The 112,555-nt window shown below is 42.1% G+C and overlaps 3 protein-coding genes and 1 non-coding gene across 5 annotated transcripts; all 4 read right to left on the reverse strand.

The window, feature by feature from the left end:
* Positions 1 to 428: 428 nt before the first annotated feature.
* On the reverse strand, positions 429 to 13,484 carry LOC115514059 (glutathione S-transferase A4-like). The gene is made up of 6 exons (XM_030315714.1): positions 13,398 to 13,484; positions 11,664 to 11,715; positions 8,961 to 9,093; positions 6,741 to 6,882; positions 1,755 to 1,886; positions 429 to 551 (listed from the first exon to the last, which is right to left on the reverse strand). Exons 1-6 carry the CDS (start codon positions 13,482 to 13,484, stop codon positions 429 to 431), a joined length of 669 nt encoding a protein of 222 aa, XP_030171574.1.
* A 1,513-nt stretch (positions 13,485 to 14,997) lies between these two features.
* LOC115515121 lies at positions 14,998 to 15,100 on the reverse strand. Its single transcript, XR_003969181.1, has one exon. It is a non-coding gene; the product is annotated as a U6 spliceosomal RNA (small nuclear RNA).
* An 11,720-nt stretch (positions 15,101 to 26,820) lies between these two features.
* On the reverse strand, positions 26,821 to 41,705 carry LOC115514061 (glutathione S-transferase A4). Of its 2 annotated transcripts, none has more exons than XM_030315715.1 (7): positions 41,640 to 41,705; positions 40,534 to 40,642; positions 35,975 to 36,026; positions 34,498 to 34,630; positions 33,480 to 33,621; positions 31,008 to 31,139; positions 26,821 to 27,440 (listed from the first exon to the last, which is right to left on the reverse strand). In XM_030315715.1, exons 2-7 carry the CDS (start codon positions 40,618 to 40,620, stop codon positions 27,318 to 27,320), a joined length of 669 nt encoding a protein of 222 aa, XP_030171575.1. In that variant the 5' UTR covers positions 40,621 to 40,642; positions 41,640 to 41,705; the 3' UTR covers positions 26,821 to 27,317. The 2 variants fall into 2 exon arrangements, with proteins under 2 accessions (XP_030171575.1, XP_030171576.1); XM_030315716.1 differs by lacking the exon at positions 41,640 to 41,705 and adding an exon at positions 41,158 to 41,210.
* Positions 41,706 to 52,306: 10,601 nt separating this feature from the next.
* Positions 52,307 to 109,143, reverse strand: CILK1 (ciliogenesis associated kinase 1). Its single transcript, XM_032593180.1, is given in 17 exon segments — positions 52,307 to 54,069; positions 55,283 to 55,405; positions 57,626 to 57,676; positions 57,679 to 57,753; positions 59,685 to 59,833; positions 59,951 to 60,141; positions 61,841 to 61,984; positions 61,986 to 62,006; positions 62,008 to 62,162; positions 64,391 to 64,559; positions 66,547 to 66,718; positions 67,829 to 67,961; positions 77,442 to 77,521; positions 78,516 to 78,637; positions 83,461 to 83,515; positions 87,180 to 87,452; positions 108,959 to 109,143. Coding segments are annotated over 16 exon segments (1,896 nt in total). The 5' UTR covers positions 87,281 to 87,452; positions 108,959 to 109,143; the 3' UTR covers positions 52,307 to 53,914.
* Positions 109,144 to 112,555: the final 3,412 nt, after the last annotated feature.

Here is a 112,555-nt window from a genome sequence, read left to right on the forward strand (position 1 = left end):
TATGAGCGGTAGAGGGGCACAGAAAGAGGGAGTCACAGATTCAGAAGCAAGCTCTAGGCTCTGAGGTGTCAGCACAGAGCCTGACGCAGGGCTCGAACTCATGAACTGTGAGATCATGAGCTGAGCTGAAGTCGGATGCTCAACCAACTGAAACATCCAGGCGCCCCATACTGCCTCCTATTTATTTACACACAACACTGATTTCATAAAGGTTGTAACCATCATCCACAATCGACAAGCTTAAAAAAATTTCACACATCAGAATGGTTTCGTATTGCATTTAATCAGTGTTTGCTGTTCCTAGTAGTATGGTTTTGTTCTTTTCAGACACTTTACTCCTAGAATCTATAGTTTGCTTCAGTTTGCAGCAGCCCATACTGATCCTGCGACTGGATCATGGCTGTTTGCCACTGTAAGACGTACTTTCATCAGAACTGCAGGATGCCCCTGACTACCTCCACATAGTGGCTATCTGCGGGCGGCTTCCTCAGACTCCCAGGCTGCAGGAACTTCTTAATTGTAGGGATGTTGCTGATTCTTGCTTTAAATGCCTGAAATGAGAACCAGTAAAATGAAAGGCTCCACAGCAGCCACAACCTTTAAGAAAATCACAACTTTGTCATGGGAGGAGAGTGCTGAGGCTGCCAGCTTATGGAGCTCAGTGTATTGAATCTGAATTAATTCTTAAGGTCTGTTTGCTGGATGTTCCCAGGATGGTAATACAATTGCTAGTATGTTTAGCCTGAATAAACTGTTTTGTTAAACAATCATTCGGGTGCATGTGTGGCTCAGTCAGTGTGTCCGACTCTTGATTTCGGCTCAGGTCATGAACCCAGGGTCGTGAGATGGAGCCCCCATGTTGGGCCCCATGCTGGGCATGGAGCCTGCTTAAGATTCTCTCTGTCCCTCTCTCTCTCTCTGCCCCTCCCCCCCCCCCACACACTGTCTCTCTCAAAAATTGAAAAAATAAAAAATCATTGTCTCAAAGAGGTTCATATTAAAAACTCTAAAAAACTCATACTCTTTGACCTACTGATTCCTGTTCTAGGAATTTCTTATAAGGGTGAGCAAAGAAATAACATAACGTATGAGCGAAGAAATAATGATAAGAATGTTAGCACAGTGAAAAGTCAGAAATAACCTATATTTCCAAGAACAGAAAACTGGTTATATAAACTATGGTACATCCCTACAAAGTATATAGTTCAGTAATTTAAAATGATATAATATATAAGAAGAAGAGGAAGACCCCTGTATTGACAGGGAAAGAGCTCTAGAATGCACTGTTTAGTTTAAAGGGAAAAAAGGGGAGGGGCAAAAAAAGAGAGGGAGAGAGAGAATCCCAAGCATTAGCAGTTGGCAGCATGGAGCCTGATGTGAGGCTTGATCTCACGAACTGCGAAATCATGATCTGAGCTGAAATCAAGAATCAGATGCCTGGGGCCCCTGTGTGGCTCAGTCAGTTAGGCCTCGGAGTTCAGGCCAGATCATGATCTCACAGCTCATGAATTTGAACCCCGCATCAGGCTCTGTGTTGACAGGCCAGAGCCTAGAGCCTGCTTCCGATTCTGTGTCTCCCTCTCTCTCTGCCCCTCCCCTACTCATCCTCTGTCTCTCTCTCTCAAAAATACATAAACATTAAAAAAAATTTTTTTTAAGCAGTCTTCTTTTAAGATGACCTGGAGATACATTTTGTTTTAGTCTTTGTTTCTATTCACTTTTTCTTGGACTTCATGTGGATATTAATACACTACCTTCAGTAGAGGGAAGTGAGAAAGAACAGAAGCATCGAGTTCTTCCACCATTAAAATAGCTTCCAACAGTTGTATGTCTGCCCAACTGAATTTGTTGCCAACGAGAAAATCCTCTCCGTGGTCATTCAAAATCTGCAGAAAGAAAGATGACAAAGAATATCATATAAAAGTAAAGACTATTTTGCCTGGCTAAACACTTATAAAAGCAGGGACTCTTTTGTAAAGATCATATGTACTAAAGAATCTTTTTCTTGATAATCTCCAAGAATGCTAGAAAGGGTCAGATGAAACCAACTCTTAAACACTCTTAAACCTGCTGCAAATTGGCACAATATTGTTGGAAAATTGTCAGTGATTATGAAGATATTTGGGGTAGTAAAGTGTTAGAACGGAGTTCTCTCTTATAAGCTTAGAGCTGGTTAAGTAAAACTGAACCCACTAGTATAGGGAGACACTAAGGTCATGATTAACTAGAATCTGGCTACTATCTCACAAGTAGAAATAAATCATCAATGGGATATCAGAAGCCCAAACCTGAGCCTTCTTACTATCCAATGAAAAGTGAATATAAAAATCCCTCAGGTGTAGCTTTGAGTGGCAGATGTACAAAATATGGGTTTACTCCATAGGTAAGGAACAAAGATAAATTCAGGCACCACATCTCTTCCTGTGATACATGAATAAAAATAAAGTATTAGTATGGATGAATAAAATGACTTGAATCAGTGAATTCTAGAGTATTCCAGCCATGGCAAACATAAAAACAGTTGATGGAATATATCAAATATGCCAAATATATGGAAAATGATTCCTGCAGAAGACAAGCTCACAGACACAAGTTACAAAGCACATGATTTGTACTTGAGATAACTCTTTTATAAGACAGAGGCAGCACACTGACAAAGAAGAATTTTGGGTCACAGAGCCAAATGTAAGAGTGGACTCTTAAAATTTTTTTGTTTAATCTTTATTTATTTTTGAGAGAGAGAGAGAGAGTGCAAGGGAGGAACAGAGAGAGAGGGAGACCCAGAATCTGAAGCAGGCTTCAGGTTCTGAGCTGTCAGCACAGAGCCCAATGCAGGGCTCGAACTCATGAACCATGAGATCATGACCTGAGCTGAAGTCAGATGTTCAACTGACTGAGCCACCTAGGTGCCTCAAGAGTGGACTCTTTAAGGAGTTAAAAATGCTTAAAATGTTCAAAGAGAAAATGGGGGAGGAAGGCATGTGGAAAAAAAAAAAGAGCATATGGGTTTGAAAAAGAAATAAATATTATTAAATGAAAAATATAAATGGTATAAAAATATTCAATAGAGAAATTGAAAAAAATAAGTAATTTGGCATAAAGATCTGAGGAAACCCACAGAAATAAAGATACTGAAAATATGAGAGAGAGGTTAAGAGACATGTAATATAGAAGGAAGCTCCAACCTAAGTCTAAGAGGAGCCCAGAAGGACAGAACAGAGAGAATAGGGAGGAAGCCATTTTCCCTATTATTTGGTGGAGGATTTTCCAGAATCTTTTTAAAAAGAAGGACATTCTTGTTAACTAACTTGGATTTAAGTAAAATTAAAAAATTAAAAAAGAACAAATCAGGAGCTTATAGATGCTGGAGAGGATGTGGAGAAACGGGAACCCTCTTGCACTGTTGGTGGGAATGCAAATTGGTGCAGCCACTCTGGAAAACAGTGTGGAGGTTCCTCAGAAAATTAAAAATAGACCTACCCTATGACCCAGCAATAGCACTGCTAGGAATTTACCCAAGGGATACAGGAGTACTGATGCATAGGGGCACTTGTACCCCAATGTTTATAGCAGCACTCTCAACAATAGCCAAATTATGGAAAGAGCCTCAATGTCCATCCACTGATGAATGGATAAAGAAATTGTGGTTTATATACACAATGGAGTACTACGTGGCAATGAGAAAGAATGAAATATGGCCTTTTGTAGCAACGTGGATGGAACTGGAGAGTGTGATGCTAAGTGAAATAAGCCATACAGAGAAAGACAGATACCATATGGTTTCACTCTTATGTGGATCCTGAGAAACTTAACAGAAACCCATGGGGGAGGGGAAGAAAAAAAAAAAAGAGGTTAGAGTGGGAGAGAGCCAAAGCATAAGAGACTCTTAAAAACTGAGAACAAACTGAGGGTTGATGGGGGGGTGGGAGAGAGGGGAGGGTAGGTGATGGGCATTGAAGAGGGCATCTTTTGGGATGAGCACTGGGTGTTGTATGGAAACCAATTTGACAATAAATTTCATATATTGAAAAAAAAAGAGAACAAAAAAATTTACAAAAAAAAAGAGGGAGATTCTTCAGACTGAAAAAAAAAAAGGGAGGAATCAAAGATTGCTGGGACCATGTCAAAAACCAGAAGCAAACCTGACGAAGCTACAGCTGTCCAAAAGATAAGATATTTGAGCTTCTATAATCACTTGCATAACTACTGAAACTAATGTAACATTGTGTGTCAACTATACTCAAATTTACTTTATTTATGTATTTTTAAAAATGTATTTATTGAGAGAGAGAGCGCATGTGGGCATGCATGTGCACATGTGCATGCATGGGGGAGGGGCAGAGAGAGGACAGAGGGAATCCCAAGCAGGCTGCCAGCTGTCAGCACAGAGCCTGATATGGGGCTCAATCCCATGAACCACAAGGTCATGACCTGAGCTGAAACCAAGAGTCGGATGCTTAACTGACTGAGCCACGCAGGCACCCCATACTCAAAAAAAAAAAAAAAAAAAAAAAAAGAAGAAGAAGAAGAGCTCTAACATTAATCAAAGCACAGCCAATGTTTAAATTCATGGCAATAAACAGTATCATCATGTTATTTAAAGAACAAAAGCAAGAAGGAAAAATCAATAAACTCATTAGTCCCCTTTGAAGATGCTAGGTAATTAACTCATTTTGAAAAGCAGTGAACACAGAGCAAGAATCAAGGATTTATCCTCCTTTCCTAACATAAACCACACCCCAAAGTAACTAAATATATTATGACAGGGAAGATTCATTTTATAGAAAGTATTCCAGCTAATAAATGAAGAGGGGTTAACAGATTTGGGTGTCAGTATTTTGCATTCACCAATAAATCAGTGGGTCTAGGCATTAATCATCAGTCGCATTTAGTTGTGAGAAGAGGGAAAACCAGATAATGTCTGCTTCCTAATGACCTTCACAACATCACCTATGACAGTCTGGCCAAAATCATCACACCTGGACACGATTAGGCTTCTAATTCTAACTTCCAATTGACAGGAATTTTAGAGAATAAAGAAGTATGCTGCATTTAGTTAAAATCCAGGCTATGGGAAATTTGACAAGATAAATACAAGAGGAATAGAAGGAGAGAAAAAGGGGAGCCTGAGTGGCTCAGTCAGTTGAGTGTCCAATTCAACTTGATTTTGGCTCAGGTCCTGATATCGTGGTTCATGAGATCCAGCCCAGAGTTGGGTTCTGTGATGACAGCAGGCAGCCTGCCTGGGATTCTCTTTGTCTCTGCCCCCCTCCCTTGTGCACTCTCTCTCTCAAAATAAATAAATATTTAAAAAATAGAAAAAAAGAGGAAGGGACCTTATAGATTAAAAGAAGCTTAAAAATGTAATTGACTAATGACAGAGAATGAATTTGAGGATTTTTGTTTCATTGTTTTCGGGGTTATTTTTTTTTTAATGAAATACACTTGACACACAATGTTACATTAGTTTCAGATAAACTTGAGTCTGATCCTGATTTGAACAAATACATTATTTTAAGTGTTTTGAGGAGTACTGGATTAGGCCACACAGATTTCAAAATCTGTAGTATGATAATGTCCATTTAACATTATAACTCAAGTAATCACACTAGTTTGTTTGTTTTTTTTTTTTTTTTTTTTTTTACATGAAAGGCATTTCAACAACACTGTACATTGTTCCAGATAAAGAGGAGCTTGCTTGTCTAGTTCTGAGGTACTGGCAGAATCCTTCATTGTGGTTTAATAAGTAATAAATCATTTTTCCCCAAGACTAAGACTGAGGAGAAATACCACAGAATTCTTCTGTCTGACAAGCCTTTATTTATGGAACCCTATGCATACATGGTACCTTACCATTTGTATTTCCAGGACATTCCTAATGATTCACTCCAAAATGACTTCGGAAAACTTGTAACTTTAAGAGACCTTATCTTTTTACTGAGGCATGATTACCCACCAGTATTACACGCAAAGAAACATCTGACAGGAAATTTAAGGCAAGATGCCTTGGGCTGATGGCTTTTTAAAAAATCAGAACAGGGGCGCCTGGGTGGCGCAGTCGGTTAAGCGTCCGACTTCAGCCAGGTCACGATCTCGCGGTTTGTGAGTTCGAGCCCCGCGTCAGGCTCTGGGCTGATGGCTCGGAGCCTGGAGCCTGTTTCCGATTCTGTGTCTCCCTCTCTCTCTGGCCCCTCCCCTGTTCATGCTCTGTCTCTCTCTGTCCCAAAAATAAATAAACGTTGAAAAAAATTAAAAAAAATAAAAAAATCAGAACAGAAATGCTGTACCTTTCATTGCATTTGGCTTATTCCCATTCAGTTTTGTTAGAGGTTCCATAATTACGTAACCCTTATTAAAGTTTTGCTCCAGGTGCAGTAAAGCTCTACCACAGCTTCTGTCTTTTTAAACATTTTTTAACAGATATTCACGCCTGAAATAGTCTTCTTAGCAACAGGAAGTGAGTCCTGAATGCCTGCATCCTGCAAGTGCAGGTGGGAACTTGCCTTGCCCGCGCTCGGCTTCCCAGTTCTCGTCCGCCCCGCCCCCAGTTCCCCTCTGGCGTGGGAAGGGGTACCGGCCGGCCTCTTGAAGATGCCAGCCCCTCCCCCTGCTCCCCTAGCAGGACCTGCGCGCGCAGCGGTCGCGGAGCGCGACCCTGCCTCTCGCGAGAGCACCCTGGCACGTCTGGCCCGCCAGGATAAGGCCTCTGTGAGGTTCAAAGTGGATTGCTCCCCCCCTACCTTTTCAAAGGCGGGGAAGTAACGGGTTTTAGCTTTCTTCACGATTAAAGTAAGATTCTCCTCTTTTTCCTCAGGGGGTTTGAACGCCGCCTGCGCGGTCATCATCATGAGGTCCAGGGTGCCGTCAGCGTACATGTTGATCCTGACAAAACAGCGTGTTGACTCTCATTCCGACGCAACCCTTTTCCCTAATTCGCCACAGTGGTGGTGCAGATCAATATTGGGGCAAATGACTTTTCATGCCCCCTCCCTTAAGAGTCCATGCTCAGGAATGATTTCTGCCAACAGAGCCATCCTAGTGACCAGGGTATACTAGCATCTCTGGAAATGTTTATTGAATGAAGGGATGTGTGAAAAAAATTAATAAGTGCCTCTAAGTTGATATCTGCCATATATAAATAGATTATTGTGGTTTTAAAAACCCAGCTGAATGAAGTTTACCAGAAGTGCGAAACTATTAGCACCAGAACCTCTTTAGTTGTTTAGGAAAGATGCATAATTTAGCAGGTCTTCCCCTGACCTGGCAACTGAGAAGGAAACGTTTGCTTTCCTAGTCAGATCAGACAAATACCTTGATTCATTCTCTAAAATTTTCCCTTGCATTGACAAACGAAAAAAAAAAAATAACAACTAAGAATGGTAGATATATGACCATTATTTATTAGACTATTGGTGCAGTTATGCTGTGCAAGTTCTCTCTACAACCAGTTTGCAACCATTAAGGGTTGTGTGTCTGTGTATCCCCCACTATATGCTAACTGCCCAACAGATTTGGCTCAGTGATCATCTCTTTCTATTTTCAACATATATAAAAGCATAAGTTACTTTGTTGTCCTATCTGAATTACAAATCGTTTTTCTTGCATGTTTGATTGTCATCTAGCCTGTCACCTTTAATTGTAAAAAACAAACACATGCATCAAAACAGTGAGAAACAGATTGCTTTTGCATAGTATTACTCATTTACATTGTTACAAAAGGATGCTTTTCATACACTGAAATTGCTTCTCTTCCCATAAGCCTTTGGGACTGCAAGTTAGGATGACTAAATTCATTTTAAAGGTGGATCTAAAGAAGAGTTGGGTGCGCTGCTTCTGGTTATGGACTTTTTCATTCCTGTTATACTCTCTCTCCTTCTTCTGAACAATTGAACTTAGGCCTTTGTCCTACCATGTCTTCTATGTATATGTACGGACCACCCATAGTGTTCATGCTTGTGGGGATAAGATTTCAAGGACCACTGAAATGGCCCTTTGACCCCAAATACAGATAAAACCTTTATAGTTGTAAGTCTTTGTTTTGTCTGTAGTTTACTTATCTCATGTGAAGCTGAACTATGTATTCCTGGGAGTAATAATCCAGCCATTCTCAGCCAAGCCTAGCACAGTGCCCAGCATGGAGTAGATGCTTGTGGTATATATGTGAAAAACAATGGACACAAAACTTCACCGTTCAGTAATTGTGATAAAACTTGACAGTCCCTTCCATCATTAGTTGTGGTCTGTTTTCTGGAATGACTTCACGACTTGCTTTGACAAATAGAATGAGGTGGAACTGATGACCAGTTCTGAGCCTAGAACTTAAGAAGCTTTGTATGCTTTTACTCTCTCTTAGAACCCTCCCTAGCTGCTCCAAGAACAAGCTTGGCATGAGAGAATGAGAGACACATGGCCCATTTACCCCTCAGTGGACAGTCAACACCCTAAACCAGAGCCCCCTGACTGACTACTGGTTGACTACAGACATAATGAGTAAGTCCAGCCAAGAGGAGTCAAGCCTGGCCCAGATATGCCAATGCCCACGTGACATATAGACTGGTGAGGAAGAATAAATGCCTACTGATTTAAGTCACTGTGGTATGTTTTACAACAGTATTTGTGGTAATAGATCATTGGTACAATGCTCAGTGTTTGCTGAATCAGTCATTTCCACCTTACATAGAATGAAGTTTACTAGGTCATTTTATGAGAACCTATTTTGTGAGGAGTGGGGAGACGATACGAATGTTGAATGCAGACCACCATGAGTAGTAAAAGGGGAAACCTGGAGTATTCAGAGTTATGCACAGCACATGTGGGTATAGCAACAGCATCTCCCCATTTGTTCCCCTTGCCTTCTCCTCCTAGCCCAGGCAGAAAGTCTACATCTGAACTGAATTTCAGCTGGTGCAAAACTACAGAGCTTGGATAAGAGTCAAGTACAGACATGAACACTGTGGTACCTGACTGTCTCCTTCAGGTCCTTCCCATACAAGTCGTACTTGGCAGCAAGGTAGCTGAGGATGGCTCTAGTCTGTGTCAGCACCATTCCATCAATTTCAACCATAGGCACTTGGCCAAATAGCAGGCGTCCGTCTATGGATTGAGCAAAGAGAGGTTAGGGTACTCTCCTTCCATGGTTGTGGTAAGCCTGCAGGAGGGTCCCTTCTAATTTTGTGGAGTAGTTTTTAGTTTTCATCCAAAGTGGTGAGCTAACGATGCCAGTTGTTGAGGAAATTCCTACCATTTGCTTTATGGAAAATCTGAGACTCACTTGATGGTTTCATGCATTTTTGTGCATTGGTTAATCACGACTATGTAAGACGCTATACATTTACTATGACTGTATTATAATATAAATACTATGAAAATCATCTCAGGGAGATGGATTGTTAAAAATACTCACCCACTCCCCAGATAATTCTGATTCAGGGCTGGAGGCTGGGAGCCTGAATTCTTTGAAAAGCACATCAGGTATCACTCCAGGTCTACACAGCAGCAGGACGGATGTGACAACAAGAACCCAGGAAGACTGGGTCCAAATGCCAGCTTTAGCCCTCCCCAGCCATGTGTCTTTAAGCAAATGACTTACCTGAGCTTCAGCTTCCTTTTCTCTAAAACAGTAATAATACCTATCAAGCAGGATTTTTGAAAAGATTAAATGAGATAGCTTTAAAAAAGCACTGAATACTGTCCAATAATCAGTGTTCAGTAAAATTAAATTTCTGCATTGTGAGTGACTGCCTATAAAAGTAATGCATTTAAAGGTGTACTATAATTAGTACTCTTTTCATAGGATAGGGTCTTGAAGAAATACATAGCCTTTAAATTTCCTTTACTACCTGCACATTGCTGAGAATAAGGAACTTTATCTAGAATAGGAACCAGACTTCACTAGTGCATTGGCAAAGACCATAATGAATTTCCCTAGTTTCCAATATTGTTGCTGCTTGCTTTAATGAGAGACAGTAGAAGATGGTGGAGAGAAAACCACCACAGGAACTTTTCAGGGAGCCAGTGTCCCTATTTAGTTGGATGATTCAGGCAAGTCTCTGTCTTCCCTAAACCTATTTTCTGATCTGTAGCAGTATTGTCTTGCCCATTGTAGGGTTTCCTTGAGCAGGAATAAAATCATGCTTGTGACCATGCCTTGGAAATATTAGTACAATTATTAATGGAGAGACTGAAAAATCTCCACTTCCTAAAAATAGTGCTACATTTGTCTAACACTGAATGATCATCCAAAATGGTCTCTGTGCTACTGCTTTTAAGGATGCAGAAGTCCATTAAAAATGATCCATGCTTCTAGGAACTGATGATCTTCTTCAGAAGGATTTTTTAAAAATCTAGGATCAACAGTGCAGGGAAGGATCTTTGCAATCATTTAGTTCATTCATATTATAGACTATGGCACTATGGAGGCCAAGAGGGCAAACGTGACTTGCTCACACTCATAGGAGACAGCTAAACCAACAGAAGTAGGTCTCCCGACTCTCTGCTGAGGGCCCTCTCTGCTGTCCTTTTCTGCCTCTTATTTGCTAATAATAGTAATGCTCAGGAGGGTATCAGAAGCACAAGAGTAGCATCACAGACTCAGAGAGGAATGGAGGATCTCCTAGGCTGTTAGGGAGGACTTCCTGCCAGAATGATCATGGAAGAGTTTCTGAAGATACATTTCATTTACTTATTCAATACATATGTATTTACTCCCTACTACGTACCAGTGACCGGCCTTGTTTAGGGTGGAGTAGGGCAGAAATAACGAGGAAGAGGAGGTTCAGGGATTTATTAAAGTTTCTGGACAAGAACTGGGGAGGGGTTAGCTGGCCTTCCCCATTTAATGAGATCTACTGGCATCCTGCATCTGTGACCACAGAGATTATTTTTATTTTATGGTAAGGAGAAAGGATGCAGAGAAGTTAAAGGCCTTCTGCAGTCATACAGTTTGTAAATGGTAGGTCTGCTGATTACTAGTTGAACATTTTTCCAAAAAATAATTTGTGTTCATTTCATGACTGTTTATCAGCAATAATGGGAACATCCAGGTTTCCTTAGATAAGGAAAATAACTTTGTGGCGGTTAGAAGTTTAGGAAGCTCTGTGAAAGTACTAGTCTTTTGTCTTGGTGTGAGAGACTTTTCTAGGGCATTGTAAGGATGAAGGACTTCTTCCAAATGTAATCAAATTTTGATCTTTTCTACAGTCTTGGTTCTATAATTGTAACCTGATAAACAATGGTGTCTGTTAACCTGCTGAAACCATTAAGAGGAAGTGGATATGAGCCATGAGAACTAAAGAATATCTTTGGTCAAATTCCTCTTCCCTTTTACTCCCTCCCCTCCAACCCACTGGATCAGTATTTAAGAATTCTAAAAGGATTCTTTAGTGGGGTGGGGAGTATTGAACCAATTTGCTCAGTTAGCCCATGCTATCCTATCTAATTGAGGTCAGGGTCATAGTCTACTTGATAAGCTTTTATGAAGTCTAAAGAGAAATGCAGATGATACATTTAGCTCTATGACAGGGATACAATGAGCATTCAATCAGTGTTAGCAGTCCTTGTCCTCATAGTTGTCACTGTAGAGTTATGTGTTCCTGTATTGAAATGAGTATTTCCAGAAACAATTTTTTTTCTAGTAAGATAGCATTGGATAAATCTAGGCTCACCCTTCTGCAACTTCTCATATTGTTCTGTTGTTTCAATAAATTCTTCTTCAAACTAGATAAAAGAAACGTTGTTATAACTTTAATGTCCTCAGAGAGAGAGAGAGAGAGAGGGAGAAATGTTCACAGTATAAAATGTCCAATGGCTTCCTGAATGAAAATTTTATTTTTATTTACTTTTTTTAAGATTTTTTAAAAAAAATTTTAATGTTTATTTATTTTTGAGAGAGAGACAGAGCATGAGCAGGGGAGGGGCAGAAGGAGGGAGATACAGGGTCTGAAGCAGGCTCTAGGCTTTGAACTGTCAGCACAGAGCCCAGTGCAGGGCTCAAACTCACGAACTGTGAGATCATGAGCTGAGCTGAAGTCGGATGCTTAACCGACTGAGCCACCCAGGCACCCCAAGATTTCATTTTTAAGTAGGGGTGCCTGGGTGCCTCAGGTCGTGATCTCGCAGTTCATGTGTTGGAGCTCCAAGTCAGGCTTTGCACTGACAGCTCAGCCTTTGGCTCCCTCTTTCTCTGCGCCTCCCCTGCTTGTGGTAGTGCTCTCTCTCGCTCTCTCTCTCTCTCTCTCTCAAATAAATAAACAACAACAGCAACAAAGATTTTATTTTTAGTATTCTCTACACCCAATGTGGGGCTTGAACTTACAACCCCAAGATCAAGAGTCAGAAGCTCCACTGACTAAGCCAGCCAGGTGACCCCAGAATGAAAATTTTAAAAGGAACCACAAAGTTACCAATTTAGACACAGCTGAAAATTCTGCCAGCATGTGTGTGTAGGGGGCAAGGGGGCATGTGTGTGTAGGGGGTTTTGTCTACTTAACAGGATATCCCCAGCCCCATTCATATTATTTCCTTTTCTTCACATTAGCTCTTTTTTCTCTCCAAATTCTTGTCCTTTTCTCTAACTTCCCCCAATAATTTCCCTTCTCCTATTCCTCTCTTTCCCTTCTTCTCTCTCTTCTGTGCCATTCTCCCTCTGTATCAGGTCAAATTAAATTTCTCTTCGATACTTGTACATTCAATGAAAGGGATCTGAAGATTATTACTCAGGTGGGGTTATCATCATTTACTGATGGAATCTCTGAAGCTTCAGTGGGAAAGAGTGACTTTTTGTCCCTAAGACTTGAGATGGGGGTAGGATAAGGTGAACAAAACAAAGAAGGTCATGCATGAGTCCTTGTTTTAAAGAAGATGGCATTCAAAGAGGGAAAATGAAGTCTACACCTGCATGAAACCAAACAGTTTCAAAGCACTTGTGAAAATCTATGGAAAAGTCAGTGGTTAAGGAATTCAGAATTAAGGACAGATCCAAGTGGGGCAGACTTTTCTGGGCTCAAGAGGAGACCAGATCGCAGCTGGAGGTAAGGTTTCAGTGTGTAGCCATGGGTAGAACATGGTGCCAGGCCAGAGCTGGAAAGACCCCAGGAAATCAGTTTGTTCCAGTGAAAACAATGATGCAGATGTGGGTCTCCTCTCTCTCCTTTGTCTTATGAGTCATCATGATCTCTCTGCCCCTACAAAGTTTCCAGAACACCTCCCTACACTTCCACCCTCCCAACCCTGCTTAAACAGAGGACTATGATCCCTCCCTCACCTCTTACAAAGGAAGACAGATGGAAAGGGAAAGAGTGGATCCATCTCTAAAGACCACCCTGAATTATGAAGTGGGGAAGAGGACCACTCCAGCCCACCCAAATTACCCTCCTTCCTTTTCCCAGGAAGGAACCAACCTCCACTCCAGCTGCAGCCAGCAGCCAGCGGATCGACTCCATCCTGCCCCTGCCACGAAAGTAGCAGAGCTTGGGCTTGGTTGTCATGACTCCTGGCTCAGGGTTTTCTGAAGGGCAAAATAAGAAGAGTAAGAAAAGCAAGAAAACAATGATCATAGAAGCAGGATTGTGGTTACCTCCAAGGGGGAGATGAGGGTTGTGATGGCAGGGGGTGAATGAGGGTGAGTCTGGAATGCTATTAATATTCTGTTTCTTTTTTTTTTTTAATGCTTATTTGTTTTTGAGAGAGAGAGAGAGAGAGAGAGCAGGGGAGGGGCAGAGAGAGAGGGAGACAGAATCTGAAACAGGCTCCAGGCTCTGAGCTGTCAGCACAGAGCCCGATGCAGGGCTCGAACTCACGAATTGTGAGATCACGACCTGAGCCAAAGTTGGATGCTTAACCGACTGAACCACCCAGGTGCCCCAATATTCTGTTTCTTAAACAGAATTAATAATCGGTCTTTATAATTAGTCTTTAAACTGCACATAAATGCACTCTCCTGTATGTATGCTCTATCTCACAATTTAAGAAAAAAGAACAAACTATACTTATCAAAGTATCAAGGTATCCATAGATTTGAGAGACTGTCTCTGGTATTTTGAGAAAGGATCCAGGTGTTAATATGATGGTTTCATGAACAACCTTGCAAAAGAAAATCTTTTCTAACAGTGGCAAGGAGCTGGGCCGTTTTGGACTGAGATGTTCTGTGGGAGTTGGGCCACTCTTTCATTTCTGTCACAAGGCTTTTCTGAGTGTTGGGACAGGCACAGATGTATGCCTAGTCAGGACCAGGATTCTAGTCCTTGCGTGACCACCAGGGAGCCGGGTAACCTTAGGCCCAGTTCAGTAGGTCTGTCCACCTTCATGCCCTCATCTGTAACTGGGAAGGATTACACTAGGTGACCTACAGCCTTTTCAAGAAAAGTATCATGATAGCGCAGGCATATGTGATAGCACTTTCTACCTCACTGCTGCAAGGGCCACAGTGGCTATTATGCTAGTGACTTCTGCCTGTCGCACAGGATTATTGAACACGCTTTGAGAATGTTAACACTCTATACCAACTCAGCGAACTGCCTCGTCTCCTTCTCCCACATCTGCCTCTCTGACCCCATAGGTAACAATGCATGCTCCAAGGAAACAACAAAAAAAGCCAAACTACTGGCACAGTGCTCATGGTGCTATGGCTGGGAGGGTGCTCAGATGATCTGGACAGGGAGACCGACCTCAGCTTCCCAAGGCAGCCCTCACCATAGTCCTCTGCCCACCAACCCCCAGACTGCCAAATAGCATGTCCTAGCCAGGATTCCACTCAAGGACACTGCCTGTGCTAAGAAAATTCACAAGAAAGTAAAAAAAAAAAAAAAAAAATCAGAACATCAGTAGCTCGGTTCATGATGAAGAATTTGGCTGTTAATACCCTATGTCCTATGATAACAAAGTCACTCAGGTTCACAAAATCTTGCCGGTGTTTTGAGGCCGTGTTGCCCTCAATCATTCTATTTTCCTCTACGTTGGATTTACAGTTTAACTCTTGGAAAAGCTGAATCCCTTTCTTTTTGTAATATGGAGCGTTTCACAAATTTGCATGTCATGCTTGCACAGGGACCATGCTGATCCCTGTATTCTCTTCCAGTTTTAGCGTATGTGCCGCCAAAGCCACACCAATTCTTTTCTTGTTGTGGTCTTGTCACCTCTTGGGCACTGCCCATGTTGGGTTGCTTTTAAGACTCATTTCTTTTAAGTTGCCTCTTTAGCTATTGAGTATTGAAAGTGTCAGGAGCTTCCTAAAAACCCACTTCTTTATTGTCTTGGGAAACACAATGATTAAAAAGGCACCCGAATTCCCTGATTAGAGAAACATGTTCGGGTCCAGTAACTTACTACTAACACAACTTAGAATGAGCCTTACAATAAAATCAGCGTGGAAAGAATATGGCAAGAGGGAGAAGGGAAATGGTGCCTTTTTGTTTAACCTCTTCCCAGTGAGATAGCTCTTGAATTCTCTGGTCTCCTACAGGTCCCACGTAGGATGGTTAAGGAGCCAATGCAAGTGCTGTTGGAAGTCAGAAAGAGGAGGCATAGCAGTTTACTAGCATGCTAAAGACATGGCAGGACACACATGCCCAGTGGGTGTCAGCACTAGAGTAATTCACACCCACATGGGCCATTTTTCAGGTATTGACCAGATGTCAGGAAGGCAGCAAAGCAAACAAACAACAACAATATTAACAACAGCACACCCTGGGTGACCGACAAATGATTCAAGCCCTCTGAGAACCCCTTCCAAGTATCTGTCCATCCTGCTGCCTTCAGACAAAAATAAAGCAACACTGGTGAAGTTAAACATCAGTGTCTAGCTTGAGGAGCTTCATCTTTCCACTCTGCTTAGTGCATGGAGCTCTAACCAGTTTGACCCCTCTCCACCTGCTCTGAGAGATGGAGATGAGGCTGTGAATCTAGCTGTGGCTGGTCTCAGGTTAATTCCTGTCATTTCATCTCCTTGAAACCTTCAACGAGTCCAAATCCTGTTTGAAATAAATCTTATGGTGAAAGAATATGGGACATAGGAACTCCTGCTAACACCTTTTTTTTTTTTAAGTTTATTTATTTTGAGAGAGAGACAACACAAGTCAGGAAGGTGAGAGAGAGAGAGAGAGAGAGAGAGAGAGATAGAGAGAGACACTCCCAAGCAGGCTCCCCACTGTCAGTGTGGAGCCTAACACAGGGCTTGAACTCACAAAAGCATGAGATCATGACCTGAGCCAAAACCAAGAGTCAGACACTTAACCGACTGAGCCACCCAGATGCCCCAGCTAACACCCTCTTATAGTGATTCTGTCCTACCCCCCACATCCCTACCCTCCACCCTCCTACCCCCAGTTAGACAAGGCTAAAAGTTATCCTTTGATTTAGATCTTAGATCCAGAAAAGGTCATCTCTGGTAGCCTCCAAAAGCTGTTTCTAAACAATGGTCACTTAAAATGTTGGCTGGATGGTCTTTCTTCTGATTATTCTCTAGTTACTTGAAATCTACAGAGATTAAAATTCTGGCCCCAGATTGCCCATGAGAGACAGATACCTAACACAACTACTGAGCGTCATAATGTGGAGGCTCCAGACATTGTATTTGTTCCAGAGACCCAGTCAAGAGTAAGAGTAAGATTACTGGTACTGTGCCTGGTACCAGTAATGGTGAAATCTCTCAGATGAAAAGAGGGGCAGCAAAATGTACTCCTAAAACGATCAAGAAAAGGCAAGCTTCTTGGTGGCATGGGCAGAACCAACACTCAAAGAGATGCAGGCATATGAGCCTTTGGAGGTGCTGGAATGAAACAATGGGAACCAGCAACATCAGGTGCACAGGAGTCTAGGTGCCAGGGATGGAATGTGGCGTTTTCTGCTGGTAGGGGCATTGTCAATGGGTAAGAAGGGAAAGCTGTGCTCCTTCGGGTATATAATCAAGAATATGGATTAATAGCCACCCTTGGGGCACCTAGCTGGCTCAGTCAGTTGAGCGTCCGACTCTTGATTTTGACCCAAGTCATGATCCCAGATGAGCCCTGAGTCGGGCTCCAGACTCCTCAAAGAGCCTGCGTAAGATTCTCTATCTCTAAAAAACAAACGAAAGAAAGAAAGAAAGAAAGAAAGAAAGAAAGAAAGAAAGAAAGAAAGAAGAAGGAGGGAGGGAGGGAGGGAGGGAGGAAAGAAAGAAAGAAAGAAAGAAAGAAAGAAAGAAAGAAAGAAAGAAAAAGAAAAGCCACCTTAGCTTCACAGAGAGTGAACACTGAAAAAGTTGAGGGCTCAGATGTGGATCTAGTACCATTCATTTACATCCCATTCTGCCAGGCATGGTACCCAACTATGTCCAGTCCTCAAAACAGAGATGACGCATGTGTGTTACTATCCCCATCTTTCAAAGCAAGGTGCTCTTGGCTGCAGAGTCACAAGTCCTCACTTATGTTGTACAACTTTTTTCCACCCCTGTAAGCCTCAGTCTCCTAATCCTTAGAATGGGTATGGTGGTTGTACTACTCACTTCAGAGGGCTATTGCAAGGATCGAGGACAAAATAATGGATAGAATACATACTACAGTATCTGGTCCATAAACAGAGTCCTCTGTGCTTCTTTAAATGAATTATAAACAGATTTAATGTTTTCTTAGAGTCTCTCATGCTGATTGGCTTCTCTATTAGTTTTATTTGTGATCTATAAGTTTTTGTTGCAAATGATACTGATATTTTATAAAAGGGAGCTAAAACAAGACTTTTGTAAATTTGACTCAATATTGCAATATAAGACATTTTAAAAGCAAATTAGGGTGTGACTTTTGCCTTCATTTTTTGATTGTGAACATCATTGGAGCTTTTTCGTGGTTTGCTGCTGTATGGAAGAGAATTTGGGGATTTTATGTGATGCCCTTGTGCCCATCACTTTCCCCCACTTCACTTCTGCCAGGCTCTTACTCATTCTCAAGGCACGTGGGAGATTGAAGGATGAATCTTTGGAATCCAGAGTTGAATTACAAGGTACAGGATCACTCCCCTCCCTGCCACCACCTCCAAACCTTCCCTGTTGTTCAAGGGAGCCCTAAAAGCTCAGGATTACAATGGAGGCCCCACCTCTGAAAAAGAGGACTGTAGCCTGCAACCCTCCCTTTCCAGTCCAAAAGAAGGAAACTTTTTCCACTAGTTATTAATAACCAGGCACTCAAATGATAACCCATTACCACTTCTTGTAAAAATCTTGATGTTTGTGCACCCCATGAACAGCTGGTTCTGGCCAACCAGCCACCATGCCTCACCTCTCAGCCTCAGTTCTGGTGTTCTAAAGTGAGCTCTTGGGTCCAGTCCCTATCCCCAACCCTTCCCAGGAACAGCTGTTTCTTCTGGAAGAGTTGAGTATAGGGAAGGAGCCCAATACTGCTTACAATCTCACCCCAACCAAGAACCAACTGCTCCCCCTAGATTCTGCACTGCAAAACTCTAACAGGGTGGCAAACTCTTGGAAGGCGGGGGTTAGGGTGTCTTCCTTCCATCTTCTAGAGAACCAACCCAGTACTATCCCAGACACATGGCGGTTGTACAGAATATAGTTATTACCTCAGTGTGCCATTCTGAGATGCCAGTTTCTAAACTCGCCACAATGTCTGTTTGATCTTTCATTCTTTCAACATCACACATTTATTGAGCTCCTATTATGAATACAGTACTAGGTAAAGTACTCCAAGCATACAAAGATAAATAAGATATAGTTCCTGCAATCAAAAACCTTACAAACCAAGGGCACCTGGGTGGCTCCGTCAGTTAAGCATCTGACTCTTGGTTTTGGCTCAGGTCATGATCTCACAGTTCATGGGTTCAAACCCTGCCTTGGGCTCCATGCTGACAGTGCAGAGCCTGCTTGGGATTCTCATTCTCTCTCTCTCTCTCTCTCTCTCTCTGCCCCTCCCCTGATTGCACTCCCTCTCTCTCTCTAAATAAAAAAATAAACTGAAAAAAAAGAGAAAAAAGCCTTACAAATCTGATACCTAGTGATGGAAACATCCAGACTATCAAGTTGTAAGAAGTAAATAGTGTTTAAAAAAAATACAATATGGTATTATAAGAATTGGACAGAGCCGTACAGAATGAGCATATAAATATAAGTTTTTCTGAGCCCTGCCCCTTGACATTATAGGTTAAGGGCCTAAACCAAGTCTTTTAATCCTTTTCCTTTGACCTCTAATGAATTTCGACAAAGATTAGAATGAGCCACAGCTTGGTAATATAGAAGACCAAGTTTGTTTGTGCTTCAAGAAATAAACTCAATTATTCTCATTGTTAAAAAAAAGTAAAAGTACATTGTCAAATCTGAAAGGAACAGGTGCAATGGAAATATTTGTGCCTTTCATGCGAAATAAAGGGAACAAAGGAGCAGTGTGTTCTGGATTTCACCCAAAATGCAGACATTCTGCAAACACAGCTGCTGGAAGACCCAGAACCCGAGGTGTTGATCTCACCATAAACTCAAACCCCAGTCTTCAAGTCAGCTTTTTGTGCCACTAATATTGACCAACATGTATGTCCTTAATTAAACAAACCTGGTGCACCAGCTAAGATTCCCAAACAGGGCTTATTACATTGGGAACTGAGGGCCACCTTTTCGGGCTCGCAAACTTCACCTGTGAGATGAGCTGTTGGATGCACTCCCCCCACTCAGAGCCCCGGGGGCCCATGCCTAAGACAGGGTCAGCAGAAGACAGTAATGGGATGGCATCACAACATTTGCATAGTCAGAGTGTGGACCTGGGTAAAAAATATGCCCCAAATCTTTTAGAAAATGTGGAAGGACTCCTATCTGAGTTACACCCTGGGTACCAATAAAAGCAAAGACCTAAGTTCAAATTTTAGCTCTGTTTCTCACTTAAGCAAGTTTTTTAACCTCTCTGAGCCTCACTTTCCTCACTTTTACAATAAGACAAAAAGTTCCTAATTCACGTGAGTAGTTAATGAGAGGGAAATGAGATAATGTGTGCAAATTGCTGAACAAAGTAAGGACTCAAAAAATGACGTGCACACATGCATGCACACACACACATAGGCACATACACATTCCCTATCTCCAGATTGTAGTAACATTCACATGTGAGAAAAGAAGTCAAATTTGCTTCTGAAAGAAGGCATTCTCCACAAGTGGGATTTTGGACTGGCAGCATCAGTTTCACCTGGGAGCTTGTTAGAAATGTAGACTCTAAATTTCTGGGTCAAAGCTACTGAATCAGAGTCTATGTTTTTCATAAGAGACCCAGACAATACAGTTGTATATCAAAATGAACTTTGAGGGGTGCCTGGGTGGCTCAGTTGGTTAAGTGTCCGACTTCAGCTCGGGTCATGATCTCACAATCACTGAGTCCAAGCCCAGCGCTGGGCTCTGTGCTGACAGCTCAGAGCCTGGAGCCTGTGTCTCCCTCTCTCTCTCTGCCCCGCCCCTGCTCGCACCCTGTCTCTGTCTCAAAAATAAATAAACATTAAAAAAAAATTTTTTTTAATGAACACCCAACACAACTGCATTTGGGGCTCCATGTGTGGCCCTAGGTCATTCTTCTCAGGAACTGTCGTGCAGACATAAATTGCAGATACTTAAAAAGTAGGGTGAGCAAATGGTGAAGTGCTGGAGTGGCATGTGGCTAAGAATAGAGAAAAAGAAGGGCAAAGGGAGTTTGGGATAATTGTAAGTGAATTTCCCATGCTAAATAAATTTTTATTGACCCCCTTTGAAGAGATATAATGCTTCTTCCATCCCCAAGTTTAACCGAGTACCAGATGTGTAGCTTTCCTCCAATCCTGGGGTAGGTCTGGAAGAAATGTCATTTGCCTGAACTATCAAACGGGGAGTTGGCTTAGAATTTGATAATCTCCTTCATTTCTTTCAGTTTTAACAGTCTTTCTGATCTTATTTTTCTTCACTTGTCTTCATTCTTTGCCCTACACTCCTAACTGTCGAACATACGCCTTGAGAAAACAGGCAATCTTTTTGAGGTGAAATTCTACTGACAATGTTAACAGCCATTCTGGATAACTGGGGCAAAACAGCACATGATTTTCTCAGTTATTTGAACAGTTAGGCAAAAGGCAGGCTTTTATTGAATTTTCAGGATAATGAAAATTTTAAGGGGTTAATTTAAGAAGCTGCCAATTTTAGCAGATGTTTTGGGCCAGAATTCAAGATGTTGATGCCAAATCTATTATTAATGGAAATATCTGTAACATTTACTTTGGCTTCTCCAGTGGATCAGAATGGCCTATCTTCATTGTAACCAGTAGATCCAAATGTATCATTGAGACAAAAACAAAACAAAACAAAACAAACAAACCCAAATCTCTCCCACATAACCCTGTATTCACCCACAGAACTTAAATTTGCTAGACTGGAAAGATGTAGCATCAATTTAGCCTTAAGTTGACAATGTTTCAGACAAAGAATATGTTAAAGTTGGAAAACAGCAATATTAACAGCATAACCAAGACTTTCAGTGTAGCTTTAAAGTATAGTTAAATATAGGCTTAAAGTTACAATCCATTTGTAATTGAGTAGGAATTATTTCTCTTCTATTTTCCTAACATGACATATTAGAAAAATATTTAATTAGTTGATTTGACACGTTGGTTGAATTTGACATGTTATCAAAAGGTAAGCCTCTTACATGGAATTAGCCCCTCCGAAAAATAGCTCAAGTATTTCTCTGACATTTTTAATACACAAACCGCCAAACCACATTCCTGGGTAGGGTGGGGGTGGGAGTTACTTCTGTAATAGGGTGGTTAGGGAGGTAGCTCTATTCCAACCTCACATGCTAAGCAGTTTCTCCAAAGAGCCCTGTATTTCAGAAATATATATTTCCTAAATATTTCAGAAACTGTATTTCCTTTCCATTAGGGTTTAATGGGCCTAATGGATTGGTTCATGTTGCCAAAACTAACAAGAGGTCGACTTACACCCCCCAGGTTTATAAATTTATCTTGGTGAAATACATACCTGAGCCAAGGAAGAGACATTCAGCTGCCCAGGTGATTCAGGCTGTTGAAGGAATGAACAAAGTAGGCCACCACCTGGCCTATTGCTGTTTAAAGATCTGGGCAAGACCTAGAAAAACTGTGTCAGGGTTGACTAGAGAGAGACACCTGTTTTTCAACTTAGCACAGACCCTCAGGGATGCAGGACCTCGGAGGAAGACCCCCGTGTCAGACTGGATGATTATATCTTCCAAGCCTACATAGAGTAGACACCTAGATGGAGGAGATTTACTCTGTTAGCCACCATGGCACAGAGTGGGGGGCACCTGTGTTCTTTTCAACTGTGTACAAAAGTAGGAGATTTGCCTGAGGGGAAAAGAAGCAATGGCTTAAAAATTGGTAAATGTTTCAATTCTACTTAAGTGTGTTATTTCCACCAATCAACTGAAATACCACTTGACTCTTACATACTTATTTTTTAAATTACATTTAATGTGCAGTATGGGCCTGGGGGGGGCATTTCAATGTGTGATATGTATGTCATACATAGGCAATGAAAGTCTCTAAAAGGCCTGTCTAGATGAAAATTTGCTATTTCTTTTCCATGTACAGATCTACTCTGCATAAAAAATGTTCCTTTTATTTGATATAGGCAAGTTTAAAATCCTAGGCATTAAATTAACCACAAAGTTAAAACAATTGCTGACTGTAAGCTGCAAATTTGGCCACAAAATAGAACTACCCAGCCAAACCCAAGAACATCATATAAGAAATTCACCACTATCCTTACCTCTTCGTGGCTCTTGTCTTGGAGTGTTGCAGGAAGTTCAAGTGAGGGTTTATGACCCTTTCCTTTCCCACTGAATGCTCCACCCAACTCAAGGGATTAGCCAACGAGCATTCCAGTTTGTACACACCTCTGGGGCTTCACTTTACATCCATTGTTTGTGTATTTGAGAGTGCATCAGGTTGCCCAAGTAAGAAGAAAGTAAGATTCCACTGGTGCATTGAACAAATATTTACTGAGTACCGCTCTGTGCCCGTCAGTGGTTTAGGCCTGGAGTGTACAGTGGCAGGCATGATAACCCCAATTCCTGCACTCGTGGTGCTTACATTCTAGTTGGGAAAGACAGGCAGGATAAATATATGAACAAGTAAATGTAGTGTGTTAAAAATAATAGTAGGAACAATATGTCAGATGATTATAGCTTGTGGATAAGTGACATCTATGACAGAAACGTTATAAGGGACCAGAGGAAAGAATCGGGAATACTCTAAGATACCTGCACTATCCGTCGGGCAGTATAGTGTTATTTGAAAGTGGTCTTTGCATAGTTGTAAATCTGTATTGCAAACTTTGAGTGGCTTGTGCTGGGTCCCAAGCTCATTAAGTGCTGCACCTTCTCCTCTGTCCAGACACCAGAGCCTCTGCAACTGGCCCATTTAGGGCTAGGCACTTTTATTTGTTCGTTCACCTGCTGAGGCTTTAGTTGGTGAGCCTCTTATTCCATGGGCTTGGGGTCAGCCCTGAACCCTCTACCATACTGCTGTTTTTGAGAATAAACGATTTCTTGTTCCTGACCTCTTACTCTATTACCAGAGTCTGGTGGCTCATGAAAATGGGGGCGGAGTGCTGTGGGCTGAGACCAAAGGGTAGGAGCCTGGACCAAAAATGGACTGTGACAAAATGGGTAATGCCACCTGAGGCAAAATAGGGGAGGAGGGAAAGTTGTTTTCAATACAGGAAGAGAACCACACAACTTAAGGTCATGTAGCCCTGAGCAGGAAAGACACAGGAACCTGTCTTCATTTGACACCACATGGTCTCTTGTATTTATTTTTTCTAATCCTCTAATTCAGAAGCCAACCTTTCTTTCTGGTTGTTTTCTCAGAGCCCTGAGGGCCCTCTAGTGTTGAAGAATTAAAACCCACCGGTTACAAAAAGGCTTGAGGTCTACATATCACCAGGCAATGGCACTGCATAGTAAAATCACACCACAATAATAGTACAAAATAGTGCAAATTTGCTGCCATCCCACAAAACCCAATCATACAGACCCTGGGTGTTATCAAGTCAATGTCTGGTTCCTATGCATAAATTAATCTACACATGAGTATAACATGTTTCTCTTCTCTGAAGAGGTTAGAAGGAGTAGTTCAAAAGACCACCCTCACTTCTGACACCAGCTACAAGTTGAAGGGTGCCCCCAAACCAGCCTAAGTTCCACAATCTGCCGACAAACTCACAGAACACATTGAGAGCTATTATACCCACAGCTGTAGTTTATTATAAGGACAGGATACAGATGAAAATCAGCCAGGGGAAGACATGCACAGGGCAGAATCCAGGAAGGTTCCCAACATGGAGCTTCCGGATGTCCTTGTCCTGTGTAGTCGTGGAGAGCATTAACTCCTCCTGACAACCATGTGTGACAATGGAGTATAATTAACCAGGACAGCTCCTGGAGCATTGAGTCCAGAATTTGGGGGTGGGTATGAGGGCTCTATCATATGGTCATGATTGACTGTCCATATGGCTGATCTGTCTCCAGCCCCTCCATAGTTGAGTAGACATGTGACCCCACCCTATACTCTATTGTTGGTGTGGCTCAAGGGTCTCACCCTAAATCATGTAGTTATGATCTGGCTGGCCCAGTTCCTCCAGACAAACAGGCGTTCCCATCAGGCATGATATTCCAAGGGCTTAGAGATCAACTCCCAGAAGCAAAGGGCAGACCTGTCTTTGGGTGAGGTGATACTGTACTATACACTCCCCCATTTTCCTCTTACTGGCTTGTGCTCTTGCTCTCAGGAGCCTAGAGGGAGCCTGGGCCTCTCCCTCAGAAGCAGCAGCCTAGCCCATCATTACTCCTCAGGCTTGCCCGGCACTGTGCCTGCCACCAAGCCATTGCTCCTCCAGCAATTCTAAATATCATAGTGATAACAGAAGCCCACACTGTGGACATGAAAACACAAATAATCACCCTGATGGCTGTACTTGATTTTCCTCTAATAAAACACTGAGGTACTGGCATTGATTAAGATAGGCATTAATGATCACCTCATGGCTGCTGTTTGCTTTTTACATCTGGACAAAAATTCCTCTGCAGTAAGAAATGAGTTTGTCCCCTCTAAGACTCTCATCAAAAACTTGCTTTTCCTTAGTTTTTTAATTCTTGAAATATCAGGGGCGCCTGGGTGGCTCAGTCGGTTAAGTGTCCGACTTCAGCTCAGGTCACGATCTCGCGGTCCGTGAGTTCAAGCCCCGCATCGGGCTCTGGGCTGATGGCTCAGAGCTTGAAGCCTGCTTCCGATTCTGTGTCTCCCTCTCTCTCTGCCCCTCCCCCGTTCATGCTCTGTCTCTCTCTGTCTCAAAAATAAATAAAAACGTTAAAAAAAATTTTTTTTAATTCTTGAAATATCAGATACTCTAAAAGCAGCAACTCTTCCTTTTCCAAAGTTACTTCAGCTGTTTACATGTCTATCTCCTTTACCGTGTGGTGGATTTTTCCAGAGCAGGGGCTCTGTTTTGAGATTCTGCCTCCTGACACCCTCCCTGGCACATAATAGGTACTCAGTACCTGAGCAATAAACCAACACATGTGGGGCGCCTGGGTGGCGCAGTCGGTTAAGCGTCCGACTTCAGCCAGGTCACGATCTCCTGTTTACATGTAGACATGTTTACATGTCTATCTCCTTTACCGTGTGGTGGATTTTTCCAGAGCAGGGGCTCTGTTTTGAGATTCTGCCTCCTGACACCCTCCCTGGCACATAATAGGTACTCAGTACCTGAGCAATAAACCAACACATGTGGGGCGCCTGGGTGGCGCAGTCGGTTAAGCGTCCGACTTCAGCCAGGTCACGATCTCGCGGTCCCTGAGTTCGAGCCCCGGGTCAGATTCTGGGCTGATCTGGGCAGACTCTGAGCCTGTTTCCGATTCTGTGTCTCCCTCTCTCTCTGCCCCTCCCCCATTCATGCTCTGTCTCTCTCTGTCCCAAAAATAAATAAACGTTGAAAAAAAAAAATTTAAAAAAAAACCAACACATGTTTAAAGCAGTATTAATACAGTGGTTTAACAAGGGTATACGTTCTTGGCATAAAAATTATTAAGTATAAAAAGTAAATAGAAAAATGTGTATCATATGATTGCACTATATATACAAAAACTATTGAGAAGAGACATTTGGGGGGTGCCTCTGAGGTGTTGATGTTTTATTTCTTGATTTGAATGGTGGTTACATTGGAGTATTCACTTTGTGACAATTCATTACACTTTAAAATTACAATATGCTTACCTTTGTGTGTGTATTATACTTTAATTAGTAAGTTTACTTAAAAATAGGGGCACCTGAGTGGCTCAGTCGGTTAAGTGTCCAACTCTTGGTTTCAGCTCAGGTCATGATCTCACAGTTCATGAGTTCAAGCCCCTCATTGGGCTCTGTGCTGACAGTGTGGGGCCTGCTTGGGATTCTCTCTCTCCCTCTCTCTCTGACCCTCCCCTGCTCTCTCTCTCTCTCTCTCAAAATAAATGAATAAACTTAAAAAAAAAGTTTACTTAAAAATAAAAAAAAAAAAAGGAGTATTAATAAACAGTACTTTTAGTTTTGAAATGCAAAAAGTTACCAGTCTACAAATAACCATTTGGGTAGTAAGAAGATAAATAATATATATTTATATTTTCATATACATGCATCAAATACAACTGGAGGGATATACAAATGATAAGTGTGTTTACCTATGGGGAACAGAACTGGGTAGCTTGGGGGCAGGGCTGAAAAGAACACTTCCAACTCTATACCCTCTTATGCTATTTTGATTTTTGAACCATGAGAGTGTGTTATAAATTCCAAACAACTTAATTAAAAAAAAAATTCTGGCAACACGGCGATGATTTATAAATTCTTTATTTTGGCTAATACTGACTGCCTTCATTACTACCACAGACTTATTATAGCAGAGAGGAATTATTCACTAGATATTCTGTTGTTATCAAACACTAAACATTAGGAAAAGATTGGAGGGCATTTAGAATGGGATAAGGAAAGGAGAAAAGAAGCTCAGAGGAGAACATGAGGTCCTGCCCATCCTTGGTATTCAGGAAATGAGTAACCACATCAGATCTAACTCAAATGTCAGCCTCTTCAAAAAGGTTTTCAGAAAAAGGTCACTTAACAATTATTCACTGGACAAAAAAAATAAAAAAAATAAAATAAAAAATCAATGATTCTAAAAGAGATCTTGACATGAAAGACCCAACTGAAGAACAATCATACATAGCACCATGACAGAGCTGGGACCGCAGTGGCCCAGCATCAGTGAAGATGCTATTGTGGAGACAGAAATCTCTAGGGACTAGCTCGCACTCACAGATGGGTGTGATGTCTTAGGGCATAAAGATGTTGTAGACGGTTCTCACGTAGATGTCATCTGGAGGAGGCTTCTTCTTGCTGCCAGGTTCAAGGAATTTCTTAATTGTAGGGATATTACTGATTTTCACTGTGAACTCCTGAAAAAGGAAAACACAACAATTCAAGGTTAACAGCAAAGGTAATAAGTTACTGTGAAAATACAGTTGTGCAAAATGGCCCATGAAAGTTTTTGCAATACATATTTGTTACAGGAACCCAAGCAGAAGTGTTGGTGTGACTATTTACAATCTCTGCCCACAATGGCTGGGATCTATCCAGGCTTTATTCATGCAAACTCACAGCTCAGACCAAAATGTGAATTCTTTTCAGACATAGACAAATAAAAAAGATACTTAGATTAGGATTATAATGCTTGCTTAAAGAGAAAAAAGGAAGGAAAAATCAGTACCTTAAATATACTATTCTACTCAGAGAAAATGCATGAGTCATTTGAATAAAAGTATTTAAAAAAGTCATCATATGGCACAACTGAAATTCCCCTTCCTTGGACTTGTTTTACTCCTATTAGCAAATGGATCCTCTTTATGGCTATGAATGGGAGACGGACAGTAGCATTTTTTACAGCCTGGGGTTCAGACCCCAGATACCAGATATTTACGGAAATCATATTTTCCATTCATACAGTCAAATCTTACCAATTCTCAGTAATTGAGAAGAAAAGTCTATTCGATCTAATAAAAATTTTGAACCATATGAAAAAGTGTATATCTATCATATATAATTATTCTAATAAAATTTTTCAAAGAGGTCATTTATTCAAAAAGTTACTATTTATTAAAAGTCAATAATATACAAAGCATAACCTTAAGCATGCACACAGAGATACAGAAACATACATACATATTTCACTATTAACAAAAGCTAATAATTATGTCAATTAAAGCTATGTAAATGACAATTTTCTCTTTTTATTACTTATTTTAACTCTTTATATCATCTAATTTCAAATACTATACTAACATTTGGAAACTTGTTCTATAGGATTTATCATTTAAAGATTTACCTGAGATTCATATTTGTCACATATAATAAAACTTTTGTGACATCTGACTTTTATGCCCTTTAATCAATGCAGTAATGATCCTCATTTCAACTTAGATCTGGTGTTAGATTCTAAAGTCCTTTAATACCAAGGGGTCCCTGGGTGACTCAGTCAGTTAAGTGTCTGACTTTAGCTCAGATCTGGAGCCTGCTTCAGATTCTGTGTCTCCCTTTCTCTCTGTCCCTCCCCTGCTCATGCTTGGTCCCTCTCTCTCTCTCAAAAAATAAAATAAACATTAAAAAAAAGTGTTTTAATATTGATGCCCAATCTCATCAGAGATTAAAATTGTATTTAGGTGCAGCTGCTATGGAAAACAGTAAGGAGGTTCCTCAAAAAATTAAAAATAAAAATACCATACAATCCAGTAATTCCACTACTGAGTATTTATGCAAAGAAAATGAAAACACTAATTTGAAAAGATATATGTACCCCTGTGCTTATTGTGCTATTATTTATAATAGCCAGATTATGGAAACAACCTAAGTGTCCACCCATAGATGAATGGATAAGGAAGATGTGGATATATAAGATATGTATTTATATATACAATGGAACACTACTTGGCCATACAAAAGAATGAAATTCTGCCATTTGTGACAGCATGGATGGATCTAGAAGGTATTATGCCCAGTGAAATAAGTCAGAAAAAGACAAGTATCATAGGATTTTTCTTATATGTGGGATCTAAAAAACGAAACAAGCAACAGAAACAGACACATAAATAGAGAACAAACTGACAGTTGCCAGAAGGAAGGTGGTGGGGTGGGGGCGGGATAGACAAAACGGATGGAGTGGGAGATAAAGGCTTCTAGTTATGGAATTAATAAATCATGGGAATGAAAGGTACAACACATACAATATAGTCTATGACACTGTAATAGCGTTGTATGGGGACAAATGGTAGCTACACTTGTCATGAGCATAGCATGATGTGTGGAGCTGCTAGGTCACGGTGTTGAAACTAACATGGCATTGTGTGTTAACTATCCTTCAATATGGAAAAAAAACACCTTGACCCACGTTTCAAAAAATTACATTTATACAGATGTACCTGGGGTTTAAAAATAAGTCGTTAGTGTCATGGATGGAAAATGCCAACAGGTCCCTGAGTTATTTCAGGGACCTACTGGTATGAAAGTCAGGTTAAAGAATGTTCGCCCCTGTGTCTACAAGAGGAAATGAACAGGCAGCTAAACAATATAATGGCTACTGGCTTGTTGAAGACTTCTATTCTTCTTTTCCAGGTGTATGTATTTAACTAGGGTTGTTGTCCTCATAAGTATATCAAAGTGTATTTGCTAGGCTTGGAAAAATTATTATCATTTTTTAAGAAGCATTGGAGATTTTGGAGATCTAGTGTATTTCTCTTGACTTTTGGTAACTTAGTCAAATATGTGCCCATTTGGGTATATAAGGGATTGGCAACCTTTTCCTATAAAGGACCAGTTAGTAAATATTTTAGGTTTTGCAAGCCATATGGTCTCTATCAGAACTACTGAACTCTTGTGGTAGCACAAAAGCAGCTGTAAACAATGTGTGCATGCATGAGCCATGGCTTTGTGAAATTCAAACTTTATATAATTTCATGTGTCATGAAATATTATTCTTCTGATTTTTTTTTCAACCACTTAAATATGTAAAAATTGGGGTATCTGGCTGGTTCAGTTGGAGGAGAGTGTGACTCTTGATCTTGGGGTCATGAGTTCAAGCCCCATGTTGGGTGTAGAGATTTCTTAAAAATAAATAAAACTTTAAAAAAAAAATGTAAAAACCATTCTTAGCTCAGGGACCATACACAAACAGGTGGCAGGGCTGATTTGACCCGGAGGCTGCAGTTTGCCAAACCCCCATATAGAGGAAACCCACTGGACCTGGAGATAAAAGGCTAAGGTCCTAGACAGAACTGAGGCTCACTAACTAGGCCATCTTGGCTGCTGACTTCTTGACCTTGGGTCTCTATTTCCTCGTATCTACACCAAAGGTTCTGGATGAGATTAGTTGTTTAAAGCCCTTTTCTGCTTTGAAGTTCCATGATCAGTCTTACCAGAATAATACTGAGGAATAAGTGGAGACACACACAAGTTTCTCCTTGGATTTTCCAACAAGGGGAATGTATGGTGGGAACTCTCTGGAGTGATATTCAGCGAGCCTCTTACTTGTTTTCAGAACTCAGGCTGGGACATTTCCAATTCAAGAGCACCTATTTCTGAAAATCGGGAGCCACATCCTGACAAGGAGACTGTTTTTGGTGTTGACCCTGAAGCCCTCCTGTCAGTATATATACAGCACGGACAGATGAGGAACGCCTCATCCCTGAGATTACCCCTAAGGCAAGTTTGTTAGCAAACTGTGTATGCGATATTTTTTCAAGAGCATAGTTATGGGATAAAACTTAGGTAAAACTGCTTTCACAGATACATTATCTTTCAGCTCGTAAGATCTAGGAACCAGAAAAACCATTTCAAGTTTCTACTTTCATTTCATCTTACTAACTAGAATCTAAAAAAGGACACATGCACCCCTAGCCAACCAACTAACAGACATTGAAGGAAGGAAGGTCTAAGAGATCTGAACCAATCTTCTAAAACACGGTTTTATTTACCTGGAGGTGAGGAAATGCAGACAGGATATTGGGGATTTTCTCTTCTAGAGCCAAAATGGTTTGGAGTAGAATCACGTCCGCAAGGCTCAGCTGGTTACCAACGAGAAACCTTTGCCCATGATCCCTTAAAACCTGCAGGATATAAATGTTTTGCATTGCTAACAATTCTTTACACAGAGAAACTGATGAAACTATTGAATCAGTGCAGTATCTCTGCATATAAGTAATATCAAGAGGAGGATCCCTATATCAGAGAGAGAGAACACACAAAGGGTGTAGAACAGAAGTACCATTAAATACCTGCTTTATATCAAACACTGAAAAGGGGAAGAAAATCTGAACTCTAGATTTAGCATCCAGTGCTTTAAAAGGACACATCTATTCCATAAATGTATCCTACAGAAATGATTAGAGGTGACAGATGCAGGAGGCTGGGGGATGTCATGTAAGTCAGCAACAGGTCCCCTCCAAGGACTCTAATCTAACTTGCTGACTCCGTATTTCTACAAACATGGGGACCTGCAGTCATCAACTAGACATGACCATAAAAAAAGCAGGTTTCCGAGGTGCCTGGGTAGATTAGTCCCTTAAGTGTCCGACTTTGGCTCAGGTTATGATCTCACAGTTCATGAGTTCGAGCCCCATGTCAGGCTCTGTGTTGACAGCTCAGAGCCTAGAGCCTGCTCCGGATTCTGTTTCTCCCTCTCTCTTTCTCTGCCCCTCCCCTGCTCACAACCTGTCTCTGTCTCTCAAAAATAAACATTGAAAAAAAAAATTTTTTTTTTTATTTTTTTTTAACGTTTATGTATTTTTGAGACAGAGAGAGACAGAGCATGAGCAGGGGAGGAGCAGAGAGAGAGGGAAACACAGAATCTGAAACAGGCCCCAGGCTCTGAGCTGTCAGCACAGAGCCCGACGCGGGGCTTGAACTCATGGACCATGAGATCATGACCTGAGCCGAAGTCAGACGCTTAACCGACCAAGCCACCCAGGCGCCCCCAAAAAATTTTTTTAGTAAAGCAGGCTTCCTGTCACAACTTCCAAGACAGAGAAAACTAAAAGCACAAGGGCTGATCTTGACTCCTGTTGTGAGGGCAACATGTTGCTTCAGAGATTCATAGGGATAGATGATGAGGAGGAGGAAGCAGGGAATAGTGGTAAAAAAGGGAGGGATTGGGGCGCCTAGGTGGCTAAGTTGGTTGGGCGACCGACTTCAGCTCAGGTCATGATCTCCAGGCTCGGTGCTGACAGCTCGGAGCCTACTTCAGATTCTGTTGACTCCCCCTCTCTCTACCTCTCCCCTGCTCACACTCTGTGTCTCTCTGTCTCTCAGTAATAAATAAAAGTTAAAAAAAAAAAGAAAAAAAGAAAAGAAAGAAAGAAAAGGGGGATCTCCTTTGTAGTGAACTCTTGGATGCCCATAAGTGAGTATGAATGCATGCAAGGTGTGTGTTTGGGGGGGGGGGACGGTTGGGGGGGTGTCAGACAGGGGCTCCACATACAACTCCCAATCAAGTATAGCTACTGGAGCCAGAGTGGGAGAGCACAGTGAATCCAGAATTGCAGTCAGAGGCCAGGGTTCCCAATCCCGGCTCCCCACATTAGGCATGTTGTTCAGTCTCTCTGTGATTCCGTTCCATTATGTCTAAAAAACAATAAAAATTAAAAAAAATAAAGCTAAAAATTTTTAGCTCATGTATGTATTAGGAGCTGACTCAGTCTGGGCCATAGGAATTTAAGAACCAGCAGTGACCTCTCACCAAGGCACCTCTTCCTCCCTTGTCACACTACATTTCTACATTATCATATTTTACATTTGCCAAGTGCCTGTGGGTGAGAGACCATGAAACCAAGTGACCGAAAAACCCAGAGAATACCTCTCCTTCTTAAATCTAATTCTACAAAGATGGCCAGAGATTTGCCAATTCCGTACATTACACTCTCTTCTATTTTTAACAGAAACATTTAAAACAATTGCTCTTAGTTGAGAAAAACAGGAGTCTGAAGCCCAGGAAAGCAGATATATTAACAAGATGAGGAAAATAACAAAACAGGAAGCAAAGAGAGCAAAGGGGAGAAAAATAAAACAATGGTCTTCTCATCATACCAAACTATCAGGTAGGATGTTGGTATACAATGGCCCTTCCCCAAATGTTCATGGGATGAAAGAAGGTAGGAATTAGGCAGTTTCTGCTTTTCTGCATCTTACACAGGGTGGGCACCTGGTGAACAATAATGCGCACATGTGGTGAACCCATGTTTTTTCCAGACTTCCGAGTAACATGGTCCAAGTAGAGCCTGAGGGGCTTCAAGACACCCTGGCTTTGCTCTGACAGCTACTGTCAGCTCTAGGGAATCCCCGAGGTTAGTCCAGCAGGTTCCCCTTTCCACTGCCCAGCGCAGAGCGGGGCGTCAGTGACAGCTCCCTTGTAGTCTGGTCATGCTGTGTTCGTGAGTTGCTCTGCCACCTACCTTTTCAAACACAGGAAAGTATCTAATTATAGCCTTCTGGGCCATGTTAACCACTTCCTTTTGTTGATCATCTGGTTTTAGGAAAGGATGCATGATAATCAGTTCCAGCAGATCTAGCGTCCCCTCCACATACATGTCAATCCTTAAAATAACAACAACAAAAAAGTTATCTCAGTTTCCCCTTCTTTGAACTCATCGGCTTCCACAACTAAGAATTCAGAGTGCTTTTCTCTTAAGGCTCTGGCAACTTAAGGACCCAGGAGCATTTATCTATACCTGGCTCAAGAGCAAAGATGCAAAGCCAATTTTAGCTGTAATTCAAAAAAATCTGTCACAGATCAGAAAGCAAATAGCCATGACATCCCCCTCTCCAGGGACCCTAACTGTCTATCCTTACTCCAGAACCCACGCTTGGTGTGGGTGGAATTTCACATTTATAAAAACAGTGGCTATCATTTATGGAATGCTTGGTATGTACCAGGCATGGTGCTAAACACTCCACCCAATATTTCATTGACTCTATTATCCATATTAATTGACTTTCATTATCAGGCATATGATATTAATATATTGTATAGGATACTCGGCAGGACTGTGGAACTCAGCATTTTGCCTTGGATCACGCATCTTAGTAGGTACAACGATCAGGCTTTGAGTTCAAAAATATAATCCAAATTATAATCAAGGGACAGTATTCCTGACCTTGAATGTCATAGCAGCCTCCTGTTCTTAATACTCTGTGATATTAAGTTTGCAAGAAAGGTAAAAAGCAATATCAAAGCATTTAAACATGTTGAAACCTGAAACAATCACACCCCAAATAGAGGATCTGGTATCTGAACTCAATTCTTCTCTATTGTTTTGCCCAGACTCTCTGTGCTGATTTTCCAACTGGTTTTTGTTCCCGGTTTACTCTAATGATACAAGACATAAAGGAGGCGGGGCGTGCTGTAGAGACTGCTAATCGGCTGAGGTCTCAGTAAGTGACAATCGAGAACACTTGAGAGGGCCATAGTACAGGGTTCTCTCCTTGAGATCCTTGCCAAACAGGTGGTGCTTCTCTGCTATGTAGTGAAGGATGCTGCGGGTCTGCACCAACTTCATCCCGTCAATTTCAACCATCGGCACTTGCTGGAACAGCAGGTGGTTACCTGAGAATGGAAGCCCAGAGTTAAAACTGATCTCTTCCCTGTCCCCCAACCCCTGAACATGCCCTATTGAATGAAAAGGGACGGTGGGGCCAGAGCCTTGGGAACAGTGGAAAGCTCCCTGATGACAGATGACATCAACTTCATGCAGGGTAGCAGACTGAACTGCCAAAGAAGCCTGAAAACAAGCCCTGTTCAAAACCTTCCCTCTTCATGTTCACACCAGCAAAAGTGCCCAATAGTCATGACAAGGGGCGGGAGAGAATGTGGGGAAGATATTTCTTCAGAGCTGCACTGGCCAACCCAGTCAGTAGTCAGTAGCTGCATGTGTCTAGTTAAACCTACACTTAAATTAATCAAAATTTTGACAAATTTAGAATTCGATTCCTTAAGCATGCTAGACACATTGCAAGCGCTCAGTAGGCACGTATGGCTAGCGGCTATGACACCAGACTGGGAACAGAACATTTCCATCACTGTAGACTGTTCTATCGATTGCACTGCTTTAAACAATCTGATCATAAAACCTACGTCACCGACTGAGACTCCTGTGTACTCACCGGGCTTTCTGTTCCACAGCCACAGACCACGTACTACCAAGTCTGCTGTCATGGATCAAAAACCAACCACTTGCTTTTTTCAACAAAAACTGTGTCAAACACTTTCCACATACTAAGCCCTGGGGAGAGATGCAAATGTAGGATACAGCCTAGCCCTCAAGGGGCTCACAGATTGGGGGTACATGAGTGTTTGGGGAAAATGATTACTCAACACATGCCTAGTGACATGAGGCCAGTGTCACACAGGAAGAGTGACATTACAGTTGGTCCCTCTCGAGGCAGCCTTCAGTTGGGTCTAGAGACCCTGCTGATGGCTGGGAGGGAGGCTACTTACAGAGTCACTAGGTATTCCTTATGGAGCCTGGGCATAGAGGGAGTGGGGCTGATCAGGAGTTAAAAGTGGGGGGACTTTCACTGAATTCATTTCTGTTTAGTATTCACTGCAAATATGCGGCCCAGTTTAAATGAGGACTTCTGTTTGCATACTCAAGCAGGCTCAGATAATTTGGAGCTAGGTGGGGAAGCTGAAGAGGGAAGGTATGAAGGAGAGGAAAAAAAGCGGGAAAAGAGGGGGGCAGAGAGAGGAGAAAGGGATGGAGAAAGGCTGTTCACCTGATTGTTCACTCCCTTTAGCTCTCAGAGAAGAGCAATTTCAGCTATTTCCCCCCCTGGTGTTAGGATACTGTTGAGAGTTCAGTGTAAGCAGCATCTTTGACCTTCCACATAAATATCGGTTCTTAAAAGAAAAATCAGCATTACCAAACAGTTGTTTCACTTCCATACTCACCATCCTGCAACTTCTGTAACTGTTCTTTTGTTTCTAAGAATTCTTCATCAAACTAAATTAAAAAAAAAAAAAGATATCCCCCATGAAGGCACATATCATTACAGGATCAGTACTGAAAATACCAAGTTAAACTGTCTCAGAAGCAGAAGGAGCACACTTAGCACCCACATCTTGGTTTCCCTGTATCACTAAAAGAAACCTGGACTCCTGGGAGAAAAGGTTGATGCTAATACATCAGAAAGCAAGGAAGAGCTCAAAGACCAATGAATATGGCAAAGGCAAAGGCAGGCAGGACCCTACCTGAAGGGGAGTCCTTAGCCAAATTAGGGACAATTCAAGCATCAGACGGGTAATGTCACTTGAGGATCATCACACACTCCAATAAAAAAAAATCCCTGTGTCCTTAAGTGATGATATTCAACAAGGCAGAAGGAAAAGCTTTTTTTTTTTTTTAACAGAAGAATTAGTGCTAATGATACAATTAGAAAATCACCCATTTGTAACCTACAATATAACAACTGATTCTGAAAAGGATCAAAATGGATGCTGAAATCACTGCCTTACGGGGAACAGAATATTCAAACAACCTTAAAGTATCAGCCCACAAGTTAATTACGACAAAGGAAAAAAGCATCTTTGTGGTGGAAAGATTTGGAGATCACACCATCTATCTAACCAAGTGGTCAAACTTAGCTCCCCATTGGGGGACACTGAGACATTGTGTGCTTCCTGCCGTGACAGTGAGAAGGGCACAATAACACTGTAAAAAATACTGCCAGATCTAACTGCAAGGTGAAAATCAGGCAAATCCAGGACGCAGGGTATTCTGTAACAAAAATGGCTGAGACTCTTTCAAACCTACAGAAAACTTGTTTCCTTTTGTTTTGCTTGTGTTTAAGTTTCTCCTAAGCTTGCAACATCTGAGAACAGGTTCGAGGGATCCGCCTCTGCCATTCCCACTCTGCAGTCTTTACCACTTACCTGGCTCTCCTTTCCTAGACTAACTTTCACTTCCCAACTGAAAGTGTGAGCTCCATTCTCCAAGGACAAATCTTTATTTAAGAGATTGGACTTTAGCTAGGTAGCCCTCCTCTGATAATTCTTCTAGATGGAATTTGGTTACCAAGTTGTGTGGGAGTTCACGAGTCAGTTTCTCCTTTATACATTTCTTTGCGGTTTCCCTCCACACTGGCTGGAAGGTGGGTTCGGGACCTGCTGGGCTAATTCCTCTACCTCACCTGCCTGCCCACTGCGACTGGTCTAGGGGAGGTAGGTTATGTGACCCACTTTCTTTTTTGTAGAACTTACTTAGGGTTGGTTTTCTACTGCTGTCACCAAGAATCTTGACTCATACATAGGAGAGTAGGAGGCATGAGGTAGAATGAGGATTGGAAAGAGAGAAGATTTGGGAAAAGATTATATTAAAGGTACAAATAAGATAACCATTGCAAACCTATTCAATAAGACAGAACTGCAAACTCAGAAGCATGCAGGGAAAAGGTAGGTGACATCAATAAGCCAACCAGGTTCAGGTCACAGGACCAAGAATTTTTTTCACTATCTTCTTAACATAATTAGAAAACATATCCTGACGGGCGCCTGGGTGGCGCAGTCGGTTAAGCGTCCGACTTCAGCCAGGTCACGATCTCGCGGTCCGGGAGTTCGAGCCCCGCGTCGGGCTCTGGGCTGATGGCTCAGAGCCTGGAGCCTGTTTCCGATTCTGTGTCTCCCTCTCTCTCTGCCCCTCGCCCGTTCATGCTCTGTCTCTCTCTGGCCCCTCGCCCGTTCATGCTCTGTCTCTCTCTGTCCCAAAAATAAATAAACGTTGAAAAAAAAAAATTAAAAAAAAAAAAAAAGAAAACATATCCTGAGACAATGGGGGGAATAATGGGGACTGTGATGAACTAGAAAGGACCATCTATGGTGGCAGTCCTTCCTTACTTAGTCAGACTTAGTAATTACTTGCCCTCTGAAAATGAGGGTCCAGTATCAATCAGATCTTCAAATTTCTCAAGAGAAGTCAGAAGTCAGAATTTGTATATAAAAGTGATATCAACTCACTTAGAAAACTGTAAAACACTGTATGGTGAGTTATAATGATATGCAAAGAAACCAAAACTAAAACCAACCAAACAACACAAAACCGCAAACCCCAAAACCCTCATGTATCATCTTTGGAGGTTACTACGGTAACGCCTAATTATTCTGAAAATCGATTAAGAGACTATATCAAGCATTTACCTTACTCTTCCCATATGAGCTGTAGTTCAAAGTAATTAAACAGTTAAGTGAAAAACTACTCTTCAGAAAAGAAACAGTTAATAAATTCAGATAAAATGATAGACAGAAATAGAAAAAGCACCATTTTGTTATCCCTAACAATGGTGATGAAAATAGCTGCTAAAACCACTAGTTGAGAAGGTGATGGAGGAAACTTTATGCATGGATCCAGCCTGACATCACCGGAACGCACTGATCAAGCCGGCGTTGCTGAAAAGGAGACAAACATCATGCATCCCTTGATGTCGTATAATAAAAATATGCACCCAGTATCCCTGTGATGGAGTCTGGTAGGAAAAAAAAAAAAAAAGATTTAGAGATAGAAAGAAAAAAAGGAGCCTGGATTTGATCATATCTCTGGGTCTAACTAGTTTACAGGAAACATAAAGAATAAAAGAATATGTTGAAATGAGGGTAAGTCAGTCAAATCCAGAATGGGGGAAATTCTACAGGGTAGTTTCTTCCACAAATAAATGGCACTAAAAACAGATGCAGACACTTAGCACTCAGCTGTTGGTTGCTAATACCATTTGCTAATAAAAGGGACCAGGGCTCCTTGGAAGAATACCAATTTCTAAGGCCAGGGCAAGGAAAATACAAGATGAGCCTGAAGCATCTTGTAGTGTCAGAAAGTAAGAAAGAGCTAAAGGGAAAAAAAGAAAAGGGAGGATGAAGTCATGTGCACAGGTGTGACGCAGGAGCCAATGTGAAAGAGCTAATGGCCAAAGTGGGACAATTTGAGCAAGAAAACATTATTGGATTATAACCCAAAGCACAAAATAAATACTAAAGTCCACACTGATAAAAATAAATGATTGAATAGATAAATGGACAAGAAAAAACCCAAATCTCCCTTATGTAAGAATTCTAAACACAGATGCCGCCCCCTCCAGGAGGTAGAGTTTAATTCCCATCCTTTTAAGCGTGGGCTGAACTTAATGACTCGTTTCCAAAAAATAAAGGGAACAAATCCTTTTACAATGAAGAAACCTGGCAGACACCGTCTTAGCCAAATGACCAAGGTTAACAGCACCAGTGATATACTCATGTTAATATCAGCCCTAATATGATACAATGAGAAAGGCACTTGTCCTCTGTGCTATTCTTCCCCAAAACCCCAAACCCCAGTCCAATTATGAGAAAACTTCAAACAAACCTAAACTATGGAGAATTCTACAAAACACCTGACCAATACTTTTCAAAACTGTCAAGGTCGTGAAATAAAAGACAGACTAAGAAACTGTCACAGGTTGAGACTAAGGAAACGTAGTGACTAAGTATAATGTGGGATCCTGGAAGAGTAAAGGACATTATTGGCAAAACTAATTAAATTCAAATAGTCTGTAGTTTAGTCATGCACCAACGTTAATTTCTTAGTTTTGACATGATTATGTAAGATGATATCATCAGGAGGGACTGAGTGGCTGTTATGGAACACTGTGCACTGTCTTCGTAACTTCACTATAAATTTAAAATTATTCCCAAGTATAAAGTTTATTTTTAAAAAATGCAGAGGAAATTGTTACAGATTTAAAAAATCCTGAAAGAAACCTAAGCAAATGCGATGTGTGGGCATGATATAGATCCAGACTGGAATAAACTTACTATAAAAAGACCTGTTTGAGGTAATCAGACTGTTAAGATATTAGTAAAGAACTGCTAATTTTGTTGGGTGATATTATGGTATTGTATTAAAATCCTTACCTTTTAGAGATAAAAACTACAATACTCCCACAAAACAAATGGAGGAGATGGATGAAACAAGATTAGCACAAAGCAAATGCCAATTGAAAATGGGTGAGGGAAATTTATGCCAATGGTTTCCCAACCTTTGTAACCCACTAGAACATTTCCATAAATAAGAAACTAAAAGAATAGAACAAAAAGACAAAACCACTGTGGGCCAAAGCCTACACATATGCAGAGGAAGGCTGCCAGTTAGAAGCCATTGAAGAGGAAATTTACCTATAGCTTGTATAATTAAGAAAAGTTGTAACTGGCAAATTTCAGGTTCATTCCTCTTCTCCTTATTAATACTTCTTGGTGGTAGATCAGAAGCCAATGATTAAGTAAAAGTGGGAAGTAAAACAGATTTCCATTAACCACATTCCATTTATAAAGAAAAACCCCTTTTGACTCAACCAAGGAATCTTCTGACTCAACCAAGCATGTCTGTGTTGGGTGGGGGAGAGGGCTAGAACAGGACTCCGCCATTTATGTTTTCCTCAAAAGTCTCAAAGTTGTACGACAAATCTGTGAAGAAACAGCATAGAGGGTACCTCGACTCCAGCGGCAGCTAAAACCCATCTTACGGACTCCATCCGGCCTCTTCCGTTGGGATAGTGGAGCTTGGGCTTTGCTGCCATGATGGCCTTTCAGAAAAGGTTTCTGAAAAAAACAAATACGCAGCTCCTCGCACACCAGCAGTCTTATTTCTTTTATTTCGAGTCTTCAACCCCGGTGCTCACGGGCTAAATGAATATTCAGGATTTTGGCAATGGAAGTCGGTTTTGCTTTTTGTTTTCGTTTTTTTTTTTTTTTCCTTTATGACTGCGTTTTCGCTCACTCAATGAAAACATACCACCATTTTCAAATATTAAAAGAAACAACCACTTGGCTCCCATACCATTTCTATTTATGATCTCTTATTCTGGATCTTGGGAAGCTGGGGCCATTTGTGGTAAAGACATCCTAGCCAGCAGTACGGTACTTCACCGATTCAGAACATCATACACTTTGACCTTGAAAATCTTAAATTTCTCAAATTCGGTCTGGTGAGGCAAGGTGCGGAGGGCCGCGGAGAATTATGCACTCTTTGGAACCCTTGCAAGAATTCATGTTTTCACATGCATCGTCATATGTGATTATTACAGCTATTGAGAGATGGGCCGGCCGAGCATTACCATTGTCTGCAAAATGTGCGTCTGTCGTCCAGCCTGCGGTAGCTTCCCCCGGGTCCCGCACGTCCCCCGCCACAGCTGGGAGGTGAGCCTCGGGCCTCGGGAATGCGCCCAGGCCACGGACTCGACCACCCGAGACTAGACTCCTAGTCTACTAGGACTGGGCTACTCCGGTCCCCGCTCAGCCCAAGGAAACCCAAAGCTAGCCCACGAGCTAGCCTTCCACGGAAACCAGTGGGTTCGGATTCCGCAGAGCGGGTTAATAAAAATACGCACGCTGAGCCAAGAATGACTCCAGCCCCAGCCAAGAGGGCCACGTCTGCCCAGAAGGAGGCGGAGGCGCCAAAGTACGGGTGGGAGGGAGATGAGAAGGACTGAACGGGTGCTGGGAGAGAGTTGGGACGCACGGTGGAGGAAGAGACTCGGGGCCAGGGAGTGGAGGGCGAAGGGGATGGGCGGGTGGGAGCGGCAGGAGGGAGACAGACCTGGAGTCCGCTAGGAGCACCCGGAGCCTCACAAAGCGCTCGGCCAGCTGTCTGCAGCGAGGCGGGACCAGCTGGCCGCGAGCTGGCGCTCGGGTGGGCGAGGCTGGGAAGTCTCACCAATAGAGACGGCAGTGTTTAGCATGCTCCACCCATCTGCAAGGCATTCTGGATAATATGAAAATAGTCCAAATTCGAGCCAGTTAGCGCCAATTTTAGCGTTATGAGGAATTAAGTAGACTTTACGGTGTTAGTTAGATTAGGACTTTAGTTAAAAAATCCTTTTAGAGACCCAGTACCATTAGAGTGACTCGGCCTATGCGTAAAGTTGAAAATCTCTTTAGGTTTATATAGCTCGTGCGCGCCCCTAGCGCTTCGGATGTGAGGGCGATCTGGCTGCGACATCTGTCACCCCATTGATCGCCAGGGTTGATTCGGCTGATCTGGCTGGCTAGGCGGGTGTCCCCTTCCTCCCTCACCGCTCCATGTGCGTCCCTCCCGAAGCTGCGCGCTCGGTCGAAGAGGACGACCTTCCCCGATAGAGGAGGACCGTTCTTCGGTCAAGGGTATACGAGTAGCTGCGCTCCCCTGCTAGAACCTCCAAACAAGCTCTCAAGGTCCATTTGTAGGAGAACGTAGGGTAGTCAAGCTTCCAAGACTCCAGACACATCCAAATGAGGCGCTGCACGTGGCAGTCTGCCTTTCTTTTGAGACGACAACCCCTACCAAATATTTTAATAAAGAGCAACTACAAACTTTCAATAAGGGCAACGTCTTGTAAATTCATATAATAGGTATAGGTAACATTTGAAGACTTTTAAAATAAGCAAAGTACCCTACAAGAGAACAAAAGGCATTACATAAACATACTATTATTAAACAGAACCCATGTATTATTAAACAGAACTTAAATTCTCTCATTTCATTTTGTGTATATATACTAAATACATATGTGTTTTCCCCCCTTTCTTTCTTGACCCCAACTATCATCTCGAGCTTTACCATTCACTTCAGAAACTCTAAGTCACAGGCTACACAGAGCACCTTCCTGGATGGGAGGAAGGAGAACATTGGGGTAGACGTGTCACTGTGGCTAAAAAAGTGATTTGGCTGGTAAATAGGTTAAAACTAAAACAACATAGTAAAGTCATCAAGGCTATATTACAGAGTAGAAGGCAGAACTCACATGGATCTCAGTTTAAAATATATGCCTTCAAAAGGACTTCAAAACTATTTCAGCTATTTCTCCGACTATAGATGTGGATTATCGGTTTCCCCCATGAGGGGTTCTTGAAAGTACCTGCCTGGAGAGGCCTGTGGCACTGAACAACCACAGCAAATAATACAGATTTTATTTTTAATAGATTTCTCTGTCAGGAGTGTGGAGAATAAATTGGGACAGTGCAAAGTAGAGAGAAACCTACTAAATATCTGTGTGTATTAAAGTAGTACCATTCATTTGAAGACTATGGTTAAGAAAAGAGTGCAATATTGAGGTGTAAGATAACAGACTTAACAATCAAGTCACAGTGTTGCAGGATTTTTTTTTTTTTTTTTACCTCAAAACCCAGGATTTGTTGTTTCACCACTTCAAAGAATGAAGAGGAGGACACAAAATGAGCAGCAGGCAAAAGTTTATTAGCGTATACAATCAGAAAGCAAGAAAGTAGGAAAGCTCTCTTTACAGAGAGGGGACATTAGAAAATGAATGCCCACCAACTATAGGCAAGGATCCTTATTTTATAAGGTTCTGGTAGTGCCCTCCCTGCCCCCATCTCTTCCCCCTGTTCCTTCTCAGGTTCTACCCTTATTGGCTGGATATCTCTAGGTGCTGGGTTGTCCATTCCCGATTGGGTTGTTTTCATTGTAGACTCAGGTCTTTTGCCAAATTCCGAGGGGAAACCTGAGGGGAAGTAGGTGGAGTCTGTTACATTCTTAAGAGGAACCTTAAGCCTGAGGGGGTTTGCTGTGGTCTGACACTCCCAGCATTGTTCCAAAATATGTCTTTCCCCACCCAGGGATCTCAGGCCCTAATCCTTTCCCTCTCTGCCTATTTTATCCTATTTTTTTCCTATCATAACAAGGAATAGGGGAAGGAAGAGAAAAAGTCTAGAATGATGCATCCCCCCACCCTCCGCCCAAGCACACACATTTCCTTTTCCATCCTCCTCTATTTTTCATAACATTTATTGTCATCTAACATACCATGTATTTTGTTTACATATTTTATTATCTACTTGTAGACTTAATAGAGTGCAAATTATATGAGGTTAGGGATTTTCATAGTTTTAAAAAATACATTTTTGGATATCCTGCTTCTAGAATAATGCTTAGCCCAGAGTAAGTGTTTAGAGAATATGTATTGGACAAATGATTGAATGAATGAATGAACAATGCTTTGGTTTCTGCTCCATAAAGAGTGGAGGAGGACAAGGCTCGGGGAAAATAATGAGGTGATTTGTCTTTCATTTCTCTAAGCCATTCAACTGAAAATGTCCATTAGACACTTGAATCAGCCAGCAAAGATTCAGACAAGAGGACTGAGATGGGTCCAGCTGGCAGCAAAAGGATGAGATTATCCAGAGAAAGTATATAAAGAAGATAAGCAAGTCAAGAACAGCTGAGCACCAGAAGAGTCAGAATAGTCACTCACAAATAAGACTAATAGTGTATGTTCAATTTCACCTTTCTAATTCTGACCTAACACAGACATGACTCAGTTTAACATAGGTAGGAAGTCATATTTTCCAACCCTGCTGAAAATAATCATTCTTTATTCATTTTTTTAACCCATCTTTCTGTAAGAATTCACTTTAACTGAACTAGACAGGACAAGTATTATTCAACTTTGTTGATAAACCAAACATTTACCTCCATTTCCTTATTTCTAATGAGTTGAAACATACTAAAGTGCTGATAGTTTAATGGGGTTTTTTTTCTAACCTACAAAATGACAACTTCAAAAGTCCAACCTAATACAATAGGGATAACAGTATCCTAACAGTCTTATTTGCCTGAATGAGAAACTAAAGCAGTATCATAAGACTATGATGACACAGGCTGGTGGAGAAATAAAGAGTCCTGTTATAGTAATTCTGCCACTCTAAGACAGGTGACTTTAAGTCATTTTATTACTTGGAAGCCTCCGAAATTGTTCTATTCTTAGAGACCCTTGGAGTCGCTCTCATTCTGGGATAGTCTTAAACATAGTAGATAGTGTGGTGGTAGATAGTAGAATCTACCTACCTGATTTGTTTTCAGTGCCCAGGGAAATCCTCAGCCCTCAACCCTTTGCCCACCCTCTCAGTTGTAGGTTAAAAAAAGTGCCTCAACAAAAATCCCTGAGTTTTAAAATAATAGAGCTTTAAATCTCAGTTTAAGAGAAGGTTTATATGTAAAACACTCCAGGAGGAGGGAAACAATTGGCTTACATTCAGCCTTAGCTGTAAATGACTGATACCAAGACCCTGTCCTGACAGCAAGGTAGTTTGTCAATTTTGTTCATCTTTTCAAACAACCAACTCCTAGTTTGGTTAATATTTTCTATCGTTTTTTATTTTATTTCATTTATTTCTGCCCTACTCTTTATTATCTCCTTTCTTCTGCTAACTTTGGGCTCAGTTTGCTTTTGCTCTTCTTTTTCTAGTTCCTGATGGCATAAAGTTAAGTTGTTAGGGATTTTCTTGCATCTTAATGTGGGCATTAATTGCTGTGAACTCCCCTCTTAGAACCATTAATACTGCATCCCACAGGTTCTAGTATGCTGGTTTTCATTTGCATTTGTCTCAAGAATCTTTTTTATCTCTCCTTTAATTCCTCCTTTGATCCATTAGTTGTTCAGGAGAGTGTTGTTTATTTTTCATGTGTTCTTGAATTTTCCAGTTTTGCTCTTGTTGTCGGTTTCTAGTTTCATGCCACTGTGGTCAGAGAAGATACTTGGTGTGATTTCAGTCTGCTTAAATTTGCTAAGACTTCTTGTTTGGTGGCCTCACATATGGTCTATCCTAGAAAATGTTCCATGTGCACTTGAGAAGAATGTGTATTCTGCTGTTGTTGCATAGAACATTCCGTATATGACTATTTGGTCTATAGTAGTATTCAAATCCACTGTTTCCTTATTGATTCTCTGTCTGGATAATCTACTCATTGTTGAGAGTGGTGTATTAAAGTCCCCAACTATTATTGTATACTGTTTATTTCTCTTTTTACCTTTGTTAGTGATAGGAAAAGATAGGATAAAATAGGCAGAGAGGGAAAGGATAGGGCCTGAGGTCCCTGGGTGGGGAAAAAAACCTATTTTGGAACGATGCTGGGAGTGTCTGACCACAGCAAACCCCCTCAGGTATAAGGTTCCTCTTAAGAATGTAACAGACCCCACCTACTTCCCCTCAGGTTTCCCTCAGGAATTTGACAAAAGACCTAAGTATGGCATAGACCACCAATGGAAATGAGCCAGTCAGGAATGGACAACCCAGCACCTAGAACTATAAGGTCAGTAAGGGTGGAACCTGAGAAGGAACAAGGGGGAGGGATGGCGGGGTGGGGCACGACCAGAACCTTATAAAACAAGGACCCTAGCTTATTGTCAGCAGGCATTCACTTTCTAGTGTCCCCTCTCTGTAAAGAGAACTTTCCTACTATTCTTACTTTCTAATTTATACTCTAATAAACTTTTGCCTGCTGCTCATTTTGTGTCCACCTCTTCATTCTTTGAAGTGGCAAGACAATGAATCCAGGGTATTGTGGTAAAGAATCCTGCAACATTAGTTTTTGCCTTATATATTTAGGTGTTCCTATGCTGGGTGCATAAATATTTACATTTGTTATATCTTCTTGATGTATTGACCCCTTTATTATTATATAATGACCTTTTTTCTCTTTTTACCATTTTTAGTTCAAGGTCCATTTTGTCTGATATAAGTGTAGCTACCTCTGATTTTTGTCGTTTATTGTTGTTACCATTCACTTGGAATATCTTTTTCCATCCCTTCACTCTCAGCCTCTGTGTGTCTTTAAGGCTGAAGTAAGTCTATTGCAGGCAGCGTATTATTGAATTGGGGTGTGTGTGTGTGTGTGTGTGTGTGTGTGTGTGTGTTTACCCATTCAGTCATGCTATGTCTCCTTTAACTGGAGAATTTATCCCCTCTACAGTAAAGTAGCTATTGATAGTTAAGGACTTACTAATTGCCATTTTGTTCATTGTTTTCAGATTGTTTTATAGACCCATTATTCCTTGTTTCTTATCCTGCTGTCTGTTTTTGTGCTTTGATGTCTTTGGTATCAGTATGTTTTGACTTCTTTATCTTTTCCTTTTGTGGAATGACAGCAGGATTTTCCCTTGTGGTTACCAGGAAGCTTACACAAACTGGTAACTTACATATCTTAAGCTGATAACAGCTAACCAATAGAATTCTTTTTTTCCTGAGTTTATTTATTTATTTGGAGAGAGAAAGAGGAGAGAGAATCCCAAGCCAACTCTGTGAGGTCAGCCCAGAGCCTGACGCAGAGCTCAACCTCACAGTTCGAACTGTGAGATCATAACCTTAGCTGAAATCAAGAGTTGGGTGTTTATCTGACTGAGCTACCCCATGACCAATAGAATCTTTAAGCTTTACACTAGTACTTTTCTCCCCCCTTCACATTTTAGGTTATTGTTGTTACAATTTACATGTTTTTTATATTGTGCGACTAATAGCAGATTATTGTAGTTACGGTTATTTTGATTACATTTGTTTTTGTTTTTAACTTTTAAACTAGAGATTTATGTGAATTATGCATCACTATGATTATATAGCAGAATCTAACTATGACTACATATTTATCATTACCAGTGAGATTTATGCTATCTTTTCATGTTTTTATGATGTTAATTAGCGTTCTTTTACTTTCACTCAAAGAAATCTTAGCTTCCTTCATAAGGCAGGTCTGATGATAATGAATCCCTCTGCTTTAGTTTGTTCGGCGAAGTCTTTATCCCCCCCTTCATTTCCAAAGAACAGCTTCTCTAAGTGAGAATTTGGGGCTGACAGTTATTTTCTTCCAATATTTTGGATATGTCATCTCATTCTCTCCTAGCCTGAAGAATTTCTATTGAGAAATCCACCAGTAGTCTTATCAGGGTTCTCTCATATGTAACCTCTCTTTAATTCTTTCTTTGTCTTTAACTTTTGACAATTTAATTATAATGTGTCTTGGTGTAGCCCTTTTTGGGTTTAACCTATTTAGAGTCTTTTGGTCCTAATGGATCTGGATGTCTACTTCTCTCCCCAGGTTTGGGAAGTTTCCAGCATTATTGCTTTAAACATACTTTCTGTCCCTTTCTCTTTCTCTTCTCCTTTTAGAATTCCCATAGTATGAATACTGTTTCATAGTGTGTCCCATAACTCATGGTGTCCCATAATCCTGGTAGGCTTTCTTCACTCTTTCATTCTTTTTTTCCTTTTGCTCCTCTGACTGGGTTATTTCCAGCGTTTCATCCTCCAGGTTGCTGATTCTTCTACATGGTCAAGTCTACTTTTGAAACTGATGAATTCTTCAGTTCAGTTTTTGTATTTTTCGACTCTAGGATTTCTAGGGTTTGGTGGGGTTTTTTGGTGGGTTTTCTTTTCTTTTCTTTTTTTTTTTTTTTTTTGATGGTTGCTATTTCCTTGTTGAACTTCTCATTATTTTTCATGTATTGTTTTCCTAATTTCGTTTAGTTGTCTGTGTTTTCTTAGAGTTCACTAAAATTTCTTAAGAGTATTATTCTGAATTCTTCATCAGACAGTTCATAGTTTTCCATTTCCTTAGGGCCAGTACTCGAAGCTTTATTAGTTTCCTTTGGTGGTTTCATATTTACTTGACTTTTTGGGGACCCTTGATTCCTTACATTGGTATCTGTGTATTTGAGTAATGGGGCTCCTCTTCCAGACTTTACAGATTTTCCTTGGGAGAGACAGTTCTTCACCAGTCAGCTCAGTTTGGGTTTCTGGGTGTGTCTGCTGGTAATGTGTTTGGACAGAAGAGGCCTACTATTATGGTCTATTTTTGGGTGAGGCAACTGTTCAAGCTCTGAGGATGGGGATGGGAGAATGTGCCACTGGCTGCGAACAGTTGGCTAGGACTGCTGGCTTGGTTCCCTCCCTAAGTGAGGCTGTAGGATGGGCTCCGCAGTTGCCTGACTTCTCTGGTGAGGCTTGCTAGATGGTCAGGACTGGGGGCTATATTCTAATAGATGTGTCTATGAATTAACTTCCTTGCCTTAGCAGGATAGCAGGACAGAACCAGGATCTATATCTCATTGTTTGCGGACCCAAATCAAGCCAGAATGTGCACTGAATTTTGTGGTTAAGTAAGGCCATTTGTTTTGTTCTGCAGATGCAGAAAGCCATGGGCTGTGCTCTGTGCTCAAGTGTCACCATACGTGGGACTGTTGAATGGGCGACACAGTTCTCCGTGTGTGCTCTGGTTAGGTTCCCTAATTGGATACCCTGAAGCCTGTATTCAGTGATGAGCAGAACTACGAATCAGATTCCCTGCCCGGGTACAGCAAGGAGAAGCACATCTAAAGCTGGTAAAGCTCTTTTTTGTTGTCTTAATTCAAGCCCACCCACACCCCAGTTCCCTGACCAAACAGGTCCACTGGCTTTGCTCTGCAAACTGTAGGCTCTGTCTGCTTCTAGGCTTGTGTACTGCTGGCCTACATAGCTTCCAGGTGTTTTTGCCAGCCCTTATGGTCAGATGGGGCCAGAAGACACTCTCTACAGCTAGTGGGGCCAGGTCTCAGCTCTCTTGCCTGGGTGGGAGGGGGAGGGACTGCTCCAGGCTACAGTCAATTTCCCCAAACTGGCTCTCAGGTTAGGAGGAGCCAGGAGCTACCCTCAGCCTTGGCTGTGAATCAATCCCCCTGCCTGTGCTAGCATAATACTCTGAACCTGATACTGGCTTTGCTCTTGTAGGGGATCAGCTCCATTCAGCCACCTCTTAGCTTGGATGCTGCTGGGCCACACAGCCTCCAAGAGTCATTGCCAGCCCTCCTGGGCAGATGGCACTGGGAGATGGTCCACAGCAGATAGGGCTGTGATTCAGCTTCTTGCCTGGGCATGGACCAGCTGAGCTCAGTGTCAGTTGAGCTCCACTGGTGAGCAGTGTTCTGATGGGAGGGGCACGCTTTGGGATTCAGCAATTCATGTTTTGTAAACCACGTTCTTAAAAAATTCTTTCAAGGATTCAAAGAGTGTTCGGGAAATGAATTCCCAGTGGAATCTGGTACGTAATTCACAAAGTGATGAGTTTCTTTGGAAGGTTTATATTGTACATAGGAGTATGCTGTGAAAAGCTAAAATCATGCAAGGTAAATATTAATCATGATGAATGACAAAATCGGCAACAAGAAATTGTTTCCACCTCCTTTTTTTTTTTTTATATTCCTACTCACCTAACTTGCTAAATGCTAAATTTAAAAAAAGCCTCCAAAAAAATAAATACAAAAATGAAAGTCTCCAGATTGCAGGATAACTCTGCACACTGCTGCTCTAAACGTATGCTTCCAATTCCATGGCAGGAACACTGCGCTAAGCATTAAGGAGAAGTTACAAAATGTCAAAATTCCACATTAGGAAACACTTATCTTTTTTTTTTTTTTTTTCAATTTTAGAAGCAGGGGAGGGGTAGAGAGAGAGGAAGAGAGAGAATCCCAAGCAGGCTCCAAGCTCCGTGGAGAGCCTGATTTGGGGCTCAATCTCCTGACCCTAGGATCATGACCTGAGCCAAAATCAAGAGTGGGACGCTCAAATGACTGAGCCACCCAGGTGCCCCCTAATGTTATCCTTTGATGGAAGAATAACGAAAATAAAAACAGAACATTCAATCATTTTTTTTTCTTAAACTGTAACTTTATTTGGAGAATTTTCCTTACATAAAGTTAACATTTTTAAACACTTTAGGACAACCTATCCAAAAAGCAACATTTTATTTCAGAAGGGGCTTGTTTCAGTGGTTTTCTGTCCTTCTATCTTCTCATCATTATGAATATTTGCTTTATAAATAAATATATTCTCAGTGATTCCCTTGTAATCAAATCAGGTGACTAAACTGCTATCAGTACTAAGATATCTGAGATCAGAAGACTGTTTGGGTCATCTCAAATTCACATTAGCACAGTGTCCATAAGAAACTGATAATACAGATTAATGCGATGTTTGCCTCCAGTTTGTCTTCTGAATGGTTTCCATGAGAAGGTCCTCACAATAAGTTATATAAAATACAGTACTTTGGTTGGATATTGTAAAAATCATTCTAAAAATTAACCACATATATTAAACAAACAATTTGCTACAGTATGCTTTAAATGATATAAAATAATTAGCATGTCAAACATTTTCTTATAAACATATTGCTTTTGGTCATACACTGAGCTGGAACATACAGGCTGCACTCTTTTTCTCTCCTAAATGGCACAAAACAATGGCTTGATGGTAGGGAAATGCTACTTCATGAGAAAAGGTGGTGCCCATGAACTCTAGTGGTACTGGTGTTTGTACTCAGGCATTACCTTGATTTTATTCAATTTTTGATAACGTCAGAAGATGACACAGTGTTAATTTGTTAGAAGTATATAGTCCTTTAGGCTTTATAGGTGAGATGTGTCTAAAAAACTGTTTGAAAATCAATTTTCTTCCTACTTAAACCCTATCATACATAAGCTGGGTGAGTGCTTAGTAATTAATGGAATTTTATTGTCAGATGAACAATCATACCAAGAGTAGTTTTTATGCCCAGGAAGCTTGCCTTGCAGTTTACACATGTACCCCTTGGCATACCACCATCACTGGACCTTTGGGCTTGGAGTGAGAGCTGTCCTTGTACCATTTCCTAACATCCCAAAAAGCTTTCTGACTGGAAATGAGGTATAGTCACGAATAGGTACAGTGAAAAAAATAGATGTACCAGGTAGCATGTGATTTTCACTTACCAAAAAATGGTCACTATTCCCTTTTATAGTAAACAGCTTGTATACACATCTGCCCTTTATCCATTGCAGGGGGGAAAAAAGAGAACTTCCTAGGATTTTGCTAGTTCTTTAGAATTCACATTGCTTTTTCAGTCTTCTGTTTTTCTAAACCGCACATCTGCTGCTCAACTTTCGCATGGATAAACATGTTCAGCTTCCTAAGGGGAGTTGTTTACTCACAAATAAAGGAAAACATAAGAGGATGAAAAAGGAGATATTTTCTGAGTTTGGGCCCACAAAAGTATTAGAAAAACAAGTTTATAATGTGTAACAACCAGGTAACTAGGTTTTTTAATTTAAAAAATGTAATGACCTTAACATAAGCTAGAGGGCCACACATATGATATTCACAATCCATTAGCTTCTCTAAGAGGTATGTACAATTTAAAACCAGCTTTCCAGCAAGCTGGGTAAGGTTACAGATTCACTTACTTTTTATACATAATACAGAAAGGGAAAATAAATATTAATCGCAGTAAAGGACTCATCTCTGAAAACACACTTTCTGTTGCTTTAGATAATGAGTTGAGCATATAATACAGAAGTGAATTCAGCTTCAAGTTGTGCTTACATATACATATTTGTTTTCTGAAGCTTTGCTGCCAGTTTGTTAACAGAAAATATTACCTACCAAATCCACATCCATCATGTGCTCTTCTTGTGCCCCTAGGGATCATAGTGCTTGGTCAAGTACATTTTTGAGACAGATTCTCCAAAGCAAAAATTACTCCGTGATTTAGATTAGGGCTCTTTGGGAGCCATGGCAATTTGTTCAGGCTGCAACATGTTACTAATATGTCAAAGCAGTCATTTACCAACTTATTGGGTTGAATCAAATCAAAGTGCCAATATTCACTGCAATGTATCTTTTTAACCTACAGAAATGACAACTTCATGTGGCTCAATTTGCTATACGTTGGAACCTGGAACCAAATAAGAGTAGCTTGGCAGAATGTGAGTCAATGTGCTATTGAGTTTGTATCTTGTTCACCGGCGGAGACCTTCCCTCCTGCCTTTCAGGTAACCATGGGTGGAGGCACAATGCCCTACAGAGATGGATGAAGAGTGGACCTTTTGTCTTTTTCTGTCTCCAAACTAGCTTTGTCATTTTCAAAATTGCTGTAAACATTCCTCTCAATGGAACAGCCTCTGCCCAACAAATAGAGTTCCCACTGTGTGAAGAAGCTACACAAGGGTTAAGAGTTCAAATGTGGCACGCTATGGACACTAACATCATGGTAACTGTGACTTCCCAGGTAAGTTCCTGCTCCCCAACGTGCCCTGAGAGTTTAGCTAGGACAGAAGATTATTCATTGTTTGTTCCTAGCCAGGCCTGGAGAACTAAGCTGAATGCAAAATCTGATCACTTATTATAATAAAAAACCCTTCTGCTGCTTTGAAACTTAGCTTTTTGGTCATGCATCCTGGCAGGGATCTAAGTTTAACTGACTGTGTTAACCTTTATGTTAAAAACCTGTTGGCCTGAAAAGCTTCCCTTCTGTGGGAACTTACACAGTTTGATTTCAAAAATAGAAGAAAAATAGAATATGACGGCCTAGCATGGTAAAGCTCGGTTTCATTCGCTTATCTCCAACCACCATAAAGCGTTGTTGTAAACATTTCAAAAAATATTTACTTAAGAGTTCTTTCATTTGGGAAACAAAATGAAATGAACTGCATAATGGTACTTTCAGAACAGCACAAGTGGTATCAAAAAAGTCAAACGAATAACATGATATTGAGAAAAGCAGAAGATCATTTCTCTAGGGCTGACACTGGTCCAAGAGAGCCTGAAGTGCCAATGTGCCACATTTAAAATTTAACCACTTCACAAATATCTGCACGCATTGAGTAAATAACCCTCTATCATGTAGCCTTAAATTGCACCCCTGTTGCAATACTGCATCAATATTATTAAATTTTTAAAAATCTGTATAAAATATTATCTGGAACCCCAAAGGAAAGTCAATTAATTTTTAAAAAGTTCATTACAAAGTTGACTGTATAAAATGCTAAAACATAATCCATATATACAAAATGCCGCTGTTTAAGAAAATAATGGGACCCAGTTTTAGAATAAAATAATTTTGTACAAAAAAAGGGTACTGCGTTCAAATCAATATTTAAAAAAAATTTTTTTAAAGAATATTGAAATGTCTTCGTTCAGAAGAACAACTATAAAGTGTTGGTTTGCTTTTACACCATCCGCAAGCTTCTTGCCAGCAGAACACCAGTTGGTGGAGGGACCGTGTCCTGCTTTCCTGCACCCCCAGAAGCTTCGGCACAGTCATCGCCGAGACGCGTACTTAGAAGCCCAGTCCGTCCGGCCATGCACTGGCTGGGCAGCCGGAGGCCGGGGCATCAACCCGGGAGTGCTTCTAGGCTGGGTGTGGAAAAAAGGTCGCCCAGGATGAGGTCTCACGGCCTTCAGGGAAGAATAGCCTGCAATTAGAGAGGAAGGCAGGTCTGACTGATGTGGGGACTCATGCAAACAAAGCAAGTAAGTGCATCTTGGCGACAAAATATCGGAAAATGAGGGTTCAAGAGAAGCACCGGCCTGCGTCTTACAGTCTTCCCTCTCTCAGTCAAGGACGACAACACTCTATAGTTGTCAGGCCAAAAATACTGGTGTCAATCCTGACCCCTCCCTTTTTTTCACATCCCACTTGTCATTGGTCAGCAAATGCTCCTGGCTCTACCTTCCATATGTACTCCGAAACAGACCAGCTCAGCTCCTAGCACTCTGGTCCACCATTCCTTGCCTGGATCACGGCAGCAGCCGGTTTGCTTCCCTGCTTCCGACCTTGTTTCCCACTTTCAGTCTAGTGACAGCCAGCACTGCAGTGAGGCTGAAGATGGAAGTCCGATCACCCCACGCCTCTGCTTGAGACCCTCCAGTGGCTCTCCCATGTCATTCACGGTGAATGACAGAATGCTTACGGTAGCCTGCAGGGCCTCATACCACCCGGTCTCCTGTCACCCCTCTCTCTTGCCCACTCCCCTCCATCATTCACGTCACCCCTGTCCTCTGCCCCCTTGCTCTTGCTTGAACAGGCCTGGGCTCTCCTGCCTCCAGGCCCGTGCACTAGGAACCCCGTGCTGGGGACAGTCTCACCCTCACTGACTGGGTGGCTCACTCACCTCTTTCACACCTTCACTCAACATCTCCTTTGCGGTGAGGTCTTCTTTGGGCTACGCTCTTTAAAAAGTACAGACTCCAGAGGTGCCAGGGTGGCTCAGCTGGTTGAGAGTCTGACTCTTGATTTTGGGTCGGGTCCTGATCCCAGGGTTGTGGGATTGAGCCCCTGAGTATGGAGTCTGCTTAAGATTCTCTCTCTCTCCTTCTCTGTCTCTGTCTCTCTCCCCGCCTCTGCCCCTCTCCCCGGCTCATGTTCTCTCTCAAAAAAAAAAAAAAAAGCACACTCCAACCTCCACATTCCCTATACCCTGCCTAACTTTATATTTTTCTCCCTAGCATTGGTGAGCATCTGATTCGGTTGTCTGTAGAGTGCAAGTTCATGGGACAGGGCATCCTGTCTGTCTCCTTCACTGGTGGATCCTGGCACCATGGCAGCAGACACCGGGCCTGGCACAAAGCAGCTACTCCATAACCACCTGCTGCATTGATTCATGAATGATCTGAAATAGAACTTACCAGGGGAAGGGTCTGGAATAGGTGCCAAGTGTACCCTCTGCATAGCAGAACCAACTTCTTTTTTTAGAAAGGAGGGGATATAGTTTCCAGTTAGTCCACTAGAACTTGTAGAGCCGGAACCAACTGATACACAAAAGCAAAAGCTCATTACTACACAAAGACACGTGCATATAACATCAATAGGGTTAAACAGGTGCGGAATAATACAGAACTGGGACCTTACTTTTACAGGGGAAGTATGATAAGAATAGTGAATTCCAAGCAGAGCACTCCTCCACAGCACACTGTTGGAAAGACTGGGGAGAGGGACAGCAAAGACAGTGCCTCTCCTATAGCCTGCACCCACACCAAGTCCAGTTGGTTGGCTGGTCGGTTAAGAAAAAGGAAATGCGCAGTTTTCTTTCTTTTTTGGGATAATAGGTTTAGCCTGTTCTGAAATCTGTGTTTTTTCATTCCATAACACAGAACAGTTATCCTTCCTCAGTATATACAAATTCTAGAATACAGCTAAGCGATAATTAATTTAGCCAGCCTCTAACTGATCGGCACACAGATTGTCTTAATTATTTAGCAATTACAAGTAATTCTACACTAAACGTTATTGTCTGTAATCAGAAAAGTTAATGATTATTACATTGTATTAAATATATTCACTTCTTATGGTGCTTTTCTATTGAGACTGCTTTAAGGGCTGGAACTGTATGCTGCTCATCTTAGTTATTCTAGGAGCTCAACAGGATGCTTTATAGATAGCCAGTAATCAATACATATCAGATGGATGAATGGATATCTAGAAGCCTTATCACTAACACTTAAGGTACACACAGAACAATGACAAATGTTATTATGGGCCATTATACAAATGGGAGTTATAGCCAGTAGGAAAAGAGGGAATTTGTGGTAGAGTTGCTGTGTGTCTTCACAACTCAGTGTTCCTAGCAACTGCTTAGTTAAGGCAGAGTGGCAATGCAGGTGTGAGGAGTTGTATTATGCTAGAGCACATTTTGCATTTTTGGTGAATAGATATGGAAAAAAAAAAAAAAGTGGGAAGAGAATTTGAACAGGTCCCAAAAGGGAAAAAGCGTATAGCCAATAAACACAAGAGAAGATGCTCAACCTCATTAGTACACGAGGCATGCAAGTTTACACCACAATAAGATGCCATTTCACGCCCATCACATCAGCACACATTTTGCAATCTTGACAGTACCAAGTGGCATCAAGGATACAGCACAACTCCCAGACCCTGCTGGAGAGCAATTTGGCAACATCTGTAAAGTCAAAGATGAGCACACCCTTTAACTGAACATGTTTACATTTATACCCAGAGGAACCTTCACACAGGTGCACAACAATGGGTCCAACAAGGTTCCTTCGGCGCTCTAATAGCAAAGATCGTTCACAGTTTACACACTCATCAAGAAGAAAAGAGTAAATAAATTATGATCCAGTAAAAGTAATGAAATTCTGGTGTGGCACAGTTATATATATTATATATGTTATACAGTATATAATGTTATGTATCTTACATATATGTGTGATTGCTACGTCACAATATACATCCAAAATTATGTTCACATTAATTTTTGAACATGCAAAAACATACTATGTATTTCATGTATCTTTTAAAATGCATAGAAACAATTAACACCCAAATCAGGAGAGGGGAAGAGAGAAAGGGTAAGGCCTAGAGAGTGGGCTTCGTGTGTATTTGCCAACTTTGATTCCTTGAGTTGGTGGGGAGTATGTGGAGGTTGATGCATCATTTTGTTCTTTTTTGGGTTTCTCAAAATAAATGAACACATAACGGATAAAGCCAGGAGAAGTGATGCCCAGATGTTTACCTGACAATGTGGAAAGGGAAGCAGCATGTGGCAGGGTTGCCTGAGTGAGAGAAAATGACATGGTGGACTGGTCTGCTGGGAACGGGGTTAGCCAGCCTGGAAGGCTTATGAAATTCACTTACTCATTTAAAAAAAAGTGAGGATGGCCTTCTGAGCTGTCCACCTTCCAACCAAAAGGGGTTGGGGGGCTCTGGGTCATCAGAGGGAGGGGACGAGCTGGAGCAAGGTGGATGGGGCTGAGGTGGATGGCCCGCAGGGCAGGGCCTCAGGAAGTCAGGCGAGCCCCCCCCCACCCCCCCTCCTGAAGGCAGACTCTGAAGCAGCTGGCTGGGTCCCAGAGCCTGCTGCCAAGAAAGAGACAGGATTAAAGGTCTGGAAAAGGGGCCCTGGGTTTCCACATCAGAAAACTTTCGTTTCCACAGCTTGTCTCTCTGTACCCGCCCTGCCACATTCAGAGAATTTGCCTCTTGTCATTTAGGAAGTAATAATCACTACTCACCTGAATTTATTTTGCTGATTACCGATACTGTCCCTGAAGATTTTCCAGACAACCAGAACTAGACCATGGGTTAGATGGAATGAAATCCTTGCCTGGATTTGGAAGTATGCCATTTCTTATATTATTCCTAGTGGGGAAGAAATGATTTTCAAATGCAAAAAAAGTACATCTTAAATCTTGCACCAGATTTTGTGACGAAGTTCTCACAGAACCCAATTTGTCCAAACTTCCTGTGGTTCAACAATTGGAGCAAGAACCGACCAGGCTGTTTTCTGATAGATGGCAGAGGAAAGATGCCATCCTTGGGTTTAGCATCCTGTCTCCCTGGTGGGCAGCCTGAGAGAGGTCTCCTAAGCTTCTCCCGACAGGCGTGTCTCATGTCTCCTGTCCTGGCCCGTCTCGTGCTGTCCTGACATCCCTACCTGTACCCCTTCAAGGGCCACTGCCTTTCTGTCACCTTCCCAAGGTTTTTTTCCACCCCCTTCCACCCCACCAGCTCTGCAGCCCCTGCTGTCCTCTCTGCGTCCAGTCCCCCAGATCCATCTTCTCCCCTGACCTGGACCATTAGCGCCATCAAGTGCTGGTGACTCGGGTCTGCACCGGTGACCCTCACTGACTCCCTCATTCCCAAGGCTGCCTTGACCTTAATCAATCACCTCAACTTAGGCCAAACCACCCACTAGACCGCCCACTTTCCCATTTATGTCAAGCACTGCAGCTATTTTTCAGAACTGAAAGACTGAATTCATCTTTTATCCTCTTTCCTCTCCTAGAGCCAAGGAGAAATAACTCTCTAATTCCCTCCCTGCTCCCTTGGGCCTGCGGTCACTGTAGCTTGAGTCTTTGCACCTGACACCTGGACCACTGCTAGACCCTGCCACCTGCTCTCTCTTCTTCCAGGTCATCCTGGGAGGCCAACCAAGGGCGAGGATGTCAACACATCAGCAGGGCCTGCCGTTCCCACCTCTTGTCCCTGGGACCCACAGTCCCAGCTCCGAGTCACCATGCCCTCACCTGCATGAGAGCTATGGCCTGCCCTCATCCACTCAGCACACAGATAGACATAAACCCAGCATGCTCCCCAACTAAAACCCTTCGACAGCTTCTTGCTGCTTATGAAATAAATTCCAAGTGTCTTGCAAGACTCCCAAGATGCCTCATGCCTCACACTATCACCCCCTTACAATGCTCTGGCCACACTGGCCTCTCTGCCCTTCCCCTCACAAGCCACGCCCTTTCTTGCCTCCCCGGCCTTTGCACTTGCTGCTTCCTCTGCCTGGATTGTTCTGCCTCATTTTTTCTTCCCCATTCTTTGGGGCCCAGTCGCTCAGAGAGGCCCTTCCTGAGCCCTCTATCTACAGTTGTGCCTCCTCCCTGCCTTATATCACTCTTAATGTGACTTATCACCACCTGAACTACTGGTTGTCTACTTGTTTAGGGTCTGTCTCCCTCCCACTAGGATACAACCTACATGGGGGCAAAAGTATTGTCTGCAGGGCTGCTGTACGCAGTTACTGCATGGATTGTGATACCACTGCAGACTGCGGTCCCCGTAATTTCCTGAGTGCCTAGCACACATCAGGTGCTCAGCACATATTTACTGACAGAATGAACTTATGAATGAACGGTAGGCTGTAAGCTTGGAATCTAGAGAATCTGGAGAGGCTCGGGCACCCATCAAACTATAGCATTTATGCTTACCCCCTGTAATACCACCAGAGAGTGTGACTGAGCTCTTACTCTGGTCTCCTGAGAGCACACAGGGCTGCTAATGTTTCCTAAACCTGGTCTGCTGCTGGGGCCTCGGGCATGCCGCCTGGCTCTCGCCAGTTCCTTGCTCCCAGGGGCTGGACCCAGTTTCCACTACATTTTTTTATCTTAGGCGACTCTAGAACATAAAAACGTGAGGCCTCAGCAAGTATCTTTATGATGTTCCCACCAGTTCCGACGTTCTAGAAGCCCCTAAGCACTTGCCTTCCAAAACAGAATCTTTGTGAATATGACTCCAGGGAAATGGTTTCTTATCAATGACAAGAGCAAAGGCAAGTATTTCCGTTACCGGGCAAGTATCGGGAGTGCTTCAAGTAGTGCTGCTTGGCCGCGGACCTCAGGGTCGGGGTGTCTCGCCTCTGATAAGAGGTCTGGGTGGGGGCGCTATTTCCTGTACCGATGGGCTCAGAGGGCTTCAGGTCCAAAACACTCTCAAATCTGAAGCAAGGGAAGGTGACTTAGGTCAGCATGAGATCGACAGCATCATCAGAAAGGCACAGATCATTTCACAAGTCCCAGATCTGATCTGTTTACAGACGTCAGGTGTACACTTGCCTGCAGAGGGTCTCTTCGCTCTGTCTCTTCTTGTTTTTCAGGTCCATCCTGCTGAGGGATGGACTGAAATCCAAGTCATCCAAGTCAGCCCAGTCATCGGAATCCTTTGTGGACCGGGACACAAGACCCCACCTTCTCCTACTCTTTGGCTTGATCTCCCCATTTTTGTGTTCCAGGCCAGCCAGCATTTTCTGCGTATCCAAGCATTGGGGGGACAAAGTAATACTTGGCATTAATGGAGCTCACCCATAAGGAATGCCTATTCCAAACTTCTTCGCTTATGAAAAGGAGGATCCGGGGGGCATATCATTCCCAACATGCACTGCTTATCTGAAAAGGTAACCACAGAAAGCATGTTCCCACACCTCTGTCTCTCACATATCCTGCGCAGGTCACATCAGTTTGCATCCTATGGGGACAACTGTTGTACAAGATAAGGATTTTAGAAAGAATATAAGGTACTCCTCACACACGGGGAAGATGGCTGGGTTGTCATCTGGGCCTCATCCCTGAAAGCATTAACATGCTTTATTCTGGTCCTAGAGATGCAGGAGAATTACAGCTCAGCTCAGACATCAATCATCCTGCTCTTTAACAGAAAACACTGCAAATATGCCTTCTTTGCCTTTTAGTAGACCTGGATACTATTTAATCACAGAATTAGCTACAACAAGAAATTTCTAAATACATGCTGCTTCCAAAGTTGTGGCTGGGGTAAAGCGAACAGTCTCACACAGTATCTCACAGCGTTGGTTGGGAGCCAGCACTCAGTGAATGACACTAGTTAACAGAAAAAAAATACTACTTTTGCATAAAGGGTTAGAAAAATTAGACTCGCAGGGGTGCCTGGGGAGCCCAGTCGGTTAAGCGTCTGACCTTTGGCCCAGGTCATGATCTCACAGTTTGTGAGTTTGAGCCCCGAGTCAGGCTCCTGTCAGCTCGGAGCCTGGAGCCTGCTTCGGATTCTGTGTCTCCCTCTCTCTCTGCCCTCTCCTGCTCATGCTCTGTCTCTCATTCTCAAAAATAAATACACATTTAAAAAAAAAAGAAAGAAAGAAAGAAAGAAAGAAAGAAAGAAAGAAAGAAAGAAAGAAAGAAAAAATCAGACTGGCAGACAGCATTATAAAGCTAACCAGTCACCTGATGCCCTGGGTTATTATTGAATCTACCCCAAACTGTTTCTTTTGAGCACCAGCCCAAGAGGAGAAGAAAGATCTGGCTCATTACAGCCCAGCATTAACAGCATTACTTGAGTGGCATTAATAGGAATAAATAGTGTACAAATTTTATTATAGCACTTTGTGGTTTTTCAAAACATCTTCACAAGCAGCAGGACCTTTGATCCTCATGCCTGGTCTGGTGGGCAAGATAGGCATGATGATCTTCCTTTTCTAGACGAGGAAACTGAGTCCTCAGGGATTAAAATAACAGTGACTAACATTTATCAAGTTCTAACAAAGTGCTAGCGACGATTTAAATTCTTTCAAGTATTAACTCATTTAGTCCCCAAAGAATTGTTATCAGTAGACAGCAATTGTTATCTTTGTTTCACAGGCAAGGAACTGAGGAGCAGGAAGGCCAAGGAAACTGCGCAGGGTCCAGAGCTAGGAAACAGCAGAGCGGAGACGGAGCCTCTGGCAGTGTGAGTGCTGTGCGGCTCTCAACCCCGACACCACGGTTGCCTACCACGCGCACTGCTATTGACAGGCACAGCCAGAACCTGAATTTAGAACTTCAACTCCAAGGCCAAAGCTCTTTTCACTATCCCATGGTATTACAAAAGATACATTTATTATAATTAGACTCTATGCTGAAAAAGAAAACCTTCCACACAATAAATGGGGTCAGAGGAGGAACAGGCCAGACAAGCCTCACTAGCAAATCGCTCACCGACTGAGGATTCTTGGTATGGAGGGACGGAAGAGCAACGGGCTTGGCTTGTCCTCTGGAAGATGGTTCAGGTGGTCCTGTCCTGGAAGCCTCTGTTTTGTAGGGGTACATGAGATGCTGAGGGGGCTGGCTGGCCTGATGCTGTCCTCGAAGAGATCCGTGTGTGTTGGCTTGGTTGGGGGCTGGGCAGGTGGGATCGGCTTAATGTGAGGAGGTGGGCCCGCTTTTCAGGACCATCCTTCTGTGGTTTTCCTGAATCCCTGAAGGCTCTGTGTGGTGCTGCCCAGTGGATGCCCAATCTGGAAGTAAGGATATCGAAGCGCTGGAATAACACATAGAGCTGCTTTAGGAGGAAGTCTAGCCAGGAGGACTGACAGCATCAGGCTCACCGAGCTACATTCATGGGACCATTTACTACAGTTTCTTAGGCCTAACCCAACCAGAAAACAGCATCTCGAATGTGTGACATTCTTAATGATTTTCCTTATCTAAAATATAAAATGTATCACACTTAAAATTATTTGGATAAAGCAGCCAGTTATACTGGCCATTACCTTTGCGACTTCTGAAAAGTATTCCTTGTTCACACAGATACTGGCTTGGTAACTTATTTACTATGTGCCTTAAATATAATTTTTCACCTTTCTGAGCCAATTTGCTCAGCTCACAAAAAGAAAAAAATAATATAAAACAGAGAGAGCCAATAATCCTGGAAGACTGAAGAATCAAGGTGTAAAATAAGCAGGTACGTTACCCCAGGAATGCCAAAAATGTAATACAGATATAGTTAAAACTTGCCTCTCAAGAATCACGGACAAACCTTGTTCTTCTGAACAATCCAGTTTTCTAGATAGTCAAGGGATAAATCTTAAGTGCTGGGGCTGATAATTCTTTCTGAAATATTCCCTGTATGCCCTAGTTTTTTTGAATGGAAATCACTGAACATAACATAACCCTTCTTGATGACTCTGGGACATAGTTATAAACATTTGCAATTATTATATGTAAGTGTAGATACAGAGGCAATAACACAGATACTCTGGTACTGATCTTAAACCCTGGCATCTAACTTGAAAAAAAGCTCAACCAACTGAACCACCCAGGTGCCAATGACACTATTCTTAAAAGTACACATTGTTCTCTTGGTTCCTTGTTACAGAATTTCTTCTTTCTTTTTCTTTTAGGTTATTTATTTGAGAGAAAGAGAGAGAGAGAGTGAGCACAAGTGACCTGGAAAGAGAAGGGGGGGAGAGAGAGAGAGTCCCAAAAAGGCTCTGCTCTGTTAGCGCAGAGAGCCTGATGTGGGGCTGGATCTCACGAACCATGAGATCATGACCTCAGGTGAAATCAAGGGTCAGATTCTTAACAAATGAGCCACCCAGGCGCTCCAGAATTTTTTGTATCTCTTGGGTACAACCTTTAAAAACTGGTTCATCAGAAAGCTTTTCTTCTGCCCTCAGAATATTTGTGAATTTTATTCCCTGAAGGGCATTTCTGAGAGCTTTCCAACCCCAGCCACCCAAAGTTTATGGTACCAAATTATGCCTCTTTCTTTTCTGAGCCTTTGGAAACGTGCTTTTCTATAATTCTTTAACCCCCAACTGTCATCTCTCCAGTGAATTCTACTGTCACATTGGGTCCTATCTTCACATGTCCCTGTCACTTTTGTTTGGCCAAATCATCCTCTCTATTAGAACTGGTCACCTTCGTCATTCTGAGCAATGTAACTCACCAATGAGACAATTAGCAAACTTAAGCCTTGCAAGAGGCACGGGAGTGGTTGAAGCCACAGCATTACACGCCCCTCTGGATGCATTTTACAATCTAAGACAAAGTGGCCTGGGGGAAGGCAGATTGAGAAAACAGGAGGTAGGAGGCCAAGACCTACCATCTGCATGAAGGAACTGCAGTTGGTTGTACTATCTGTACTAGTTACTGGATGAGTGACTAGGGCAAACGGCTTATACTTTCTGAGACTCATTTTCTCACTTACACAGTGAAACAATACACATATTCATGGAATCTTCATAGGGTTAGAATCACGTAAAAACTAAAGCATCCACAAACTCTAAAGTGCTATAAAATGCTCATGGTGGTTATCATCCCAGCTCTATCTCATCTGTTGTTCTGTGTCATCTGTAAAAGGAGCAGGTTGGATTTTACAAGATATTTTCAAATTCCCTTTCACCGACCAGTACTGCCTTAGAAGCAAAGTGCTACATAACTTAACTGGAGAGAATATATTTGAAAACATTCTCCAAAGAAAGGTAAATATATCTGTTGTTTTCATTTCCATGTATGTGGTGAAAATGAAGTATGTGGCATAGAGCTATGCCAATTTTCAAGGCCACTATATTGCTTAAACCATTAACTATATACAGTGAGTTTCAAACTATTTTATGTTTTTATGTATTATACACCATTAATGACATTCAATATTATTTTTCACCCATAATACCAAATAAAATACTTCCTATGAGATTGATAAGAATTATTCAGAGTCAGATACGAACTTAATACGAAATGCATCAAACAGGAAATGGAAGAAAACCTGACTAGCTGTTGGCCGTTTCTTGGGATCCCACTGAAGCATGTCTCTCAGGAGTTGAATGGCTTCACTGCTAGCATTTGGAATCAGGGTCTTTAAGTTATTGGGTACGCACTGGGGCCAGCGGAAGTTCATTGCACTTGAAAGTTGGTAGCCTTCAGGCCAGTCGGTCTGAAACAAGGAAGAGAAAGAAAATGTTGCTTAGCTGATGTGTTGTGATAGTTTACATTCCGGTACACGTAGCCATAATGGAAAAGCAATCATATCATTATCGTGTTCATACAGTGTGGCACTGTGTGTGATGAAACCCAGGGGGATGCTAATGGAGAGACTACAAAGAACATGAAGTCTGGGCAACAGTGGAAAAGACACTGAATTTGCCACCAACTTGTTTATAACCTTAACACGAGATGGTTCAAATTAGTATTTTCCTAATTGTGTTCCATGAAACAGAGGTTTTAGAAACTGCTAATGAGAAATTTTGCAAGGGGGGGGGATAATAAAACAAAACACCTTGTCTCCAATTAAATAAATTTGTGATACCCTACATATTACAATATCCCAATCTTGAGGATTCAAAATAAATATGCTAAGAAGTCCAACAGTAAAAAAAGCTGTTTCACTCAGTCTAAAGGTCTCCACTGCATCATGCATCATTCCCATGGGACACTAAATTTTGGAGGATATGACAGAAAGTGATGAACAAATAATCTTCAAGGTCCCTTCTAGTTCAACACTCTACTATTTTAGAAAACACATTCTGGTATAATTGCTTTTATTTTTGTAAGGTAAAGTGGCACTAAGGCTAGATTATATGATTTATTCACTTAGATAGTTATGGGGTGCTTACTACATGCTTAGCCCTTGTTGGGTATCCAAAAATAATCCAATATAAATCCTGCCCTTAAGGATGCCACTGTCCAAAAAGAGAAAATGAATCATTTATTTAAAAACACAATAATTCAGAGAAAAAAGTGATCACGGTCACAAGCGAGGTACAGGCATCCAGAAAAGGGAGAGATTCTAGCAGGAGACTCTGGAAATCTTGAAGACGTGGCACTAAAGATTCCATTCAAACGATCAAAAAATTTTTGAGGGTCTGGTTTGTACCAGTGATGGTGCTAGGACCTGGGAAAATAACACAAGGCAAAGCCCTAGCCCTGGGTAAGCCTATGGTCCAGGGCACGGAGATGTACACAGACAATGAATGATATTACAACATGGAATACAGCTGAAATGGAGAGGAGACTACAGCAGGACGTAAGCAGTAACTTACAGGACGTAAGTTACTGAGGAGCCTGGAAAAAAGAGTGAAATTAGGTCAGTGAGACATTCACGCCGGTGGTGCAGAGCACGCCTGCGCAGGGCTTGGAAGTGGGGCGCCACAAGAGCAGAGCCGAGGGCGCAGGTACCCCATGGGAGAGAGGCCATAAGAGTGAAGAAGGCTGTGAGGTGGGGACTCAGCAGATATTTTAGCAGGGAGGTCGGAAACCAGGGCTGACGTTTAGCTAGGGGAATCTAGCTGCAAGATAAACTGGGGGCAGGGCTTGTGGCGAAGATGCCCCAAACATAGGCGGTGGGGCAGTCACGGCTGGCCTGCGCTGGCGGTAGTGGGGCTCCCAGGTGAGAGCTGGGCATGATGCTGTGGCTGCTTGCATAAGGGGAAGAGAGTGTAAGAGAGAGAGAGAGAGAAACTCAGACCGAAGGCCGGCGTGCTGGGATTACGTGGGACAGTGGGCACAAACGGGCAATGGGGAAGGAAGATAGCCGGGAGTAGGCAAAACACAATCTGTGTCCGATGTGTTGAGTCCAAGGTGATGGCGAGGGCGGGAGGAAATCTCACAGTCGGGTAAATACGTGAATGCAGTTAAAAGGAGGGATTTCATTCAGGAGACTTCAGAACGGATGCAGGAGTCATAGCCATGATGATAAGAGATGGTGGAGAGAAGAGCAGAGGGAACCATAACACATACACTGAAGAGCAGGAGGGACGGAGGCAGCTGCTTCTGCAAACAAGGGCAGGGAAGGATCACTGAGGTGGAAGGAAAGACTGCAAGACCAGCAGGTGATCCACGGGGCCAGAGCTCTCCCGGGTGCAGGAGAAGGAGCAGGAAAAGCTGCTGGCTTTAGCCAACAGGCCTTTGTTCCCTAGCATTACCTTTTTCGGTGTCCCCAACAGTTGGCAAATTTTGAAGATGGTGTCAATTTCACTGGCCCCAGGGAAGAGTGGCCTGAGGGTGTACACTTCTGCCATGATGCAGCCCACTGCCCAGATGTCAATGGGGGAGCTGTAGTTGGTAGACCTCAGGAGCACTTCTGGAGCCCTGTACCTGGAGGGACAAAGGAACTGCTGGTTATTGCTTCTCCAGGTCAGAAGTTCAATGACACACTACAATCAATTCTCAGTGAAAAGCATTCTATATTTCCTTTTTTAAGTCTTTATTTATTTATTTTGAGAGAGACAGTGCAAGCAGGGGAGGGGCGGAGAAAGATGAGAGAGCGAGAATTCCAAGCAGGCTCTGCATTCTCAGTGCAGAGCCCGATGTGGGGCTCCAACTCAGGAACCAAGCGATCATGACCTGAACCGAAGTTGGACACTTAACAGACTGAGCCACCCAGGCGCCCCAACCTTGTTTCTAATTTCTGTCTAGCTCAGTGTGGTAGGTGGACTCAGGAAGCCTTGGTGGCTGCTGTGGATGCTGTCATATACTAGGGCTTCTCTGTTTCGTGGTATTTTCACTGAGCATTTCTCTCCATGACTCTTCTGTACAGCATCCTTGAGAAATAGTAAGAGTGAGGAAGAGAGAAGAGATAACATAAAACTTGTTGTGTGTAGGCCACTTCTTGGTCATGGCCAGCTGCTTAAATTCTTGGGGTCTGAAAGTTTTAACAATAGCAATTAGCTGCTTTTTTCGGACAGGTCTTTGGAGAATCTTCTATACAACTCTTCTAGGAAATAGTCTTTCGTGAGGGCTATATAAAATATTATTTATATCAGGGGGAATTATTTACAGCACAAGCTTTTAAACCTGGTACAACACCAATATACCTACAAATATGTGTTTCAAATTGTACTGTTTTTGTTAGTGAAGATTTAATATTTGTGACATTCAAATTATCCTCAGCATAATAGTATATATTTTTTAAATTTTTAAAAAATGTTTTATTTTTTATTTTTGAGAGAGAGAGGAGGGGGAGAGAGGGAGAGAGAGAATGAGCAGGGGAGGGGCAGAGAGAGAGGGAGACACAGAATCTGAGGCAGGCTCCAGGCTCTGAGCTGTCACTGCAAAGCCTGACATGGGGCTTGAACTCACAAACTGTGAAATCATGACCTGAGCCAAACAAGGTATGACGCTTAACCAAATGAGCCACCCAGGTGCCCTATAATGGTATATTTTTAAAGAAGTGCAATTAAATAATTTTGAGGAAAGAGTATTTACCATCTGGTGGATACATAGTCTGTGTATGGGGGTCTTGATCGGATCTCTCGGGCCAACCCGAAGTCTGCAATTTTCACAAGTTCTGGGCCCATGCAGAGGAGGTTCTCAGGCTTTAAGTCCCTATGAAAGAAGCCTGTGGAGACAGTGGAGAAGGAATCCAAATGCACGTTTGCTCCCACATTGCTCTTTCCAGCTGTATTTCTCTTTTTGTAATAGCTGTAACTTGAAAAGTAGCCTGGAATGACACTGAAGGCTCTATGCACAGGACTTCTTTCATTTCCCACTGATGAATTCAAAATGTAAAACAGTTCAAAAGCTGATCTTCATAATTTCTTTTTTTTTTTTTTTTTTCCAAGAGAGAAAACAGCTTTTAAATGATCAAAACTCAGTTGTGGGCTGAGAGAACTTTGCAAAAAGAAATTGTCACTCAAGGAAAAAAAAAAAAATCATGCCTACCCTGGCCAAGTCAGCCAGAAAGAATTTGAGATTAAAACCGTTTCAAAAGACAAAAGTCTTACGAGTTCTGAGAGTTTATGTCACAAGAAAACCACAAATGCAATTTTTGATTAAGGAACAAGAGATCTGAGAATATGACCTACTCATATCTGAGATTCTGGTGTGTTGCAACAAATGTTTAAGTGTTAAATGTTTATTATTTGCCTAACGAAGGAGAAAAGGTGTATCTGCAGCATACATTGTGAAAGGCAAAGACAGCTCATCAAATGGGAATCCTGTCTCAGTTGCAGCAGAGTTTTGGGGGTGTGTGCAGGTCATTCAACATGCGAACCTCCAACTGTTGCACTCCAACACCCACTGATCGGTGATAAATGCCTCTGAATAAATGCCTCTGAAAACCTAAAACCTTCCACTTGTACAGAGCATCATTGACAGAGACATCATCCTATGTGACTCTAAATCTCACTGGAACACAAAAACTGGAAATACAACTCCGTGAATGCTGCTGATGGTGTTATTTGTCCTGTGCTGTCATTATCAATGTTGTGAAAGGTGGATCCCAACTAGCACATTATGGGAGTAATCACTAGCCAGCACAGAAGAGCCACACTATTCCTTGACAACCTCTATGCTAAAAACGCTCAGATCTACATCTCTGATGTGCCTTTCCTACCCTTCTCTGGACCTGCGTCTCCAACAGGGTATGTCACTGTCTCCCCCCATTAACCTGTTCCAAACCACTTTTCTCCTCTCCCAAATCATCTCTCCTTCCCAAACCTTTCGATAAGATATCCCAGTTTCTTGTAGTTATATTGGATCCTTCCCAAACAGCCATGGAAATATGTTCTGTTTCTCACCCAAATATCTCCATCTGACCCCTCCTGCCCTTTTATACTCCTTTCTCCTAAATCTTTGCTTTCCTCATCCATCCCTACACTGCCACTTTCTGGTAGGCCTTTCTCACCCCAGCTTCTCTGGATTACTACACTTCCTGATAATTTAAACACTGTCTTTCCCTTGTCACTGACACACACACACACACACACACACACACACACACACACAAGCATCCATGACTCCTTTAAGTTATTTAAGAAGCTTGAACTCCTTTCAGTCTACCTACAGAGATAGACTTCTTTTCTAATACTTATCACCAGTATGTGTAAAGTGTGTTCCAATCACATAAAATCCCTCATTTCCTTCAGGTTCACTGCGTCTATTCCCATTAACAATGTTGTACCCTTGTTCCTTTTTATCTGTGTCAATCCCAATCTTTGCCATCCTTTGAGACCTGTTTTGAGTTTCCCTTCTTCCAGGAAGCCATTCAAACTATGCTAGCCTTCTTCACTCATTCATCCTACCAATAAATATTCACTGAGGGCCCACTCCAGCCCAGGTACTATGTGAGGCTCTGTGGATTCAGAAGCAACTTCAATGGGCATAGTTCTTGCCCTGGTGGACATGACAGGCTCTCCCTTCTGAGCTTGAGCAGACTCTACCATTTTCAAGTATATTGACTATCTCTCTATAATTAGATGGAGCACTTTAAGGGTAGAGGCTACAGATCTATTTCTTCTGAATGCCTAGCACTGTGGCAGGAGCATGATGGTTTCATATTATTGACAGAACAAAGGACTTCAGTAGGTTTGTAGGGAACATGAAGGAGCTTAATGAAGACAAATCTATCTTGGTCAAGTAGACAGGGACAACAGAGGGAAGACTAGGAGGCAGGAAGTCTCACAAGATAGCAACTGAGAACTGAGAAGAGCAGTGACCCTGAAGTAGTGTGGGAGACATTGAGGGCTCAGAGCAGGAAGTCCTCAGCATGGGGGGAGTTCCAGCAGGACTAAATCTACCAGTCAAGGCTATTTCCCCAAAACCCTCTCTGCTCTAGAGGAAGGGGAGGGTAACTGTGATGTAGTCATACTTGAACATGCACTAGATGTCATGCACTATGGAAAGCAACAGTGTTTTTTAATCAAAAGACACTCCTCTCTGTTCACCTGGTGAAGACACCAGAGCTTGGTATCAGGTCACACTCCAAATGGATGGTATTATGGCATAATGATGCATCTGCAGGCAAATGGCTAAGATGCACAAAATAAATATAAGTACAGAGCACACAGAAGAGGCTGAAAGTGCAGAAGGGATCATATATATTCAAGAGGGCCACAAGTGAGAAGAGGAAGTACCTTTTGCACCAAACGACTGCTTCTGTTTTCCATTATCCAAGGCATAGAGAAGATCAAAGGAGTCCTACCTGGGTTAGACCAGAGATAGGCACAGGGAGTTGGCTATTTGCATATGTGTATGCATATGCATATGTGCCTTGTTTGTATGGGAAGAAAAAAAATACATGTATATATTCCATTGCTTCATTCTTTATCCCGCCATTATACCAATGTATGCCTTATGGCCTTCTTCACACCAATCCCTTAAGTATCCTAACCAAAGTAATAGTAAATTAAACCTAATTTATAGTAAGAACCAAACTTGAGGCTATCAGTATACTCAAAGGGTAATGCAGTATTTGTCAAGGATGGCCTTTAAAATGGAAGAAAACAATTTTTTTAAATGTTTATTTATTTTTGAGAGAGAGAGAGTGCAAGCAGGGGAGGGGCAGAAAGAGAGAGAGACACAGAATCTGAAGAAGGCTCCAGGCTCTGAGCTGGCGGCACAGAGCCTGATGCGGGGCTCAAACCCACGGACTGTGAGGTCATGACCTGAGCCGAAGTCAGACGCTTAACTGAGTCACCCAGACGCCCCAAAAACAATTTTTGATGCGGATAAGTTTGGATGGCTTATTATCAGACAAATTAAAATAAAGATTGTTAACGCACACTAGAGTGGGCAGTTTCTAAGACTCAGCATAACTGAGTCATCGTGTTCGGACCCTCTGTTCTTCAGAGCACGCTCCAGCTCCCAGAAGGCCTGATTGTATGCTCCCATCTTGGAACCGGCTTAAGAATGTGCAAAGACACAAGCAGTTATCAGAGAGTGACCTTTCGTCAGTGCACGCAGGAAGACTTATGTCACCCTGAAAATATATGAACTGTGGGTCCTCTCTTCCTAAACACTCAGAGAGCCTTAAAAACACACCAGTGAAAAAAAGAAATAACAAACATCATTTTCTTACTGAACAGATGGGAAAAGTGAGTCACCGGAGCTGGTGAAGGTGGGGCGGTGGTTAATTATTCACAATCTTATAAGAATGTACTAGAGCTAATGTACTACTCTGCTCTACTCTGTCCCTCTCAATCCACACAGTTAAATCTTGGTTTGTGGTTCTAGTCCTTTCAAGTCCAGATGGACGCTGTTTCTCTTCTTAGACTCCCCATTTCTCCTCTATTTGGGTGAAATTATTATTTCCAAACTTATGTGGCATTTCCCTTATAGTGAGTCATTTGTCCTCCAGCCTCCAAGCCCCATGGCAAGCTCCCTCTGCACCCACGTGTAACACCCACCTCAACAAAGTTGCACCTTATCCTTGCTCAGTTCATCCCATTACATCGACTTGTACCGGGATACACCTAACCTCTTGCACTCTGGACCTTGTACCTTGCTTCCACTATAGGTCATGTTCCTGTGAGCACTAACTACCTCCTCCCATCAGTCAAGCTTTATCCGGTCCCTCACTGCTAACTCCTCTTTAATCCTACTAGAACAGATGCACTAATAAAATGAGGAGCATGAAGATTCTGGTCCCCTGTGTATCTGTCTAAGCGGCTTCACGTTCTCTAGATCATACTTCAGGCCCAAAACAATCAGAGGAACAACGGCTAGGAAAAAAACTAACTGCAAACAGACTTTTAAAAATGACTAATGAAAACTGTATTTGTCAGCTGACATATGCTGTTTGTTAGACTGTATTTGAGTATAAGCCTTTTATAACTAGAAAGCATTTGTGAATATATCTGTAGAAGACCTAGCCTCCTGTTCTTTCCATTACTAAATTAGCTATTATTAGCCTTATACCGATGAGTTCTACTCCTTGGTAACTAAAATTATAAGACCCTCGTGTCATGTACATTTATTATTCATCTCTATTTTGACAAAACATTATAATTTCCATATGAGAGGCAATACAGCATAGTGGTTAAGTGTGGAGACCAATCGGGTTGCCCAGTTTCAAATCCCAATTCTGTTCACTGTCTGGCAGATCACTTAGGCTCTCTGTGCCCCATTTTCCTAATCTGTAAAATAGGAAAAAATAGCCTCTACCTTAAGGGCTTGTTTTGCAGGACCAAATTCGTTAATTTTGCAAAGCTCATAGAGCTGTGCTTGGCATGCTGGCACCTTGCAAGACCTTGTCATTATTAGTAGTATGAATCCTTTCATTTTACCCCCCAACAGGGGGGTGGGCAGACACAGCTGCATTTTTTTGCACAGAAGAATGAAGGCTTATGAAGCTAGTCATGCACTTCACCTGTGAGGAGCTAGTGCTAAGCTCTGATCCAGTTCTTAGCCAGGTACGTGTTCTGCTGATGTGTGCACTGGAGCTTGCAACAATAAGCCCACTTCTTCCTCTGGGCTTCTGATTCACAATGGAAATGCTTACAGCTGGGTCATTCAGACAACATGCAAAGGCCAAGTGCTATCAAGATAAGAATCTTCCTGTTCAAAACTGCTTGGCTTCCAGAAGACAGGAACAGACCTTCGATTTAATTTCAGGGTACCCCATGCCAGTCAAATAAAAGAGGGATTTTTCCCTTTCATCCTGGCAGAAACTGTGTTGTGCTTACTTTTCATTAACAACCCTTGGGCAAGGGAAAACATCCAGCCACAAAGAAGGCTTTCTCTCCTCCGCCACATTCTGTTAATGATGAACCTGATATGCATATATGGAAATAACCAGTGAATACCTAAGCAATCTGAATTTATGCAGTGCGCCTTCCTGCTGTGGAAGCTGTAGCTTCACAGATATTACTGATTTACACCTACAATGTTTTCCTCAAGAAGGCCATTAGGACAGCAACACACAGAAAGGCCAAGGGCTGACTCAAGGTCATGCAATGCAAGGCAGTAGTGAAACACAGAAGCAGAGAACCACTTCTTAGGGCAGAACACTGTCGTCCAAGCTAGCTAAGGCATTCTTGATTGCTTGCACAGGTAAGTGTGAGCTGGATATTTGTAAGGGCAGGTCAAGGATGAAGCAAGGCTTGCATTAATTATTAATTCTGACAAAGTACATATGCTTTGGCATTGCTCAATCAGTACCAAGTGGAGTCATGTTTTCATTCCCTGGGGCAGGGTTGGGGGGGGGGAAGTACTCAGTGACATGAACTATGGCCATAGCAACTACCTGCAGCGCTCTTCTCCCCTCTCAAAGGAGTCTACTCTCTAGGGGCAGAATGCACCTTCTCACAGTGAGAACAAGCTAACAAGACAAATTACAGCTGATTTAGATGATTTTTTTTTCCCATTACTGGAGGAAAGGGATAGATACTACGGAGTTACATGTGCACTTAACCAGAGTCAAGTCAATACCACATAAAAACCATTATACAGTTTCTGAAATCATGTATCAATAAAAATGAAATCAGACCTGTAAAATTAAATCCATCCCACCTACAATTATTATTGCTATTTTTTTCACCTCTTATTCCTTTGTTTTCCTTGAGAGAAGATGGGTTTTTCTAGTGAAGCATGGCAAATAGGCACAGATATCTGAGCTAATCTCCTCCCTGCTTTGTTGCAGTGGAGTCTTTGACAGGGCTTCAAACCTCTCTGAACCTCAGTTTCTTCTTCTTTGGAAGGAATAGCTACCATCTGTCCTTTCTAACTAAGAAGTTGGCAAGGAAATAAGAAAGGTGACAGATGAAATGTTATTAAGCTCAAACTAGAACTGGGCACTCAACAGCTGGGGAGAAGTGTCCACAAGAATATTTGGTAGCAGCAGTGGTGCTAAGAGCAAAGGTATTCTGACTTGCTGCATGAACTGAGCCTTCCCTTGCACTGTCTTCATACGCAATCCAAGTGTCCAAGGAGTGTAAGAGAAACTGAGAGTGCAGAGCTTCAAAGAGCTGTTGTGTCACAATAGTATCTGGATGCTAAATTACAGGATACAAATATGTATTGCATGTGCACACATTCATGGGCATTTGTGGGTGTGGATGTGTGCATGTGTGAGTGTGTGTGTGTGTGTGTGTGTTCATTTGATGGGATTAGATAGAGACCCAGGTAGAAGGCTACAAGTTCTTTCTGGCAACAAACACCTGAATCTCATGAAAAGCAACCAAAAGGAAAAGAAGGGAAAGCCAATGAATATTAACTTTCTTTTAGGTCCACTTCTCAGTTTCCAGTACTGAGCAAACAGCCCAGTAACTCAGATGCTATGACTGTCCCTGTGTGAAAACATTCTGGTTGACCTTTCTCTTTTGAGAATCTAATTTATAGTAAGAACCAAAGTAAGAACTTTGATCTCTCATCATATCCTTTTCCCAGGCTCTTAAACCTAGTAAGTTACCCTTCTCCCCCTATTTGTCCCTCAGACACCATACCAGAAGTTTTTCATGTTTTGCAAATTCATGCCATCCTTCATGAATTCTGGTAACTGAAGGTTCTATCAATGCCAGCAGATCAGGCTGACCTTCCCCCCCGCCACACACACACATAATTATTTCTCTATTGTAGCAAGAATATTTAAGGTTTACTCTCTTAGCAACTTTCAAGTATATACCACAGTATTATTAGTTATAATCACAACACCATACATTATATCCTTATTCATCTTCTAACTGAAAGTTTGTGCTTTTTGACCAACATCTCCCTACTCTCCCTACCCCCCAGCCCCTGTTAACTACCATTCTATTCTCTGTCTCTGCAAATTTGGCTTTTTTAGATTTCACACATAAGTGATATCATGCTGTATTTGTCTTTCTCTGACTTGTTTCATTTGCACATGATGTCCTTGGGTCCATCCAAGTATTATCAATTATAATTAACCTATAACATTGTGTGGGAAATTCTCAGTCATTGTTTCAAATATTTGTTCCATTCTTTTCTCTCTTCTCCTTCTGGTATTCCCATTACATGTATGTTTCACCTATGTAGTTGCCCCACAGGTCTTGAGTATTCTGTTCTGGGTTTTTTTTCCCCCATATTTTTTCTCCTTGTTTTTCAGTTTTGGAGGTGTTTACTGAGATAGCCTCAAGCTCAGAGATTCTTCTCCTCATCTGTATCCAGTCTACCAATAAGCCCATCAATGACATTCTTCATTTCTATTACAATGTGTTAGATCTCTAGCATTTTTTAAATCCTGTCTAAGAATTTCCATCTCTCTGCTCAAATTGCCTGTGTGTTCTTGCATGCTGTCTACTCTATCCATTAGAGCCCTGAGTATTTTAATCATAGGTGTTTTAAATTCCTGGTCTGACAGTTTCAACAACACTATCATACTGAGACTGGTTCTGATGCTTGCCTGTCTCTTCAACCTTAATTTTTTGCCTTTTAGTATGCCTTCTGTTTTTTTCTTCAGAGCCAGACATGTTGTGCTGGGTAGATGGAAGTGCTCTAAATGGGCCTTTATTAATGTGTTGGTGAGGTTTGAGGAGAATGAAGAAGCTCTGGGGTCCTATGATTAGGTCTCAGTCTTTTGGTGAGCCTGTGGAGGCTGACCTTTTACTAAAAACTTTTTACTGGAATTGGTTCACAAGTGGACTCAGTCTTGCATATTACTCGATTATTCAGTATGTGCCGAGGCTGACATGGATTTGCACAGATAGCCTCTCTGTGTGTTTCATTTAGTCTCTACCAAAGGACTACTTAGAGGGGAAGAGGGAGGCTGGGAAGGATCCCAGGTGACCTATGCCACCAGCTGTGACACAATGTCTTTTCTACTCACTGCCAATTTGTGTCAAATCTGTACCGACTGTATTATCAAAGGGCTTCCACCCAGGTTCCTTATTGGGTAATGAAACTCATCTGCTGGCGCAATATTTGCAATGGCAACAATATCCTTAGGCTGGGGGTGAATGGCTTTCTGCCTACGCAAGATCAAACGCGTGGCGCATCTGTCTATAAAGTTAAAGTGACTTCAGATGACCCCCTACAGAACTCTTGGCTACACCAATGGACACGTCCATCCCATGGTTCTGTGCTTATAAGAAGGTGGGTGTGCGTCCAGTTAGTGGCAGAGATGTAGTAACACTCCAGGTATTTGCTAGAAAATATAGCCTCAAAGTCATTGCTACTCAACACCTTTCAAAAGCTCAACCAAGAACAATAGTATTTATTGGAGAATTTCCTGAAGGGTATGTGGCCATCCATTCCTCTAGATATTCTAAATCTCTCCTTGAACTATCCAGACCATCCCTACAATGAATCATACTGGGCCCCATTAGAACTGTTTTCTCTGATCAGGTGATGTAACTGGCCTAGAAAGAGGGATACAACATGAAACTGCTCTATGTAACTTGTCACTTCATTTTTGCCATGAAGTCACATTACATACTGTCACGTCTATAAGGATCCACGAGAGAAACCTCTCTGGTCTTAGTTCTAAGAACAGTTCCGCTTCTCTTGGGCAACTGGACCGTTTTTACCGGATTGGGACGGGGGGAGTGGGTAACTATGTTGGATGCAGTTGGTCATGTTTCCCATTTTGCTCAGAATGCTCAGAATTAAATCTGTAGCCTGCTTCTTTTACTAATCAGAACTTGCTGACACGCATTTTGCTGATTAACTCCCCCGCTCCCCCCAGCTATATCTATACCTTGTTTTGTCTTGTCTTTCTTTGCTCATTTTTAATGATTTTATTTTCCTGTGTTGAATAAATTTTGTTAGACCATTTTTTAATATTAGGAAAATGAGAAGCCACAGCAAAGCAGCAGATTAAACATAACACGTGAAATTTCTCTGAATTCTAATCTTAGGTTTCTCATTAATACACCAGATAATGAGCAGGAATAAATTTTAGATCTATGACAAGCTTAATGTTAAAGCCTAAAGAATAAGAACACACAGACATGATAAATAATGAGAGAAATTCAGAAATCAAGTTATGAAAGATAACGTATTCCAAAACCCACTGTCAGCCTCTCAACTCTTTCAGCCTTTTCTGGGAGTCCATTAACAAAAGGCCCTGATGCTTCCTGTATCTTCTACCTGATGACAACATTTCACTGCTATTAAAAACACAGTACTCCAAATCACCTACCGTGTTTGTGAATAAATGCAAGTCCTTGTAATATCTGATACATGATATTCCTTATAGCAGATTCAGGAAACAACTTATTTCTGTATGGGGCAGAGGAGGAAAAAAGTCGTAAGTCTAGATTTACATATGAATCTGAATACCCTGTGTTCATGTTCTTTTGGTTATATAGTAAGATTTTAAGAAAACATTTGTTCAGACACTAATCTGACCAGATCCTCCGATAATAAAGACCAAAGAGAAACAACCATTTGTCCACACAAGATGGCTACCTTGTAAACACTGGTGTATTGGTATATTGGTAATTAGTATATTCAGTTATGTTACAAAGAGATTAAAAATCATAGTAACCACCCCCCCCAAATCCCTCCAATCTATCATATAAAAATCTTCTCTCTTCATAATATAAAACAAAACTTCAAAAATTTTAATGGGGACAATCTGAGGTCTTCCAGATAAAGTCCTTATGAAACATAGTGGATCCTGCCATATTCCCTTGGTTGGGCAAACCTTACAGCTTCAGTGTTGCTAGTGACAATGAGGATGGCATTTGTTCACCGAATCCACGCAGAGAAGCTGTGAACGGCACTCACTTGCCACTAGAAAAATATACCCCAGGGTTCTACATGGTTCACTTTCAGAGTTAAAAATGACCATAGCAGGTGAGTTTTTTATTAGTGTCCTCTTCCCAACACATAAGCCCCTGAGCACTATAGCAAGAAAGGAAGTGCAGTCAACCTACAAGTTTTCAGTGGAGGTCTCAAAATAAACAAAGCTGTCACACCCTGACCTGTAATTGTTCTGCCCATGTTTCCTTGTGGGAATGAGGGCTGCAGAGGACCTGTTCAATCTGAGCTTCTCTGCGTGAATAACCCACCGAAACATGAAAACGGCTGCACTGAAAGTAGCTTCTGTGATGCTATCATGAGGCCTCCAAAGCAGGAATGTGGGTTGGGCCCCTCATCTAATGGGCAGCTTTAAACAGTGAAGCCTAAGTAGCACGACTGCAACAAACAACAAAAGAAAACCCATCCACTTTGCATATTTATTTCTAAGTCATGATGACCCAGACTGTACCTTTCTTTAATGAGCTGGTAAAGATTTTCCTTCATGTATTCGAAGATAAAATAAAGATGATCATTTTCCCTGATAACTTCTTTTAATTTTACAACATTGGCGTGGTTGAGCTTCTTTAAAGACTGAAAGGCAAGGGGAAAACACAAAAAATTGGAGGAAATCTGCTGTTGAGAAAGAAAAGTAATCCCACATATACTTAGGAAGAAACATCTAATTCCAGAACCTCAGAAATGCCGCAATTCCTATTTTATTGACAATTTAACAAATGGTATTTCTCTGAAGTCAATAACAACTTTATGTAGAAAACTGTTTTGATTAGCTGACTAGAAAGTAAGCACTTGATTATTACTGGTATTTCTGGCTGCATCCTGCGCCAGGCAAGGGGCCAGACCTATTTTAGGTGCAGTCCCTCCAGATGATGGAATTCATGCCATGAAAATGGCCAGAAGGGAACAAACTGGAAGCTGAAGCTTTGGTTGTTCGTATTAGAGAAGGCAGCTGCTCTGGGCTGAGATGACCAGCCAACAGTCTGCAGACCCTTTGGACAGGAAATTGTTCAAATAGACAAGAGGCTCATAGCCCAAGGTTCTCAATTTCCCTCTGACTCATGTGTGTCCATGAGGCACACAGCACTCCTTACGATGTGAGTTTTAAAGGAGAAAGGAGGAGGAGAAATCTCACTGCAAAGACCCTGAAGTGAGATGGGAGAAATAGCTCTGCTTCTAAGAACAGCAAAGGCAAAAATGTCAGGCAGGGGATGAGAAACAAGAGGGTGGCTCAGAAAATGGGGCGTGACCTGATTCTTCATCTTGGCGCACATGCAGTTTTCCTGTTCCTGGCACATCCATGTGAGTACAGCCACGCGTACACTATTTTCTGTTTGCATTATTAATTTTGTTGATGGGGAAAGAGTACACTTTTGTATTTGTGAGCAGCGATCCTGTTCATGTACGACAGCTAGAGAAACTGCTGGTTTGCTCACCAGATGGTCAGAACCTGATTGACAGTCTCCTTCAAGGGAGCCTCAAAGGGCTGTTGGACAGTGGGATGAGCTGTTCAATTCCAAAAGGCTTTTCCTCACAGAAGTGACTCCAATAAGAATACACTGTAAAGCCCTCCTTATGTTTGACATAGCATGAATAGGGGTCCAGCAGAGAGAGAGGGAAACACAGAATCTGATGCAGGCTCCAGGCTCTGAGCTGTCAGCACAGAGCCCAATGGGGGGCTCAAACTCACAAATCGCGAGATCATGACCTGAGCCAAAGTTGGACGCTCAACCGACTGAGTCACCCAGGTGCCCCTGCAAATATCCAAATCTAGAAAGACAGTAATAACGCACCCAAAGAATCAGAGCTTGGGAGTGCTATAATATGATAGAGTAACTTCAAGCAGCTGGGAAGGGAGAGGAAATGTGGCCAGTGAATGAGAACAAAATAAAACTCTTCAGGAGGTTCTTCCCTGAAAGACAAGCTCCCACCAAGGAGCCCCTCTGGCAGGAAATCCTCAACCAAAGGACAGATCCTTCTAGAATCACCCAACGTGGCTGATTACCTGTTTCAGTTAAGTTGGCTTCCACGTTCTCCAAAAGTAACAAGCACAAACATTGCTTGGCTTGTAAGTATTCACCCTGTGGCCTTCTTTTCTACCTATTTGCTTAAAACGCATCACTGCAATGGCTGAGATGCCCAGTGGATAAGCAGAATGAATGGGGCAAATTAATTCAGGGGAAAATGAAGTAGGTTTTTAAGCTTTTCGAGAAGGGGATTCTAGGCAAGGAGTAGGGTACCTTCCATGCTTGGCCTGATATATGTTTTGAGCACAAATTGCTGGCTAAGAAGTCTAAGAAGGGCTAGCAGTTCTTGTTTGTTTGTTTGTTTGTTTCTTCTTCTTTTAATGTTTATTTTGAGAGAGAAAGAGAGCTTGAGAGGTCGAGTGGAGGAGGGGCAGAGAGAGAGGGAGAATGAGAGAATCCTGAGCAGGCTCCATGCTGTCAGCATAGAGCCCAATGCAGGGTTCAAGCCCACGAACTGTGAGATTATGACCTGAGCCGAAACCAAGAGTCAGACACTTAACCGAATGAGCCACCCCCGTGCCCCTTGCAGTTTTTTTCTGAGCAAGGATCACGGGCAAGTTAAAGTCTACATTAGTTTAATATAAAAGGGATTAATTGTGTGGGGGGAATTTCATGTGACTCATTTTACAGATAGAAGGCATCTTATTTTGGCCCAGGAAGAGTTTATAAGGAGAGGAAAAGGCAGGACAATTAGAGCAGAGAAGCAGAAATAGCAAATTAAACCCAGGTCAGCAGTCCTAATAGAGATTATTTATCCCCATTTGGGTGACGGTTCTTAACTATTAACAAAACTGCAATGTATTATTGCTCCCCAAAGGTACCCTGGGGCAGAAGACACAGTCCTTGCCTAGATGAGGCAAACAGCCTAATAGGGAAGAGAGGACACAAATACAAAATCCATAAAACAGAATAAGGGAGATCTTCTTAGGGTCAAGAGAATGACAGAGACAAGGAACATCAGAAACATTTCAAGAAGGAGCAATCAGCAAACCCTGAGTGGTCAGTGAGTATGTCATCTGAAATGTGACTTGAAGGAAGAATAGCATCCAGATAAAGAAGTCAGTGGAAGGGAAAGAGTGAGTCCTGAAAGAAGCCCTTCTTAGGTATGGGCGTGGGAGTGGGGGGGAAGTCGGCTATGCCTGAGGGACGAGAACTACCCCAGTTAGGTTCTGAAGGAGGCTCGCCCAGAAGACTTCAACTGGGGAAGTGGGCAGGGAAGGCACTGTTTGGATGCCAGGTATACACCCACTGAAGCTAACAAATGTGGGTTTGAAACAAAGCTCTGTGGCTTAGAGTTGTATTTACCTCAAGCCAAGTTACTGAGTCTCTGGGCCTGAGCTATTCTCAGCAGCAAACTCAAGATACTAAAATTTTCCTCATGGGGTAGTTGTGACGATAAAATAAGACAGTGCATGTAAAGCACCTAAGGTGCTTCCTGGCTCATAATAGCTTCTCAGTAAACGGTACGTAGTGTGTGAACAGCTGAATGGAATGGAGATCTTTCTGGGAGCAGCACACAGGAGGGGTGAGATATGGAGGGAGTGAGGTCACGCAGGCACCTGCAATGAGCTGCAGTTTGTGGGTGAAGGAGTAAATGATAATTAACAGAAGAGGGGAAAAACAGGACGACTGGGGAAGCAGACATTCTAGAAAATTTAGGCACTGATGTCCACTAAGCAGCTGGATATATGGGCCTGAAACAGGTGTCAGCAAGCTTTTCTTAAAGGGACTGAGAATAAATATTTTAGGCTTTCGAGGCTATGTAGTCCCTGCTGCAACTACTCAACCTTGCCATCAAAGCATGAAATCAGCCATAGGCACTACAGCAACAAGTGGGCATGGCTGTGTTCCAATAAAATTGCATTTACAGGAACAGGACGTGGCCACTCATCAACCCCTGGTCTAATGCGTACACAGGATAAGAGATTTGGTGAGACCACTGAAGCAAGGCAAAGATATGAAATTACTCAGGAGGAGGTTCAGAGCAAAGAAGAAAATTGCTAAGGATGGAATGTAAGAAATCATCACTATTTAAAGGGTGAACCACGGAGCACTTGCTGAGGCAAGAAAGAGGTGGGACAGCTGGACAAAAGCAGAGTTACACAGTCCTGGGAGAGGACAGCATCCAACACCACAGGCATAAAAATGTCTGAAAAATGAACTGGATTTGGCAACAGGTGACTTTTAGGACAGCAGCTTCAGTAGAGGTGCAGGGGCAGATGCCTGATTCAATTACATGGAAAGTCCATGGCAGGTGGGGAAATGATGGCAAAGGGAGAAGGGAAGGGGTGGAAGGAAAGGGAAGGGGTGGAACCTCCCGGAGAGAGAAGGCTGAGGCTGATTAGGGAGAATGGCAGGCACGTGTATTTATTTATAGGCTGAAGAGAAGGAGCCAGTGGAAAGGAAGAGCTTAAAGAAATGGGAAGGTCCAGGGGCGCTTGGGTGGCTCAGTCGGTTAGGCAGCAGGCTCTTGATTTCGGCTCATGTCATGATCTCATGGTCGTGGGATTGAGTCCGATGTCAGGATCCGTGCTGAGTTTGGAGCCTGCTTGAGATTCTCTCTCTCTCTCTCTCTCTCTCTTTCTCAAAACAGACAAACTTAAAAAAAATAAAAGAAATGGGATGATTCACAATAGCCAGAAGGTGGGGAGCAACCCAAGTGTCCACCAATGGATGAATGGATAAACAAAATGTGGTCTGTACCTACAGTGGAATATGATTCTGCCTTAAAAAGGAAGGAAATTCTGACACACACTAAGACACGAACCTTGAAGAATCTTGAAGACTTTATGCTAAGTGAAATAAGCCAGTCACAAAAAGACAAATGCTGTAATGATTCCACTTACATGAGGTACCCAGAGTGGTCAAAGTCATAGAGACAGAGAGTAGAATGGCAGTTGCCAAGGGTTGGGGGATTGGTCACGAGGAGTTACTGTTTTGTAGGTAGAGTTTCAGGTTTACAAGATGAAGGGAGTTTTAGAGGTGCCTGGAGGCGAAGGCTGCATAGCAGTATGAACGTATGTGATACCAGCAAATGTACACTTACAAACTGGTAATAGGGTACATTTTACATATGTGTGTTTCATCACAATTTGAAAGAAAAAGGACATTAGTGGGAAACTAGGGAGATCAAAATAAATCCGTGGTTTATCTAATACCAAAGTTTAAAAAAGTATATTCACCAATATAATGGCATGGCAACCTTCTCCCTTGAGCTATTAGCTGTATAATGTTGTCATTTGCCCCCTTTTGTTGGCATCAATGAAACAATTCAAACAGCATGACTAACTCCAATCAATCACAAATCTAAGCATGTATAAAGCTATTTTAATCAACCATACATAAATTATCCCCTGGTGTATTAATAAATACCTTAACCTCCCGAAGGTTCATGCATTCCTCCCAGGAATAAAACTTTCTTTTCATTCTAAAAGAGAACAAAGAAACAAATAGCATGCTTATTCCCAGTAACAGGCTAAACTTTCTTGTTCAAAAATGTTTCCATTCTAAATCCAGTGAATAGTGCTTAGAGTCAGTTTCAGTTTCTACCAAATATTACACTATCCAAAACAGCATTCTATTTGACAATCTGGCAGTGCGATTGATGCCACATCACAAAGCTGCCCCAAAGGGATGGTACAGTGCAGTCCAAGGAGGCTTTGCCTGCTGTCTTGTTCTATCACTAATTGGCTAACCTTGCCCTGGAGGCAAATCCCTCAGGCTTATTTGATCTATACTAGAGCTCTCCAATAGAACTTTCTGTACTGATGGGAATGCTCTGTACTATCCAGTATGGTAGCCACTGGACTAGACACATATGGGTACTGTGTAGTGGAATATGGCTAGCAGCTAGCACACTATAGGAACTTCATTTTTAATAAAATTTAAATTTAAATGCCATTTGGTTACTTGCCACCCTGTTGGACAACACAGTTCTAGACCCTCTGGTATAGGGGTTGGCAAATGATGGCCCATGAGCCAACTGCACCCCACCATCTGTTTTCATGCAGCCTGTGAGCTAAGAATGATTTATCGTATTTTTATTAAAAAAAATTTTTTTATTAAAATTTATTTATTTTTTGAGAGCCAGAGAGAGACAGAGCATGAGCAGGGGAGGGGCAGAGAGAGGGAGACACAGAATCAGAAGCAGGCTCCAGGCTCTGAGCTGTCAGCAAAGAGCCCTCTGTGGGGCTCGAACCCACGAACCGTGAGATCATGACCTGAGCTGAAGTCAGTCGCCCAACCAACTGAGCCACCCAGGTGCCTCAATTTATCATATTTTTAAATGGGAGGGGAAAAAAAATCAAAAGAAAAAGAAGATCTCATGATAGGTAATAATTTTATGAAATTCAAATTTCAGCTTCCATAAAGAGTTTTATTGGAATACAACCACACTCATTCATTTATACATAGCCTATGGCTGCTTTTACACGATAGCAGAACTGAGTTGTGATAGAGACCATATGGCCTACAAAGCCTGAAATATTTACTGCATAGCCGTGTACAGAAAAAGTTTGCCAACCTCGGCCTACAGCCTGAGGGGAGAGAGAGAGAACTCTATGGGCCAACCAGAAATCCAAGTTTCAAGGTTATATCTTTCATTGCACTACAATCACATGGTCTCCTTTGGCTCTTCCAGCAGCCCCAGGAAATAGATGGGGCAAGTGAGGAAACGAAGAAACAGAAAAGTCATGTCATTTTTCCCAAGGTCTCACTGTTGGCCAATAAGAGACCAACTTCCATCTCTCCACCTCACTCTCATACTCTGTTCCCAGCGTCATACCATCTGCTAGCAGAGTAATCAGTTCCTTTGTTCATGCCCCAAATATTATTTAGCCCCCAACCACGTGGCAGGGGCTTTGTCTGCACTGGAGATACAATGAGAGGGGCATCCCTCATGGAACTGACATTGCAGTGGGAAGGCAGGCATTTAATCACTTTCTGTGCTGATTGCTAGGAAGGAAAGGCACAGGGCATGGTGAGAGTGAACCCTAAAGTGACCTAATTTAGCCTGGTGTATCAGGAAGCACTTGTGGAATGAGGTGATGTTTCAATTAAGACCTGAAGGATCAATTGGCCTATGAAGGTGGGAGGTAGGGAATATCATGTGAAGACTGGGGCAGAAAGATATTTGGTGAGTTCAAGAAGCTGAAAGGCCAGAGTGGCTAGAACAAAATCGACAGTGGGGTAGTGACAGGAGAGAAGGCTGAAGAAATCAGGCAGTGGCCAAGTGATATGGCAAGTTTTAGGTCCCATTAAAAACCGGGAGCTTGATCCTAAAATTGATAGGAAGATACTGCAAACTGCTGTAGTTTGGGTTCCTCTGAAAGCAGAGCCTGAGGCAAGGACTTGGGTGCAGGTAGTTTATTTGGGATGAGATTCCAGAAAGCCAGGGCAAGGAACAGAGAAACTGGGAACGGAGGGGTGGGAAACCCACTAAAGGGTGCGTTACTGAGCTGATACCAAGGTGGGCAACTGGGGCTCAGTCCTGCTGGGGACCTTCTAAAGACCTGTGTGGAAGGTGCCCTGGTTGAGAGTCTCTCAAGTGCACTTGGGGAGGGGGTGCTGGTAGTAGGCACAGAACTGTACACATAGCATGCTGAATTCAGGTAGGACAAGGCAACTTGACGGGGCAGAGGGGACACAGCGTTTGGCACAAATGGTTTTAGACAATTAGATTCATGTGTTTAAAGTAATTCTTTCAGACTGGAATAGAGAGGGGGTAGAATGGAAGCCAGGATCCCTACAGGGGAAATTCCTCTAGTGGCAGAGGTGGTAAATGATAATGGGTTGAATGGGAGGTTAGCAGGGAGAATACAGAGAAGTAGGTGGATCAGATAAATATATGGTAGTTGGAATCTATGGGTCTAGACGGCCAATGCTGGGCCTATGGAGGGAAGTCAGGAGGACATGCAGGTTTTGAGGGGATGGCAGTGTCATTTATCAAGATAGGAAACACTGACGGAGAAACAGGTTTGGGGCAAGAGAGGGAAAACGTCGGATATAAGCTCAGTTTGGGACATAACGAGTCTGACGTGTCTGCAGGTATCCAAAATGGAGATGTTGAGAAAGTGACTAGATATAGAGATGGGTATAGCAGGAAGGCCTTAAAATGGTCCCCGAAGCCTCCCACCTCCTGGTATTCAGAGCCTTGCATAACACCTCTCCTTTAATGACTTGCTTCTAACCAATGGAATCAGCAATCTGTGAGAGGATGTCACTTCTGTGATTAGTTTACAAAAGCAAAAAGATGTAACTTCCATCTTGGTAGAAGCCTCTCTCATTGCCTTTGTGGCCCCCAAGTCTTGAAGCAAGGTATCATGGTGTAAGCTGCTCTCTGGGGAGGCCCACATGGTAAAGGACAGAGAACAGCCTCTAGCCAATAGCCAGCAGGGAACTGAGGCCCTCGGTGCAACCACCCAGTAGGTATTGAATGCTGCCCGTAATCACGTGAGTGAGTAAGCCTAGAAGTGGATCCATTCCCAGCCCAGCCTTCAGATAAGACCTCAGCACTGGCCAACACCTTGATTGCAGCTTCATGAGAGACTCTAAAGAACTCACCTAAACCATGCCAAGACTCCTGACTCACAGAAACTGTGAGATAATAAATGTGTATAGTTTTAAACCATGAATCCTTGGGGTAAATTGTTATGCAGCAACAGATAACTAAGACAGTGAGACTGGACTCAGATTGCAAAAGGCAAGTGGGGTGGGGAGGTGAAGACAGTAGTCCCCAGACTGCTACCTGTGTAAATGATCCAAATTAAGTCCTTCTCAGGGTTTCAGTTTCCTTTCCAATAAAATATTTCTTACCCTTCTCATTACTATGTCACAATATAAGACACTCTGGAAAAGTACTCGCATCATATGCAAATCTAAAGTAGGAATGTGTTTAAGACCTCTGACATGAGCATTCCAGGGCCAACAGTCATCAAGCCCACAGAAATCAATGTCTAAGACTTTCCTCCATGCCTCCCATCCACGCACCTTTAGAAAATTTGCAATGATGAGAAATGCAGAAGGTAGAGTTAAAACGATGTTGACAATGTATAGTTGAGGATGAATTGATGCGAGTGAAGAATAAAACTTACTTTTTAATAGCAATCAGCTCCCCAGACTCAATGCTTCGTCCCAGTAGGACGGAACCATAGGTTCCATCCCCAAGTTGCTTGATCGTTGTGTATCTATTCATGGTGTGCCCGCTCAGGCCGGACACTCATCTCAGGGCCGAGGTGGTGCAGTCCTGCAGAGGCAGCAGGCCTCCCCGGAGTGTAACCAGATTTTTCGATGGCAGCACCAGCCCAAGGTATTCAACAGAACGTGACTATCTCCCAAATACATATTTTCAAAGATCAGTCTTCTGCCTGGAGAGAAAAATGAGAGACAAGGGTAATTGCCAAGGTACATTTTAAGTTTGGGTATTTTTATCATCTAAATCAGGAGTCAGCAAACTATAACCCTCCAGGCTGCCACCTGTTGTTGTAAATAAAGTTTTATAGGAACACAGTTATGGCCACCTACTTGCATAGTGTCGACAGCTGCATTCACACTACAAGAACAGAGGTGAGTGGTTGTGACAAAGACTATATGGCCTACAAAACCTAAAGTATTTATCATCTGGCCCTTTACAGAAAAAGTTTGCCAACCTCTGGCCTAAATAATGCTCTTTTCCAATTTTTACAAAATGAGAGATACCATTCTTGGAAAGTGAATTCGTCACTGACTCAGAAATGAATCAGTTCCAATTCAATGCTTTTCTGCTGACCAGCCACTGTGGGCAAACACTGCATGAAAACTATGGTCGACAAAAATTGCCGAGCTACAAGAATCTGTATATTTAGTCCAGATTTAGTACTAAATATACTGTGTTCTGTGTAATTCTGCTACGATTTCCAATGTAACAAAGCCAAGAAATGCTAAAATTAAAGCTCTCCTGATACGGAACTTACATGTGCTCCACGAACTATTTGTGGCTAGGCATCAACAGTATTATTTTTACTACTAGACGTACAGAAGCTAAACAAAGAACAACTAATTTCTTAAGGTCTATATGTAGGGTATGCCCTTTTAAAGTCATTCAGTTGTGGGGCACCTGGGTGGCTCAGTCAGTTAAGCATTTGATTCTTGATCTCAGCTCAGGTCATGATCTCAGTCTGTGAGATAGAGCCCTGCACAGGGCTCTGTGCTGACAGCATGGAGCCTGTTTGGGATTCATTCCCTCCCTCTCTCTCTGTCCCTCCTTTGCTCATGCTGGCTCACTCTCTCTCAAAATAAATAAACTTAAAAAAAAAAAGTCATTCAGTTGTGTTTTCTTTAATAAATCACTGATTTTTCAATTTATAAAATTGAGTCATTCAGTCTGCCTGGTAATAGAGAATATGTAGTAATAACTTAAGTGATTGCAATGCTTTTATGTAAACATTAATATAAAAGCTAAAATAAAAATAAGTTTTTTTTAAATATAAGCTCTACACCCAACATGGGGCTTGAACTTATGACCCTGAGATCAAGAGTCACATGCTCTACCAACTGAGCCAGGCACCTTGAAAATAAAGGTATTAAAAACAAACAAACAAAAAAAAACCCCCTATAGCTGTCAAACTAATTACTGAGAAGCCAAAAGATCAGAGAATACTGATTAGAAGTATGTGACATTCTGCACCTAAATCCAGTCTATGCAGCTTCTCCTTCCAGAAGAATTCCAGTGAATAAATGTTGATGGAAAGAGGAAAATAAAAAATTCACTATTAGGTAAATACCACAGTAAGATTTGTTACAGACAACATTCACTGATGGATGCAACTATTAGTGAATGAAAGGTGGAGGAGAAACTGGATATTTGCATAGTTTCAAAGTATCTCTTAAGACACTTACTAATTCCAAAAGGAAAGATGATTAACTACATAGGGAAAAATCCAGCAAAAACTTCCTTACCCAAGTGATCAAATTCAATGTAACCATTAATGAAACTTATGACATCATGAACTCTGGATATGATGCTTCGAGAAGGGCATATCCCCTTCCGTGGCATTCTTATCAAAAATGCAGAACTTCAATCTATTCATAGGAAAACTTCAGACAAACCCAAAATGAGGGACATTCTACAAACAAATGACTAATAGTCTTCAAAAGTGTCAAGATCATAAAAGGCAGGGATAGGCTGAAGAACTGTCACAGATTGGAGGCAATTAAAGAGACATGACACCTAAATGCAATATGGGATCCTGAATTGGATCCTGGAAGAGCAAAAAGACATTAGTGGAAAAGTTGGTGAAATTTGAATAAGGTCTGTAGTTTAGTTAATAGCATAGTGCCAATGCTAATTTCCTAGTTTTGATCATTGTTTTATGGTTATGGAAGATATTAATATCAGGGGAAGATGAGTGAAGAATTTCTAGGAATTCTCTGCACTATTTTTTGCAACTCTTCTGGAAATCTAAAATTAGTTCAGAATTAAAAATAAATCCAGGGGCACTTGGGTGGCTCAGCTGGTAGAGCATGTGACACGTGATCTGAGGATTGTGAGTTTGAGCCCTATGTTGGGAGTAGAGATTACATTAAAACATTTTTTTAATAAAATAAAATATTAAAAAATAAACCCAGTTACAACCTACTGAATGGGAGGAGATATTTGCAAATGATATATCTGATAAGGGGTTAATGTTCAAAATATACAAAGAACTGATACAACTGAACACCAAAGAAACAAATAATTCAATTAAAAATGTGCAGGGGCCTGAATAGACATTTTTCCAAAAAAGACCTACAGATGGCCAACAGACACATGAAAAGATACTCAGTATCACTCATCATCAGGGACCTGTAAGTCAAAAATACAAGATATCACGTCACACCTGTCAGGATGGCTAAAATAAACAAACAACAAGTGTTAGTGAGGATGTGGAGAAAAAGGAACCCCTGTGCACTATTAGTGAGAATGCAAACTGGTGTAGCCACTGTGGCATGGAGGTTCCTCAAGACATTAAAAATAGAATTACCATGTGATCCAGTAACTGCACTACTGGGTATTTACCCAAAGAAAAAGAAAACACTAATTCAAAAACATATATGCACCCCTATGTTTATTGCAGCATTATTTAGAATAGTCAAGATATGGAAGCAACCCAAGTGTCCATTGACAGATTGATGGATAAAGAAGATGTGACACACACACACACACACACACACACACGAATAGTACTCAGCCATAAAAAAGAATGAACCTTGTTATTTGCAACAACATAGATGAATCAAGAGAGTATGTTAAGTGAAGTAAGTCAGTCAGGGAAAGACAAATGTCATATGATTTCACTCACATGTGGAGTTTAAGAAACAAAACAAAACAAAGGAGACAAAAAAGACTGTTAAATATAGAGAACAAACTGTGGTTGCCAGAGGGGAGGTAGATGAAGGGATGGGTTAAAAAAACAAAAAACCAAAAAAACCAGTCTATGTTCTTGTGAAGGTTGTGCAAGACCTCAGGAAGCTTTACATGTAAAGGTTATGTCTGATTTCACCACACTCTATCATATAACTGGAGAGCTTTCTGAGATTAAGCTTCCCCCATCGCAAACTCATTTCCCTCTCTCTAGAGCCATTTTAAGGCCCCTGGTTAAAGGGGAATTTTCCTTCATCTTGAAGCGCTACAGGATCAAACTCCCTGCAACTTCCTGCAGCAGCTCTTTATAGTGATGTATTCCATTGCTGATTGATAAATATTTATAAAGCACCTTCTGTATGATAGACCCTATGTTAAAGCCTGGGGATACAAAGAATATACAATATCGTTCCTTTTTTCAAAGACCCTAGTCTCATGGCAGGGGATGAGGCTGGTGGGTGGGCCCAGATATGTACTCATGAATATGCACTAAGGTATTTCAAAAACACTTAGGTTTGAGGTACAGGACGTGGGAGGGGTTAAAGAGAACACCTGCCCCTGGCTTCCAGGTAGGTCAATTCCATCTGGGCTGAGGAGGGCATAAGCAAAGTCTTCATAAAAGATGGAGCTTGAAAAAAACAAGAAAAGTAGGTGTTCTGTTAGGTAAGACATTCTAGCAGTCCAAGGAGCTGAAACAAAGGCATAGGGGCTTCAACCTGGGAGGGAGGGGGTGGGGAGCTTGGAACTGGAGAGACAGAACCCCAGAGTTTTATTTGTGGAGGGCCTCAGATGCCATTTTGAAAAACAGAGGCTTCGACTGGATTCTGTACTAGGGAAAAAGGAAGCACTACAAAGGATGTCATTGGATCAGTGGAAACGACTGGAATACAGATGACAGATTAGGTAAAAGTACTGCATCTGTATTACATTTCCTGAAGTGGATGCTTGTCCTGTGGTTCTATAAGAACATAGTGTTAGTTTTAGAAAATACATCCTGAAGGATATACAAGTAAAGGACCACGATGTATGCAATTTCTTCTCCACTGGGTAGAACAAAAATATTATGTGTGTGAGGGGGAAGGGTGTGAGTATAGAGAGGGAACAAATGGGGTAAAATGTGAATAATAGGTATATTGGGGTAAAGGTATATGGGTTTTCTTTGTACGATTCTTGCAAGTTTCTTCCTGTATGTTTTAAATTACTCTACATTAGGAGTTTAAAAGTGCTCTTCAAAATGGTAGAGGAAGGGAATCATTTTATTTCAGCTTAAAACATACAAATGTAGATTTTTTTCAATAAAATTTACTATTAGAGGGGCGCCTGGGTGGCTCAGTCAGTTAAGCATCCAACTTCGGCTCAGGGCATGATCTCACGGTCCGTGAGTTCAAGCCCCGCGCTGGGCTCTGTGCTGACAGCCTGGAGCCTGGAGTCTGCTTCAGATTCTATGTCTCCCTCTCTCTGACCCTCCCCCGTTCACACTCTGTCTTTCTCTGTCTCAAAAATAAATAAACACTAAAAAAATTAAAAACAAAACCCCTACTATTAGAACACTATCATATACCATGGCTGTGTCTCAACATAACACAGAAAGAGTACTTGAACCACAACATAGGCAATTTTTGACTCTGCATTTGTTTTCCCCTTTTTCATATTTATCTCCATCTATTTTTGATGACATATATGATTTCTACATCATTCATAATTTCATTTCCAACAATAAAAATTCCTAAACCATTGTTGTATGTCATTCCTAAAAATCACTCGTACCTTGATTTGTCACATATCAGCTAATAAATCACATGCTCTATTAAAAAAAAGAAAGAAAGAAAAAAGGAGGCTTTGAGTTAGAGGCAGTGGGACGTTAGTTATGTTTTTTTTTTTTAACTTGAGAATAACATGATCAGATTTGTATTTTGTAATCCAATTAAATAGAATATTTTCTTAATGTCCAAATAAAACTTGCCTATTCTAACTTAAGCTAATTTCTTCATGCTTTGTGTTTTTTTGCAGATAAAGAAACTCACAAAAATATGTGTGGACATGAAATTAGTAATCCAATGTGTGTCTCTCAGCCTTCTTGTGCTTTAATTATGCAACCTTTCCTCATAGGACCTTTTTCCACTCCTTTAATTATCTTTGGCATTCATCTCTGAATCCTCACACATTTCTCCATCCCCTTGATGAGTTGTGGTGACCAATCTTAATAATGATGTATGTTCCAGTACCACGTGGGCTCTCCCCCACTTTTTTTTTTTGCAATGGCATCATACTACTGATTCATATCTATAAATTATTAATCATAGAAGCCCTTCTTTGGTAGTTAGGGTCCTACTACTTACTCATCCAATTAAATTGTATAATTGGGATAGTGCTTTCCTAGATTATCATTGAGAAAGCTGTTTGTGAAAGAATTAAGAACTTCAGTGAAGTTAAGATAGAGTCATTTATTTAACATGGCCACCCTAACAATTTCTCTTTGTTATAGTTTGTCATATTATCATAGAACAAAATTCAATTACTCTAGCAAAATTTGACTCTCACCATGCCATGATAGCTGCTTTTTAATCTTACATTATTTCAGGTAATTACATAAATGATTGTACAATGGGTCAAACTACTGTCTCTTCAGGCACTGATGTCAGGTTGACAGCGTACAATTTTACTGAAACTTTACTAAGATGCTAAGCATTATGCAAGGATTTAGGGGCACATTATGGATAAGATAAGGGTCCTTCCTTAAATAACAACAAACACGATCCAAAAAAATGTAGAAAGTACTATGAGAATATGGTACAGAGAGCAACCAACTCCTGGGTGGAGGGAGGGATCTGACAACCCTTTGGAGAAGAGGTAGTTATGGAGATATTGAAGAATGAGCAAAGTTTTGTTATACAGAAAAGGGAGAGAAAGGAATTACAGAGGAGGAAGCTATGTGTGAAATGTCGGTGGTACAGGACCTTGGTGTGTTCACAGGAGGGCAAATGCCTAGTGGTTCCATCCCTGGCTGAACATTAGAATCGCCTTTAAAAAATTTTTTTTAATTAATGTTTATTTTTGAGAGAGAGAATGTGAGCAGGGTAGGGGCAGAGAGAGGGAGACACAGAATCCGAAACAGGCTCCAGGCCCTGAGCTGTCACCACAGAGCTTGACACGGGGCTCAAACTCACGAACCACAAGATCACGACCTGAGCCGAAGTCAGACGCTCAATTGACTGAGCCACCCAGGTGCCCCTAGAATCACCTTTTAACAAATAACTGATGCCCAGGCCCCACCTCTAAGGAATGAGGTCGGGGGCGGAGGGGGGGTGGCGGAGGGGGGGAGGATGAGTTTCAGTAGTTAAGAAAGCTCTCCAGGTGATTCTAATGTGGAACTAGGCTGTGAAGTATAGGGTTAGGACATAAAGACCATGGAGGGCAGTAAAGGAAATGGCAGGAAATCCCTAGAAACTCAGGGTAGGACCCAGCAGAGAAGGGGTATATTTGTCATGCAGGAATTTGGTCTTTACTCTGCAGGGGGGAGCTCTCCAGGGCTTTCAAGCAGGGAGATGATTGGAGAAAGATCCCTCTGGAGAACAAACAGATGTTAGGATAGAGACACCAGAAGCATAGAGACTAGTTTGGAGCATCTGCAGTAGTCCAGGTGATACCTGCTGAAGGCCTGAACGAAGGTCCCTGACTGGATGAATCTCAGATACAGGAGATACAGGTTTGGAATAGGGAATGTGTGTTTGTGTTACTCGGACAAGGTGCAGAAATAATGGGTCTGTTTTCTAAGGTGTTGAATTTGACGTATGTACAAAACCTCTCACTGGAGATGCTCCATAGATAGCTACAAGCGGTTTTATTTTTTCCAAAGACAATGCATTATTGGAGCTCTTAGGAGCACAGCATTCAGACAAGGTTGATACATTGCACAACTCTGGATGACAAACTTTGAGAGATACTGAAGAACACAATCAAGGGCCTAAATAAACACACAAGAAGAGTAGTTGAAGAAAGAATACTTGAAGTGAAAGAGACTTAGGAAGCCATGATCATAGTTTCAAGTGTACAAAGGGGTATAAGAGAGAAGGATTAGTTACGCTATGTCTGGATCCATAGAACAGACCATGGCCATTCTCTTGGCCTTCTAGTCTCTACTCTAGTGGATTATTTCCCATACTAAAAAAATGCAGTGGTATTATTCAAATTAGCATTACACAAGAAGCATCAGTCAACCCAAAGTCTATTCTGAGCACACCCCAGCAGGAACTGGTTAAATACATTTGAGATCAGTATTTTCAGTTCACCATTTTTGTGGGGCCCCAAATATGATGACTCATGTCATAATCTGAAACTAAACAAAACCCCCACTGTGCCTCTGGGGAAAACAACAGGGCAATGGACAATGCAGTAGAAAAAAGAAGGAGAGACAGCAGATGCCATGCTGATCTACCCAATAGCAATGTTCCCTTCTTGCTTAATTACAAAACCCTGATTTTATTCAGGATCCAACATAATCAGGGATGGCAGCCACCTACACAGCCCCAGGGCCCTGAACTCTGACTCAGTCTAAGCCAAGCAAAGCAGTTCCACTTCTCACTAAAATTTGTTTAGGAATGGAACTATGGCTCCCACTTAGAAGATGGAAAGGAAAGTGAGCTGGTAAGGGAAAGAGAAAGGCTTCTGAGAAGGAAAGATAAAGACAATTGACAAAGAGGCTGGCCTATGTTTCTGCCTTTAACATGGTTGCATAAAACTGTAATGTTTAGGGCTGAGACAGCCTTCTAGTGACTATGAGAAATCAGCTCTAAAGATGAGAATCCAATCTGCTGAGAATGGATAAAAAGAAAGAAAGAGGAGGCTGAGTCCATGATAATATGATCTCTGAAAATATCAGCTTTAGATTTCTTGTTATATGACCTAATTAAAGGTCTTTGTTGCTGAAGCCAATGTTAGATATTCTATTGAGTACAGCCGAAAGCATTCCGGATACAGTAGACTAAGGCTACCCTGACTTAAGAGGCCAAATACAAAATTCTATCTATACCGAAGGTGGTAGATTAATCAATCAACAGTTTGAACTTCTGTGGCTAGCATGGTTTTGAAGACTAAAAGAGGAATATAGCTGGAGACAAATTAGAAGAAGTAATTCTCTGCTAGCCTAAGGTTTATTTTCCATTGACCATGATCTGCTTCCAATCTGGAAGAACAAATGACTACAAATCTTGTGATGAAACAAACATGACTGTCCAAATATGGCCCTGGGTGTCACTCAGAGTTGCCTGCACAACTAGCCAGCTGGGACTGGAGATTCTTCTCCCCAGGATTTATCCAAACCCAACTTCTCTTGGACATTGAAGGTCCCTCCAAGTTAGGCAGACGGCGCTCCCAGATAAATATTCTCTATAGCTGGCAACTAAACCTAGATTCTGTAAATCCTCTAATAAGGGCCCAATGGACAACACCGTTCTGATGCCCACGTGGGACCCACTCTGGATGTTACCAGTAGTGAAACTTACCGCATGGAACAACAGAGCTTAAGTGAAAGGCAACCAAGGAAATCCTAGAACTCTCAGTCTGAGTCTTAGCAGGAAAGAAGTTTCAACATACTAATGACTGTTTGTATTGTACACTCCTCTTTGATGCTTGAGAGACAGCTACATCTACAGAGTCAGTTCTTGACAAAAATTAAGTGACAAAAAGAAGATAACCATCAAATGTGTAAAATGCATATGTGAAATAAAAAGTTTGGTACTTCAGTGTATTTTATTAACTGAGTGTTTCGGAATGCTCATTTAGAACAAAAGCCACTATGCACTACTCTATGTTTTTAAACTGTAGCTAACTCAAGATGACTCAACTCAGTATGAAAATAAATCATGGTCATATCATTCTGGTTCCCCTCAAGCCCATCATGTCTTCTCCTCTCCACGACATTGTGTCTGTAAGTCAATCCATTGAGATCTCAGTACATAAGGAGAAGACAGTTTCTACTTTTGAGTTCTTTACAACTGGTAAAAATTTTACAATTTTTTACAACTTGATAAAAAGGCAAAGTACTGTCTTTTCCATGAGTGAGGTTTACTCACATTTATGTTGCACAACATAGAAATGTATGAAATATATATTTTTATATAAGTATACACATATTGGGGCCCCTGGGTGGCTCAGTTGGTTGAATGTCCACCTCTTGGTTTCAGCTCAGGTCATGACCTCAGTGTTTGTGGGATTGAGCCCCACATTGGGGTCTGTGCTGGCAGCGTGCAGCCTGCTTGGGATTCTCTCTCTGCCTCTCTCTCTCTCAAATAAATAAATGAATAAAAAAAAATAAACTTATTATCAAAATAAATAAACTTAAGAAATAAAGAAGTATACAAATATTTCAGATATACAGGAATATCTGAAATATGCTCAAAAAGTTAAGTAGCAACAAAATACCACACGTGAAAAGTTATGCACAAGGGACTATGCTCAGTTCTGAGACATAAGATCCAAAGAGCTGTGGGAGGAGGATCTTGGCCTGTAGGACCTTCCCATGTAACTAGGAGGTGGAACATACCAATGACAGGAGACATGGAGGTTGGGGTAGGTTCCCAGGAGGAGTGTGGAGACAACAAGAATGCTATAGGTGCACAAGAAGAAGTCACTTTGCAAACCACAGGTAAGGAATCTTAAGGCTTTGGGTGACTGACCTCTAAATAATGGCTAATTTCTCTTGTTGAGGACATGCCATTTACCCATATGCTGACAAAAAAAATAACCTTTAAAAAATATATAAAAACCTCTTCCTTATCAGCTGAATTAGTTTCCCATGGCTGTTGTAACAAACTACTATAATAGTACCCTGGTGGCTTAAAGCAACAGAAATTTATTCTCTTACAGTTCTGGATGTCAGAGTCTGAAACCAGTACTGGGCTTCTCAGTGGGCTGAGATCAAGGTATAGGCACTTCCTTCAGAAGCTCTAGGGGAAATCCCTTCCTGGTTTCTTCCAGCTTCCGGTGGCCGCTGGTCTTCCTTGGCTGTGGATGCATCACTCCAGTCTGTGGTCATGTTGCCCTTCTCATCTGGGTGGTGTCAAATCTCCCTCTGCTTAAGAATTTGTATTTGCATTTACGCCCACCCAGATCATTGAGGGTACCCCCCTCACCTCAAATCCTTAATTTAATACACATCTGCAGTCTATTTTGCACATAAGGTAACATTCCAGACCTGATATCTTTGGGGGATCTTATTTAGTCTACTACTCTCCAACAAAAGTCTCTAAGCCTTTCAATCATCTGAATTATGGAGCAGTGCTTTTCATTCATTCAAAGTTGAGTGTTTTAGGAATGGAATCAGAAATCTGTGCTTACTTACCCAACGAGTTCCTTTTGAAATACAGAGAGGATTTCTCTTCAATTTTGCACAGTGAGTGGACAAGACTTGACAATTCTGACTGAAATCCCTGAATATATGACATTAGCATATGGTGATTCCCAAGTGTGGACCAGGGGTTGCCAACTAGCAGCCTGAGAACTGAATTCAGAGGTATGCTTTGAGGCTACATTTAAAAATGGGGGGGGGGCGGCCCTGGGCCGCTCAGTTGGTTAAGCGTCTGATTCTTGATTTTGGCTCAGGTCAGGATCTTGTGGTTGGTGGGTTGAGCTCTGAGTCAGGCTCAGTGCTGACAGTAGTCTCTTTCTTTCTCTCTCCCCCCTATCCTGTACTTTCTCTTTCTCTGTCTCTCTCAAAGTAAATAAACTTTAAAAATAAAAATAAAAATAGGAACTCTACGGGCGCCTGGGGGCTCAATCGGTTAACGTCTGACCCTTGATTTTGGTTCAGATCTTGGATCCCAGGGTTGTGAGATTAAGCCCCACGTGGAGCTCCCTGCTGGGGCTGGAGCCTGCTTGGGATTCTCCTCCCCCCTTCTCTGCCCCTCCACAGCTCACGTGCATGCACTCTCTCTCTCTCTCTCCAAAATAAATAAAACATTAAAAAAATAATAATAAAAATAGGAATTCTAATATACAAAATGAGATTTGGGGTTTCTCTGGAAAAACTGAAGAGCTAATAACACGGGATCCTTAGCCTTCTATGGTAATAAGAAGCTAGAGAAATGTCACCATCCTTTTAGACTTGACAAGAGTCCCCATGCTCATCACAGTCCTCATTTTGCCTGTTGTCCCTAAAATGGATACCACATAGGTGCCAATATTTTTAGTTGTCATTATTTTTGTACCTTCACACCACTTGGTTACTGGTAGAAAAATATTTCTCTGTTCCTGTACCTCTATTGAAAGAGACAAAGTAAAACCCAGCCTGAACCACGCGCGGCGCCCCCCGCACCCCCCCCCCCCCCCGCCAGCTCCCGAACTGCCACGTTTGAAGAAAACTGGAGAAGAAAAAAGATGGTTTTTTTTTTTTTTAAAAGAGAAGGAGCAATTCCTTTCCTGTTTAACAAGCACATACCCAGCTTTCCTGAGTCTTCTACATTTCTTCCTCTGCCTCTGACAGAATTTGAATTCACAGCTCCCAGTACTGACTGCCGTAGTAGTGGAAGGAATGCAGCCACACATCTTTAACATGGGAATCGGCTAACCTGGTGATGAGCAGTGCTCTAAATACTGCTTTGGACTCCAAGAATTAACTTGGATAAAGCCACTCGTAACTAAGCCACACTTAGCTTCCTAATATATCAATTAAGCCAAAAGGGCAGTAATAATAATAATTTAAATACTTAGCATGTGTATAGTACTATTATGAGTGCTTTACATATATTAATGCATTCAAATCTCACAGCTCAATCCATAGACGCTATTATTATTATCCCTATTTTACAGATAAGGAAACTGAGGCACAAGCAACTTGTCCATAGTACTATTACCATCATCCTCTCTCCCCCCAATTTTCTAGATCAGGAAACTGAGACATAAGTGACTTGTCCAAGGTATGTAACTAGTAAGTGATAGGAACCCAGGCTGACTGTACCCAACTCAAAAGTAAGGTGAAGATCCAAAGATCATGAAACCTTTTGAGGATCTGAGAATGGGAGGAATTAGAAGTACTTTGTAGCTCAAAGTCCAAATACGGAAACCAGTGATGTCGCCATGCTCTAGGTGGCCTCATTCTGCAATCAAACATCAGCGAACCCAGCAGGGACCTCCCCAGCACCAACTGTCTACAATGGAGGCAAAGTGGATGCAGATAAAGAGGAACTGGATCCCACTTTCAACTCAAATGCATCCTCACGTAGACTCTGGGCTCACAGGCTTGTTGAATGCTTTTAAATAGCAAATGATGTAATAATGTTGAATGTCTCACCTGTCCTGCAGAATAATCACCTTCTCCTTGGGGTTTTGTGTCTTGTTTTTGTTTTTTTTTAAGGAAAGGTTTTTTATATATTATTGAATGTATGTGTAGCTGTACGTATGTAATCTTTACAGCAAAGATGGGGCTTGAACTCATGACCCCCAAATCAAGAGTTAGATGCTCCACTAAGCCAGCCAGGCACTCCCTCCTTGGTTTTTTTATTTTTTTCTCCAACGTTTATTATTTTTGGGACAGAGAGAGACAGAGCATGAATGGGGGAGGGGCAGAGAGAGAGGGAGACACAGAATCGGAAACAGGCTCCAGGCTCCGAGGCCATCAGCCCAGAGCCTGTGTGGGGCTCGAACTCCCGGAACCGCGAGATCGTGACCTGGCTGAAGTCGGACGCTTAACCGACTGCGCCACCCAGGCGCCCCCCACTCCTTGGTTTTTAAACCTGGTATCAGGAGTCATCCTTTGCTTTTATCATGGGACCCACCTGGGATAAGAAACCCTGACCACTTAACTATGCTCACACCACTTAGTCAAAGTCACTGTTGTTGGGATCATTTAGTGCTCTATTTAAAAATCCTCTTTTTAATTCAAACAGAATAATTTTCTGTGACTATGTCACATATTGTAGATTGCCCCAAACCATTATTCTGGCTAAAGCTGAGATGCCCTTGACACCCTCATTTTTTGCAACACATCCAGTCTTTTAATGAACACTATAGTAACAGAAGTCTTTTTCCTATAACACTATTTGATGCAGGCCCAGTATCTCTGAGTCCGATTTCTTGGTTTTCTTTTACAGAATACATAATAAAGGAGAAGAGTATACAAAGAAATGATGTATGAAGTATACATCATCTGTAAGACAGAAGTTTAATCACTTAGATTAGTGCTCTCAGGATTTCCTCCACCTCGTCCAGATCACATGGGTAGGGTCACAGGCACCAACCCTGTGACTTGGAGTACCTCTTGATCCTTGGGTTTACTTTCTGTGAAATCGGGATGTTGAACTGACTCATGATGAAATGAGGTGGTTTTCCCTCTCTAATGATCAGTGATTCTGTGACTCTCTGTGTAAGGATTCAAGTTAGTTTTTGTCTTAGAAAAAAAAGGACTGGGGCGCCTGAGTGGCTCAGTTGGTTGAGTGTCTGACTTTGGCTTAGGTCCTAACCTCACCTCTTGTGAGTTTGAGCCTCACATCGGGAGAGCCCTGTGTCAGGCTCTTTGCTGTCAGCATGGAGCCCGCTTCGGATCCTCTGTCTCCCTTGCTCTCTTTACCCCTCCCCCACTTGTGGTCGGTCTCTCTCTCTCTCTCTCTCTCTCTCAAAAATAAATAAACTTAAAAAAAAATGACCAATGTTTCCACATTTCCTGTCACCCACATAAAAGCTAGCAAAGGGAAGGTAGTAGACCAGAGGGACCCTGCATGCTACATGACATCTCTTTCAGAAGACAGTGCTCTACTGACTCAGCCAGGCCCCCCAAATCAGAATCTACTCCTTTCCTTCCCTCTCAATCCAGCTCAAACAGCACCTCAAGAGCCTCCTGTCCCAACCTGCAACAAGAGACACAGCTAATGGCTCTTTCCCCCAGCTATAACAGCATCCTGTCCCCACCTCACTGCTAGCCTCTCCCTGGGATCTGTGACATGCAAGCCTGCCCTGTGCATCAGCTGGGACACTCACCATGCTTCCTTCATCTCTGTGGCCTCACACCTCACATTCCACTTGCATACAGTAGGTACTCATTGTTTGACTGGTCAAAAGTTTAATTTTAGTCTTTGCTATTTATTTCCTGTACCACCCTTGGTAAGTATCTCCAAACATAGTGCTATTTCTTCATGTGCAAATTAATGATAATCAAATTGACCTGACCACAAATGCTGTGAAATTCTGAAATGGAGAATAGTAAATACCATGGAAAGGCTAAGGCAGGGCTTTCCCACCACAATGCTGGAATCACTGCTTCTCAGAGAATCACAGAAAGGCCCCCTCAGTGTCATCAGATCAGGCCTTCGGCCTTTGGGAAAGGCTGTACTCCACTAACACAGACATGCAGCCTTATTTTGCTTTCAGAGTTCCAGCAAATCTCTGAAACAAATGTTATGGTTTCTCTAGTTAGGTGACATTGGGGAAAACCTTCCTGCAATCCGCCCCAATTCCCTCCCTCCCTCCAGCTTCAATCCTCAGCGGAGGCCAAGAACATCTGCTTGTGGCCAGCAGCTCATACCATGTACCCTGCTCATTCACAGCCTGGAAAACAGGCTAGGTGCAGGGACAATAGTAGTCCATTCTTTATTCTTAAACTTGGAAAGTCATTGAATTGATGTAACAATTACTATTTTTTTTTCTTTTAAGAAAGAAGACAGAAAACGGTACACAAACTTGGCCTTGTCTGGCAGTTATGGTTTACCAGCCATGTTAAATTCAGACCCCTCCGAGCAGCTTTTCTCCCTCAGCCTTAATCGTTTTACACCGAAACTTTCTATCCTCAGAGGAAAACAGAATTACGTGCAAAATCATTAAATGGCCCTTCTCATGGCACTTTAGAGTTCCATTTTACCTCATCCTACAGGTAATTACACATTGTATTGATATTCAAACGTGTCATAACTTTACAAGAGTTAATGTTGTCAATTTACTTTAAAAGGGTACTAAAAATAGTACATTTGTGTTTATATTTTTCTTTCTGGGGCCTAATCTTTCTGCTCATATTCATTTTAGCAAAAATGTCTTCTAAGTACTTTGCCTCTTGGAATAGTGCTTTTTTCTGCACTGGGGACAGCAGCCAGAAGACCAAAAGAGCATTCTTTACGTGGAATCCGCCTTGCCTTTACCTTGACAAAGGAATGCATTAAAGATGCTTTTGGCTACTGCATCACCTGGAGTGAAGGGAGAAGAAAATCAGCTACCTGGTGTATCTCTGCTATTCCCCAGAAACTGTTCCAGTCTCGCCCTCCGTCTCCTCCTTCAATCCCACTTCTGAGCAAAAAACTTCTCACGCACCAGGGTCTTTAACACCACGAGTAGGATCCATGACTTCCCATTGCTTCTCCTAGGGTACCAAAGGGCGCCCCTGCCCTGAACCAAAAAAAGTCTTCAGTCACTTGTAGGTTACTTTCAAACTGGGACAAGTCGTTGTATGTGGCTCATGCAGACCGTGAAGAACTGAAGGAAGAGTGAAATGTTGAAGAGCTGGAGGAAGAATCACTGTACCCTGACTCGTGTGACACTGTGGATGAGCTGGGGGATGGTCCCCAAAGCTTAATCAAGAAGGCCATCGAGGGTGGCGACAGTCGGGCCCCAGCTGCCTGCCTGATTGCCACCTCAGGATGGAAGGGTGGGAGAGGTAGGGTGAGGAGCAGATGGGGGCAGTGAACGAGAACGAGTCACATATGTCAGGTATTGTGCAGATATTACAGCACCTTTAACTCAGGAGCTGACCTCACTCCATAGAAGATGCTATGCTGTCATACACCACAAACCAATCAGTAACACAGATGAAAGAGGTAAAGGCTTAATATAAAAATAAAATAGAGCAGGGGTCAGCAAACGTTTTCTGTGAAGGGCTGGTAAATATTTTAGGCGTTGAGGGCTATGTCTCTGTCACAACCACTCAACTCTGCCCGGGTAGCACCAAAGCGGTCACAGACAATACGTAAATGAATGGGCTGTGTTCTAGTAAAGTCTATTTAAAAAAAATAGGCAACAGACAGACTATGACTACAAGGCACAGCTTCTCTACCCCTGAAACAGGAAATCTGCACATAAACATTTTAAGTACTCTCCCCAATTATGCCTCGAGTACCCTCAGGTTACAGGGTGGCTCACACAAATTGTGTTCATCCTGAGAATATAAGCGCTTTTTTTTTAATTAAATTTTTTTAAATATAATTTATTGTCAGATTGGTTTCCATACAACACCCAGTGCTCATCCCAACAAGTGCCCTCCTCAAGGCCCATCACCCACTTTCCCTCTCCCCCACACCCCATCAACCCTCAGTTTGTTCTTTGTATTTAAGAGTCTCTTATGGTTTGCCTCCCTCCCTCTCTGTTCGTAACTTTATTTTTCCCCTTCCCCTCCCCCATGGTCTTCTGTTAAGTTTCTCAAGATCCACATATCCGAGAATATAAGCACTTTGTGGGCAGAAGTTTTATTATGTTCATAACTACATGCCCAGCACCTAGATGTGTACCTGGCATGCAGCTGGCACAAACAGCTGCTCACAACAAACATTTGTTGAATGAATAAATTAATGAAATGAGCACATGATGGGTCTGTAAAGGGTAATTGTGACTATTGGTGATTTTCCTGTACCACCAACCCCACGTCCACGGCTGTCCCATCCCCTTGTGCCCCTCCTTCTTTGCAAAATTGGACGATAATATGGGGGCCAGGGCATGAAAATTATGAATCCTCCTAAAAATTTTTACACAAGTTTGAGAAAACATTTGCTTTTTAACAGCTAAGATAACACGTAAAAATATGTATCTTTATTTTCTCAGTTTTGCCTGTTAAATCAAAACTTAATAAATTGACTTTCAGAGCAAAGGCAGTGTCCAAGAGGCCAAAATCATTAATTATTACTTATTATTATTATTACTCATGCAGTGAGTAACTTTCATGATATTGTCAAATAGTAGTGGGACGTTATACCATAATACTTTACCTTCTGGCTCTGGGCCATTATCTTTCATAGTAACCATGAGGGCAGTCACATGTTATCAGCACTTCCTCACAGGTCGTATTACACCTACAAGGTAAAATATGACTCACATTGATCTTTCCTCAGAAATATGGGGCTCTCACAAGTTCCTGGCCATCACTGCACATTTATCAAGTGGCTACTCACAGCCCCAGGTGTGGGGGAAAACATACCAAAGGAAATGTGAGGTACCGTCATGGTCCTTTCACTTAAAAAAATTGAGTTAAGGTGACAAACTTAAAATTCAGGAAAAATTTAAAGTAAGATAATATATAACCCAATACTAATTACTATAGATTGAATGCTAAGATCAATAGGACCTAAATTCAACATAGACACAGCTTAAGGTTGAGGGAACTTTAGACTACAGAATTAGATTTTCTTTTTCCTATATGGGACCTTAATGATTATGCAATACTCTCACTTTACCAATGAGACCTTGATACCTCATTACTACGAATAGAATCTTGGTTATCTTCAGAGTAGCATACTTTTATAACTTTTTTTTTCACCTTTATTTTAGAGAGAGAAAGAGTGAGCAGGGGACAGGGGCAAAGGGAAAGAGAGAGAATCTACAGCAGGCTCCATGCTCACTGCAGAGCCCGATGTGGGGCTTGATCCCACAACCATGGGATCATGACATAAGCCAAAATCGAGTCGGATGCTCAACTGACTGACTCATCCAGGTGCTCCAGAGTAGCATACTTTTTAATGTGTGAATATAAGAAGTGTTTTAAGAATTTATTAATGATATATCAAATGCTCCCCATTTCCCCTTTTGTAGAAAGTATATATTGTTAATCCTGAACCACATATTTAAAAAAAGGAGGCAGACTTCCAAAGATGTGCTTTCTTCAAACTCTGAGACAACTTCACAGGTCAACACATATAGGGTTTGATTCCACCTGCACAGGTAAGCCCCACCATAAGCACTCTTTCTATGAAGGTTCCCGACTTACAAAGCAGCGAATCAGGCACTTACTCACTGTGCAAGGACATTTCAGTTTCCCTGCAAGGAAATCAGGAATGGAAGCTTTCTGCTTGGACTGAGTACTTCCTTCCCTAGGATCAGCTGAATAGTAGTATTTTCCCAGCATCACACAGCACCTCACCAGGAGCAGAGGGATTGAGCGTGAATGCCCACATCAACTTTCCTTACCATCTTGAGAAGACCTGTGTTTCTTCTTTCATTTCTTTGGCTGCAAGTAAAGACATTTCTGATTTCTTCCTGCCATAAACACACAGCATTTGAATGCAATTTGCCCCACAAAATGGTTTGCTTTACCCAACTGTTTTTATAAGGTAATTTTCTAGAACACCTGTGTATTGATAAGAAAGTCAGAACTGTTTCAAGGTGAGCACAGTCACAACCTATGATACAGTTGCACCGTAACCCCCAAACAACACGTGTGTGTGTGTCAGTCATCCCGTGCACACCTCTGTGCACAATCCCAGCCAACCACATCAACCACATCTGAGGTCCTTCTAATTCTCTACTCATAGGGCCCCTCTCAGGATGCTGTGGTTGGCAAAGCCTGCCAATGAGAGAATTTACAGTTCAGTGAGACCCTACTCACAGGCTGACGGGTCAACATCCACAGAAGGGTCACTGTACCCAGAATTCTGCCAAGAAAGCACCATGCAAGCAGTCCTGCCATAAATAGAGACAATCATACATACCCCACATGCAGAAAAAAAGAAGGGCTAGATACACTCCAACTCAGCAAGGTCCTGCAAAATGAAACGGAGGCCCTTTCCGCAAGAGACACTGTGAGAGAAAAACAAACAAACAAACAAACAAACAAACAAACGAGAAGGCAGTAGTGTTCCTGGCAAGGTTCAGATGGAAAAACAGCAACAGATCCCAGAAGCAGAGCTGCAGCCAGGGATAACCTCAGCTCAAGCCATGTTAAGTAAGGGCAGGATAACACTCACGGAGGATTCACCGCGTGGTCGCCGTGTCCTCTGAGCCATGACTTGTAGTCTACTACAAGCCAGTCAACAAATACCTACCAAATAGGTGCTACATGTTCAGGCCCCTTTGAGTCACTGTGAGGGATGGGCAGATTTTAGTTAGGTGTATGTCAGGCACTGTTGAGGCGCCATAGGGCATCTTTGCACCACCACATGCTGGGGAAGGCATTTCCCCTTTCAAATGCTAGGAGTATCCCACAAGGCCACGTGAGTAATAAGTGGAGTCAGGCCCTGACCTCAATTCTGCCTGACTCCAAAGCTCAGGACACCACATCACCACACGTAAACTATGGCTTCTGCCCTAAAGAGGCTTAAAATAACCTAAACCAATTAGAGATCAATACAGCCAATATAATGAAGAATTAACAAACAAGAATCTTAAGACTTTAAAGAAAGAGAAGAGGAGTCAGTAGCTAGAGAAGACATTAGGTAAGAAGGAGAGCTGGTCTCCTCCTCAGAGGATGGGTAAGATTTGCATGGGAGAGTGGGGAGGAGGGAGGGAGTTTCTAGGAGAGCAGTGTGAGCCTTGACACTGCAGTGGGAATGAGCCTGGCCCCCTTAGCAGGACAGCAAGACCAAACTGCATAGAGCACACGGATCTACAGTGAACTGAAAATAGGATTTAGATAGGAGGGGTGAGGCCTGATTATGAAAGCCTTGAAAAATCAGGCAAATTGTTTGAGATAGCAAATGGAGAGGAACTGAAGGTTGCAAGGCAAGGAGAGAGTTGAAGTGATAGTTAAAAAAAATTAGATGGACAGCAAATGCTGAAGAGACCAGAAAGGGGAGCATCTCATTCATTCATTCACTGGTTTATTCAGCAAACATTTACTGAGGACTTACTAAGAGCCAGGCTTGCTTGGACTGCCAGCTAAGTGACTGCTCCAGTCTGCAGGAGAGGAAGGGTGAGGCTCTGGATAACAACATGGAGGGAGGGATCTGAACAAATCACATTTCAAAGGTCTTGGTGACTCATTGATACAGAGGCTGGAGGAAATGAAGGAAAAGATAAAGATAATTCCAAAGGTTCAAGACTGACATGATTTCCACCTTTACTGGGAACCTCAAAAAGTGCTACGAATAAAACAAACAATGAAAGTATAAAAAGAGCTTTGATGATGTTGAACAGTCAACAAAACCCCAAAAGACCTGTTCTTTATCCTGGCAACTCGTTTATGTATTGTCTGTAGGTAAGAAATTTCAGGGAGAAAAACCACTTCTCTGGCTAAATGCTGAGTTCCCCTGGCAAGGAGCATAGACCTCTGCCTCCTCAGACAGGCTCCATCAACCCTCCAACACATCCCTCCATCATCTAAAACGAAACTGATCTCATTAAGAAATGTGGCTGCCCACTCCTGACTTTGGAGGAGGGCAAGGCAAAGTGGACAGAGGAAAACAAAAAGTGGGCAAGGTCACTGTAGCGGGCCATATATCTTACGGAGGGGGCAGTGGTACAGGATATCATTTTAAATAGAGGATCACAGCAATGCTTTCATTTCTATACCCACTTCCTAGTATTTTACAATTAGTGATCCTCAAATAGATAGGAAGGCATTAAAGATTCTTTACCAAATCACAGCGCTTTGTCCAGAAACTATTTCAAATGTGCATATTTATGCATACATTAACTCCTAGTACAGCTAGCATATGGTTCAGACACAAATTCTTCTTAATAATTTACATGTTGACTACACAAATTTCAAGCTCATTTTAATTTTACATTCAGCAAGAGTACAATTCACTGTTGGGGCACATCCTGAAAGCCTACTCACTGGAAAATGAGACATGAAAACTGTAGCTATCAAACTTCTATTGCTACAAAGAGTGTTACAGGCCAAAATAAAAAAACAATACCTTGGAGAAATCTAGACTTGCATGCAAAATTCAAGGCAGTATTCTCTCAGCCTGGCCCAGCTTTAGCAAAAGCAGATCTTTACTTAATTATAAGTAGAAATGAGTACTCTTTTCTGCAGAATGACGTTTTCAACTACTTTTATATTTAAAGTAAAAGCCCTCTATGTTAGTGTCAAAGTCAGACTTTAAAAGGTATATTACAAAAGAAACGGTTGCTCTGGAAAATCCTTCAACATCCCTCTCCTAATATCTACTCAGGTCAGTAAGAAGAAATCAGAGCAGAAAGAAACCCAGTGAAAAATGGTTGCACACAAATGTGTGAAGATTCTGGCTCAGACCCCCTTGTGGGACAGCTACAGGCCTAGTCAGGAAAATTCCAAGAGCAAGTCCCCCACATCCTACTAAAGAGGCTTAAAATCGGGCAAGGTCTTTTCTCTCTTTAACACCGAAAGGTAAACACCCATCAAAATCTTCCAGAGTCGGAGCAACCCGGAGTTTCCATGCCAAGAGGGAAAGAGCCACATGACCGCGGAGAGAAACTACAGCCCATTAGCCTCTCCCTCTCCTTCCAGCCCCTCGCTGAGGCCCCAGCGCCGGGGTCCCTCCGCAGTTCCACTCCTTCATCCCCAGTGACAGGTCGCCTAGCAGAAGCCCCTAAATCCCCGGCCCCACTTACTGGCGCCGCGAACACAGGCGGGGGCCCGCCCCTGCGGTGAGCGCAGTTCCTCGGCGACTGGGGCGCAGCAGCCGGATCGGGAACTGGGGGTAGGGGCGATCCCTGCTAGGACAGCCCGAGCGGTCCGTATAGGGACGCCCGGGAGGTCCGGCGAGTCGCACGGGCCGCACGGCGCATGGTGGAGCAGCAGGAACCCGGCCGCTCTCCAGCCTCCGGCTGGAAAACAAACAAAAGGCAGGGAGGCTTCTAGTGGGGACGACCGGCCGCTTTCCCTGGGAAAAGTTACCCTGCAGCTCCCCTCGCTGGCCCTGCGTGTCCCTGCACCGCCGCGTCCAGGCAGCCCGGGGGCGCCGAGGTGCCGCGCCGCGCTCCTCGCCGGGGCGGACCAAGCCCAGGGATCCCTGCGGTCCGCTGACCACCCGTGCGCCCCCCCCCCCCCCCCCGCCAGCTCCACACGCTCTCCTTGTTGCACGTCTGTGCATCAGGGATCAAGATTTAGAAACGAAGGCCGTGGACACAGGTTCTGAGAACACTTCATTACAGGTAATCATGGTGAAAACGTTTGCCCGGTTTAAAAAAACATAACCAGGGATGCACGACATTGTGAATGAAATCAGTGCCACTGAAATGTACACTCCAAAATGGTTAAGATGGCAGATTGTGTTATACTTTACAGCAATAAAAAATATTTTGAAATAAAAACGCAACGGGTTGCTTGTTAGCATTCATTTGAACTTGAAGAGTTTTTATACGGTTAGCAACTTTACTTTGAAAGGCTGGATTGTTATCCAGGTGGGAAACACTAGATATGATTCATACAACAATTGTATTCTGCGTGTAACTAGTTATATGTAATCTAACACACTTGTGTGTTAAACACAGTCACTTGTGTCATAAATTATATTGTAGACATTACCTTAAATCATCCACATAAAGGCTGGTTCTGAAGCGACTTGAAAAAAGAAACTGCTTCAAGCCTTCTCCTCCCCCCTTCCCAATTTAAAGTTACATAATTGCCCCAAGACTACATTTTTCAGAACTAGTCGACTGCAGGAGGGAGCAACTTTAGTTGGAGGCATCAGAATCACCTGGCAGGCTTGTGAAAACAGATTGCTGGGCTCATCCCCAGAATTCTGGTGCTGATGCTGCTGGTCCAGGGAACCATACTGCCCTGAGCAACACAATTTTAATCAATACAGCAACTGATCCACATTGTGGATCTTTCTGAGTTTTAAATTCTCCAGCTCATCTTCATATCAATTTTCTCTTTTTATGTTTGAATTCTAAGAACTCAAGGCATTGTTTTTTCCTAATAGAATCTATAACAAAGGTCTGAATCCCTCTCTCTTCTTCTTCCTATTGAAGAAACCCACAAGATACAAGACTTCCTATCCCAACTGGGAAAGGATCATCTGGCCACTTGGAAAACGTGTAACATTTATCTATCTTTGTGTTTACCTATATAATACCCAAACCATATGGCAAATGGAAATTGAAAGTCATTATCAATGAAAAGATAGGGGGATAAGAAGGGTAGCCTAACAAATTGTATGCTGCTCTCATGAAAAGTGATTTTTAAAATACCTAAAATTACCAGTTTTAGTCAAGTTCAGTTGTCCAAGCAAGTCTACCCAGCAAAAAAGAGAGACAGTCTTGATCTACCTTTAACAAGGGTCCACTGAGCTAGTAAATGGTTTGGGTCAGGAAAATTATAACCCTGTAAGTATAATATAAGACAATACAAATCTGAGGTCTAATGGATACAGTGGATACTGATATAAAATAGAAAATTTAGTGGCACAAAAACAGACACACAGACCAATGGAATAGAATAGAAACCCCAGAACTAGACCCACAAACGTATGGCCAACTCATCTTTGACAAAGCAGGAAAGAACATCCAATGGAAAAAAGACAGCCTCTTTAACAAATGGTGCTGGGAGAACTGGACAGCAACATGCAGAAGGTTGAAACTAGACCACTTTCTCACACCATTTACAAAAATAAACTCAAAATGGATAAAGGACCTAAATGTGAGACAGGAAACCATCAAAACCTTAGAGGAGAAAGCAGGAAAAGACCTCTCTGACCTCAGCCGTAGCAATCTTACTCGACACATCCCCAAAGGCAAGGGAATTAAAAGCAAAAGTGAATTACTGGGACCTTATGAAGATAAAAAGCTTCTGCACAGCAAAGGAAACAACCAACAAAACTAAAAGGCAACCAACGGAATGGGAAAAGATATTTGCAAATGACATATCGGACAAAGGGCTAGTATCTAAAATCTATAAAGAGCTCACCAAACTCCACACCCGAAAAACAAATAACCCAGTGAAGAAATGGGCAGAAAACATGAATAGACACTTCTCTAAAGAAGACATCCAGATGGCCAACAGGCACATGAAAAGATGTTCAGCGTCGCTCCTCATCAGGGAAATACAAATCAAAACCACACTCAGGTATCACCTCACGCCAGTCAGAGTGGCCAAAATGAACAAATCAGGAGACTATAGATGCTGGAGAGGATGTGGAGAAACGGGAACCCTCTTGCACTGTTGGTGGGAATGCAAATTGGTGCAGCCGCTCTGGAAAGCAGTGTGGAGGTTCCTCAGAAAATTAAAAATAGACCTACCCTATGACCCAGCAATAGCACTGCTAGGAATTTATCCAAGGGATACAGGAGTACTGATGCGTAGGGGCACTTGTAGCCCAATGTTCATAGCAGCACTGTCAACAATAGCCAAATTATGGAAAGAGCCTAAATGTCCATCAACTGATGAATGGATAAAGAAATTGTGGTTTATATATACAATGGAATACTACGTGGCAATGAGAAAAAATGAAATATGGCCTTTTGTAGCAACGTGGATGGAACTGGAGAGTGTTATGCTAAGTGAAATAAGCCATCCAGAGAAAGACAGATACCATATGGTTTCACTCTTATGTGGATCCTGAGAAACTTAACAGGAACCCATGGGGGAGGGGAAGGAAAAAAAAAAAAAAAGAGGTTAGAGTGGGAGAGAGCCAAAGCATAAGAGACTGTTAAAAACTGAGAACAAACTGAGGGTTGATGGGGGGTGGGAGGGAGGGGAGGGTGGGTGATGGGTATTGAGGAGGGCACCTTTTGGGATGAGCACTGGGTGTTGTATGGAAACCAATTTGTCAATAAATTTCATATATATAAAAAAAATAGAAAATTTAGTAACTGAAACAACAGCATTTTAATAAAAGAGCTGCTTAATTTATCGTTACAAATGGTATATTTTATTAAGCTTTATTTATTAGCTAGAATAGAAATCTGAATTAATTGACCAAGAGATCTTAAATTAGCATTCAACATGTTTGATGAAATAGATTAGTTTTGAAAATATTTCAATGCCTCATTTTTCATTTGTGAAACTAATCTTTTGCATTCATGAGTCACATATATCACTTTCTCTGATTACAAATCCTTACATCTGATCTCCCCCCTTCCTATTTAAACTGCAAAATCAATTTAAAGAAGTCATTGAGAAGAAAGTCATCTTTAAAAGATTTAAGTTTCCTTTAAAAATTAAAAACTATTAAAATTTTTGGCCTTCGTTAAACATGAAGGTAC

This window comes from Lynx canadensis, chromosome B2 (genome assembly GCF_007474595.2).
Source record: "Lynx canadensis isolate LIC74 chromosome B2, mLynCan4.pri.v2, whole genome shotgun sequence".
In the NCBI taxonomy this organism is placed as follows: Eukaryota; Metazoa; Chordata; class Mammalia; order Carnivora; family Felidae; genus Lynx; species Lynx canadensis.

Excerpts from the sequence above, each read along its gene's own strand:
- LOC115514059 (XM_030315714.1), bottom strand. The coding sequence starts at position 13,484 with ATGACAACCAAGCCCAAGCTCTGCTACTTTCGTGGCAGGGGCAGGATG. Across the intron at positions 6,883-8,960 it reads GACCTGAAGGAGACAGTCAG|GATCAACATGTACGCTGACG; the intron begins GTACCACAGTGT and ends CTGTTTTGTCAG. Across the intron at positions 552-1,754 it reads CTCACTTCCCTCTACTGAAG|GCATTTAAAGCAAGAATCAG; the intron begins GTAGTGTATTAA and ends TTCTCATTTCAG.
- LOC115514061 (XM_030315715.1), bottom strand. The coding sequence starts at position 40,620 with ATGGCAGCAAAGCCCAAGCTCCACTATCCCAACGGAAGAGGCCGGATG. Across the intron at positions 33,622-34,497 it reads GATCTCAAGGAGAGAACCCT|GATTGACATGTATGTGGAGG; the intron begins GTACTATGGCCC and ends TGTTATTTTAAG. Across the intron at positions 31,140-33,479 it reads ACTTTCCTGTGTTTGAAAAG|GTTTTAAGGGATCATGGGCA; the intron begins GTAGGTGGCAGA and ends TATATCCTGCAG.